The sequence below is a fragment of the Lethenteron reissneri genome, chromosome 42, assembly GCF_015708825.2.
Source record: "Lethenteron reissneri isolate LAM-NWPU_2019-01 chromosome 42, ASM1570882v1, whole genome shotgun sequence".
Lineage (NCBI taxonomy): Eukaryota > Metazoa > Chordata > Hyperoartia > Petromyzontiformes > Petromyzontidae > Lethenteron > Lethenteron reissneri.
This window is the reverse complement of record NC_083820.1, coordinates 638,003-782,181: the sequence shown is the minus strand read 5'-3', so window position 1 is coordinate 782,181 and position 144,179 is coordinate 638,003. Positions and strand designations below refer to the sequence as shown.

At 50.2% G+C, this 144,179-nt stretch overlaps 2 protein-coding genes across 4 annotated transcripts in view; both read left to right on the top strand.

Annotated features, from left to right (window-relative positions):
• Window positions 1-56,502, top strand: part of NPC1 (NPC intracellular cholesterol transporter 1) — a 64,315-nt gene extending 7,813 nt beyond the window's left edge. For both annotated transcript variants that reach the window (XM_061569086.1, XM_061569084.1), the window contains 24 exons: window positions 4,606-4,752; window positions 8,387-8,493; window positions 9,107-9,267; window positions 10,364-10,531; window positions 12,918-13,170; window positions 13,579-13,667; window positions 16,654-17,027; window positions 18,509-18,735; window positions 20,154-20,254; window positions 22,503-22,605; window positions 24,279-24,468; window positions 30,673-30,855; window positions 31,646-31,760; window positions 33,615-33,742; window positions 34,391-34,528; window positions 36,360-36,449; window positions 37,432-37,622; window positions 39,065-39,180; window positions 39,662-39,791; window positions 40,877-41,071; window positions 43,444-43,675; window positions 47,055-47,168; window positions 49,810-49,972; window positions 51,017-56,502. In XM_061569086.1, the coding sequence (XP_061425070.1) occupies window positions 4,606-4,752; window positions 8,387-8,493; window positions 9,107-9,267; window positions 10,364-10,531; window positions 12,918-13,170; window positions 13,579-13,667; window positions 16,654-17,027; window positions 18,509-18,735; window positions 20,154-20,254; window positions 22,503-22,605; window positions 24,279-24,468; window positions 30,673-30,855; window positions 31,646-31,760; window positions 33,615-33,742; window positions 34,391-34,528; window positions 36,360-36,449; window positions 37,432-37,622; window positions 39,065-39,180; window positions 39,662-39,791; window positions 40,877-41,071; window positions 43,444-43,675; window positions 47,055-47,168; window positions 49,810-49,972; window positions 51,017-51,135 (3,834 nt within the window). In that variant the 3' untranslated portion in view covers window positions 51,136-56,502. The remainder of the gene's footprint in view (window positions 1-4,605; window positions 4,753-8,386; window positions 8,494-9,106; window positions 9,268-10,363; window positions 10,532-12,917; window positions 13,171-13,578; window positions 13,668-16,653; window positions 17,028-18,508; window positions 18,736-20,153; window positions 20,255-22,502; window positions 22,606-24,278; window positions 24,469-30,672; window positions 30,856-31,645; window positions 31,761-33,614; window positions 33,743-34,390; window positions 34,529-36,359; window positions 36,450-37,431; window positions 37,623-39,064; window positions 39,181-39,661; window positions 39,792-40,876; window positions 41,072-43,443; window positions 43,676-47,054; window positions 47,169-49,809; window positions 49,973-51,016) is intronic.
• Window positions 56,503-73,907: 17,405 nt separating this feature from the next.
• Window positions 73,908-127,541, top strand: LOC133352949 (disks large-associated protein 1-like). Of its 2 annotated transcripts, XM_061568963.1 has the most exons (13): window positions 73,910-74,167; window positions 92,256-92,372; window positions 93,423-93,482; window positions 96,705-98,018; window positions 112,337-112,542; window positions 112,890-112,959; window positions 114,194-114,452; window positions 114,939-115,435; window positions 117,131-117,225; window positions 117,899-118,425; window positions 119,887-119,978; window positions 123,743-123,895; window positions 125,637-127,541. In XM_061568963.1, the coding sequence occupies exons 4-13, from the start codon at window positions 96,858-96,860 to the stop codon at window positions 125,853-125,855; spliced, it is 3,279 nt and encodes a 1,092-aa protein (XP_061424947.1). In that variant the 5' UTR covers window positions 73,910-74,167; window positions 92,256-92,372; window positions 93,423-93,482; window positions 96,705-96,857; the 3' UTR covers window positions 125,856-127,541. The 2 variants fall into 2 exon arrangements, with proteins under 2 accessions (XP_061424948.1, XP_061424947.1); XM_061568964.1 differs by lacking the exons at window positions 119,887-119,978; window positions 123,743-123,895; window positions 125,637-127,541 and adding an exon at window positions 118,582-118,727 and having other exon boundaries at window positions 73,908-74,167.
• The last annotated feature ends 16,638 nt before the right edge of the window (window positions 127,542-144,179 follow it).

Genomic DNA, 144,179 nt, shown 5'->3' with positions numbered 1-144,179 from the left:
CGAAAATAGCGGTGGAGTCGCCGTCCACGAGCGGCATTGCCGCTCCCTCTTTCACCTGGTGATCATGGGATTGATCTCCGCGAGGAGCGAAGCCGTAGCGTAGAGGAGCTTTGCGAGGCAACTGTGCGCCTCCCGGAGGGTTGCCTCCGCCAACAGAGAAGCGTCGAGCGGCCGGCTGGCGCCCTGCTCCGCTGGCAGCATCTGCCCCGCATCTTCCAGAGCTGTAGGCGGCACGAGGTCCTCATCCTCGCTGTCCGACGTCCTGGCACGTGGTCTGTGACGTGTAGACATAGTCTACTGCTAGCTGTATAGACTAGCGTGTTGGCCACTTCCGACACCAGTTGTAATTAGTCCAACTGAGTCGCAGACATTATTTAGAGGCAACACATTTATTTATCATCAACATGTTAACACAAAGAGGTAACTGCCCCTTTACCAGATACAGCCTAGGGTGGTGACCACCCAGCTAACTCCACTATACATCGCAGTTACAGCTACGAAGGATCGGGCCCTCATTTGGGTCCCCGACCGTGTGTTGATGCCTCGTAGGACGTATAGCTTCCAGGTTGTAGACGTAGAGCTTCCAGCTTGTCGAATGCAGTGCCTCCGGTCCCTCTCAGGGTCCCACCTTATATCCTCTCGGGTCGGGGCCGCTCCGCCCTCGGCCCCGCCCACCTTCTCGAGCGTTCTAGCTCCCTCTCAATCCCTCTCGAGAGCTCTCCCTGGACACATGATTACCCCCTAGCCCGCCCACCTGGGGCCTTCTCTGTAGACACTCCAGATCACTTGTCTATGGGGTCAACCAGAGTGCCATGGCCCGGGGCAACCCTGCCTCTGGGCTGACACTCTCCCGCTCCCCCTTGTGGGAGCCCTACTACAATGCTATGTGTGGTGTCCGTGCTATTCCAGCACTCACCAAGCCCCGCTAGGGCTGGTCCTACACTCGCCTACAGGGTGTACGCGATGACGGTGCATCGCACACCGTGCTATGCTAAAGCCGGCATCACACAGCAACTCACCGGGTGGTGTCCGCGATGTTAGGACATCGCACGCCACGGCCCTCCCGGTCTGGCACCATACAGTGACATACCCGATGTCACTACAGTACAACAAAACAGCAATAAATGTAAGAGCTCTTTGGGGCAGGCGACATCATCGCACGCCTTGGGGCGCCTCCCCTCTCCACAAAGTAATTACGCGTGACATCACCTCACGATGTCGTGCGCATGTAAAGTCATCTCGTGTGGCTTAGAAGGTAACTCATTGCATTTAGACAAATGCGTGTTTGCAAGTATTACAGAAGCCATGCATGTGCATGTTTTTTCTTCCGTATTTAAGGAACGATTGTTAGTGATAAGGCTATGAGTAATTCCTCAAAAGGGAACTCGTAAACGGTTCACTCGTTGCTTTAGAACCGCAACAAAGGGCAGACACGTAACCTTTTATGGTTATGGTTACAATAACCAGCTTTAATAGGCTTGTATGTAAATCCAAGTTGGGTATGGCATTATAAATAATTTTACATAGTGTTTTGTGACCAAACTTTTTTTTATAGCTGAAGCTCTACTGACCGATATAACATATACAAAACAATTATTAATCTCTTGCAGTTATTGCTGCTCGTTAATACTCTCCACACAAGGAGAGTCTAAAGTTTCCACGCTTCTTTGTTAAAGCTCAACAATCAAGAGAGCCACACTGGCAGGCTTAGAAGTCGTTTGTATACGTTTTATTAACCACCCCTCCGTGTTCACCAACTTATATCGGATGCCCATGAGATGGTAACAAATATCCAGATTTTGCGTGTATAAAACACACATGTGTTTGTGCATGTGTAGTGGCATACATTACTAATGTAGCAGCATGGCACTGGCTGCTGGTACGGAAGGGGATCTGTGGCTAACAACAGCCCTGACGTCAGCAGGCCACGTGACACACCAGAGGGGTATCTAGGTGAAAGGTCACAGAAGGGGCACACCAAGAACAGTTGGTAGGTTCTGGAAAGGGGTCGTGGCTGGGGGCGGAGCCAGGCCACGCTGACAGTATAAGACGGGCCCCTGTGGGGGACCTCGGGGCTGTCGTATGGAGTGGGATCCCTGTCGTGCTGCTGAAGTCTTCACCATTCTTCTCGTCGTCTTCATCCTTCTTGTCATCGTCTCCATCTTCACCATCTCGGGGCGTCACCAGTCAGGCGTTACTCAGTCAGGACCAACTGTCCTGACTGAGTAACGTCACTGATCATAGATGGACTTATTATAAAAGTGTTAACCTCGATGGTGCTTGTTAATAAACAAGTGCCTCCAACTCTTAGTGTCTCCGAGTTAGTCATACACATGCATATGTAACGCCTAATTATCATTCATGTACTCATTTAATTAAGGTCTGAGTATTGTAATCACAGTATGTATGGTCTCTCATTTACAAGTTTCCACTCATCGAGGTCGTTGGGGCACCATGTTTGGAAGCTTAGGTTGTGATCTGTGGTTAACTCCTTCCAGTCTGAAACGTTCTCAATCAAAGTCATCCTTGGGGACCTTCTGTTACGAGTCTTCTTGATGGTCGCTTGTAGGATCGTTTTGGATAGGTTTCTGGATTGATGTCTACACAACTTACGTTTTTTTTCTATTCACAGTGGTTATAAGTATTTAATTATATCCAGATTTAGTAGTAACTGTGCTCCATACACATTCACTAGTCTTGTGTGATTTATACAATTTTAAAATGTTTATTTTATTTTTATAGCCTGTATTATTTTATCATCAGAAATGTGTACATAAACTAAATTAAAACTTTTTATTTTACCATGTAAGGCCCACTGAGCGATATTGATCTTTTTCAGAAACGACCTGGCTACAAATGATAGCTCAATGAATTTGCTTATCATGTGGAAATTTATAGCAGCCAAGTATTCCCAACGCATGTTTATAATTGTGGAGGGAAAAACCTAAGAAAAATCCATGTGCCCACGGGGAGGACATGCAAACTCCAAGTATACAGGGATCCGGGTTGAGATCAAACCCACGACCTGTATAACAGGCGAGGTGGTTAACATCTTCCCACTTTTGTCTACGTAACAATAAGTGTGGCAGTGTTTGTAATGAATTGGGGGAGAGTGGGCAGTGTTTAAGGACTTACTCATTGGGTTTGCATATTTAACAACAGGGAGTGTTTTTAGGGTACATAGTCATTGTTGATGGTGGGAGCGATAGGCGTGTGCAATGTGTGTATTGGACTAGCAAGAGCATTGAGAGTCTGGCACGGTCTGGCACAGCTAGGACCTTTCGGGGACCAAAGGGCATTTAATCATATTTAGGGGCCGCTTTTCAAAGTGTCTCCCTGCCAGATGGAGTAATAATGGGTTGGCACATCTTTCTTAGAGCCAATGCCAGAACATCTACATTCCCATAGTGGAAACCAGGTTCCATAGACTGACTACTATTGACTACCCAAAAAGTAGTCCTAGTTCTATGACTCCAGTGGGATTATAGGGTAAGGCCCCTGACTGATTTAAACGTATGACCTTAAACCATAAAAGGCACTCCCAAGTCTGAGTTGTATCTCATTGTTCAGCTGAAGTGTCTTTTCCCTGCATTAGATTTTCTAACTGAAAAAGGTAAAAATGTTGAGTCATATTTGCTAACCACAGTGCCACGAGGCTATAGTTTTTTTTAAATATGAACAAATCTGTATTGAGTGTGGGGACGCGAATAGACAAACTGCTAGCTTCAATAACCTGTGCAGCTCGCGAGGCTCCATCCTGTGGTGCTCCACAAGGCTCCATCCTAGTCTCCTGCTCTTCTCAATATTGACATCATCTCCAGCTTTATTAATGTTGACCATCACGCCTGTGCTGATGACACTGGCTCATCATTGCCATTGACTTGACTGCGATACACTGCACTACTCCTTACGCGGTTGTCTGGCTTGATCACCTGAATGTGAAATTCTGGTTGTTAGTCTGCATCTACGTCAGCCATACAAAAGAGAGATTGCCATTGACTCCGTTAACTTAATCTCTTTATCAAATCTCGGATCCAGTAATGACGCAGTCATGTCCTCAATTCCAAACTCCGTGAATTTTTCCCTGACCACCTCAACCCTCTCATCTCACTGCTGCCCTGCCTGTCTTCTCCTCCCTCACCTCTCCCCTCCCCTCCCATCTTACTGCTGCCCTTCCTGTTCTGTCCTCCCTAACCTCTCCCCTCCCATCTCACTCTACTCCCCTCCACATACACTCTCTGCTCGAGCAACCAATGCTTACTGTGGAAGCTTCCAGTCAATATTTCAGTGGAAGATAGCTCATTCTCCACTGTTGGCCCCAGAGCCTAGAACTACGTTCCCCCTGCCATCCATGCTCTCGACTTCCTTGCCTCTTCAAATCCAGGTTTAAGGCCTTCCTTTTTTCCTCTGCTGATAAATGTGTCTGCAAAATAGAAATGCCCACTGTTTTTGTACAGAATCGTGAGATGCTGTTGCAAGTTGTGATACGAATCCAATCTATGTTGTCTTATTAACATTGTATTCTGACTGTATTTTTTTGTTGGCGCACGTGATGATGAAATCTGTTTTGTCCCAACGTTTTTACTCGTCTTCTTGTTTCGACAGGAACAAGATAGGAACCAGGTGCACTTGCCCAATTACTGTGTGTGGTACGGAGAGTGTGGATTGAATCCACAAACCCAGAAGGCTTACAACTGCTTCTACAATGGCACGGCTAAGCCTCTTCCTCACGAAGGCTACGAACTCCTCAAGGTAAATGGCTGCACCAACAAATCTGGCTGTCCTCACATAATGGGGGAAATTAAATTCGCCGTGAGAATCTGTAATAAGGCAGAGTAGCTTACTCTTTTGTTTTGGTAACATATTGAACACCGAAGGAGATGACTTTTTGTGTATTTTCTTAACACCAAAGCGAAATACGGTATGTTCTCCTATAAGGCGCCAGTTGGGTACCTGAAGAACACCTTCACCTGAAGACGGCTGCTTGCGTTGTAGCCGAAACGTCGTGAGAATTATTTTATAATGTTTTATTTTTATTTTATTACTTCCCTTCTACGTGACTTTACCGAAAAAACCAAGAAGATGAACACCTTGTTATGAAAAAAATTGCGTTATTATAAATACAGTAGACTCGATTATCTAATGATGGTGAGGACAGCCGCGGATTATTTCTACATCACAGGACCACGAGATATCAACAGATTTCAGAGGCCTTCCTCTAGAAGTGGATTGATCATGGCTGATGATTTGTTTATTAAGGTCTTAAAGAATATGACTTAACTTTCGTGACTGCAGGAATTCATATTCTTTGGGTCTTTCGGTAAAGCCACGTAGATAGAAAAATATGACGTTTTGACCGCAATGCAAGCAATCGTCATCAGGTGAAAAAATAAGGAGAGAGCTGCTGAGGCAGGATGTTATAAAGGTTTTAGATGGGTGTAGCCCAAGGGTCATAAGCGAAGTGGGCGGGGCTAGTGATAAAATTTGCATGTAAATGTAAGATCGGAGAGAGCTGGGCAACCTCCACGACTACGAAGCTGCGGAGGTGGCCCTTGTATTGTGAGAGATTAGTATGTCAATGTAAGATCGTAGAGCCACCGCCACATCAAGGAAAACGAGCAACGGTGGCTGTGTTAGTGAGACATTTAACCTGTTAATGTAACGGCATTTAACCTGTTAATGTAACACCAGAGAGTCGAAAATAACTACTAAACATCACAGCCAGTTATGACTTAGCCTGGTTAATAACGTCCTTCCAATGATTGCTCAGTTTCTACCCATCTTGGTTGAAATTGTGTCTGTGTTTATATATCTGGATGGCTTCATGAACGAATCTTTGCTGATAGCCAGTGGGTTTGCAGAGTACCTTCGTCTTGGAAAAATCTATTTAGTTTGTGCCCACAGCGTTAAAACAATGATCACCCACCGTGTTTCAGATCTGCCTTATGTTCACGAACACGGTCAGAGACATGTCGCTTAGTTTCCCCAATGTAACTACTGCCACAGACACAGCTTAGTTTGTAGATGCCGGGGTATTGCATGTCAGGGATCATATCCTTTACAGATGGGATCATATCACAAATTTTATGTACTGTGTTGAATCAAACCTGGATATTGTGTTTGCTCAAGATCTTAGAAATATTTTTGACCCCTGCTATGTATGGCAAGGTGATGGTTTTTATTGGTTCGTCAGATGGTTCTTTCCCAACGGTTGGGGTGATAGCTTTATGGATTGTGTAGTCTGAATATCCATTCATCTTGAGGGCTTGGTGTATGTGTTCCAGTTCACTGGCTAGGTGGTGATGGTCAGAAATACATCGAGCTCTATGGTGTAGAGTTTTGATGAGGGAATTCTTCTGGGATGGATGGTGGTGGGAGTGAGATTTTAGGTAGGCACATCCATATGAGTGGCTTTCCTGTAGACAGTGTCCCATTGAGCCATCTGGTCTCTTCGATTAAACATCCAAGAATGGTAACTTGCCGTCCTTTTTCCACCTCCATGGTAAATTTGATGGTTGGGTGTGTAGTAAGTATATGGGAGGCTTGACGACAGGATCGGAGGCACACTTGTTTATTACACCAACACAGTAATTACAGGTCACTTTGGCTACAGGGATTGCACGACAGCTAACCCCTCTAACCTATGCCAATTCCTCCACTACGGGGCTAGGGGAGGCTATCTGTCCCAGCCTGGTTAAGCTGGGATCCCGGCACCCTGAGTCACCAGACCAGCTTAGTCTGGGCTCTCGGGGCCACGCCACCGGCTTGCCCTGGTCGGCCCTTATAAGGACAGCGAGCCAGGGGAGCTCTGGGGCCTATTCTAGCAGGTCTTCCTTCTTCTCTGGTTAAAGCTGAGCCCCGACCTCGAGCCCTCGAGCTCATCACCTTTTATAGGACTCACCCCCGAGGGGGGGCCCGTGGGGGATGCACATGCGGACGTCGGTGCGAGCGCCACCCTTGTGTACGGCCGTAACCCCGCCCCTTGTGTTTGTTGGCCATCCGTGGCCATGCATAATCACACCTCAACATTCGTAGCCATGCGCAATTACACCTCTACAGGTGTATGGAATTGATGTGGTTGAGGAATTGGTTCAGAGCTGGTCGGCCATGTGGCCAGATGACGAACGTGTCATCTACGTACCTCTTCCAAAAGGAAGGACGTAGGGTGGATGCCTGGATGGCATCTGTCTCAAAATTTTCCATAAAAATATTGGCTACAACTGGAGATAAGGGAGAACCCATTGGGGTACCTTCAACTTGTTTGTAGAATGTTCCATTCCAGGTGAAGTATGTGTTGGTGAGGCAGTGTCTAACCAGGGTCGGTACATCAGCATTCAGTCCTTATTGGACCAAATCTTCAATGATTGCGATGGTATCAGGAACAGGAACTTTGGTAAACAAAGATACTACATCGTAACTGACAAGCAAACCACCCTGGAAATAGTGAGATGTCCTTAATTAACAATACCAAGTGATCTGAGTTGAGTACAGCTGAGGTGGTATTACCAGTGAATGGTTGTAAGGTCTCGGACAGAAATTGGGCCAGTTTGTAGGTGGGTGAGTCAATGGTGGAGATGATAGGCCGAAGTGGTGTATCTTTTTTATGGATTTTTGGTAAGCCATAAAATCTGGGTGGTCTAATAATAGCAGAGGGTTTCAAGGAAAGCCGCTCGGTTGGTTCGATTTAACGATGTCGAATCAGTGATTATATTGTTGGTTTTCATAACCAGGCGGTTGGTGGGATCTCTTGATTTTGGTATAGCTACCATCATTAAGTAGGTACTGAATTTTGTTGTTGTATGTCGTTTTGTCCATGATGAGTGGCATTGCCCTTGTCAGCTGTGAGGATGACTGTCATATCTCTTTTTTTAGTTGAGAAAGCTCAAAGCACTCATCTTTACTGAGGTTGCTAATAGGTGTCTTAGCGTTTTTGAGGATTGCAGCGATTTCCGATCTTGCCATGTCTGCAGGAATGTGTCGCAAACCCTTAAGGGCTACGTCAACCTGGGCAATGATATCATCAACTGGGATGTGTTTAGGGGTGACTGCGAAATTCAACCCTTTAGCTAGAACCGATTTTAGGCTGTCGGAATATTGGGTTGTTACTCTGATGGATAACAATCTTGTCACGTCTAACTTTTTAACCTTTATAACATCCTGCCTCAGCAGCTCTCTCGCTATTTTTTCACCTGTGACGATTGCTTTCGTTGTGATAGAATCATCGTGATATTTTTATAATTTTTTCTATCTACGTCGCTTTACCGAAAGACCCAAAGAATATCTTAAAGAATATGTATTTCAGGTGGTGAGTACCGACTGAGTGTGACAAACATTCGGGAAGCAGCGTCGTGGGGTAACACTGAGCGCGTGTGCGATCCCGCTGCAGGAGCTGTGTCCCAGCATGGTGCAGGAGAACGTGTCCACGTGCTGCGACGTCAAGCAGCTGAGAACCCTCAAGGAGAACATGGCGGTGCCCTTGCAGTTCCTGTCCAGGTAGTGGACCTGCCAAGTACATCCATCACTGCCCAACAGTAAACTGACTAGTAGTAGGTTTTTACCCTTTTAAACTGGTACAAAACTGACACCTTTATTCAAGGCATCATGTTTGCAATAACCACAACACAAGTAGTCAAAAAAGCAAACAAAAAAAAGCAACTCTGATAATGATAATAATACGCACTGTCCTTGAAGTCGATTGGTCCACACCCGAGGCGGTCTTCTTTAGAGCCTAGTCCCCATTGGTGTTGGACCAGATGACACCAGAAGGCGTACAACTCAAACACAGTGCAATATCAGAGTATTGAGAGCTCGGGGTAAGCATTTACTATATGAGATCTCTTTTACCAGTGGCAAAATATAGTTTTGTACCAGTTTAAAAGGGTAAAAACCTACTACTATATTTTGCCACTGGTAAAAGAGCTCTCATAGAGTAAACGGACTACTTCGCAGTTTAAGCCTGTAGCTGCATTTGCTCGAAAGATCGATTATTTGTCTTTAAAAATGTCGATTATTTGCCTTTAGAATGTATTATATATAGAGAGAGATTTCGTACATTTATAATGCTAACTGCCTTTAATGATGAGAATGTACGTATGGTGTGTTGCAGATGCCCCTCCTGCTTCTACAACTTAATGACCTTTTACTGTGAGCTGACGTGCAGCGTCAACCAGAGCACTTTCCTCAACGTCACACAGACCGAATACTCCAACACCACAGGGATGAGCATCACCAGACTTCAATACTACATCTCTAAAACCTTTTCAAATGGTGAGTTCATGGGAATTTTCTGTTCGTTAACTTCCAATTGGAGATCTTGTTGAGTGGACATTGAAATGGTCACGGTTGTAAGACCCTTTCTCAGCCCATTGCTGAATGAAGATCTCTTGTGGTGGAGCGGTGGTACAGTTGTTAGCGTGGCTGACAGTGGCGAGTGACATCCAAGCTGGTCCTGCGCAACCACTTCACCAACCCGCACTGATCAAATGGTTACATATGTTTGACTTCTTTCACACACTACATAGCCAACCGTGCTAATCATATGTGACAGGTTATTGTACAGTTAATTACAATCCAATATTTGTACGGGCAAAATAACATCCTCGTCCTTCAGATTGCATCACTCAACCTTCAGTTTAAATCATGGTCAGAGGTCGACTTGACTCTGAAAAAATAACTTCCACTTTGTAGGAAGTCAACAGTTTTCTTGGCCATAAATTCACTTGGAAGAAAAACATAAACCCCTTGTGCTGAAGTAGAGGTTATATGGGGGTCGGGATGCCGGTTGAGGGGTGAGGAGTTGACAGTGGGTGGGATAAGAGGTCAGGCAGTGCCTGAGGGTTTCGATAGACCAGTTTGTTATTGTGCATTTTTTGTTCATTTATTTTTCTAGAACTGAAACATAGAGCAGTAATGTGACTGTGGGGTATTTTGACTTTGTGGAGTTTAAGGCAAGACTTCTCAACCTTGTGATCTCTGTGGATCCCTAAAGGGTTTAATAACACAAATATACTTTTAGTGACGCAAGATTAACCCAAATGTTGGTCTGCAGATCTCTTACCTGGAGGAATATTTTGTCATGATATTTCTTCTGTAATTATTGTTTACATGCATCTGCTAATGTGAAGTTACGCATGTGTGTTGATTTCCGTACCGTGCGTAGCAGGCAATGTAAATAAAGTACACCACCTATCCTCATTTTCGGTGTTCCTATCGACTTATCTCGAGCTCCTTGTAGTTGGAGTCCTTTCCACCACCAGTGGTGTGCGCAAGTTAAATTTGCAGGGCTGCATCTTTACTCATGGCAAAATTCCTGTAATGCGATCGGTTTCGCCGCTCAATGCCGTGCGCTGGCCCGCTTTTGCAGGGATGTTCAACTCGTGCAAGGACGTGACATCGCCCTCCAGCAACGACAAGGCCCTGGGGCTGCTGTGTGGGCGCGACGCCAAAGACTGCAATGCCACTAACTGGATTGAGTACATGTGCAGCACGAGCAATGGGCAGACCCCCTTCCAGATCGACCCCGTCTTCACCGGTACCCTGCACACAGCAATCGCGCTGCATTTGCGCGTCATCTGTACGTTTGAAATGAGATGCAGGTCGCTCGGTTTGCGTGTAAAAGCACTCTTTGAGACGCCCCGGCCTATAAAGGACACTCTGTCAAAAACATATCTTTATCTTCGGATCGCTGTGGAAATCTCATAGAACACGGTGAGGCCTGGAAGCCGATTTTAGGGTCGAGCGGTGGCGCAGGTATTTTTATTCACGAACACAGTTGCTGAGTAGTACCCCAAAGGTCCAAAACGTCAAGCGGCCACCAGCAAACAGAACTATTAAAGTTATAATGGGTGACAGTCGACACATTTTTGTAAATTGAGCAAGGTTATGGGAACTTGGAAAAATATCCTGTGGGACAGAATTCCCAAGTTTGTGCAAACCTGGCAAGCGCAGTTTTTTGCTACCGTCAGTGGTGTATGATATTCAAACTGTTTCTGGGCTTTTGCCTTCACCAACTTTCACCAGTATGGTGAAGGTTGGTGAAACCTCCTCCATGACCGACAGTGTGGGGGAGGCCTTCATTCAACATTGGAGTGACAGAGAGCTGTACAGGCGTCCCTTGCATTATGTGCGCGACATGCGTTCCTGAAAAGCAGCACGCAAGTCGGGGGTGCATTACCGAAGAAAAATTTAGTTATTCATTTAATAATTTTAGCCCTGGATTTACAAAATATGTATAGATGTAATACTTAATGATATTAACATTACAAACAAATACTTAAGAAGTTTAACAAATACCCATAATTGATATAAAAAAGATTATTACATACAAAGATTACTTAATGAGGAGTATCTTCAGTGCTTCTTGAACGCTTCCATGGGCCACTTGCTGCCCAGACCATAACGCTGGGCGTTACCTTGATGCAGTGACGCCATCAGAAATGGATTTTTTTACTTTGACTTTTCATCATTGAACAATAATGTTAATTTAAAAAATTTAATAATTAATATTTTTGGGGTTTTTTTCTTGAGCATCTAACTGTGAAACCCACAGCATAAGTGTGAAGTATGTCCCTAAAATATGAATCGCGTAACTGCGAATTTGCGTTATTGGGGAGTTGTGTAACGCAAGGGAAACCTGTTCTCAACATTGTAGCTTCGTGGAACGCACTGCCAGTTTCGGTGTAGTACATTTAATAAACATGATTCTTTATGGAGATGAGCTTGTGAGCTAATACATTCATGGAGAGCCCCATTTATCAAACAAATTAGATTATCCAAATGGATAAAAGAATATTTTCACCTTTCCAAAATTAATCGATCTCTCTTTAGACTTGCTGTGCGCTGTGAGTAAATTGCAGTTTTATGATTTCCATGGAATGGGAACTAACAAACAGATTATAAATTAAATGTCATCTTCCCAATCGTGCAACGATGAACAGCAACTGGACTCTATGCATCATGTACAGTACTCAACAACACTTGTCTTTTCTGTTAAAGAGCCATGTTCAATTAGTTTCACAAGGAGCTACAGGGAAAAAATTGTGCTCAATTCCAGGTCAAACACTTTGAACTTATGTCCTTTGTAACCAGCTCGGCATGTCAGTCAATTGCACTTCATTGACGGCTTCGAGATGAGGAGACTGTGCCTTGCAATGGCACCATCGCTTGGCGTGACGGGCGCATCGTCGTAATGCACCGCTGCAGCCTCCTGACACGCAGCTGGCTCTCGCCACAAATTGACGCCAAGTAGATAACCAGCGATTATTGTCGGCATATTAATTGGATAGTTAAATTTTCTCTCCACAACACTGAAATATTGCTGCTGCTTGTGAATCAGATTTACCTTTTAAAATATGTATTTGGTAATGTGTGATATGGTTAGTTGTATCTAGTTTCAATGGGAAATCTGTTTTACTTTTAGGGAGTGCTTTCTTCAGTAAGATTCACTTGCTACCTTGACACGTTGACAATCACAGTAATAAAACACAACATTGGGATAATGAAATAAATTAACGTGCTACTCGTGTGCCGAGATTAGTAAATGTGCGTTGTCTCCACAATCACAAGACCATGCTACTTTAAACCACATGGTGTGAGTCACTTCAGTCGCACACCAACTCATTTCCCAATGATGGGTTTAACTATACGAGCCCACCACCGCTGGTGGGTGGTGGGAGGTGGGGGGGTCTGTTCTGGCTTAACGTCTGATATAAATAACGTCAAGAAAGCAACTTGTGGTATGCACGTATGTATGTAGCACTTCTTTCGCACCATACGTAACCAACCGTGCTAATCGGAGGTGTGGGAAATTGAATAATTTAAAAGTGCAATGCTCCAGTGGCTTCCTAAGCTCCAGTGGCACTAGGAATGCCGGCGTTGGCAGTGCGCGTGACCGCGAGTGCCTTGTTGCTATTGTGCAGATGTGCCTGAGGACCCCATGGTGCCCATGAACGTAGCAACACTCGGCTGTAACGAGTCTGCGGATGATGACACGGGGCCGTGCTCTTGCCAAGACTGCGCGTCGATGTGTGGGCCCAAGCCACAGCCACCCCCCACCCCTCCTCCTTGGACCATCTTTGGCTTGGATGCCATGGTCGTCATCATGGCCCTCAGCTACATGTCATTCCTCTGGATCTTCTTAAGCATCGTCGTCTGCATGTTCTGCTATTGGAGGTACGCACTGGAATTTCGTGCCCATAAATGGAACGTGTGGTTGCCAATTAAGTTTCTGCCGTTCGTAATTACAGATATGAGAATGGTGCAATATCAGCTTCTATGGTTAATGTTGATGTGGGTGATTATTTCTCTTACATTAAACGGATTGTGGTGACAATAATTAGTTTCGCATTTGGGCATCGTCTACAGGAGAGGGAAATTTGGGGTGTGCTTTTAACCAATTAAGTTATTTGCAGGTAATTTAAAGTTTGGAAAATTTTCACTGTGACACCAGGACACATGGTCAACTCCTTTTCGAATAATGTAAAAGGGACCTTGACCCTTTTTCTTCTGGCCAGTGACATTGAGTGATAATTTGAGGCCAATTTGTGCCTTTATTTGACGTGTGTGACTTTGCGTTCGCAGCAATCCCATGGGGGCCGAGTCGGACTACGTTCCCATCTCGCACACCACCAAAGCGAGCAACACCATCAACGGAGACACCAGCCCCAACGGTGGGGAACGACTCATGCACCCCCCCCACTCCCATCCCGCCCCCTACAGCAGTGCCAAGATGTTAACTCCCTCGCCTGGTATGCAGGAGTTCGTTGCTCCAATCCTGACCCTGACTCCTGCTGTATATTTGGAGTTTGTGTGTCTTTCTCTCTGTGGTCGTGTGGAATTTTTTCCGGGTCCTCTGGTTTTTCCCTCCACATTTATAATCAACGTGCGTTTTAGAGTATTTGGCTACTATACATTTCCGCACGATAAGCCATTTCATTGAGCTATCATTTGTGATAGCCAGGTGGTTTCTGAAAAAGCTATGTAGCTCAGTGGGCCTTACCTGGTAAAATAAAGAAAATTGTTCAGTTTATTGTCACATGCTATCCTTTGCTGAAATTACCGGGCGGCTACTCAAATCTTTTCCACTCAAGTAGACGAACACTGCACCACCTCTGATTTAGCACGGTTGGCTACGTACGGTGCAAAACATGTTTCAACATACACAAATGCTAAACTTAGATTTCCAAGCTACTTGGCTTGCCATATGGGTACATGCAAATTAAAGCTTAACCGACTCAATTCACATGTTGGCTGCTGTTCCAATTCTAAAATCACAATGCTCTTCTGGGAATCGAATACAATCCCATGTTTGTCTCGTTCATACAGATGTGTTCACTGTATCAACCTAAATATTACACCAGCATATCCTTTGCATAGAAATTCGGGTGGTGGAGGGTTACGACACATTTATAAATAACGCGATCTAAACCCAAAAACGTTGATTATGAAATTGTATGAATTGTAAGTTTTCTTTTTTTTCACGCAGATAATTAGTTGAGACTGGAAAGTGAACGGGCGACCGCCACACATTAAACGAGTGTTACGGGCGTTGTGGGCGGCATCTAGCACTCGATCACAACCCGTTGTTGTATTGTACTTCCATGTTCCCTGCCTTCACCAACCCGCACTGCCCAGTGCTGTGAAATGTGGTCCAATAACCCTCACGACTTGCACGGTGTGGGGAGGCTCTCATCCAGCAGTAGATTGACCAGGGGCTGCACGCACGTGTACATTAAACATTTTATTTTAAACCGTTTCACTCGGCCAGTCGTGCATTCCCATGTAAAACATACAGGTTTTCTTTTACAAACAATTTTATTCTTTTGTTCATCTTTCCCCTTAGAATGTTAATGTATGGTGCATTTGTAATGAGTTCCGGAGACACTTGTAGAGGTAACTTCTTTATTACAATACAACACTCCAACAGTCCTGATACTCTTGTTACAGCCTAGGTCAGGGGTCGGCAACCAAAATAACAAGAAGAGCCATTTCTTTCCAATTCGGTACAAAATTCAGTATTTCAAGAGCCGCAATGCATCTGAGTACATACGTACATATCGTCAAGAAGCAGCCCGTAAAGAGCCGCATGCGGCTCCGGAGCCGTAGGTTGCCGACCCCTGGCCTAGGTACACAGCCTAGGTACACAGCCTAGATACACTACTCTGGCTACGCTCTGGGGTCCTCCGGCTACAATTACTCTAGGGGAGGCTACCTGACCCGACCCAGCCAAGGTGCGGGTGTGGACTCTGGCTTCCTCGGAACTCGCCCTTACAAGGACGTAGAGCCGGGAGTTCCAGAGTCCCACCACTGGCCCTTGGTGTCCTGGCCCTTACAAGGACAAGCGGGACGAGGGGGTCCAGGGTCCTAAGCTGGCTAGCTGGCGGGTCTTGGGTCTTGAGCTGCGACTGGCCCCAATTAGCCAGGGAGCTGCCCTTTTATGCCTCGTCCCCAACAAGGGGTGGGGTTGTGTGCGCCCCCAGATATCCCACAGAGCACACACAGCCCCCCCCGTTGGTGGCGCCAAGGTGCTTAAGTGTCTGGGGTGCCTGGGATCCTAGCGCCTGGCGCCGAGGGCTTATCTGTCTAGGGTCCCAGAGCCCCCAGCAGCCCCTCCCCTCTTATAGCACTACACATTAAGACGATGTGTATACCATTTTTATTATTTATGTTCTAGCTATGTTTCTGACTGGGTGCGGAAGTGACTTTATAAATCCGTCCTGGGTAAGTTCTAGACTAAGATGTTTGTATTCGAGTCATTACATGGTTACTCTGTGTATCCATGATATGGAAGCTGTTTGCTTGTTGTGAAATGTTTTATTGTTGATTTTTTAATATAATAGAGGACTGTGCTAGTGTAGTGCAGGAATGTTGCCTTGTAAGCCCTGTGGCATCCATCCCCTGTGTGTGCTCAGCCCAGAGGGTGCCACGGTGGCAAGATGTTGACTTCCTCGCCTGGTATACGGGAGCGCGTGGGTTCGATCCCAACTCTGACGCCTGTATATTTGGAGTTTGCATAACTGTCAATCCCTTATCAGTGCCTACCTTATTACAGACCAATTTAGACCTTATTGGTCACCCCGTGCCCTTATAAATCTCAACGTTCATCCTACAAAGTCCCATCACAAGGGAGAAACACAAACAAATAGACACCTTATTTTGCCCGTATTGAAACGGCTGTATGCCATAAGGACCTGAACTCAATTTCCCTGTACAAGAATAGGGGTAAACTGTATGGGTTCATAGGTATGAGTTTGTATGTTCTCCTCATGGTCGCATGGATTTCTCTCCGGGTTCTCTGGTTTTCCCTCCACATTTAGAAACATGCCTTTAGAGTATTTGGCTGCTATACGTTTCCACGTGATAAGCCAGTTCCTTGCGCTATCATTTGTGACCTGGTCACTTCTGAAAAAGCTATAAAGCTCAGTGGGCCTCACCTGGTAAAATAAAAAATAGTTTAATAGTTTTAGGGTTGCTGCTGAAGCACCTGGGAGAGCGTTTTAATGATAAAAAATAGCAATGACATGGAAACTGTTTTCTTGTTGTGAGATGTTTTATTGTTGATTAATTAAGATAACAAGGGGTTGCTGTATGCGTAGAGTGCAGACTGTTGTCTTGTTGAGTGCCGCTATGGCATCCGTGCCTTGTTCGTGTGTGCAGACCAGAGCGTATCGCTGTTCGAGCGCCTGGGAGAGCGGTTTGAGAGCGGCCTGCGCGAGGGGTTTGCTCGCTGGGGCGCCACCTGCGTGCTGCACCCGTTGCCCGTGCTGCTCTGCTCCCTGGTGCTCGTGGCCACGTGCTCAGCGGGGCTCGCCCTGATGACCATCACCACCGACCCCGTGGAGCTGTGGTCAGCGCCCAGCAGCCAGGCTCGCCGCGAGAAGGCCTACTTTGACTCGAAGTTCGGGCCCTTCTTCCGCACGGAGCAGCTGATCATACAGGCCATTGATACCAACACGTCCACCTACTCTCCTTACCCGTCGGGAAATGATGTGCCGTTTGGTCCACCTCTCCGTCTGGACATTCTCTTCCAGGTGTGTGTGGCTACGCCGTGCGCTAGGGTACCCCTACGCATACGGCCCTTTTGTCAGTCCCCCGCTGGACGGGCACCTTCCCATCCATCACCTTGAGGGTCGAAGTCTTCCAAGCGCTTTCAGGTTGTGCTGCGTGTTGCTCAGGCGTGCTGCCCGACGCTTTGAATTCAGAATTCAATTCAGTTTGCTGACGTAGCTCCCTGTCACGTGGAGTGAAGCGTCGGACGACGTGCTGAACGAAGCGCAGCACAACCAGGAAATGCAGCGAACGTCTGGACAGCACGACCGCAAAAAGCCTGCACGTTGTATTGTTTTATAAACACTTCCTTTGCTGATTGTGAATGCAGCTCGGGGATTATTTTTGCATGTTTTTTTGGAAGACGTTGGTGCAGTATCATCTTGTTTTCGAAGTGCACACTGATATCTAGTTTTATCGCAGTGCAATTGAGACTAATAGCCAGTTAACCTACTGCTTACTATCTAAGACCAATTGGTCTTGTTGACTTCATCATGGGTTGAAAACACTGCTGGGCGAAAGCCTCCCCACACGTATCAGTCACGAGGGTTGTTTGATGATGCTTCACCTCCCTGGTCAGTGTCGCTTGGTGAAGGGGGGGGTGCTCAAACTTTTTGGATATCACTCGCTACTTGTGGCCGGGAGTCAAACTGAGGTCGTTGGGATCGTGAATATAGCGCGATAACCAATGCACCGCTGTTCCCACCCCCCCCCCCCCAAGTCATTATAACCACACGCACCGTTTCAGTTTATCCTCCTGTCATTTTTCCGCTTTGTCTCAGTGCTGACAATTTCGTGCCCTTTTAACCACAAAACTTTCGCATTCGAAATATTTGGGAAATTTAAACTTGCAAACTTGTGTGAAAAAATGTGCGCATTTTGTGAACATCAGTAATAATAAAATAGGAAAATTGTACTGTTAAGGTAAATAGTATTCTCCTCTGCCCAGAGCTATGCTGCATTATTTAGGATGAACTAAGACGGTGTTCTTGTGTTACTATGAGATCCTCATTAATGCTTCCAACTAAAGTTGAAAGTGTTAATGCTAAGCTCTTTCAGTCTGTGTTATCCTCTGTTTCAGATGGGGTTAGTATAACTTTTATGAAGAGGATCCAATATGAATAGTAGTTTTGTTTAAAGTTGTGTTGCTCTTAGGGGCTTACCCTATAGAATACTGGTCAAATTGAACAAAGATAAATCTAGCGCTTAAAGCATAAGCCTTGCCACCAAGGCGATGACGTAATTGTGTGTGAAGTCACGAGATGACATCTTAAAGCGAGTTATCGTCCTGCCACGTCACACAGGGAGCATTCACCTCCCCTCCTAATAATGTCACGCGTGACGTCATCTTGTTGTGCAGCTTGGAAGGTTCCATCACTCTCGCTAATGGATTAGTGTTTCTGAGAACGTACGTGTGACAAGTATCCATGAATATCCATGACCTCCCTTGTTAATGTTGCATTAGGTGCTGGACCTGCAGACAGCAGTGGAGATGATGGAAGTGCCCCACAATGGAACCAACGTCACACTTAAGGACATCTGCCTTGCCCCACTGGCGCCCACCAACAACAACTGCACCATCATCAGCGTGCTCAACTACTTCCAGAACAGCTACAAGCAACTGAATCGTACCGTGGGTGATGATTTCTACGTCTGGGCCGACTATCACTCTCACTTCCTCTACTGCGTACGGTAAGCCTGGCTTACGACTAATTTCTTACCAAAGGGAGAACGCAACTCAAAAGAAACATACGTCCGAAACGTTGAATTTTAACAAAAAACAAGTTTGAGAAATTAATGCGTGTGCGTTTGTTTTAGATGCATACATAGTCGGCATGTCCCAGAGGCTCCGACACAAGTTTGATGCTTTGTTCGTCAGAACTGAGACTTTAAAGTCCAGTTCACACTCCGGGGGCATCACTCTTGACATCATCTGCCTATGTTTTGAGATAGTATGCCCTGGTATTTTCATACTATATTATTTTTAAAAGTTTTGCTGGCTGGCTGGCTGCCTGGAACATGGGCAGGCAAACATGAATGCGCGATAGTGAGTGCATGCACGAAGGTGACGTCACTGCGTGCGTGTACTCGTGGTGAGGTTACCCGCATACCACAGCATTGAGCCAGGTTCGTGTGTCGCGCTGACGTCATCACGTCTGCTTCCCCACCATCCACCTGTGGATCCTGCGGAAATACTATTTTTAATACTATTTTTATACTTTAAAAAAACACATATTTTTTATTCTATTTTTAAATCCCTTTTTTCATAAAAATGTTTGATACTTGTAAGGCCAATCGAGATATACAACTCTTTTTCAGAAGTAACCTGGCCACAAATGATAGCCTGATGAAGTGGCTTATCACATGGAAATTTCTGGCAGTCAAATTCTCTAAATAAATGTTGATTCTAAATGTGGAGGGGAAAAACCAAAGGACCCGTAGAAAAATCTACGAGACTACAGGGAGAGAGACCCGCAAAGCCAAATATACAACAAGTGACAGGGTCAGAATCAAACCCCCACGACTTGCATACCAGGCGAGGTAGTTAAAATTTCCTAGCTATCCGCGGCACCCTGTGCGGCCCAGTGCTAGTTTCTCTTCAACAAAGTTTATAAACCGACTTGAGTCAGACAGCCTGGGACACATTCTTTGTGCGTGCTAGATAGGAGCTTGTTTTTGTGTATTATAAAGTGGTGTGTGCTACTGCGATTTTCCTACACATGCATCTGCCCAGCGGTTCGTCAAATGTGTGTCCTCTTTATGCATTGTGGCCGTGCAAGTATTAAAATCTGAGCACATCCTGGTAAGGCATGTTAAGTGCACAGTTGAATGTGTTATGCTTGTAGGGCGCATGCATGAATAGGGAAGTAGGTGGGTGGCAGGTGTACGCTTGCTTCTGTAGCTAGTACGTATTGTAATTAAGAATTGGCTTGAGATGCTGTGGTTGTGGACTAATGCTGAAAGCTGGGATAATGCTGCTCCAGCCACTGCTTCATTCTCTGGCTTAAAAAATAGGTCAGAGTGTTTTTCTCAGAAATAAGTGTGGGATGAATGGAGAGAGAGAGGAACTTTTTTGTTGTTTGTTGTGTGTGTGTGCACGTGCGCTTCAGTGCTCCGACTTCAGTGAATGACACGACCCCGCTGCACGACCCCTGTCTGGGCACGTTTGGGGGCCCTGTGTTCCCGTGGCTCGCTCTGGGAGGCTATGACGGTAGGGCACTGAACCTCGCCTCATTTTAAGTTGAAGCTCTAAAGCACTTACTTCCTGTGTCTTTTCAAGTTATAGCTGTGCTCTCTGTGCAGCAGTTAAAGTGAAGCGGTATTTGCTGGCATTAGATAGCAGCAAAACATATTAATGTAAATTAATTGCAGAAGCATATGTTGTAAATAAAAAAAAAATAGGTTTCACCCTTTATGGCAATGAAATAGTTACCTTTTTCAAGGCATCAAGCCTGTATTAACCACACGTACTTTCAGACTTGATGCCTTGCAAAATGTATCTATTTGGCGTTTGAACATCTTAACACCTGTTTTATTGCCAGAAAGGGTAACACCTTTTTTTTATTCATATTTTTTATACTGGCAAAAAGTCCAATAGATATACGTTATGTAGTTGTTATTTTATAATTTCCCCCATTTTCATCCCGGTTGTGCTATCGGCATAATGTCATGAAGTTATCTATTTGGATGCCTCGGTGCAGTGTTAGAGAACCGCCCGTGGAAGTTATCAGAGAGTACATTTTAAGTGACCTTTGGTCCACACAGTAGAGAGAAGCACACTGTCCCAACCACTGCATATGAGAGTCATGGGATGGGAGCCATGACGGCAACAACAACTGGCATCACAAGCACGTGGTGACGGAAAGAATCAGAAACTTTATTTATACTGGAAGAATCTGATGAGCTCTAAAGCTCTTTTTCACATGTCCTGAAGGAACAGGTAAGAACGTTACTACAACAAACAATACAAAACATGATAGTCGTGCAAAGTACATAAAAGGTAAACAAATCGCCCAAACATCTATATAAATAAAGACCTTAATCCTTGTGTCTCTAAAACCTCGAGGGTACTTCCTGACGAGGTAGAAAGCTGAAATTTGGTAGATGGGTAGCTTTTAGGACATACACAACAGGAAAAATCGGAAAATCCGAGATTTTTCATTTTAAGGCCCCCATATCTCGCTTTTAAGTGCCCCATAAACATGTTTGTGCGTGTCATTCATAAACTGTGCAAAATATGAGATTGCTTTTTTTTCTTTTAATAGAGCGTTAAACAGCAGATAAAATTAAAGCGAGAACTATTCTAACTTTTATTGTTTTGAGATTTCAGATTCGCCGTTTTGAATGAAAAATTTCAAATTTTATGATGTTCAAATCTGAATAATTCGAAAACGGTTAAAGATAGGAGCTTGCCCTCGCATAGTATTAAGACGATTGCTTGTGTTGCGATCAAAACGTCGTGATTTTTTTTTCTATCTACGTGACTTTACCGTAAGACCTAAAGAGTAGTAATTATTATATTTATTGAAACATTTTCCTTGGCAAAGACGGGCTTTATGAACTAGTATACTAATAAAACTAAACCATTCCCATCCTACCAGGCAAAGCCCACTGAGATATTGACTTCTTTTTCAGAAGTGACCTGGCCACAAATGGCACAGAGAGAGCGAAATAAACGAGATGAAAGACAGGGACGGAGAGACAAAGACAAGCATACAAGAGGGAGACATTGGGATACAGAGGCAGATGGAGAAAAGGGCAGAAAGACAGTGGGGAGCACAGAACAACAAGACAGAGAGACTGATTTGGAGGAACAAGCAGACAAGAGGGCGAGACACGTGGACAGAAATACAGAGACAAAGAGAGGAAGACGGACAGACATGGAGGAATATTAAAAGGGAGAGACACAGATAGAGGTAGACGTGGACACTGAGACAATGACAGAAGGTTAAATGGTGAAAACTGAGGGCAGCAGCGAGAAAGGCAGTTGGATACGGAGAGCAAAGGGGCAGGTAAACTGAGGAAGGCCCATACACAGACCACGGGAAGGGAGACCGAGGCAGAGATGAAGTGAGAGGGAGACCCATAGAGAGACGGGGAAAGGGGAGAATGAGAAACACAAATAAGGAGACAGACACAGAGAGAGGAAATATAGACAGGCCAGTTTATTGAAAATATACTTGAATATATTATACATTGGTTTCAGATTCACGTAATACCTAGGCAAGGTGTTCAATATTTGGCTGTTGATAGCATCCCTAGTTGCCGTCTACCTGGTGTGTGAATTCATTTATAGTGTTTGCTTTCGTTGGAGTATTAACAAATAATATTAGCATTTACATTTTCCGATTTGCTAACGTTCTTTGTGACCACCTGTGTTCAGCAACTTCTAATGGGAGTGCGTGTAGATGTGTGGTGAAAGAAGTGACCCCGTTGCCCTGTTGAATGATGCGCTCCAGGTGATAATTACAACAACGCCACGGCCCTGGTCATAACCTTCCCTGTTGTCAACTACCACAACAACTCGGAAAAGATGGCTGCTATTTTGGCATGGGAACAAGGGTGAGTTGTGGGTTGCAAATGCTTGACTTAATTTGAGAATCTGATTTGCATGTTATCCGAGAGCCCCCTTCTGACCAAATCACCCAGCATACACCCAATCTCGTCAGATCTGAAGAGGTATGCTCGGTTGAGCCAGGATAGCGCTTGAAGGGACAATCTCCGCACACAAAGCCGTGCTGCAGACAGTTACTACTGCTGCTGTGGGGCCAATTTGTCAGCACCCGAGCAATGCAGCAATATCGAATGTTGTACTGTACTATGGTTCAACATCTATGCTGCCCACCTTCACCTACCCACACTGACCAGCATGGCGACGTGGAGAGGCTGTCATCCAACAGTGGATTGACAGTGGCTCTGTTTTTATGTATATGCATGCATGCATATATGCATGCAAACTCGTACAAGAGCCAACTTCCAATGTTGGCAAGGCAACACAAAATAGATGATGATGTCGAAGGACAGTGTCACAAACGGGAGAGTTGGCGATCTCTAAGTCACACTGCACTCTCGTGCAATTCCAGCAACACAGCGTGGAATAAGACCAAAAAGGTTAAGTGCATTATGTCATTAACTATTCGGAATGATCGTAGCAATTATTGAGGGTGATGAAGGTAGTGATCGTCACGAAGGTGACGTGGGTGATAGGACTCTGGAGTGAGATGCGCTGGGCGCCGAATCGTGTGATTAAAAATAATGCTTGGGCCATGTGCGCTCCGAGGACACTCCGCGTGCCACGTGGTTTCTTCAACGTGGGGCGACCACAAATAGCCACCTAGCCTCCAGCCTAGAGCCCCTCTGGCCGTTTGTTCAAAGTGAGCCGTGCTCACGGATCCACCACGTTTACCGCTGTCGCTGGTATCTCACGTTTCTGTAGACGTCACTCGGAGCTTTCTCCGCCCGTTTGTTGCGGAAATGTGCAGTCCTACAGGTTTTCTTTTCTTTACAAAAGGTTATGTGCCCCCCTTTTCCTAATGGACAACCGCAACAAGAATGAGGCATATGGCACATCCTGCTGATTCTTACCACACACCCTACCACCCCTCACCACATACTTCCGATTATATATATTTTTTCCCTACCTGCCTCCGATTAGCACGGTTGGGCTACGTATGGTGTGAAAGAAGTTCATAATACTTATACACAAGACAAAGATACCCCGTATAGCCTCGGTAGACTTTTTGGGCAAGTGTTGTTAGCGAGCACCTATGCAGGCCGACACAGCACACGAGGGGGTGGGTGGCCAGCACCACGCCTGGCTGACTGTCTCCTCAGTGGTGATGTTTACACATACTACACACCCTTCACCATACACCCCTCACCACGCACCCATCACCACCCACTACTTACCCCACACCACATACCAACCCTCCAATTAAATTGTAATGCAGTCACATCTGAAGAGTAAGTCAAATGAGGTGGAAATAACAGCTGCTTTGGGATTCGAAGGAGGCAGTCAGTGCGCCACCGCTGCAAACACAGGAATTGGGCCCGGTACCTTTAATACATTGATGCACGAGAGGAACCAATACATTAGAGATGTTGCCTAACGATTAGTTATTCACAACGAATTTGTGATAAATTAATAACATGCATTACGTAACCTGTCGTTGAGGGCTGTGCCTGGATAGACTTACAGCTAAATAAGTGTGCACTGCCGTGCCTCTTGCACGCAGGTTCATTGATCTGGTGAAGAACTACAACAACCCCAATCTGAGCATCGTGTACTCGGCGGAGCGCAGCATTGAGGACGAGATCAACCGGGAGAGCACTGGCGACGTGCGCACCGTGCTCATCAGCTACGCCGTCATGTTCGTGTACATCTCTCTTGCACTGGGACACATCCGGAGCATCTTCACGCTGGCGGTACGTGTGCGTACGCACGGGTTGTTCATATATATTAGGTCTTTAATAATAATAATACAAATTAAAAAAAAGTGTCATTTAACGAAATTATGCTAATTTATGTAATAACTAGCGCGAAGAACACACGCACACATAGACTATTACAGACATTGACCCACACACACACAAGCACATCGACTTACACCCACACACACATATGGACTCACACAGACATGGACTTTAGATACACACACATGGAGTTACACACAGAAAATGACGTACACACATACAGCGACTCACACACACACATACATAGACTCACACACACATGGACCTACACACACATATCTACTAAGAAACACACACATGGACTTGCACACATACATGGAACCACACAGACACATCGACTTACACACACATACATAGACTCACACACACAACGCCCGACACACACACATATGGACTCGCACACACAGACATCGACTTTAGATACACACACGGAGTTACACACATGGACTCACACACACACATACACTTACACAGACACACAAACACACATCGACTCACACACGAACATAGAGCCACACACATCGACTGACACGCAGACACATCGACTTACACACACAGCGACTCGCACACATACATGGACTTATACATACACATCGACGTACACACACACATAAACACATGGACTCACACACAAACACATGCACTTACACACACACACATCGACCCACAACAACAACAACAACCGCCATTCGCCACTAAGTGGCGGTGACATCACCACGACGCTTGTGCCAGGCCAAGTGCACCTTGAGGCCACGTGAAGTGTCGAAAGCCCGCTGGCAGGAGGTCACGGGGCAGACCCAGCAGGTGCCACGGGTCGACTGACCGAGATGACCGAGATGACTGGCTGATGCACCACCTGTGCCCCCTACCGTACCAACTTGCTGTGCTTTAGCCACCCGGCGCTCCGCTCGTTGTTGTGAGCGTCGCTCCTCCGCCCTCCGTTGTTGTTGGAGGGCGACTGCCTCCAACTGCCCAGTAGCGTCCTTCACGAGCCTCCTCCACTGAGGCCGATCTTGACACCGCTGGTACCAGTCATCGGCAAGTCCACTCAGCTCCACGTCCTCCTGTACCACATCACTCCATCTCTTCTCTAGCCCGTGCCGCGCCCGTTTAGCCCCCTCGATCCGGCCGAACAAAAGCTGTTTAGGCATGCGGTAGCTGGGCATGCGAGCTACATGACCCAGCCAACGCAGCCTTGCCTGCCGGAGGAGCTCACCGATGGGACTTTGCCCCGATCTTTCAAGGATTTGTGAGCTCCTCACACAATCCAGCCTGGTTAAACCCAGGATGGATCGTAGGCAGGCCAGCCTAAATGTTTCCAACGGGCAAAGATGCTCCATTAGGGGGGTCCACGTTTCGCAAGCGTAGAGAAGGGAGGGAATGACCGTGGCCGAGAAGACCTGAAGCTTCGTGCGGAGCGACAGACCAGGTAGCTTCCACACAGCGTTATGCAACCGATGAAAAGATAATGCCGCTCGACTGATTCGGAGTGAGACCTCTGCTGATAAACTGGAGCCGGTCATAAGCACACTGCCCAGGTATGGGAAACTCTCCACTCTCTCCACAACAGCCCCATCACCGATTGGGAGTTGTGGGGGCGGAGTGTCCGATGGTACAAAATACCCAGGCAGGTGCTTAGTTTTGGTGGGGCTGATGGTAAGGCCCCACCTCTTAGTGGCACGCTCCAGTCTCAGCAGCAGCGTCTCCAACTCCTCTTCTGAATGAGCAGCTATTACCAAATCATCGGCATACATAACGTGGTTGACCAATAGGGAGCCATCCCTTGATCGCACCCGGGCGTCGATCAGCCTCCCATTATATCTGTACCAAATGGAAATTCCCCCGGTACAGCTATTGAAGGCTTCACGAACTACGCAGTCGAAATAGATGTTAAATAATGTGGGAGCCAGAGGACATCCCTGTCGCACCCCAAGGTGTACAGGGAAAGGCTCCGACTCCCGGCCATCGACCACACACACACATACATCGACCCACACACACATAGACTTGCACACACGCACACACATAGACTTGCACACACACACATATGGACTTACAAAAAACAAAGACAAAGATTCCCCGTATAGCCTTAACAGACTGTAGGGGTAAGTGCTGTTAGCGAGCACCTATGAAGGCCGGCACGGCACACGAGGGGTTGGGTGGCCAACACCACGCCCGGCCGCCTTTGTCTCCCTAGCGACGATGTTTACACATCGCACCAGGTACTCATTTGAGGCTGAGTCGACCTAGGGGAGGCCCGGGACCGGTTCAGATAATCGTCACTGGTGTTGGCCGTAAGCGAGAATCGAACTCTGGTCGCCGGGTTCGCAGCGCAGCGCGCTAACCCCTACACTACTATGGACTTACACACATCGACCCACACACACATCAACCCACACACACACACACATGGACTTACAAACACATCGCGACTCACACATACACATGGACTTTCACACACACACATACATTGACTCGCACGCATCGGTTTAGACACACACACAATTATTTTTTATTTTCAATTACACACACACATGGACTCACACACACATGGACTCGCACACACAAACACATGCACTTACACACATACATCGACCCACGCACACATAGACTTGCACACACACACATAGATTTGCACACACACACATATGGACTTGCACACATCGACTCGCACACACATCAACCCACACACACATGGACTTACAAACACGCATCGCGACTCACACATACACATGGACTTTCACACACACACATACATCGACTCACACACATCGGTTTAGATGCACACACAATTATTTTTATTTTCAATTGCACACACACATCGACTCGCACACACACACACACACACATGGACCTACACACACGCAAAGGAATGGACTTACACACTCACGTGCTGACTCTATAGCAGTATTTATCGACTCTATAGCACGAAGTACTCACCTGACAGAGTGGCATGGTGAGGCCTAGTCCTGTGCAGAGCCCCCGGCCTCGCCTAGATTGCCCAGCCGGACGAGGTTGCACCTTGGCAGGCTAGAGGCTGGGCCGCAACCCCCACCCCCACCATCCCCCCGCCCGCGCTACAATAATAGTATCTAAGCGCTATAATATTAGTATCTTCCGATCCTTTAGTAGTAAGTGCACACATTGGGGTGGGGGGGGGGAGAAGAGGACATGACACTGATGAATTTACCTCAGCGTTGTGTGTATTGTTTTTCCATTTTTAACGTGACTGAGACATCCCCCCCCCTCCACTGATGATGCGTGTGCGTTGCTAGGGGCAACCCCCGGGCAGCTTTAGCGGCACGAGGAAATAATTAACTAACGGAAAATATCACTAAATTGTTAATTTAACTACTTTAAAGTTGACTGATGGGAAAACGGAATGGCGCTGGCACACCACGGGGCTTACGGCGTTGTAACCAGCTACTTTTTTTAAGCGTTAACCCCACGGTTCGCGAGCCCAAATCCTTCGCAAGAGACAGACAGATAGACAAAGAATGACGTTTATAGGTTAGATTATTATGCATGAACTTAGGAAGGCACCACTCAGACTCTTCTGTGTTAAGCACCTTTCATATCTAAAAACACTCTAACATGCGAACACTTATGCTCGGATTTATCAACAGTACTCCTCGATGTCCTACTCATTGATCCGTACAAATAACCCTCAATCGTTACGTTTGTTAAACTGAGCACAAACAAATTGCCTAATCCTTCAGAGTAAAGCGAGCATACACGGCGATAGGAAAAGTCCTAAAAAATGTAATGTGACAATATTCATACGAACAGTGATAAATAAACATGTACCCGAGGTAAAAGTAGACCTCAATAAATTAATGGGTAAGATTATGCAATTAACGAAAACGAATGACTAAAATACTTCTAAACGACCGTATTCATGTAACTCAACAGGCAGCAATGCTTTTCACGGTCCGCTAATAGTTAACGCACCACCTTGGAATGGCAACCCTTTTCGAAACACAAATATAACTTTTTGGAACAATCTTATTAGTCCCGATATGCGCGTTATGTGTGTGTGTCTTCTTTGCCACTTGCTGAATTAGCGGCTTATGCAGTACAGCGTTCCTTGTACTGAAAATACCTCAGGTTCCCAGCAGGGCCGCTGGGATGGCGTGTGTGTGTGTATTGAACACACGGCACTCTTGTCTGCACCGACACTCTTTCTCTTGGCTGCACTAGTTCAGGCTCTTTCCACTGCTCCGTACTCTTTACCCTGGCGTGCAGCTGCCAGCTTCGCGAGGGCACCCGGTGGTGCCTCTCCCGCCCGCCCTTGCTTCAGGGCTGCGCTGGTCGTTGCTCGTCACTCTTTCCCTCTGCTCTCAAAACTCGTAAATTGTATTCGCACACCTCTTAGCTTCTTACAACTCTTATAGCTTAGTACAACACCACTAATCGCAATCCTTGACTTTGCAAGCGACTCAAAATATCAGGATAAATGTAGAATAAAACTTTCAGCGATACTCTGTCGGTCAGCGCCGAACTCAAAACCTAGCAACACATCGCCCCTCTTCTCTGCAAGACTCGACATCCATGGTTGATTTCAAGGACCATCCCCGGAGCTTGCCATTACAAAACTGAAGTGCGCTGTGTGTGTTCGTCGTTATATTCGAAAATTAACCCCCATCTGCGGGTCTCTCGTGAAAAAAAACAGAATCCCTCTGTCTCGTTCTCCTCTCGTGGCCACAGCCGCCTGGTTGCCCCCCCCCCCCTTTTGACCTTTGACTGGCTGATTTCCATCACCATGTTTATGTTTTTTGGTTTGCATTTCCCCTCCCTCCTCTGCCTTCGTGGTGTTTGCCATCTCAAGGGGAGGAATCCTCCCTTCATACGTATTTTATTGCTACCATGTGTTGTGCCAAATTGCGGTTTGGAGGCTCTGGTCCTATGCAATACATATTATCTTGGTCGTGTGTGATTGACCTATTTCGCCTTGTATCTATTTTAAATTACGCTAGGTCTAATACTTCATAATTATTATTTGGTTTATGTTTAACCAAGCTTCGTGATATACCATAGATGTTACCACAGGTATTCCGAGGGTTTTATTAACTTTGTTCTCCGTCTGTGTCGCCAGGGATCCGTGCTTCTTATTCTCGAGTTATATTTTGATATCCTGAGGTTGGAGATGTAACTAAGTTTTGACTTAAGCTTTCGTGACTGCCGGAATTCATATTGTTTGGTTCTTTTGGTAAGGTCACGTAGATAGAAAGATACAATATAAGAGGTGAATAAGAGTAAAATAAAATAAGTAATAATAAAAGCCACGAATGTAGACTGCAGTCTATAATGTCGATGTATTCTTGTCACTAAGTTTCAAACTTTTACCGTTGTTAAAAACCACCAGTTGTAATATTCCCCGTCCCTGCTGTTTGTCCATGTTTAATGGTGGCCTTTGGCCTTGCACCGGGGTTTTTATTAAATGTTACGGCTTATCTCCAGCTGCTTTCTTGTGTGGCTTGTGAGAGACAGTGGATTGAGGGGTGGGGGGTGACCCCCCTCTACGCCCCGCACCTACATCCAGATAAAACTTTTTTTAAAAATAGGCAGAATCATTCTTAATATAAATATTTGGAAAAAGTGTCCCTCTTCACCTGTGGGTCTGCCAGTTCTTCAATCTCTGTATGGTCTACACGAGTGTATTTGAGTTTATGGACAGGAGTTTTTTTTCGCAGCGTCCCAATGGCCACTTAAAAGTAGGCCGGCCAGTTTGTGACGCAGTAAATGGCACTACTAAAGCATGCATTTGTAATTGTCACTGAGTCTCACAATTTTTTTAAGAAAGTTCTAATTAGGCACATTTAGCCACTTCAATTAGTCTCTTGCTCGTGGGAGGAGATTGGACAACCCGGAGAAAACCCACCCTGCATAGGAGGTGACACTGCTCAAATGTTTGCTTTGACGAGTTGAAATAAGCTACTTGCTATATGACCATATTTTGGCCATCTCGCAGCACAACGAATTGGGAGTCTCACAAATCTACATCATCCAAACGCATGCCTCCTAAAGTGCTGGATTACAAACCGGTGCTTACACCTTTGGCTCGAGAGGTTTTTTTTATCAGTGACTTCTAAGGTATGTGTTTTTAATGTTACTAAATTTGTATGCTATTGTCATCCATGCACGATGCGTTTTCAGGTTGACTCAAAGATCTCGCTGGCCATGGCAGGGATCGCCATTGTCCTCTGCTCCGTGTCTTCCTCTCTGGGCATCTTCAGTTACGCGGGCATCCCACTTACGCTCATCGTCATTGAGGTCATCCCCTTCCTCGTGCTGGCAGTCGGCGTGGACAACATCTTCATCCTCGTGCAGGCTTACCAGGTGACTCCCGTCGCAGAGTGCTGACTTGCTGCGGCAGGCACGGTAACAAAGATAATTGTCTTCAACCGAGCCAGGCTGTATCTTGAAAACAAACACGTGAGGAATGTGCAAGAACCCAGCCAGGTTATAAAGTAGATCAACTACTTAAGATGTGCATTCTAGAACAAGAGGCAAGTTATAATATAGAACAGCAAGACCTGCGTATATGTCTGTGAACGGGGGCTATGTTAAACAAAACCCAGGTAGGGTACACTCACCTCTTCCTTTTTATTCACAGCGGGATCTAATATTTTGGACACAGGCTTTGTGATTTATAGCAGCTATGAAATACTAATTTTGATATGTATGATGTTTCTTTATACGATGAAGATGATGATCATAAGAATAATAATATCGCCTCTGCAGCATTCAGACGAACTGTGGCCATAGCCCAGATTAGACTAAGGGTTTTCGTCCTGTGCTTCGTGTCACAGCAGTGCTTAACGTGGCTGCAGTGTTTGCATTTGCAAATTGGCTGGAGTGACCACGCCCATCATCCGGCACTGTTGAGATGGGGGGGGGGGGGATTTAGTGCCGGCTCACCACTTGGCTGCTTTCCCATTTGTCTGATTCCTCGCACCTTGGAGCCATTTCCTCTCTTCGAGAGCGAGCGAATATTGAATCTCCACATTGTTTATGCTAATTTGTACGAATGGGCATGTCTTGTTCAGTGACATGAGTGGCGTGGAGACATGTGGGAAGTTATGTCTTATTGCCAGGCAATTTTACGTGATCTGTGCTTTGCTAACAGAGAGACGAACGCCGTGCGGAAGAGAAGGCGCATGAGCAGATTGGCCGGATCCTGGGAGATGTTGCTCCAAGCATGCTGCTGACCTCCACTTCAGAGACCTTGGCCTTCTTTCTGGGTAACGAGCACCTCACAAGTGGTTAGCACTGGACCCCGTGCAAAGTGAACTAAAGAGCGCCATAACTAATGAGGCGTTTTTTTTTTGTAACCAGGTGAAATCACATATTTGAATGTGCACAGTGAGAACACCATGACTAAAGTTTGAAAATAGGTAATAAAAACATACGTACAAATTTAATACAAAAGTTAATAGTTAACGTAACTCGGTACTCATAATAACAAATTACAGCACACCATCTTTATTTTTTAACAAGGAGGACGTTTTGACAAAGCAAGGAGATCGTTGTCATCTTGTGTTTGCTCTCAATGTCCAAGTCACTCAACCACTTGATCTCTACTCTATGGGAACCTCATTTGCCAGTAAAAATATGATAATTGGTTCTTTACCCTTCTATCTGGCAACAAAACTGACACCTTTTTACAAGGAGTCATGTTTGCATAGACCGCAATACCTGCAGTCATAATACAAACAAAAGAACATAACTCTGAGTTAAGAACATAACTCTGAGTTATGTTCTTTTGTTTGTATTATGACTGCAGGTATTGCGGTCTATGCAAACATGACTCCTTGTAAAAAGGTGTCAGTTTTGTTGCCAGATAGAAGGGTAAAGAACCAATTATCACTTGATCTCTACTTCATCCAGTTAAATTGGCCTTCTCGCTCGAACAAATGTCTTAAATAGTTTGGCGAACTTGTTCTCCACGAAATACATAGATATTGTAAGGGGAGGCTGTGACACTCACCATATTCATTCACTGATATTCGGAGACGTTTTCCGAAAATTGGGTTGTGTTTATGCGTACCTCCGATTACCATGCGTACCGCACCTCCAATTAGCACGGTTGGCTACGTACAGTCCGAAATAAGCCTGGAGACCTACTCATCTCCTTTCTTCCTGTCCAACTTTTTACACAGTTCAGCACATGCTGCTACTTTGCACGAATCCCTTACTGAAAGACATTTGCTGCATATAGTCGTCTTCAAGTCAATGGCTGATGCACCAAATAATTTTTTACTCAAGTGTTACGTGGAAAGACAAGGCCTTGGTCATAAATTTAAGACAATTATATTTACGTCAGAGTTACCAGCATATAGAGCTGTAGTGACTGTACTTGTCACTGTGTGGTGCCGGGACTTGCGAAGTCACGGCCGGTAATGTTGTCATTGCGGGCAGCCCGGGTTGCGTGCTGCAGTACCAACACTAGCGGTGATTGGGTGAGCGCTGGTTGGCGCGGAGGCACCGCGAGCAGTGTGCGGTGCTGGCTCCCGGTGAGGGAACGAGAGCGAGTATCAGCCAGCCAGGGTTACTCTGGGGCATGATACTCTGGCTGACCTGTTGTCACGTGACCGGACAATACTGGAGGGGGGCCACCGGTGGACGGGGGCCGAGGGGCGGTCACGTGGTTCCGAAGAGCTCTCGGGAACATTCGAGAGGGAGCTCGAGAAGCCTGGAAGGTGGGCGGGGCTAAGGGCGGAGCCAGCCCCAGCCCGGGGGCGTATAATGAGAGCTCCATGAGGAGCTCGGGGTTCTTCGTGTGCTGGTGTGAAGAAGATCCACGTCGGGGAGAAGAAGCCTCTTGCCACGTGGTCCGGGACCCCACTTGTGGTCCGGACCGGGATAGCGAACAGTGTCTAGTTCTGCCGTAGCGTGGCTGGATGGGCATTCGAGACCCGAGCGTAGGTTGTGTTATGTTACGTATGGTTATGTGAATAAATAGTGTTGCTCCAAAGATAACATCTGCGACTCAGTTGGACTCACTACACAGCCATTAGCTATTAAAATCTTGTTTAACAACACATGTACAGAAATGCCACCATTGCTGTTGTGCGTCCGATTGTCTGGTCCCACAGGCGCCTTGTCCGACATGCCGGCTGTGCGCACCTTCTCGCTGTTTGCCGGCATGGCTGTGCTCATCGACTTCCTGCTACAGGTCACCTGCTTCGTCAGCCTCATGGGCCTCGATGCGCGGAGGCAGGAGGTGTGACGCTGCTCACCATTGTACATCCCACTTAGGGCTTTCTGTATGGGGATAGTGTTGCCACATGTATGTATGTTTGTTGAACTTGTCGCTCACGGTCCAACGCTCACGGTCACATCGTACGTAGCCAACCCTGCTAATCTGAGGTGTGAATGTATCAACACTCCAGCTAAACTATAGAACTATTTTAATTTTACGAGGTAAGGCCCACTGAGGTTATATAACTCTTTTTCAGAAGTGACCTGGCCACATGATAGCTTAACAAAGTGGCTCATCATCACGTGGACATTTATTGCAGCATGTTTCTAAATGTGGAGGGAAAAACTGGAGGCCCAAGAGAAAAAGCCACGCAACCACGTGGAGCACACGCAAACTCCAACTATACAGGCGTCATGGTCGGGATCGAACCCATGACCTCCTGTATACCAGGCGAGGTAGTTAATATCTCGCCATCATGGTGCCACTCATTCATATAGTTGGCCAAACATCCCGAAATAGGTCCACATAGCTTAGGAAATTGTTGCCACCTATTCTGGTGGCTTTCCTTTCTGCTTGTCTTTGGCTTCCCGCACCTCTGAAACTTGAAAACTGTGCATTGAAAATGTGTGTTTATTTTATTTTTTAAGCAAATGCGCTGCCACTTTGTAGGAGGGTCATTTCGACATCGTGTGCTGCTTGAAGACCAGCGTTCCTCCGCCGGACGAGAGTCAGCACGGCCTGCTATTCCGCTTTTTCAAGAATCTTTTTGCCCCTGTGCTGCTGAGCGAGTGTGTGCGGCCTGTTGTGGTGAGTGACCTCTCCTCCACACGTCTGCAGTTGTAATGGGAATAGAACCCAGCGCATATTTCACCGCACCGGTTTTGCAGACCGCAGAATGCCGTGCTAGAATGCACATCTAAATGGTATAATACGGTGTCCATTCTACCCGATGTTAGTCCGCACCATTGGTCTGCACCTCCGATAAGCACGGTTGGCTACGCACTCTGCGAAAGAAGTTCAACATGCGTATATACGTGACAGATCCCTACACTGCGTGGAGTCGCGCAGTAGCACCACTACTATCATCCAACGATTTGGAGGCAGCGCTCACCACGCACGCCTCCACAGGGCCATCCAGGGGTAGATGACCATCATCCAGCGCTCATTTGAGTATGGAGACATTTAATATGCAAAGTTATGTTCAGTTAGACACAGGTCATATGTTATGCAAGCCTACAACCAATCACCATAAATGTGCCCAATTTCATCAGAAGTGGAAAGCCAAGCGTGGTGGAGCCTTGTTAGTACTTGGATGGGTGCCCAGCAGGGCTTGCCAGCTGTTGTAGATGTGAAGCTACGAGGTGGCCAGGAGGTACAAACAGGAGTCTTCTCCAAGTTTTCCCGGTTTCCTCCCCTATGCCAACACCCATGTACATTATATTGGCTGCACAATTCAATGCAGGACTGAAAAAGAGTCTTGGGACTCATTGAGGCTTTTTTGGGTAAACAATTGCTAATATATAACTGTCTTCTTGGTTCTTTCGGTAAAGTCACGTAGAAGGGAAGTAATAAAAAAATAAAAATAATAAAATACTTCTCACGACGTTTCGGCCACAACGCAAGCAGCCGTCCTCAGGTGAAGAACAGGTCTGTCGGAAAGACATTCAGACGCTGTCTTTCCGACAGACCTGTTTTTCACCTGAGGACGGCTGCTTGCGTTGTGGCCGAAACGTCGTGAGAATAATTTTATTATGTTTTATTTTATTATTTCCCTTCTACGTGACTTTACCAAAAGAACCAAGAAGATCAATCCCTGCAGTCACGAAAGCTTTCAATCGAAATATATAACTGGTTATGTACACGTGTTAAATATGGTTAAGTAAATATTTGTTTGAGTAACGTTATGTATGTGTATTTGTAAAAAAAGTTCATGAATGCAAGATTTCCCAGCCTCTAATTTGTTGTGAAATGTTAGTTGCAAACAGCTTTAATCTGTAAAGTAAACAGTTTACAAGAGTAAGCCATTGTGCATCAGTTCCCGGACCCGCAGCCACTTGGAAACGGCCCACTGCAAGCATCTTAGCTGCACTAATCGGGTACTAAAGGGGAATATTTTTTGACCGAGTAACATCGTGTTTTTAATATTACGCTCTTCTGTCACTGGAAAAGGGCCTCTTACATTGACAGAAGTGACTGAGGTGCATGCGTCCATGTGCGATTACCTACGAAAGCTGTAGCATTTGAAAGTTCATTCGGTCCTCAGGAAGGAAAATGTCCCCCACCTGACTTAGCCAGTTTTTATCAACACCGATGGATCCGAGCACATGATGCCCAATGTATTAGGCTGGTAATGGAATGGCAGCTTGAGGAGAGAACATAGCCAAGGGGATTTCCACTGTGGAGATGGAGCAATGAGATCAGTTCACTTGCAGCAATGAGGTAGATTGGTAGATTGGACCGTGAGCCACAATAACAGCGTGGGGAAAACCTTCCACCCAGCAGGAGACTGACCGTGGGCGGCGATGATAATGACGATAATAATCGCACCCACAATTATCATCGTTTGTTATGTATGGTGCGAAAGAAGTTCAACATACATAATGATGTTCTTCGGAGTAACACCTTCTGTGTTCGTCAGATGTCGGTGTTTGTGGCGGCGCTTGCCTTCAGTGTGGCTGTCGTCAACAAGATTGAAATCGGTCTGGACCAGAGGCTCTCCATGCCTGATGTGCGGCTTTGCATTTGCACCAGCTCTTTCATGCGCACACACACGCACAGAGGTCGCATTCACACGCTCAATCGCAGACATTCACGGTTCACGCATACATCGGACGCACATTATAACTTGCAAACACAATTTCAAACTTAAGCATATAAATTCAGTACACTCTAGGTCAGTGTTATTCACTCATTTGCAGAGGGGGGCTGCTTTCACCAGACATTTGAAACCATTGGGTTTGACAGCACGATGATGATGGGGGGTGTTTTCACTCTTTGTGTATTGTCGGAGGCCGCACGTCAGGGGCAACACTAAAGGTCACCAACGGCCGCCAGTCGCCTGCGGGTCTTGCAGTGAAGAACACTCTGCTCTAGCTGATATTGTCACACTCTATCCCAAAACCATGCATTCAGGAACACTAATGTTCATGAGAAATGCTAATTTTACACTTTTGATTTACAGCCCTTGGTCTATATCAGGGGTCTGCAACCTGTAGCTCTGGAGCCACATGCGTCTCTTTAAGAACTGCTTCGTGGTGTTATTTATTGAGGACGTCTCGTATTTACGTGCATTGCGGCTCTTTAAATGTTAGTTTTCCTGAATAAATAATATGGCTCCATTTTGGTTGCCGACCCCTGGGCTATACACTGCTGAATGAAGGCCTCTGCCATACCGTGCCAGTCACGGAGGTTGTTTGATCGTACTTCACCATGCCAGTCAGTTCAGGCTGATGAAGGAGGGGGTGCCCAGAACAGGTTCAGATGTTAACTATGGCCGACGATCACACTCGGGTCGCCGGGTTCATAGCGCAGTAGAACTACTTTTTGTGTTTAGTTTATTGTCTTTTGCCCGCACCTCTGATTAGCATGGGTTGGCTACGTACGGTTCGAAAGAAGTTCAAAATACATATGTACAGGAGTATGCTAATTAATTAAATAAGCCTTGCAAGCAAAGGTCAAAGGGTGAGCCTGTGTGGCTGTGTGTGTTGCAGGATTCTTACGTGTTGACGTACTTCACCGCGTTAAACCGTTTTCTGCACTCGGGCCCGCCGGTGTACTTTGTGGTGGAGGACGGTCACGACTACTTGACGCTGGAGGGACAAAACGTCATCTGCGGAGGGGTCGGCTGCAATAACAACTCGCTGGTGGAGCAGCTCTACCTCGCTGCGCAGCTGCCCAACTAGTACGCGAGCATGCTCTGTGCCGCACAACTTACTCTATAAGCTGGAGCTGGAATTGTCCTATTATATGTTTAGATACTCGCTCCACTGATTATCGGTTTCTTTTACTTGACTCCTCTGACCTCGCAAAAACGGTCGGAAACGAAAGTCTCGCTTCTGTTCCGGCATGTGCCTCTGGACGGGAGGTGATTATCGGGGCTCGGGGACGTCATCGGTATCATCCGGGTCGTGCTAGGCTTGTAGGGGGTCTAGTGTTGTATGAATGTTCTGTCAATGTTCTTGTAATTCTATGGGCACCATGGTGGAGAGTTGTTAACTACCTCGTCTGGTATGGAGGAGGTTGTGGGTTCGATCCCGACCCCCTGACACCTGTATATTTGGAATTTGCATGTCTCTCTCCCTGTGGTCATGTGGATTTTTCTCCGAGCCCTCTGGTTTTTACCTCCACATTTAGAATCAACATCATGCGTTTAGAGTATTTTGCTGCTATATATTTACACATAAGCCACTTCGTTGAGCTGTCATTTGTGGCCAGGTCACTTCTGAAAAAAAGCTACATAGCTCAGTGAGCCTTACCTAGTAAAATAAAAAATGTTCAGTTTTTAGTTTAGTTTCTATACTAAAAAAATTATGAAGTTTTCAACTTGGAAAAGGTAAATAGAAATGACTACGTGTTCTATTTGTCTTAATGCACAGTAAACGGGAGTGTGTACTCTGTCACTGGGTTGTTGGTATACAGGTGTACCTCCTAGAGCGCTCAGGATGCCGATCTTGGTAAACGAAGCGCTATATGAGACAGCGCTATAGGAGGTCACTATAACAAGGTTCCAATGGAGATGCGTACCGACAGCGCAATTTTTTTACTGATGAACGATATCTGAGGGTTTCATTGGGATATCACTAATAGTCTTAATAATAATACTGTACACATGATAAAGGTATTAAAGCATTTTACAAAAAAATAATTACGACGTTTAATGGTGGTAACATTCGGTCGGAGCTTGTGTAAAATGAACCACTGCCTGCCGTAAACATGTTCTGCGGAAAGCTGTACAGTACTAAACAATCCGATCCATCAATCACCACTGAATCGATGCAGTGATTAACCCCTAATCAATTGATACTCTAACGTGACCGTCGGATCGACTATGAGCAGAATAAATACAAAAGACACCTTGATTCAGGTTCCACAAGACCAGATATGGGCAAAGACGCTCCTAAAGGCAACACCACGTCTACCTTCATATATGGGCTGATCCGCACAGAAATTATGCCTCCAAGACAAAAAAGCGTGATAACGGAACAGCGTTATATGAGGCAGCTAGATGAGGCAGCGCTATAAGAGGTATGCCTGTATAAGAATGAAGGTCGTGTGGTCTTCGCATGTCTAAGGTTATGGAGTCAATAATTAACTTGCTTTTAAGCGCATTCCTTTGTGTTGCAGCACCAGGATTGGCTACGCTCCGTCCTCTTGGATCGATGATTACTTTGATTGGGTGAAGCCACAATCCAGCTGCTGCAGAGTGTTTAACTCCACTGGGGACTTCTGCAATGCGAGCCGTACGTTTACATGTTTAAACATGAGCATCCACGCAGACAATTACGCTTCGGCCTCAGAAAATTTGCAAAAAATTACACGACTGTTTTGGTAAACTGCAAATGATAAAATGTTAAAATGCACAATTATTATTGTTGCATATAAGTGATGAGCAGTCTCCCTCTTGTTATGTATGTGCGCTGTTGCGGGGAGCGGTAGTGCAATGGTTAGTGTGCCGCAATACCAACCCAGCGACCAGAGTTCGATTCCCGCTCAAGCTCAAAACACCAGTGGGCCTCCTCCAGGTCGACTCATCCTCAAATGAGTACCTGCTGCGATGTGTAAACATCGTCACTCGGAAGACAAAGGCGGCCAGGCGTGGTGTTGGCCACCCAACCCTCGTGTGCTGTGCCAGCTTTCATAGATTCTCACTAACAACACTTGCCCCAACAGTTTGTGAAGGCTATATGACAGATCTTTGTTTTTGTGTGCCGTTGTGTGCAGTGCCCGGCCCGGATTGCGTTCCCTGCCGTCCACTCACGCGAGAGGGAAAGCAGCGACCGCTTGGCGATAACTTTACTCACTTCCTGCCTATGTTCCTCTCCGACAACCCAAGCATGCATTGTGCAAAAGGGTCTGCATCTCACATTCCACGCACAATTCCACTCGCACGACTCTTGTCGAAGTCTCCCCAGGGGCGCATTTAGTCTTCTCGTCATCATGACACTCGGCAGGCTCTGTTCTTAAAATCTTGCAGGCAGAGATGTGTCCTGCTCAAACCTGCATTGTGGCTGCGCTCATTTCCTGTTTACAGTCCTGAGCCAGTGGTGGAAAGTCCACATTCCTCTTTTGGGGGCAAGTGTCATCACCTATCCCTGTCCCCACGTCTCTCCTCTCACTGGACTCCCCTGTTCGTTCCTTTTGCTCTGACTTACTCAGGCCTCTTGGTACAGCTCACGATCAACCTCCAGCCTGTGGTTGGTCGCAACCTCCTCCCCTGCGGCGCCTGGTGTTTGTCATTCTCTCTCCACAGTTGTCTTCACTGCTGATTTCCTCCACTGCTTCAAGGCCTGGTGGAAGATCTCTCCTCTGCCATTGACTAGTTTTTTCGCTCAAAACACTACCTATTTTTTCCACAGTCCTCCACTTCTATCCACATCATCACCCCTCCATTTACCCTCATTGCTTATTTTAACTATTAATACTCATTAGAGTAAAATCGCCGTAAGTCTGGGGGTTGCAATACCATTACAATCATGTGCTTACCGACGGACAGTCATCTCCTGATCACGCTTCGATCACTCCTCCCATGGTTTCTGTTCCCGTGAACGTCACTCGTTGATTCTTCCACCCATGCTGGAGACTTGGTTTACCCGACTGACTGGTTCGTCTCAGCCATACTGCATTTAACGATCGCCACACTGCAGGTCACAACACTTGCCTTTTCGTTTCTTCCCTCGCACTACTTCACTTTTGAATTCCTTCCCATCATCTCGATCTCTTATAAATAACATTGCTCCATCCAAGAGACATGTCAACTTCTATCTGTAACAACTTTGATAGTTTGTTGCTGGTTAGTGGAAGATTGTGGCCTTTAGGCCAATGCTCAGAAACAGTTTTCTTTTTAAAGAGCTCAACTAAAGTGTGCCCTGGGCCGTGCCTCTGTGCCCTCTTCTTGGTGCGGCGAGCTCACGACGTTGTGCGTTTGTGGCTGACCAGGGGACACGCAGCGTATGGCAGTGCGGTGTCGGTGAATGGCTCCCACGTTGGCGCCACCTACTTCATGAGCTACCACACCATCCTCACCGAGTCAGGGGACTTCATTGCTGCCTTGAGGAACGCTCGCACCATCGCCACCAACATCACAGCCGCCCTTGGCCCCACGCTCCCAAAATACAGGGTCTTCGCGTACAGGTACCGTCACGAATCATCTTGAGTTTTGCATACGCTGCCTGCATCACCTAACCCACAGTAATATGGAAATGGGATGGTCACCTCATGTAGGTATGATGTGCTAATGTAGCCCACTCACCCGTCTTCTTGTGAGCTCTCAATTCCAACCACGCGACACCATTGGTTATAAGTACAGTATGAACTCATAACCAGGAGGAAGGTGAATAACACCCGTGGGGCTTTACCGATTACGATTCCACGCCCTGTAGTGAATTAAATACATTGGGGTTGAGGAGTGGAAGGTGGGGGGGAGAAGGGAAGAACAGGAGCTGATGTGACCTAAGCTGACTATGTTGGGGCTACAGTGCGCATTTGTGTGCGTGGAAGGTGGAAGGGTGGCAAATTGGTTAGCGCATTGCACTACAAACTGATCCTGGATCTCCCCTAGGTTTGCTCAGCCTTAAATGAGTACCTTGTGCAGTGTGTAAACCTCAGCACTGGGGAGACAAAGGCTGTGGTGCTGGTCGTATCACCCATTGTTCGCTTTTGGTCTTAATAGGTGCTCGCTAACAGCACTTGCTTCAACAGTCTATCTGACTATATCGGGTATCTGTCTTGTGTGAGTAACAGTGTTTGTGTTTTTTTGTGCATGTGTTTTGTGTCTATGCATTTATGTGATTGCATTGTACTTAGTGCATTTTTACATATTTAATAAGTACATATTTTCTGCATGTGGATGTTATGTAATATATTGAACTCTTATTCTTTGGGTCTTTCGGTCAAACCACGTAGATATAAAAAAAATATCACGAAGTTTCGATCACAACACAAGCAATCGTCAGCAGGTGAAAAATTATTTCTATGGCTTTACCAAAGGACCCAAAGAATATGAATTCCTGCCATCACGAAAGCTTTCATTGGACTCTGTTTCTGTAGAAAAACATAAATGTGATTTTTTTCCATCTGGAATTGTTAATATTGGATATATCAAAGTTGGGTGTCCAGATGCCCCTATTGTCAATCAGAATAACCGGATTCTGAATTCCACACATCTATAATTAGGTCACCAATTTAGGTCGTTTCTTATGCATACTATACTGCCATTAAGTCATTAGGATAAAAATAACTTCATGTTAATTTAAACATTGTGTTAGATTGGGTCATGCAGCCAATAAACCTTTTTGTGTATTACAAGAGCAAAGACAAAGCAGTGGTTGGCGGACTGCACCATGTGAACCCAGCAGCCGGAGTGTGATTCTTGACTGGTTAACATCAGTTTTGAGTGACATCTGAACTGATTCCTGCTTTTAAAAACCTGCACTGACCAGCATAGTGAAGTATGGTCAAACAACTCGCATGACAAAGGGTGGTACACTATTATTTCATTCTCGTATAACAAGTTGAATCTTGAATTGAAATGTGACAATTTATAAAAAAAAAAATTGGGAGGAGTGAAACATTCCTAGGAAACAGTCTACTTAGAATCAGAGTTGTAGTCTTTATTTATCCTGGAGAAATTTGATGAGTTATGAAGCTTTTGTGACTGCAGAAAGCCATACTCTTTGGTTCTTTCGGTAAAGTCACGTAGGTAGAAAAATACACAGACTTGACATTAACTTGCTAATCCCCCTAATCTCCCTGCCTAATCTCTCCCATCAACATAGCGCTAATCTCCCATTAACACTGCTGTCGTGCGCATATACGGGGACGATACTCTTATGCGGCGACGGAAGCTTATTTCATGCTAATCTCTCCCTAATCTCCCCCATTAACACAACTGAGGTGCTTGCGTCCGGGGATGGAATTCCTTTCCAGCTCAGACCCCGCTTGCTTGCCCATCGCCACGTAAATAACCTCTTGTTGTAACAGCTCTCTCACTGGTTCAGCAGTTCCACTGCTGGATTATTTTTTCCGCTTTAGGACGACCGTTTGTGTTGCGATCGAAACGTCATGATATATTATTTTTTGTTTTATTTTATTTTTCTACCTACGTGACTTTACCAAAAGAACCAAAGAGTTTGTCCAGTAAACTGTTAGATCCTTCTCGAAAGGCGGTGTCTCATTTGTGGCTTTTATTTAACCAGAATTCACGCCTGATTTGTTTCACATTTCATGAGCTCGACTGAGTGTCTGCTGTTGGCTCGGAGTGTGTGGCTCTCAAGCCGCATCAGGCTGTGTGAGCAGATGGGCATTGCTCTGTGCAGTTGATGATGGCTGCAGGGCTGAAAGAGCCAGCAAGAATCAGTGTCGTTGGTTTAAGCAAGAACATTCTGACGTTGGCTTTTTTGTTCTCATGTTCACAGATGCATTACTCAGTCTAATTTGTACGTTTCATTTTTTGCTGCGTTATGTTTACAAGCCCACCGTGTGCGTGCACGTCTCTTCCCATGCAGCATTTTTTACGTCTTCTACGAGCAGTACCTGACCATTGTAAACGACACGGTGTTCAACCTGAGCTTGTCGCTGGGAGCCGTCTTCCTGGTCTCCATCCTGCTCCTGGGCTTGGAGGTGTGGTCAGCGCTCACCCTGACCCTCACCATTGCCATGATCCTCACCGACATGCTGGGCGTCATGTGGCTGTGGAGCATCAGCCTCAACGCCGTGTCTCTTGTCAACCTCGTCATGGTGAGGATTGACGGAATTTCCTTCATTACTGAAATTGTTTTGGGGGGGGGCGGGGAGGTCGACAATTTTAGGAAACCTTTTAGATCATCTATTTACCCGCCACTTTCTATTACTTTTAGAATCAGGACTTCTTCAAGCCTCTTATAATTTTGTTGCTGGACAAATGGACAGACAAGCGGAATGCCGGGCTTTCACAATAGCTTAGTACTTGTATATGTGTAGTGAGTCCAACTGAGTGGCAGACGTTATTCTTCAGAGGCAACACATTTATTTGTAACACGTATATACAAAGGGGTAACTGCTCCTTTACCAGATACAGCCTAGGGTGGTGACCACCCAGCTAACTCCACTATACATTGGAGTTACAGCTACGAAGGGTTGGACCCTCACTCGTGTCCCCGGCCACGTGTTGGTGCCTCTTCAGACGTAGGACGTAGAACGTGGAGCTTCCAGCTTGTAGAACGAAGCGACCCTGGCCCTTCTCAGAAACCCACCCTATATCCTCCCGGGTCGGGGCCGGCTCCACCCTCTGCCCCGCCCTCGGCCTCACCCACGGCCCTGTGCACGGCCCCGCCCACCTTTGCGAGCGTTCCAGCTCCCTCTCGAGAGCTCTCCCCGGACACGTGCTCACCCCCTAGCCTCCCCACCTGGGGCCCTCTCTGGACACTCCGGATCACGTGCCTACGGGGTCAACCAGAGTGCGATGGCCCGGGGCAACCCTGTCCCTGGGCTGACACTTTCCCTCTCCCTTTTGCGGGAGCCTGCACCACACGCCACGCGCGGTGCCCGCGCTATCCCAGCGCTCGCCAAGCCCCGCTAAGGCTGGTACTACACCCACCTACGGGGTGTACGCGATGATGGTGCATCGCACGCCGTGCTATGCTCGAGCCGGCCTCACACAGCAACACACACGGTGCTATCCGCGATGTAGGGACAACGCACGCCACGGCCCTCCCGGGCCGGCACCATACAGTGACATCCCTGATGTCACTACATCTCGTATGTGTTATGTTTTTAGGAGAAGTTTTGAAATATATTTTTACCCCTGGCCAGGTACTTGCCGCGAGTGAACAATAAAACAAAGCATTAAATATTCAACATTGCATTTAACACATTTACATGAATCCCAACAATTATGTTCTCGCTTTCAAGTAATGTGACAGTTAACCCCCTTAAACTCAAATTTGTGGTGAATTGTGGAGCTGTGTCTGTAGCCTGGTATTATCTGGGTGTGTGTGTTTAACCATGTAAATGTCGCTCTCCGAGTCTCAGCGAGGGTGACCGTCTCACCTTGTCATCTTGTGTTGACTGATTGGCCGAGTACTGTAGCTCAGTGTGCAAGACAACTGTGACTGAGGGACCACGGCAATGTGGCCTTCAGTGTAGTTGGCCAAGGGATTGTGGCCATTTAACACCTCCGCTATAAAGAGGAATGTTGTTCATTCATTCCGGAGCAACAAATGTGATTTTTGTTTGCTTTTTCATTCAAGAAGATTCATGTTTGAAACCAGTTCCCGCTTCGGTTTGGCTCTGGCAAGAAGAGCGGGCGGATCGGCAGGCACTTGGGGATAATGCGGGTTGGTCGCCTGGGTAGCGCGCCACGTGGCAGGCCAGCCAGCAGGCCAGCAAGTGGGTATCGGATGTGCATGTAGGCACCAGGCTAGCATTCCAAGCACCTCTCCAAGCAGCTGGTACATCTTCTGCACACTCGGTAAACATTGAAGCAGCATTTTAGCAGCTCGTCAAGGAAGCAGAATCCAGCGGGCAGCTCTAACATCATCAACAAGCTCAGCGGAGACCTTGAGTTGGTTCAGAAGTAGCAATTGTATACATGGATAAAAAATTTAAATACTGTGTAAATAAATATTAAATAATTTCACGTCAAGAAATGTTAATACTAAAGTGTATTATAATTTACATCAATAATAGTAACACATATTCACTTCTCTATTGAGTAGCCGAAATCCGGCAGGATTTTAATCGCTGCTGGGTGAAACCTTCTCAAGGCGTTGCCCTTTCTCAGTCTCGCAATGCAGCGGTCTGCCTAGCGCAGGGGTCAGCAACCAAAACAACTAGAAAAGCCATTCTTTTCAAATTCGGTAAAAAAAACTTTATTTCAAGAGCCGCAATGCACGTGGTGAATACAAGGCGGTGGTCCTTGGTAAATAATGTCATGAAAGAGTCCTTAAGAACCGCATGCGGCTACGGAGATGCAGGTTTACCGACCCCTGGCCCAGCGCCAGCACAGAGCCCCCCTCGTCGTTCCACCTCTGAGGTCGCCATCCTCCGCGGGCATGTTCCTGCTTCTTAAAGTTGACCACTCCGGTCCGTGTGTTCAAGCTTCGTCTTCTTCTGTACACATCTCTAAACAAATAAGTAACTTTAAACTTCCTCCTCAATTTGCAAGCATTTCGTTAAAAGAAAATAGGATTTTTATTATTGTTTAACACAACGCAAAATATGGATTACATTTTTTGTTCTCATGCCGAGAGAAAATCATAAAAAATCACAGTGGTGAACCCTTCATTTGAAATGGCATGGAATAGACTGGCGAGTGCTAAATTCACCCGAATGTAATTGACTTTAATATGTTAAACTGCCAAGAAATGTTTGTAATGTGGACGTGGGTGGAGTGGTGGCACAACGGTCCGCGCATTGCACTGCCAACCAAGTGACCCAATTTGATTCCCAGCCACGGCTGACACCGGTTCGTGAGTTAAATCTAAACCGGTCGTGTTCCTCCACCACCCCTGCATTTTACATACCTGCGGGTAAGGACAACAAACTAAACACAATGAGCAGTTCTTAAAGAAATGAGTATTCAATCTAGATTGAAAAGTGCATAGCTCCAGTTCTTTTCTAATATCGGAAGGAAGAGCGTTTCCAGACGGTCGCAGAAGCGCATTTGAAAGCGCGCGTTGCAGTGACCATCTTTACTCGATGGTTATCCAAAAGCCGCTGCTGCGAGGATGGCCAGAGTTTGCGTGTTGTTTTATGCTCCTTGATGAGATATTGTGGTTCATTGGTAAATTATGGTCAAACAATCCCAAAGATTGACTGCATAGGAAAGCCTTGATCCAGCAGTGGACTGACAAAAGGCTGTATATAATGTGGGTAAGGCATTGTTTGGTTAAGGCATTGTTGGGGAGAGATGGGAGAGTGGAAAGTAACTTGTTTAAAAACGTCAAAAACTTTTTAAAATATAAACATTAAAGGCTTTTAGATAGCATTGAGTTCACAAGATGGACAAACAGTAGTTGCTTGCTTTTAAAAACTCTGAATTTGAATGCATTTTATGAAATGTCTTTGTCGATGTCACAATGAAACAGGGTCAGAATCCTCTGAGCGAGACCTTTGTGTGTGTATGTGTTCACTGTAGTGTGTGGGGATATCGGTGGAGTTCTGCAGTCACATCGTGCGTGCGTTCTCAGTCAGCACTCAGCCCACCCGTGCACTGCGCGCCAAGGAGGCTCTGGCTCACATGGGTAGCTCGGTACGTATGTCCTCGCACTGTGTCGTTATACACAAGCGTGTGTGCACGCGTTCATGGCGCGTTTGTCTATCCACTGCCGTGCATGTTGCGTAGGTCATTTAACCACACTTTTCCACGTCGGTCACTGCTGGTCAGTGAAGGCGGGGAACAGATCTGGGAGCACACAAGTACAGTACAACAGCAAGTTTTGTTGCACTGCCTTCTGCCCACCATGTCCTACAGCAGCGGGACACACTTGTTATGCAAGGTGGTCTGCTTAGCTTGTGAGATGTGATGAGATGGGGCACATTCCCGGTAATTTGGTTATAGCCTGCTCTTCACTCCGCTCAGTAGAAATGGGGAAGGATTGTTTAGCTGCCTGTCCGTGCTCTGCTGAGTGACAGGTCGCCAGAGGGTTTACTTTGTAACCCACGAGGATGGGTTCGCAATGCCATGTACGCCATCGCATGTAACAAGAGTACAATAGAAGCACCAAAAGGGATTGTCTGTCTATAGAATCACTGCATCACTGCCTTTCTTCATTAAGAACTATTCATATGTACCTGTACTTATATTCCTGTCTCACGTTGGTATACGCGGCATACTGTCCATACCCACACTTGCCACGCAATACAAAATGTCGGTGTCTTTGGAAATTACAAACCGACTGCTTCGTGAACAACGATTAATTGAAACGAACATAGTGGCATTAAACAGTTTCACCACCATCCCATAATGCAAAATTGCTGACACTCCTGCTGCAGAGGCCTATGCTAGTTTAGAGGCATCGAACAGAACGATTGGAGGTAAAGATGGGATTTAAGAAGGGTGTTTGTCACCCACTTTTCATCAGTGTTGTGCCCTACTGTGAATAATATATATTTGATTAGTACATTAGGAATCTAATGAAAATATACATGATAAACTTTAGAATATATAGATGGTGCGGGTTTGTAGGCTATAGCATGGCAACTATGGGCAGTTTGTATGCACTGAAGCCAGGATAGTAGGGCCTCAAGTTGAGCAGCTTAAGAAGAGTGGTTCTCGCATAGTTATTGCAGGTGAAACTATGAGTCGTGAATGTGGAGCCGAGACTGGTTTCAAGACGGACACACAAAGGGTGACAATCAAGTGGGAGACCGAAAGCCAAGTTGTGGGATTGTATCAAAGAAGATCTTGGCTGTGTGGCCAAAGGAAGAAAGCCAGTGAATCAGGATATGTATTTATAGTGGAGGAATCTGATGAGCTATAAAGCTCTCTTAATTTTGGAGCTTTCGTGACTGCAGGAATTATTCCTTGGTTCTTTCGGTAAAGTCACGTATAAAGATAAAATAATAAATTAAATAATAGCATACTGCGACGTTTTGATTGCAACACAAGCAATCGTCATCAGGTATAAAAGAAATGGCAACAAAAATCTAACCAGAAAACTATAGACAGACATATAAGCAGACATATCACAAAGATACACAGAGAGAGAACACGTATCGGCACAAAGAGAGGGATCGTCTCTGTGACGAGGCCTTAAATATAGAGAGGGGGCGGGGGCGGAGAGAGGGAGGGGGCAGAGAAAAAAATTAGCATGTCAATGAGTGGACGACGACGTGGTACGGTACGCAAGCTTGACAATTAGGAGAAAGACACACTAAAATTAAATAACCTAGTAAAATATCGAAATGTAATGCAACACAGAGAGTCGGTCAACACACAATTAACGCATAGCCTGGTTGATTACGTATTTCAAAGATTGCTAAGTTAGAATTTAAGTGTGAAAATTCCAAAGAGAGGACACAGGCAGAGAGAGAAAACAAAAAACCAGAGAGAGAGAAAAAAGATAAGCTTAAAACTTCCCCGTAGAAGTGGTTCAATCTTAATTTTGGAGCTTTCGTGACTGCAGGAATTATTCTTTGGTTCTTTCGGTAAAGTCACGTATAAAGATAAAATAATAAATGTAATAATAGCATACTACGACGTTTCGATTGCAACACAAGCAATCATCATTTCGATATTTTACTAGGTTATTTAATTTTAGTGTGTCTTTCTCCTAATTTTCAAGCTGGCATACCGTACCACGTCGTCGTCCACTCATTGACATGCTAATTTTTTCTCTGCCCCTCCCTCTCTCCGCCCCCGCCCCCTCTCTATATTTAAGGCCTCGTCACAGAGACGATCCCTCTCTTTGTGCCGATACGTGTTCTCTCTCTGTGTATCTTTGTGATATCTGTCTGCTTATATGTCTGTTTATAGTTTTCTGGTTAGATTTTTGTTGCTATTTATTTTATACCTGATGGTGATTGCTTGTGTTGCAATCGAAACATCGTAGTATGCTATTATTTAATTTATTATTTTATCTTTATACGTGACTTTACCGAAAGAACCAAAGAACTATAAAGCTATGTTTCACAGATGTTCAATAGGGGCAAGTCAGAACCCTACAACAACAAACAATACAAAAGCACGAAAGGAGTGCAATGTGTAGGAAAGGTAAAGAAATAACTTGCTTACCTTTTGAGGTGTGGTGGAGTCAATGGTATTGGCCAGAGTGACCTATCGACTTAAATTCCTTTTAGATCTTGCAGTGTGGTAAATGTCTTATTTATCATTCAGTGTGCGTATAACAATGGGTGTGGTAATATTTGTTTGTTTCTTGTGCTCTTTGAAGGTGTTCAGCGGCATCACGTTGACAAAGTTTGGTGGGATTGTGGTGCTGGCCTTCTCCAAGTCGCAGATATTCAAGATCTTCTATTTCCGCATGTACCTCTCCATGGTGCTGCTGGGGGCAGCTCACGGACTTATATTCCTGCCCGTCTTGCTCAGCTATGTTGGTACGCCATGCTCCAATTACTTATTTTTAGATCATTAACACAAGAGTTAACACACAACTAATTGCCTTCTTGAAACATTTTGTGCAGTTTTTTTCCTATCCCAAATTTTTATTCTGATTGTGTCCTCGGGAGTCATGTGATGAGACGAAGCAGTGCTGCTACCACCCTCTGTGTTGGACAACGGCCCACAGAAGTGTATGTCACAGAGCTGCCTCTAGGATCCCTTCAAGTGCTCTTTGTTCGACGAAGCAGGGGGCAACACTTTCCCACCCACTCTGCAATGGTCGTCACATGCACTGTCAAACTGGTAGTCATGATTATCGGAACTGGAATTTAGTCAAAATAATCAAAATAAGTGCGGAACAAAACTCGGGAACTTGGTTTAACGACAGGTTAAACCGGTTCCCAATTATCTGAAAAGCATGAAAGCCCAAATATGTCAACCAAAGGTAATTTCTTGGACCATCCATCGAAGATCACCGGCCCAGCCCTCCGTATTTGTCAACTCCACGTTGAAGGCCTATCCAGAGCGAAATGTGAGGTCTTGTCAAAATAACTTACACCAACACAATAAATGCACTTGAACAGAACTACGTAGCTATATGAGGGTTTGCGGTCAGCAGTTGAGACTAACTTTGGGAGTGGCAGTCAAAGGAGGGAAAAGTATCCGTGGAGCAATGAAAGCAGCTCGATGAATGGTACCATAGCAGGACCTCAAAAGATAGTAGTGACTAGTTTGGAATTACCTTATCCAGCTGTGGATTGATCATGGCTGACAATGATGATGGACGTACATTATGCCCATGCAATGATGCAATGTGACTAGTGCGCATAGGAAGATCCTCGTCGTTTAGTTATGATGAGCTCTCAATATTCGAGGTATGAATACCCGTCTACAACAAGGACATGGCACAGCATAGAGCATTTGGCACGTCGTTGTGTTGTAAGGTGCAATGTAAACGTGATTTTAGCCGACGTGATTGAACGGTTTTCTTTTAAATCCCAATGCTGTGTGTGGCGGCCGCCATGTTGTCCCGTCGACAGGTGCGCCGGTGAACAAGGCCAAAGTGTTGGCTGCCCTGGAGAGGAGGAAGGGCACCGAGAGGGAGTCCCTGGCAGGCTCCTCCGTTCGGACTCGCTTCTCCGTAGGAGGGTGGTATTAATGCCTGGAGCCTTGCACACACACACAGACGGCTGGAAACATGCACAAACGTGTGGTGGCCCCACAAGCAGATGCTTCACACAGACAGGCACGCACACGACACACTGTGACACTCGGATGGGTGAAAACTGAAAATCAAGTTGTACGCGCATGGGGGGTGCGTATGACCGATAACATTAAGCAACAGATCGAAAGCACGCAAACTGACTTCTCACTCGCAAATTACACAGAATTGGATGTGCATTACAGTCTACGCCTGTCCACAATTCTCATGCCCTGCACGCAGGCACTGGGTAGACTTTGTTGTGCATGTGCACGCTGAGTCTCTGCATTATTCACACGTAAGTTATTACAACATTTTACCGTTTAAATAAAGTTTTGCAACACATTTTAAAGCTTACATTTATGCACTTAAATACAAATTATCCTGATAGCTAATACACGCTGGAGAAGTACAGTAAAAATATAGTTTCTAAATGAATGATAAAACTATTAAGTCACGTAGATAGAAAATTAATAGATCACAACGTTTCGATCGCAACACAAGCAACCGTCATCAGGTGAAACAAACACAGCAGGAGAACTGCTGACATAGGAGGCGATGATAGCATTGTGAAGACATTGGAACGTGAGGAAATGCAAAACCCACCCATGTACTGAAGTTGTCATTTTGAATGGCTACGCCTAACTCGTGTTTCTTTTCTGTGCACTGTGGATATCTTAAGACGATGAAGAACAATGCGGCAGTGCCATTGAGCTACTGTTAGTGTAGCGTTGTGGACAAGTTACGCGTCTGGCAATAAGACAAAGCAAGTTTATGTTAAATGCTGAATAGGCTCGAACTTGAAAGTTTCATTTATCCTGAAATCCAGTTTTAAATCTTTAAGAGGAAAGCCGCTTGTGGAAGGCCATCCCAGCCTCCCCCTTCCCCATACTTAATCATGCTGATTGTGATTGCTGCTAATTTAAAGCAGTTTGTTAAAATTGCATAATTGATACTCGGTTAATGTTAAGAGGGCACGAGGTGTTTTGATCCACTTCACGTTCGTATTCGTCTTAATATGCAATGACTGGAAACATGTTGAGCATTGCAGACTTTATTAAGTTACGTGCAAAGTTCATCTCAAAAGTGGTTGTTATTTATTAATATTGGCAAATGTCATCGATCTGAATCCAGAGATTATATTAGCTTTCAAACCTGGGCTCGGTCGCTCTTGCGTACGTTTTAGATTCCTGAATTCCGCAACGAGCGAGGAGGAGCGTCCAATAATTTAAGAAGCGCCGATTGTTTGTTTGCGAATCCTTGATATACATCTTGATTACCTCCTAAAATACTCTAAATTTTCCTCCCTAACGTTTGAGACTCATTTATATTTAACTGCATTCCTTTGCAATATTAGCATGTGGTGAAATAACTTCGGGTGCACATTTAAACACACGCTTGTATAATTGTTGAACAGCAAGTAAATTGTATTCCACGTGTTGTAGCTGTGCCTCCTCAATAACATAGCTATTCACTGGCGCTAATTCACACATAGTTGTTTATTGGAAGATTGCAAAGTGTATTTTTGTTGTTGAAAACTGCCCGAGATAGATTGAATGAAACATGGTCAAAGTTGCTATCAAGTATTGTGGAGCTTCTCGTTATGGGTTAAAATACTGTGGTGCACTAACTTGCTTTTAGAAAACTGCACGCGAACAGTGGATGCATACATCACAAAGTCAATTAATTGCAATTGCTTACTTACGGTAGATTCGACACAAAAGTGTGCTTGTGGTTCATTGTTCAAAAGAGAACAGGTGGGAAGGCATCTGCTTATGAGGGAGGGTGTAGAGGAGGGTCGAGGAAAAGAGGATAGATACGTCGGGATAGTGTGGGGTCAGGGTAGTGGATGGTTACAGAAATATGAACAACACCCTCGAAGATAAATCGGCACGTGCGTTTAACTCCCCGTGCAATTGAGTTACAGCGAAGCGGTAGTTTGGTGTATTGCACAGTTTAAGTGCAAGTGTTCCAGTACATTTTAACCACATTTTCCTTGCTTATCAGCATGGCTTGCGGGTGATGAACTGTTGTACCTTGCTTCCTTGTTCACAAACAACTCCACTGGTATTCAGGCAATATATGCAATATATACAACATGAAAACAACACTGGAATTTCCTATACCCAGGCTTGTAATGGAATGAAATTAATTGATGTTGCTCTGCAGATGCATTTAATCTACATGAATTATATTGGCTCTTAAAGAGACGTGCCATTGCGTGTGTTTAGGTAATGCTGCAAGTCAATGTAGCGGACATGCAAATGCATCAGTGTTCATTGCCCTGTCACTGGGGTTTGTGCGTTGTCTTTGTGGGTTCTACAGCCACAGCTTAACCAAGCCATTGAAGGGACTGCTGGTTGATAGTTAACTGGTAATTGCACAATAACCAACATAGCAAATTGAAACGAACATTTTACAATTAAACCTAGAATATACCGAATGATATTTATTTTTTCTGCGTTATGAAGGTAGTTGTGAATGGTTGGTTGTGAACGGTCGTCATCCGTTTGATATTCCAGAGAATCCGAGGGGTTCATTGAAGGGATTTGTAACCATTTTTTGTGTGGCCAAGGAAGCGGTGAAGGCGGTGTTGGATTTTCGTTTAATAATGCATTCCTGTGTTTCATGTTGGGGAGACATTACCATTAAAACTAGTTTAGATGTAAATACTGAAATGGTAAATTGCTAAAATCTTTTATTTTTGTTGTGATTGATCATTTCTGATCACACTCGGCTTGTGCCAGCACACACTGCATAGGCGCCAATACTTTTGTATTACAGCACTTGACAGCTTCATCTTATGTGAAGCGGTCTTAAGCGAATCGTAAAAATAAATTGTTCCCGTGGCTGAATTGACCCCCCCCCCCCATCCCTTAGCTACTCTTTATTTTAATCATAGGGGGGGGCGAGAAACACCTTTGCATTTACGCTGTACTCGCCACGTTTCGGTCATGGGACGACATTGCACGACTCGACGGTTTCTTCTTCGCTTCAAGCGGCATCCGACGACTTGTGGGGGGTGTTGCCTAGTTGTGCTGCTGGGGATCTGCATTCCGAATGGATATTTGCGCTATCGGCACGTCTGTAAACCACCGAGCATTGGGACTAAATGGTCAGCGCAATGGAGGCTTTTGTCATGGGACTAACCCACATACGATTGCAGGAGGGTGGAGGAGCCTACATGCCTGGCAAGGAGCCTTACACCCCTTGCCAAGGTATGTACGCATCATGTCAAATCGCTAGGCGAGACAGGTAGAATTGCTTCTATAATTTTCCGTGCGAGATTTAGCATTTGAACGACTAACAGATTCCCGTGCCAGCATCGCAATATGCGTCTCACCGCCCTGCGTGAAATGTTTAATTTCATTGAAGCGGAGCCGTTTTGGCCATGAGGATATTCTAATGACAACTGTGCATACACCCTCCGATTCTGATTTAGGATATTGTGGCAGTTTTGTTTAATAAAAAGTGCCTCGTGCATTGTAAATGATCGCTGTGTTTCCTGCAATGTTGTTGTGGCAGCAATCGGTGGACACAAGCATAATACTCTTGAAGCGCACATCTCGGCAGTTCACGTTGGAAATTAATGCTCTGGGTTGTCATTGCGTTGATCAGCTTCACAACACGCACCTCAAGCAACTTCGTACAGCTCAGGATGTCAGTTCGCTTGGGTTTCAGTTGGGACCTTAATATTACAGTACTTAGTTTTTACCAAGTTAAAGGGTGCTTGTCTGTATTAAATTTGTATTTACAGTTGTCATTTTACTGTAACATACACACATTGTTCTTGTTTACTGTGGTCCATGGGGCAGGATGCTGTTTGCTGCAGTGCTTAAGTTCAGCCTGAACAGTGCAGAACATCGATCAGGGAATTGGTTTTACACGGCAAATCCATTATCTCGCCTTGTTTTATACGCGCAATTTTCATATAACTGTTCATAGCATTATAGAAATATAAAATACGATAACAGACGTTATTACGGATAGTAGTGCCTTACGCCAGTAATCCCAACTTCCAAGCCAAGCTTAGCAGCGCTACAGAAAATACGTGGTCAGAAACTCGCTGCTGGTTAGTGGTCATGACTACAGACATTTTGCAAAAAATGGCGTAGTTTTTTGTAAAAATGTAGGTTTATTGTGAAGTAAACGCCATTACCGAGCACTTAAATAATAAAATAGAACACCTCGGGAATGTGTAAGAGCAATGCTGGTACCACCGTGGCCCGCTGGAAATCGCAGCTGCTGATCCCATTCGCCGTTGAGTCGTCCCCATTGTACAGTGCCTATGTAGTGGTGACACGGGCTGCTTACCCACAACCTCAACCTCGCGTCTTTCCCCAGCCATTGTTACAAAGTCCCATGTGGATATTGTTAAAGTAGAAGTTTATTTTTCCTTGATTTAATATTTGAATGTAGTTTACATCACTTTTACCTATTTCTGTACACACGTTGGTGATACTGCGTTGGCAGTACGCTACAAATAACAAAGGACTCGACGCATCTGTCAATGACACTTGCCTTAAAAATGATCGTGCATGTGTATACATAATAGGCGTTGGGCTTTTGGCAATTGCCCTTCATAGCTCATTAATAGATGGGAGAGGGTAAGAGTTGGGGCCTGCTCTTGACACCGTGGGGCTCTCTGAGAATTAACTTTTAAAATGTTTCCTGATTAACTCGCCTTAGACGGGTGTGAATAGTAGCTATTGAGAAACAGCCAAGCCCCTTAAATAACCCCTGGCCTTATGAATGTGCTGTGAAGAATAGACATTGCCTGCACATTTCCTTTGAAGGCAACGGTGTTATTTATGAATGCGATTTTTCCGTGCATCCTGTCCGCGTTCATAGTCTCGGGTTGTCGTATATTTGTAATGATCAGGGCTGCTAAGAAGCACAATTCTGAAATTGGTTATCATTTTTGTGTGTTAATGCCATTGGGTGGGTTTTTTTTCTCCGAGAGAATCCAATTAACGTGCATTATGGAGATTTCCTTTTGGCAACAAATCCATCCAAAGTGCTTCCTATAGTCGCTGGGAAACAACGGTGTGGAACTACAATGATTTGTAAAGGCAATATGTAGTTATACTTGTGTATATGTGCCAATGTAAGTCTTGTTACCACAATTTGTGTGTTTTGGCACTGAAAACGATGTTTATTTTTCAAGTGCTAAGACCAAAAGAGGATGAATTCCTGCAGTCACGAAAGCTTTAAATCGACATGAATACAGTTTGAGAGACATTTCCATCTGTGACTAAAATGGTATCCACTTATGATTTCATTCGCATGGTTTTGTAACATTTGAAAATAAACGTTAAACTCGAACGTGTGTTTATCTACCTCATTACGAATGAATTTAAAGAGATTAAATTTCAGATATTGCGTTTAAGTGAATGCTGCCGTTCGAAATTACGGAAAAAAGAAAATTTGCTGGTGGAGATTGAATAACTCCGGACATCGTAAAAGCAGTGCGAAGACCAGCTGTTGGAACAAAATGAGTGGAGCTGTTCACTTAACGTTTGCACAAAAAATGAAATGCCTCCATTGTGGAATAATGTCTGAATGTTTAAAAGGGCAACACACTGATTCGAAGGATTACACATACACACTTTTGTTTTCAGAACCTTTATTTAGGCTGGTAGGAATCTGATGAGCTGTACAGCTCTTTTGCACAGATGTCCAGTAGGTTTCACCGATGTCCAGTAGGCTTTACCCATAAATATCCACGGCACCGTTATGAGTTTGTGAAACGTTACAGCCTGATCGCACATATATAAATAATTCACAAATATCATTGTGAGCGGTCGTCTTAGGGTTAATCCTCAATATTAAGTCTTTCGATATAATCGGGCTGTAAGAGTTATTCGGGGGATAGTCCACGTGTTTAACTATTAGATATCTGTAATACTACTCAATCCATAACTGATATTCATTGATATCCAATAATTTCAAGAACAATGGGTGACAGCTTTTGCGTGGCCATCAGAGCTCCACCGGTTGTCCACAACTGCGAGACGCAAGTCCATGTCAAGGGGAAACATCACGGACCCCATTCTAAACGCAAATACAAGTGGGTGACATCACCCACTTGTATCCGTTTAGGGAGGCTCGGACTCGAGCCTGCTCCAATGACTACGTGAATATTGCACGACCATCTGTAACTGTGCCCTCTATATTGCTTTGGCCTTTGTGGTATTTGTAGCCACGGTAATTTCTAAACTACACGGTGTGATTACGTTATTGGCTCGTCTCAAAATTGGTTATTTGCAGGAAACCGACTTAGCGACTGTCGCCCTGGTGACGAGCCAGGCGCGGCAAGTGAGCAGCATCCATCAGCTTTCCTTTGGGAGCAACCTCGAGGACCGACAATGCCGCTGCTGCTGCTGCCGCTGCTGCTGCTGCTGCTCAGCGTGGCGCATGGGTGGGCGGAGAGAGGACGCACGCAGGGAACTTGTGGGAAAACCGCAAGAAGGGTTTTGGACGTGCAAGCGGTGTTGGTCTAAGAACTATGGTGGAAAATGGTAACCGGTGTAAGAAGCAATGTTGACAAGTATGTTCCAGGTGTGTTACGCCAGTGTGCGACCAGTGTTTGTGGGGGGGTTATCTAAGCCTGTGAAGGGCTATTTCGCCTCGTAATTTCTTAAAACACGGGAATATTAAGTTAACACAATTACTCAATGTATATACCATTAAAATTGCAACACAAAAACGTTTATACATTTCATATATTGAATACGTAGAAGGTATGTTTGTTAACCAATATTTTAATAACTTATGGATGTATATGCTGGTAAATCTGACCAAAATCGAATTCCCTCAAATTAATGAACAAGGCCTTGTCTTTCCACGTAACATTTGAGTGAATAAGGCATTTAGTCTATTAGCTATTGGCTTTAAGATGACGATCTGCAGGAGGAATGCCTTAGAGTAAGGGATTTGTGAAAATAAGGAGATGAGTTGGTGTTACAGGTTGGTCATGTCCGTATGTATGTTGAACTTATTTCGCACCATACGTGGAAAGTGTAGGGGGAAGGACAATAAACTAAGCACAAAAAGCAGTTCTAAGGAAATTAGTTCTCAATCTGGATAAATTAAAAGTGCATAGTTCCAGCGGATTCTGAATATCGGAAGAAGCGTTCTAGACCTCCGCAGAAGCGCATCTGAAAGCGAGTGATGGGTTGACCGTCTTTGTTCGATGGCCAGCTAAACGCTGCGGTGAGGATGACCGCAGTTCACGTGATGGTTTATGCTCATTGAGATCAGCAAGGTATTGTGGTTCATTCGTGGCAAGCACTTTGTGTGTAACGAGCGCGACCTTGCAATGTGTTCGTTCGGCGACCTGAAGCCAATCTAGCTCTGGGAGCAAGGTACGGACATTGTCGGATGCGGTGGCTCCTGGTCAGAGGCGCGCGAGAGCTCGGCGGAGTGAAAGCAATCCAAGAGCCGAGATGAAAACCTGAGTGACGGAGAAAGTTGGGCATCGGGGCGCGACGGGAGGAGCGGTTTACATGCCATTCCAACAACAACAACAAAAACTCCCCGAAGATAAATTCGAGAGAGAATCTGCCTGAGATGGTAATATCAAAGATCGGTAAATGCAGTCACGGTAGAAGAGGTGGAGGAAGAAGCGATGCGGGCAGCCAGCCCTCCGGAGACGAAGCATGAAAAGAGAGGAGTAAAATAATGTGGTGCCACAACGACAGGGCCGCTCTGCCGAGCCAGGGAGCCGCCCGGCTTCCACCACTGCACTGCCCCCCATCACCCCCCCCCCCACATAAGCACGCACCCGCACCCACGTAGGGCCTTGTGGTCGGGTCACCTACCCTGAGTTTTCACCCGAGGGCCCCCTCGGGGGGTTACCCCACGGTTTCTCAGGGCCAGGGAATTGGACAGGACCCTTCCCAGGCTAAGTAACACTGCGGCGCCGTGGGCGGATTTGAGATCGCACGACCACGGCGAGCTCAGAGAGCCCCGCAGTTAGAAACGCATACAAACACAAACACGGGTCAGCAAGGCAGATAGCTAGGATCAGGACCCGGGGCTGCTGCTTAGCAAAAAGGTCAAAAGGCCGGCGGGATCGCAAAAGGGCGGGAAATCCTAGGCTCAGGATTGGTCGAGAGACCAAGGCGGTCGGGACGGGGGCGCCTAGCTTTGATGTGGATAGTTTAAAAGAAAACGCAGGGGCAGTAGGGGACTCTCTTCTTCTGGAGTAGTGACACGGGCTCGACGACGAGGGAGTCATCGGGCGAGCCACAGGATCGTCTGCAGGACGACCTGGGCGCCGCAGGGTCACCTAGGACTACAGACGGTATCGTATTACGCGCCTTACAACACCTCAGAGCGGAGAGTAGGATCCGTAGGAGAGGGTTGGTTCGGGGTAAGGACGAGTAGGAGAGCGGTGTAGCAGAGAGCGCAGCGTAGAATGGGGCTGCACGCCACTAGAGAGTGGGTTGGAAGCGCCTTGCTGGCTCGTACACACACACGGGTGGCTCGGTGAGTTAACAAGGGTTAATAAAATCTCGAGCGTAGTAACAAAACCGTGTTGTTGAGTGTTTTTGAACGTGGTATTAGCGTGCACTGCATTCGCGGGTGTGTGGTCGTTGTGTGCGTAAAGGCCGTGGTCTCTGTACGATGGTGCGGGTACGGAGGTGTGTGTGTTAACGCCCGGGGAGAGCACTTTTGTGTGTTGGCGTGCCTACGCAGCCGTGTGAGAGGAGAGTCGTCCTTGCACGATACTTGTGTTGACGTGCACGCGCGAGTGCGGGAGGGAACGAGTCGTCGTGTCGGCGTGCACCCCGCTCGCGTGTGCGAAACCGCGGTGCGCAGTGAAGCTGTTGGCTTTGTGCGAGCTTGCGTGTGCTCGAGCGCGTAATCGGCTGCGCGTTGTTGTACGGTTTATCTCGCGCGCACGGCGGCGGCAACTTGGGTCGTTGTGTCGGCGTGTGCCCCGCTTGCGTGTGCTCGTTACGTGCGTAAAGTGCGGCGCGGTGGTGAGTTCCTGACCCCCAGCCCCGCGGCTCGAGCGCGTAATCGGCTGCGCATTGTTGTACGGTTTATCTCGCGCGCACGGCGGCGGCAACTTGAGTCGTTGTGTCGGCGCGTGCCCCGTTTTCGTGGCCTCGTGTGATCTCGTGTTATAAGTGTGAACGCGCGTGGTACGGTGTATGCGTAAGCTCTCGTCGTGCGAAATCGGCGTACCCCAGGTGCGCGATCGTAACGTGAGCGGCCAGCGCGGCGCAGAGCGGCGCAAGAGTGAGTGCCGTGCAGAGCTGTGTGTGTGGGAGTGCGCATACGTTCGTTACGTGCCGGATACGGATGCGCATTGGTGGCGTGCCGCACAGGGCTATACTGCGAGCACGGCGTTTGATTGATGATGATGTGCGCACGTATGCTCGCAGCGTGGGAGCGCGGCGCGAGGCTGTAATAGTAGGGGTATCGCGTTCGAATGCCGGCGAAACCGTAGCGGGTAATAGGGAGGTGGGGTAACGTAAACGAATAGGGGGATGCAGGCGGGAGGGACCCCGGGGGCCAACGGCCCCCACAAATTGGTGTCAGAAGTGGGATGGACCCCCGCGTTACCTCACGCTAAAATAAGACTAATATTTACCGGCCGGGGGGCCCCTTCGTGGAAGGCATTCGCCCGCAATCTCTTAGGGGCCAAGGAAATTAATGGATGGACGGACGCGCAGGCAGTACGTCAACTTAATATGAATCTTGATGGGCGGGCAGCCGATTTTGTAGAAGCGTTACCCGCGAGCGCACAGACACAGCTAGAGGAGCTGATGCGCCGACTCGATCAGCGCTTTGGCACGCGTGACGAGGAGGAAGCAAAATCGGCCTTAGAGGCGCGCCGTCGCCAACCTGGCGAAGATCTACGTGATTACGCCGAGGATGTGCGCGAGTTAACAAAGATCGCACGCCCGGGGTACGCAACTGATGTTATTGAGGAACTGGCCGCCGAGAAAATCCAGCGGTACCTGTCTCGCACGGCGTGGTGGCAGCCAGACATGAGCTGCCCACGTCTTCCCTTTAACACCCTTGTCGAGCGCGCACGTAAGTGTGAAAGAATTCACAGCGAACGCGCGCAGCTCCGGGGGCTGGGACGAGAGTGCGCCATTGCGAGCCTGCTCTCGGAAGACGAGGAGGAGGAACAGGAGCTCGCGAGGACGGTAAGGGGCCGGGAAAGAGAGCCTCCAGTGTCCCGCGAGACAACCCCGGGATGGGTTGCCGGTATACAAACGGGTATAAAGGATGTCTCCGGCCAGGTAGCCCAGATAGACAACAAGGTAAACCACGTAGGTGAGAGGGTAACCCAGGTACGCGAGGAAGCAAATAAAAATGTGAAGACCATCCAGTCTGAGATGGGTGAGCTACACTCCACAGTAGGGGGGCTGGCCGGGAAGGTATCCCAATTAGAGTCCGAGTTGGAACAACTGCGTACAGGGAGAGGGAGCGGGCAGGGGACCCACTACGGAGCCGCCACCCCTCCCCGGACGTGTTATGTTTGCGATCGGCGAGGGCACCTCAGGAGGGACTGTCCTCAGGTCGCCCGAGCTAGACAAGAGCTAAGGTCAAACACTAAGGCCCCCCTAGAGAGGGGACCACCGGGGGGTGAAATCGACGTAGCCCCGACACGAACAAGCTGTAGTGATAATGGCGAGCGAGTGATCTCCACACAGGTTCCAGCAACAACGCCCACGGAAACGGTGACTCCTGGCGACTGGCTGCGGGAGCTGGTGGCGGGGATCACGGGGGCCACGTCGCTGGTGGAAGGGGAGGTAAACGGAGTGCGTACCCGCATCCTACTGGACACGGGGGCGGTGGCCTCGCTCGTGAGCGCAGCGCACTGCAGCGCGATCGGGGTCGACGTGCGTCACCTGCAGGCCCCGGACCGCGCGCTGCACACTGCGAGCGGAGCCGGAATGGGGCTGCTGGGGAGAGCCACCCTAGAGGTCCGCATAGGCAGCCAGGTGTGCACGCAGGAGTTCTACGTGTCGAGTGCGTTGTGTCACGAGTGTATCGCAGGCACCGACCTCCTAGAACGGTTGGGACTCAACGTGCAACCCCGCCAGCGATGCGCCACCATGGAGAGCAACGGCGAGCGGATACCGTTCCTGGGACGAGAACCAACGCGCCGCCGCTTTGCACCTGTGGCCGCTATCCTGGCGACGGCAGTCACCATCGGCCCGCTCACCGAGATGCTGGTGCCGGTGGCAACATCCCCCACCGACCCCGCGCTCCGACCATCAGGGGAGGTAATGCTAACTCCTCACCCGGAGTTGGCAAAACGGTATGGGGTTGTGGGATCCGCCACGTTGGTAAACGCAGATGGGGACCGATTGTTTATGCGGATGTTTAACCCCCACAATACCCCAGCGATACTGCGACGGTGCACCCCGATAGCCACAGTACACCCCCTGCACGCACGCCACTCTAACGACTCGGTGTTCGCACTCTGGGCTGAGGACCCCGGGCGTCCTGAGGGTGACCAGGACCTGGCCTGGCGAGTCGGCCCGACTCCCCGAGCCGAGGTCGTTCCCCTGCTCGACGCGTTACATGTACCATGGGCGGATTTACCTAAGGGAGAGGCCGATCGGCTGCGCGAGTTACTGCGGGAGTATGCCGACGTATTCAGTGAACACGACTCGGACGTGGGTCGGACCGATCTTGTTAAGCACCAAATTGACACCGGTGCAGCCCGACCCATCAAACTCCCTGCGTACCGAGTGGGCGCACCCGAACGCGCCCAAATCAAAGAGGCAGTTGGGGACATGCTTCGCGATAACATAATTCAGCCCTCGGCGAGCCCCTGGTCAGCCCCGGTGGTACTAGTAACGAAAAAGGATGGGTCAACCCGGTTCTGCGTCGATTACCGTAAACTAAACGCAGTCACGCTCGGCGATGCCTTCCCCATACTCCGCATCGACGACACCTTCGACAGTCTCGCAGGAGCGCGGTATTTTTCCACCCTCGATCTGGCGTCCGGTTACTGGCAGGTGGAGATGACGGAGGAGGATCGGCCAAAAACAGCATTCACCACCCCGATGGGCCTGTTTGAGTTTCGAGTGTTGCCGTTCGGACTCACTAACGCGCCCGCGACGTTCCAGCGGTTGATGGAGTTGGTGATGCGGGGCTTGCAGTGGGAACAGTGCCTGATTTACTTGGACGATGTGATAGTGTTCAGTAGATCTTTGTCTGAGCATTGGTCCAGGCTTCGAGAGGTGTTCCAGCGACTGCGAGCGGCTCATCTCAAGCTCAAGCCACGTAAGTGTTACATCGCACAACGCGAGGTGGGGTACCTCGGGCATCGCGTCAGCGAGGCAGGCGTGCACACCGATCCGGAGAAGGTACGCGCCGTAGTGGAGTGGCCACGGCCAAGGAATCTGACGGAGATCAGATCATTTTTGGGGCTCGCCACCTATTATCGTCGATTTGTAAAGGGATTCAGCGAGATTGCACGCCCCCTCACCCAACTCACCTCCCCTAAGCACCCCTATCAGTGGACGGGGGCCTGCCAGACGGCCTTCACCACTCTCAAAGACCACCTCACCCACGCCCCCACCCTCGCTTTCCCCGATTTTACCACCGATTTTATTTTGGACACCGACGCCTGCAGCAGCGGGCTGGGCGCGGTGTTGTCACAGGTACAGGATGGGACGGAACGAGTCATCGCGTACGCCAGCCGGACCTTGAGTGGGGCCGAGCTGAACTATTGCGTGACCCGCCAAGAGTTGTACGCCGTGATTTTCGCATGCAAACAGTTCCGGCCGTATTTGTACGGCAGGAGATGTCGCGTACGCACTGACCATTATGCTCTGCAGTTTCTTCTTACATTCAAGGAGCCTCGGGGGTAGATGGCCCGGTGGTTGGCGCAGTTGCAGGAGTACAACCTGCAAATCGAGTATCGGGCTGGCCGGACGCATGCAAACGCGGACGCCTTGTCGAGGCGACCCACGGTGTACGCCGAGACGAGGGCGGAGGAGGCCTGCCCGTGTTTCACGGGGGGACGCTGCTGGCAGGCAACGGACCCCCGAGAGGCCGCGGCCACTGACCCCCCCCCCAGCGAGAGAGAGTGCAGTGTGCGCCACAGAGACCCTCACAGGTGGCACTGAGGATCCCGTCGACCGCCCGGCAAGCGCGGGACCCGCGGCTCGGGACCCGATCGGACGGATCCAGGAGGACGTCGGCTGTGCCTTCCCGGGCCTAAACGACGAGCAGCTGAGACAGACCCAGCAGCGAGATCCGGATCTGGCGGCAGTGGAGGCGGCACTGCGGGAGGAAAAGAGCGCCCTACCAGGACCCTGGAGCGGTTTGTATGCCCGGTTGTGTGTAGAAAACGGGGTGGTGAGGGAACTGGCCGACGCTGGGCAGCCGGGGTGCATCTGCGTTCCCGCCCATGTGCGACCCCAACTACTACGACTGGTACACGACCACCCGCTCGGGGGCCATGATGGGGAACGGCGCACCCGGGAGACTCTGCGCCGCCAGTATCTCTGGCCTAAGTTGGCGCAAGATGTGGCCGCCTGGGTGCAGGGCTGCCGGGCCTGTCAGCAGTGTGGGCAAAAGCCGGCGAGGTACCAGGTACCCCTGAGGCCGTTCCGAGTCAGTCGGACGAATCAGTTGGTCGGAATCGACCTGCAGGGGCCCTTTCCACGATCCCACCGGGGCAACCGATATATTCTCGTAGCGGTGGAGTACTTCACCCGCTACCCCGTGGCGGTGGCTATCCCGGATAAAACAGCCCTCGTAGTGGCCCGGGCCTTCGTGGAAAACTACGTACTTAAGTGCGGGATCCCCGAACGAGTCATTACCGACCAGGGTAGTGAATTCGAGGCCGAACCATTTCAGGCGCTGTGCCGAGAGTTCGGGATCCAGAAGGACCGAACCACGGCGTATCACCCCCAGGCGAACGGGATGGTAGAGAGGATGAACCAGACTCTGGCCGGGAAGCTTAAACGCATGGCGGCCGCGAATCAACAGGACTGGGACGAACACCTTCCCTATGCCCTGTTCGCCTACACCACCGCCGTTCACACCTCTACAGGACAGACCCCGTTCCTAATGATGTTTGGTCGCGAGTCTCGCCTGCCCGGAGATCTGCTGTTCGGTGTCCCTCCGCCGCAACGGGAGGAAGGGAGCCACCCCGTGGAGCACTTGCTGGAGACCCTGCGAGGGGCCAGGGGCCGAGCCTACCCGCACGGAGAGGCCGCGCACCAGCGGCAAGAGCAGGGCGCCCGACCCCGTATGGAGTCCCCCTTCTACACTGCGGGCTCCGAGGTGTGGCTGTACACTCCCCGCGTCGGTGCCGGACAGGTGGGGAAGCTGACCACCTACTGGCGAGGACCCTGGATTGTGAGACGGCAGATCTCACCATGGACGGTGCTGATTCAGGGAGGAGAGAGGGGCCGGGAGATGGTGGTCAACATCCGCCGACTGAAGCCGTGGCGAGCAGCCCCTGAGGGGGGGAGCCCCGCCGTCCAAGTACCCCGAAACCCCGGGGTCCCCCCACCCCCCGTGCCCGGGGGCCTCGCGCAGTATATGGGCCCCACGGAGCCCCGGGCTCCGAGGGGCCCCGGGCGGGGCCGGGGGCGATGAGGACGGCGACCCTTAAACCCCACCGCCTCTGAGTTTGTTCCCCAGCCCGCAGGTGCCAGAGGCCGAGGGGAGCCGTTGGAATGGAGGAGGAGACCACCGCCGGAGCCCCAGGAGACGGAGCCGCCACCCCCGAGGCCAGCCACAAGGGCCGGGCGAATCCCGCGGATCCCGCGGCGATACCTCGTGGGGGCAACCCAGGCGAGGTGCTCCAGTCAACCCGGGACGGGGACTGGCACCCCGGGGGGCTATGTGGTGCCACAACGACGGGGCCGCTCTGCCGAGCCAGGGAGCCGCCCGGCTTCCACCACTGCACTGCCCCCCATCACCCCCCCCACATAAGCACGCACCCGCACCCACGTAGGGCCTTGTGGTCGGGTCACCTACCCTGAGTTTTCACCCGAGGGCCCCCTCGGGGGGTTACCCCACGGTTTCTCAGGGCCAGGGAATTGGACAGGACCCTTCCCAGGCTAAGTAACACTGCGGCGCCGTGGGCGGATTTGAGATCGCACGACCACGGCGAGCTCAGAGAGCCCCGCAGTTAGAAACGCATACAAACACAAACACGGGTCAGCAAGGCAGATAGCTAGGATCAGGACCCGGGGCTGCTGCTTAGCAAAAAGGTCAAAAGGCCGGCGGGATCGCAAAAGGGCGGGAAATCCTAGGCTCAGGATTGGTCGAGAGACCAAGGCGGTCGGGACGGGGGCGCCTAGCTTTGATGTGGATAGTTTAAAAGAAAACGCAGGGGCAGTAGGGGACTCTCTTCTTCTGGAGTAGTGACACGGGCTCGACGACGAGCGAGTCATCGGGCGAGCCGCAGGATCGTCTGCAGGACGACCTGGGCGCCGCAGGGTCACCTAGGACTACAGACGGTATCGTATTACGCGCCTTACAACACCTCAGAGCGGAGAGTAGGATCCGTAGGAGAGGGTTGGTTCGGGGTAAGGACGAGTAGGAGAGCGGTGTAGCAGAGAGCGCAGCGTAGAATGGGGCTGCACGCCACTAGAGAGTGGGTTGGAAGCGCCTTGCTGGCTCGTACACACACACGGGTGGCTCGGTGAGTTAACAAGGGTTAATAAAATCTCGAGCGTAGTAACAAAACCGTGTTGTTGAGTGTTTTTGAACGTGGTATTAGCGTGCACTGCATTCGCGGGTGTGTGGTCGTTGTGTGCGTAAAGGCCGTGGTCTCTGTACGATGGTGCGGGTACGGAGGTGTGTGTGTTAACGCCCGGGGAGAGCACTTTTGTGTGTTGGCGTGCCCACGCAGCCGTGTGAGAGGAGAGTCGTCCTTGCACGATACTTGTGTTGACGTGCACGCGCGAGTGCGGGAGGGAACGAGTCGTCGTGTCGGCGTGCACCCCGCTCGCGTGTGCGAAACCGCGGTGCGCAGTGAAGCTGTTGGCTTTGTGCGAGCTTGCGTGTGCTCGAGCGCGTAATCGGCTGCGCGTTGTTGTACGGTTTATCTCGCGCGCACGGCGGCGGCAACTTGGGTCGTTGTGTCGGCGTGTGCCCCGCTTGCGTGTGCTCGTTACGTGCGTAAAGTGCGGCGCGGTGGTGAGTTCCTGACCCCCAGCCCCGCGGCTCGAGCGCGTAATCGGCTGCGCATTGTTGTACGGTTTATCTCGCGCGCACGGCGGCGGCAACTTGAGTCGTTGTGTCGGCGTGTGCCCCGTTTTCGTGGCCTCGTGTGATCTCGTGTTATAAGTGTGAACGCGCGTGGTACGGTGTATGCGTAAGCTCTCGTCGTGCGAAATCGGCGTACCCCAGGTGCGCGATCGTAACGTGAGCGGCCAGCGCGGCGCAGAGCGGCGCAAGAGTGAGTGCCGTGCAGAGCTGTGTGTGTGGGAGTGCGCATACGTTCGTTACGTGCCGGATACGGATGCGCATTGGTGGCGTGCCGCACAGGGCTATACTGCGAGCACGGCGTTTGATTGATGATGATGTGCGCACGTATGCTCGCAGCGTGGGAGCGCGGCGCGAGGCTGTAATAGTAGGGGTATCGCGTTCGAATGCCGGCGAAACCGTAGCGGGTAATAGGGAGGTGGGGTAACGTAAACGAATAGGGGGATGCAGGCGGGAGGGACCCCGGGGGCCAACGGCCCCCACAATAATAAGTCCGTGAAGTCGAAAAGTGCAGCAGGTGTCTGGAGAGTAGGAAACCTGGTGCCCCATTCTCTGTTCGAGGGAAAAAAACACCCAGGAATGGTGCCACATGCCGACGGGTGTGCAAGCTGACGAGCCGCAGTCGTTAAACTCGGGGGGGCGGGGGGAAGGTGCTTGAAAGAAGAAAATGGAGAAAGCGAGAAGTGGCGATCTATGAAACCCGCTTCTTATGCCAGGATGGTAGAATAGTGAAGACGCCATACTTACACTTAAAAATGGCAACAACAACCACCGCCATTCGTCACTAAGTGGCGGTGATGTCACCACGGTGCTTGTGCCAGGCTATGTGCATGTTGAGGCCAGGTGAAGTGTCAAAGAGACAGGTGTCATGGGTCGACTGACCCGTGGCAATAAACACAAACACGCACACACGTGTCGAAAGGAGTTTAACACGTAGGCTTTCTCGACCAATATCATAGTACAGGTTTTTTGGGTTAGATCGCGTAAATATATAAAGGTGTCGTTTATTATGTCTGTCACCTGATGAAGCTAGGTGTAATTACTGACGAAACGTCGTACTCAGATTGTAAATGTTGTGCCTTGGCTCTCCAACACACCGGCGTGCTGTACTAATGACGAATTGGCACGTTCTGTTCACGTGATAGCCCTTACTAGTTGGCTGTGTCGGGTGGTGGCGGGTTTAACGACACATTTATATATTTACGCGATCCAACCCAAAAAACTAGTTATAGTCCGTCGACATTTGTTCAACGTCAACGCACAGCGAAGAGCTACGTTCTTGAAAACGCTCGCGGATTCACAAACCTTGTTTACAATGGGGTTAGGTTCCTGGTACGAGTGAACGAATGTAGTGTTGACAAAGTAGGCGGCAACATCGTTTATTCGCTCTAACGACTAAGAGCGTCCCTAACACGGAGAGGTAACGGCCTCTCCTACCCGATAGCCTAGAGGATACGTCCTCACACTTAGTGTGCCCTCACACTATACTCTGCTATCGGGAATTCCTCCGCTAAGGGACCTAGGGGAGGCTATGCTCACCCGACCTTGCCAGGGTAACGGGTGCTGCCACTTGGCAATTCGGACCTAGCCCTGACAAGGGCGGGGGGTCGGAAGTCCCAGGGCGCTATCTAGACGTCTTTGGGTCTTGAGGTGAGTGCGGACTGACTCACGCTGGGAGAGCTGCTGCCCTTTATATACGCCTCTCTCCCACCCGCCTTCTCTCGAGAGGGTCTGGGTCTGACCGTTGCCCCCCCCCAGCCCCCTCCCTCAGTGGGCTCTGGCCCCCTCACCCCTGGTCAACGGTTATTGTAGTCGTGGGTCTTACACCTGTCACTCAACAGCCCCCTTGGCTGTCCTGCGCCCCCTACACACTGAGGGCGCCACTAGAGGTGAGTGTACGTGACCCATACAATACTGCTACGCAGGTAGTACACATGTTGCGCGTAACAATGCCGCTACACAAACATATGGGGGGAAATGGTAAATGTTTAATAACAATGACTTCAATAAACCAATGTGTTTTTTCATTACAACTGCTTTGTTTCATCAAACCCTTTGTATTTATTCACATTATGAAAACAAATCACGATTGAGAACCAAGGCTGCAGTTATAGTTAAGAACCACACTGCCTGTGATGATGATTTGACAACAGTGGAGGTTGGTGGTGGTGGTGGCGATGATGAGAAATTGTGGTGCCACGACCGTGGAGCAACTCCGCAAGCGCCGCGACTCCCACCCCGCACAAAACACACCGACGCACGCAGTGCACCCACGTAGTATATTGGCGGGGGGTTGCCTCAATCCTAAGGGCCCCGAGGGGAAGAGTCCCACGGTTTCCCAGTGCCAGGAGATTGGCCGACCCCCACAGGACAGGTTACATAGCGATGCCCCTAAAGTGGCTTAAAATTGTACGGGCGCAAAAAGAAAAGGATCCCTGGCCAACCGCAATGAGTTACACGCAACATTGGGGGGAGGACGGAGGGTGGAATATTAGGCATAAAGAGCAGACCCTAAGACGCGAACTACTGGGCACGGGAGAACAATGAGTGGGCGGAGCGGCAGCGAGAGTATAAAGATGGGTCAGTTGTCTACAACCTCCGGGCCGTCACGACCCACTCCCTGCCTGCCGCCCTGCCTCTTCAAGCCGCTCGCAGCATCCGTGTGATGCCAGCGAGTGCTGCGGCGAGACAGTGATTGGGCAAGTCTTCTCTCGTCCTCCTCCCTCCGACTATCTCAGTGTCCGTGGGACGCCACGAGTCCAGTTTCAAGGTACGTGTTAGGACGTTTGAGTAGCTGCGTTCATGGGCAGAATTACGCTAGGCTCTCAACGCGATATATTCATCCTCCGGGTAATGCGTATTGGAGCCATTAATAGACTCTGGTACAGAATATCGGTGTGGTGTGATGTCTGTGTGTGTGGGCAGAACCTCGGCGTGCGTCTGTGATCTGTGTGTGGCGAGACGGTGTGCCCCCCACTCTCCCCCCAACCAGCCCCTCACTCTCCCCCCAACCAGCCCCCCACTCTCCCCCCAACCAGCCCCCCACTCTCCCCCCAACCAGCCCTTCACTCTCCCCCCAACCAGCCCCTCACTCTCCCCCCAACCAGCCCCCCACTCTCCCCCCAACCAGCCCCCCACTCTCCCCCCAACCAGCCCCTCACTCTCCCCCCAACCAGCCCCCCACTCTCCCCCCACTCTCCCCCCAACCAGCCCCCCACTCTCCCCCCAACCAGCCCCCCACTCTCCCCCCAACCAGCCCCTCACTCTCCCCCCAACCAGCCCCTCACTCTCCCCCCAACCAGCCCCCCACTCTCCCCCCAACCAGCCCCCCACTCTCCCCCCAACCAGCCCCTCACTCTCCCCCCAACCAGCCCCCCACTCTCCCCCCAACCAGCCCCCCACTCTCCCCCCCAACCAGCCCCCCCCCCCACTCTCCCCCCAACCAGCCCCTCACTCTCCCCCCAACCAGCCCCTCACTCTCCCCCCAACCAGCCCCCCACTCTCCCCCCAACCAGCCCCCCACTCTCCCCCCAACCAGCCCCCCCACTCTCCCCCCAACCAGCCCCCCACTCTCCCCCCAACCAGCCTCCCACTCTCCCCCCAATCAACCCCCCACTCTCCCCCCAATCAGCCCCTCACTCTCCCCCCAACCAGCCCCCCACTCTCCCCCCAACCAGCCCCCCCACTCTCCCCCCAACCAGCCCCCCACTCTCCCCCCAATCAACCCCCCACTCTCCCCCCAATCAGCCCCTCACTCTCCCCCCAACCAGCCCCTCACTCTCCCCCCAACCAGCCCCCCCACTCTCCCCCCAACCAGCCCCTCACTCTCCCCCCAATCAACCCCCCACTCTCCCCCCAACCAGCCCCCCACTCTCCCCCCAACCAGCCCCCCCACTCTCCCCCCAACCAGCCCCCCACTCTCCCCCCAACCAGCCCCTCACTCTCCCCCAGTCCCTCACTCTCCCCCAGCCCCTCACTCCCCCCCCAACCAGCCCCCCACTCTCCCCCCAACCAGCCCCCCCCACTCTCCCCCCAACTAGCCCCCCACTCTCCCCCCAACCAGCCCCCCACTCTCCCCCCAACCAGCCCCTCACTCTCCCCCCAACCAGCCCCCCACTCTCCCCCCAACCAGCCCCCCCACTCTCCCCCCAACCAGCCCCCCACTCTCCCCCCAACCAGCCCCTCACTCTCCCCCAGCCCCTCACTCTCCCCCCAACCAGCCCCCCACTCTCCCCCCAACCAGCCCCTCACTCTCCCCCCAACCAGCCCCCCACTCTCCCCCCAACCAGCCCCCCACTCTCTCCCCGACCAGCCCCCCACTCTCCCCCTAACCAGCCCCTCACTCTCCCCCCAACCAGCCCCCCACTCTCCCCCCAACCAGCCCCCCACTCTCTCCCCGACCAGCCCCTCACTCTCCCCCCAACCAGCCCCCCACTCTCCCCCCAACCAGCCCCCCACTCTCTCCCCGACCAGCCCCCTACTCTCCCCCCAACCAGCCCCCTACTCTCCCCCCAACCAGCCCCTCACTCTCCCCTCAACCAGCCCCTCACTCTTCCCTCAATCAGCCCCCCAGAGATTCCTAATGAACCTCTCTCTGCTCAACAAGTGACTGCACATTGTTACAGTGATGGCTGCATATATCACAGAGGAACGTGTTTATCGGTGTTAACGCTTCGCACTGCACTTGGTTGGAGTCGCGTATAGAGGCTTTGAAATACGATGTCGTTCTCTCTCTCTGAAAATTATTTTAGTGCGGCACCTTCTAAGTGGATTGCCAAAAGGGCTGCAGCACGTGTCCCGCTGTCCACCGCAATCAGGCGGGAGGAGCGAGCCAGGGTCTCGGCGGGAGGAGCGAGCCAGGGTCTCGGCGGGAGGAGCGAGCCAGGGTCTCGGCGGGAGGAGCGAGCCAGGGTCTCGGCGGGAGGAGCGAGCCAGGGTCTCGGCGGGAGGAGCGAGCCAGGGTCTCGGCGGCAGGAGCGAGCCAGGGTCTCGGCGTGCCCAGCGCTGTCGTCTCTCGCTGCAGACTGGGGGTGGCTTCGTGGCCACGACGTTGGTGGGGCCGGGACTCTCTGAGTGTCACCGAGCAAAGTCGCTCAATGTCCCATCCTTAGAGTGACACATTTCTGCAGGTTTTCGCAACATTGCCTTTACGCATTGTATACAAATACCTCTTTACTAAACTAACTGAATAAAAAATTTACTACATTAAAATGTTTCACCAGGAGAGGCCCACTGAGCTCTATTTGTCATAAGCGACCTGGCCATCGCAGATGACGGCTCCACGAAGCAGCTTCTCACCACGTGGACATTCACAGCAGCCAAACACTCTGAGCGCGGCGTGGTGGCGGCCTTGATTCTAAATGTGGAGGGAAACCCCCGAGGACCACGGTGAGAGAGACACCGCAAACTCCAAATAGATAGCAGCAGCAGCAGGCGTCGAACCCACGAACCTCCTGCATAGCAGGCGAGGTCGTTAACATCTCGCCACCAATTTAACCTGGAACTTACAAAAACTGGAGTTTGATGTATCCAATTTAATCCATTTGTTTATCGTGTTTTTTTCAAGTACTACTATTCATATATGCTAACCATAATCTTACTGTATAATCTGCACATAGTGAGTACATAGTTCATATGCGCTGCTCTACTGAACGCGGTGCCTGAGTGAGCTCCACTCCTGGCTCGGACTCACGTCGGAGGCGTGCGAGTCGTGAACCTGTTCTGCTTCCCCCCTCTTCACGAACCCGCGTTGACCAGCGTGGTGAAGTATGGTCAGACAACACGGCGTGCGGAGGCCTTCATCCAGCAGTGGATTGACAATGGGCCACACGTCACAACCGTTTTCTTGAACATTCGCCCATTTGCTTTCGCGGTCAAGCGCCGAGTGGCGTTTGGTCCTGAACACCCCCAACTCCTCCTCCACCTCCTCCCTGGGTGCCCGTGCCGCTGCTGCGGGGTCCTGGGAGTGATTTGACCATACTTCACCACGCTGGTCGATGCGGGTCGGTGCGGGCTGTGTGAGCCACACACACAGAGACGTGCCACCCATCTGGCGCCCCGCGTGAGCCCCCGGCGCGTGAGAGGTGAACGCTGCAGTGCCTCCCGGTCTGGGTTCGCAGTGGCGGGGGCCTGGGGGGGGGGCGCGCTCCGTGCGAGTGCTTGGAGCCAGTGGGGGTCCCGGTCGGAGTCTCCGAGCCGAGTCGTAAGCACGACTCCCTTCGTTCGCTCTCTGCTCTTGCTACGTGATTGTGTTTTACTCTGCGTCTCCCTCTCACGCAGCCGCCATTCCCGCACGCGTTCTCCACCTCGCCCCGTCGAGTCGCACGCACGCGGTGGTCTTCCCTCCTGCGGGGTTCGCTGACAATTGGGCTCCCAGCGTGTCCGCTCACTGCGATGTCACCCCCAGTCGGGGTAGGGGTGGTACCCCCACCCCCCTGCGCGCCGAGGAGTGGCCCCTCCCCTGGCCCTGCTGCTGGGATCAGTGCGCGCTCGCTCCTCGCGTTCATCAGCTGAGTGATTCATGCGCTCCCTCCCTCCCTCCTCCTCCATCCCTCCCGGCCGACGTCAGCGGTGCTGCAGCAACAGAGTCCCCGCCTGCTCTCCACATCCCCTCCACCGTTCATTGACCATTTCTGGATCAGAATTCTCACAGCGCTCACCACCATCGCTCACCTGGCGTCCATTCCCCCTGCAGCAGCCGCCGCCGCCTCATCCGATGTCGCCCAGTGCCCTGTGCTCGTAAGGAAGGAGGAAGGCTGCTCTGAATTCATTCAAGGTTGGTGGCACGGGGATTGCTGTGGCGTGTGGTGGTGGTGGCGGTGGAGCGTTTGCAATGTGGAGTCGCGGTTTTTGTGAGAGAGCGCGCTGACGATGGGAAGGGTGCAACACCCGGCAGAATTCGTCCATCACAGCGTGGCCGCACACCGACACCGCTCTGGGTGGTATTGGAGGCGGCGTGGGGCGAGCATCTGAGCGCCGTGCCTCATTGTTATTCTAATGACGCCGCCGTGGTCTGGATGCCAGCACACGTGAGAGAGAGACTCGGGGGGGGGGGGGGGGCGTTTTGTGGCGTCCACGACGGTAAATAGCAAACACTACCAAAAGAAACCAAGTGTGCGAGAATCCCAAGACGTCGGATCCGGCAGCAGAAGCAGCGATGGTCGAGTGAGCGACACGTCGAGAGAGGGGAGAGATGCGAGGAGTCGGTCTGGATGCGGCGGCGCGTCACGGCGTGCAGACCGCGTGGGAATGGCCTCGGGCGATCTGACTGTGCCATAGACACACACACAGACACACATACAGACACACACATGCACACACACAGACACACACATACAGACACACACACACATGCACACACACAGACACACACATACAGACACACATACACACATACAGACACACACACATACAGACACACACACGTACACACACACGTACACAGATAAAGACAAAGATCCCCCGTATAGCCTTAACAGACTGTAGGGGCAAGTGCTGTAAGCGAGGCCGGCACGGCACACGAGGTGGGTGGCCAACACCACGCCCGGCCGCCTTTGTGTCCCCAGTGGCGATGTTTAAACATCGCACCGGATACTCATTTGAGCCTGAGTCGACCTAGGGGAGGCCCAGGACCGGTTCAGATATTCGTCGCCGGTGTTGGCCGTGAGCGGGAATCGAACCCGGGTCGTAGCGCAGCGCGCTAACCACTGCACCACCGCTCCCCACTGCTGAATGGATGAAGCCCCCCCCCCCAGCTCCGAGGCGTGCCGAAGGCACGGGCTTGTTTGAGGGTGTCCTCCCCTCTTGTTTGAGGGGGTCTTCTCCTCTTGTTTGAGGGTGTCCTCTACTCTCCTCTTGTTTGAGGGTGTCCTCTACTCTCCTCTTGTTTGAGGGTGTGCTCTACTCTCCTCTTGTTTGAGGGTGTGCTCTCTTCTTGTTTGAGGGTGTCCTCTACTCTCTTCTTGTTTGAGGGTGTCCTCTACTCTCCTCTTGTTAGAGGGTGAACTCTCCTCTTGTTTGAGGGTGAACTCTCCTCTTGTTTGAGGGTGTCCTCTACTCTCCTCTTGTTAGAGGGTGAACTCTCCTCTTGTTAGAGGGTGAACTCTCCTCTTGTTGGAGGGTGTCCTCTACTCTCCTCTTGTTTGAGGGTGTCCTCTACTCTCCTCTTGTTAGAGGGTGAACTCTCCTCTTGTTAGAGGGTGAACTCTCCTCTTGTTTGAGGGTGAACTCTCCTCTTGTTGGAGGGTGTCCTCTACTCTCCTCTTGTTTGAGGGTGTCCTCTACTCTCCTCTTGTTTGAGGGTGAACTCTCCTCTTGTTTGAGGGCGTGCTCTACTCTTGATTTGAAGCTTTCGTGACTGCAGGAATCCATACTCTTTGGTTATTTCGGTAAAGTCACGTAGGTAGAAAAAATAATAGATCTCAACGTTTCGTTCGCAACACAAGCGACCATCTTCAGGTGAGAGAGAAAGCTACTAAAACAAGGTCTGATGTAAGCTTGAGATGAGTGCAGCCTCAGGGTAAGAGGGCGAGGATAGAGATGGCAATGGGGAGACAACCTTCTGAGGATCCAACCAAAACCATCACTTTACCATACATAGCAGGGGTTACCAAAAGATTTCCAAAATCTTAAACAAACACAAGATCCAGGTTCGTTTTAACAAAGTACACAAAATCCGTGATTTGATCCCACCTGTAAAGGATGTGATTCTTGACATGCAATACCCTGGTGTCTACAAACTTAGTTGTGGTTGCGGCAGCAGTTACATTGGGGAAACGAAACGACATGTCTCGGACCGCATTCGTGTGCACAAGGCAGATCTGAAAACGGTAGGACCAATACCTCAGCCGTTGCTGATCATTGTTTTAACGCTGTGGGCTCACAAGAAATCGATTTTTCCAAGACGGAGGTACTCTGCAAACCTACCGGCTTCCTTCAGAGATATGTTCATGAAGCCATCCAGATATATAAACAGAGACACAACTTCAACCGTGAAGATGGGTACAAACTGAGCAATCATTGGAGGGACGTAATAACCAGGTAAAGTCTTAAATGACTGTGATGTTTCCATCCTACCTGCCTGTATAAGCTGTTATTTCCGACTGATTGTGTGTGTCTCTCTCGGTGCCTCTTGGATTGCACTCTCATGCTCACATGTCCTTTGGATTGCACTCTCATACTAGGCAAGTCACCGATGCGGTGGCATACTAAGCTCGTGCATTTACATGCTAATCTCTCACAATACAATAGCCACTTCTAGCCCTCGGCAAGGTAAGGTAAAAGTTAAACGGTAAAAAAAACCAGACTACCTTTACCCTACCTTTTACCTTACCACAATACAATCGCTCTACCCTACATTTTACCCTTTAGCAGGTAAGGTAAAAGGTAACAAGTATAACCTGTAAAAACAAAGTTTTTCACTATAAATCCTTTATATGCGTGGCGGCTAGAGTCCTCTTGTCCTCTGGCTTGAGATGGCTGCCACCTATGGGTCAGATGATTGCATGGCAGCATTAAGCAATTGGTAATTAAATATAATATTTTTGTCCTAAAAAGTGTAAAATTTTGGCTTTTTTTTCACGAACATTAATTGTCACGCACAACGAGTCTGTGTGGAAAATGTCAGCTCGATTGGATCACGGGAAGTGGATTAAAAAACGACTGAAAGATTTGCACGGTCCTAAGCAAGCAAGCAAGTGAACTTAATATAAAGGATTTAAAAAGTAAATAGCAACGAGCCTACCTTTACCCTACCTTTTACCCTTACCCCATACACAATTACCCGAATACAGGGTAATTACTATGGAACTACACATGAAAAAGGTTTATAACGGTAAATGCTAGGTAGAGCGCTTTATTCATATAGAATACTCTCTAATCGGGCATTGAGGCTGTTGACGACACCGCCCTCCATAACCGCCCTCCATAACCGCCTCGTCCCAGTCGTCTTGGTCGATGGCGATCTCATCAACAACCTGATCAAGTTCGTCATCGTCCTCGGACGAACGACAGGCAATAAGATCCTTCGCCGCTCCAGTCCAGTTAGACGGAACCTTCAGGCAGCTGACGCCGACGTCCCGACCTCGCTGCCTGGGGCGAGCACGTTGTGCTTCTTGAGGTGCGCTTTCCACCCCGACGCGTTCGTGTGGGTGGAAAACCACTTGCGGCAGTGCACGCACTGCCGCTTCCCTTGCTGTACATGGGGATCACCCTCCATCCAATGGTGCGTGTGCTCCCACGGGAACGCATGTCGCTGCCTCTTTCGATTGCTGTTCACAGCAACCCCAAAAATGTCGTTGCTGGCATCCTCGACCTCGTCCTCTATTACCTCTACCTCAAGAACGTGGTCCGTCTCCATCTGGTCCGACATCAATGATCGCAATTTAAAATGGAGGCCATGGACTGCACCACGGAGCTTTTAGCGGTAAACAAGGTACTGTATTTACCGGGTAATTATTCGCGCTAACTTTACCCTACCGGGTAATTCTTCTAAGCTTCCTTTACCCTACCCTTTACCTTACCCCTTGGCATGTCGAAACCTTTACCCTTTTATCCGGTAAAAAAGGTAATTTACCTTACCTTGCCGAGGCCTAGCGCCCACTCCCACAGCCTCAGGCAGACCGTCTCTAGCCCTGCCCTCTTGCCGTGAGGCTGCACTAGGCCTCGGCCAGGTAACGTAATTTACCCTTTTTGCCGGGTAAAAGGGTAAAGGTGAAGGGTAAAGGTGTCGACATGCCAAGGGGTAAGGTAAAGGGTAGGGTAAAGGTAGCTCGGAATAATTACCCGGTAGGGTAAAGGAAGCGTGAAGTATTACCCGGTAAATACGGTACCTAGTTTACCACTAAAAGCTCCGTGGCGCAGTCCGTGGCCTCCATTTAATAAGTAATATAAAAAAAAAAGTTAAAACATGCTTTTATTAAATGTACTATTAATGGCAGAACTCCACGACTCCAGGAAGTGGCCCCGAAGCTTGCCATATCGTAAGGGACCGTGGTGATTTACAGACGTCAGTTGAGCGTGGACAATTAGACTCAAGCCGAAACATAACATATAAACAATAATGTTTTTTTTATGATAGAATAAAGTATTGTCATCAATTTGACATAAGTATACCAAATTTGCAGTCGATACCACATTAGAAAGTGGGTAAAAATTGAGTTACAAGATTTGAGGATACAACAACGACGACAACAATGACAACAACAACAACATCGACAACAACAAGCGTGTAAAATTGGAATCATCGAGAGTATTCTATATGAATAAAGCGCTTTACCTAGCATTTACCGTTATAAACCTTGTTCATGTGTAGGTAGGGTAGAGCGATTGTATTGTGGTAAGGTAAAAGGTAGGGTAAAGGTAGGCTCGTTGTTTTTACCTTTTAACTTTTACCTTACCTTGCCGAGGCCTAGGCTGCACCCATCGCAAGCCGACATCAGACCTTGTTTCAGTCGCTTTCTCTCTCTCACCTGAAGACGGTCGCTTGTGTTGCGATCGAAACGTCGTGATCTGTTATTGTTTCTACATACGTGACTTTACCGAAAGAACCAAAGAGTATACTCTACTCTTGTTTGAGGGTGTACTCTACTCTTCGGTACGGGTCTGTGGCGCCCGCTCCACAACCGGCTCAGATCTCTCTCACTCACTCTTTCCCTCCAACTGATGTTAGCCGTGGCCTAGAATCGAACTCGGCTCAGCCCAGGTTCGCGTAGAGCGGTGCGCTGACCACTTTGCGACACCGCTCCATACGCGAGCGTTTGGAGCGATGACACCACACGTCACCCTCTGGATGCCCAACTCTGTCGTGAAAGTCACATTCGGATTTGCACAAAGAATCGTTCCTTCACAAAACAGAGAAAGTGGAATTAATTTCGCAGTCACAACCTCCTTCCTTCCTCCCTCATTCCCCTACTCCATCTCCCGTGGCTCTGCTCATTTTGCAAAAAAAAACAACGGCCCTTACTCTGAGTGTGAGTGCCGTTCTGGAAGCGCGTCTTTATACTGGAGGAATCCGATGAGCTACAAAGCGTTTTATTCACACAGTTGACTCTGCTGTAAATTCATCATCGGGGGGGTTGGAGGAGTAGGCTGCGTGTGATACACATTCCCCCGCATCGGCGCGGCTCCATTTATCACTGCACATCTTCCCAGGGTCGCTCGCAGACGACACAGAGAGAGCAAGAGAGAGAGAGGGGTGAGCAGGCGGAACATGGCTTCGAGCCACTGCCATTGCGAGATGCGTGGGTGGGAGGCTTGGGGGTATACTGGACGTGGGGTGCCGGGTCCCGAGTTACGGTGTCTGCAGCGTCACCAACGGGCTGGGTTGAAGTTAAGCCCTGGGCGTAACGTGGAGCAAGGAGATTGGTATAGCAGCATCGTCGTCGTTGTCCCGAACAGATGCAGGATTCGTGTTCCGATGGTACGTTTTGTGCATTGCCCCTGATATTTAATAGGTGGGTTACCCAATGTAAATTGGTTAATCGATCAACTCTAAAGATTATAGGTTCCGTTACTCGAATAATGAGAGAGTCTCACCTGTTTCCATGTGTGCCGCTGGACGGGAGGTGGCGGGCGGGGCTTGGTGATGCCATCGTCGTCATCAGGCGCGTCACACTGGGCGTGGCCTGTAAGGGAGGGGGTCACGCCTTCGGGAGGCAGCATATCGTTGTGCCCGCTGTTGTTAAAGAGGCCGCGAGTAACCCACCATGAACAATTCGCCGATGATAACGTCCGGTCGATTCGTTAATGAAGTGGTGGTGCTGCGGGCTCGCTGAACTTGCATCTGCAAAAGTTATTCTCTCCGCAGTAGAACCGGGTCACTGTACACCACAGTTGATTGACAGGTTGCATGTGGCGGGGAGGGGGGGTACTCACGCCTCTTTCCAATACGTCTGGTCAGCTTGGAAGAGTAGGTCAAGTACCCTCCAGGAAGGGGGCTCTCTCCAAAGGCCTGCGCTCCAGTGGGAGGCCCTTCCCCCAGCAGTGGCGTTGAGCACGCAAATTGCAGGACTGCGCCTCTATCTTTGTAACCCATTGACGTTCGCCGTCCTAGCCCCCCGGGGTTCCGGACGGAGGAATCCGCACCCTCGACAACCCCATCACCACCATCATCACCACCACCACCCCCATCATCACCACCACCACCCCCATCATCACCACCACCACCCCCATCATCACCACCACCACCCCTATCATCACCACCACCATCATCACCACCACCATCATCATCACCATCACCACCACCATCACCATCACCACCACCATCATCACCATCACCACCACCATCATCACCATCACCACCACCATCATCATCACCATCACCACCATCATCACCACCATCATCATCACCACCACCACCACCATCATCATCACCACCACCATCATCATCATCACCATCATCATCACCACCATCATCATCACCACCACCATCATCACCACCATCATCATCACCACCATCATCATCATCACCATCACCACCACCACCATCATCACCTCCATCATCATCATCACCACCCCCATCATCACCACCACCACCACCCCCATCATCACCACCACCATCACCATCGCCACCACCATCATCACCACCACCACCCCCATCATCACCACCACCCCCATCATCACCACCACCACCCCCATCATCACCACCCCCATCATCACCATCACCACCACCATCACCACCACCATCACCATCATCACCACCACCATCACCACCATCATCATCATCATCACCACCACCACCATCATCATCATCATCACCACCACCATCATCATCACCAACACCACCCCCATTATCACCACCATCATCATCACCAACACCACCCCCATTATCACCACCATCATCATCACCACCACCACCCCCATCATCACCACCACCATCATCATCACCACCACCATCACCACCACCACCACCATCATCATCATCACCATCATCACCATCATCACCACCACCATCACCATCATCACCATCACCACCACCACCACCATCACCACCACCATCATCACCACCACCATCATCACCACCACCATCATCACCACCACCATCATCACCAACAACAACCGCCATTCGCCACTAAGTGGCGGTGACGTCACCACGACGCTTGTGCCATGCCATGTGCACCTTGAGGCCACGTGAAGTGTCGAACGCCTGCTGGCAGGAGGTCACGGGGCAGACCCAGGTGCCACGGGTCGACTGACTGAGATGACCGAGATGACTGGCTGATGCACCACCTGTGCCCCCTACTGTGCCAACTTGCTGTGCTTTAGCCACCCGGCGCTCCGCTCGTTGTTGTGAGCGTCGCTCCTCCGCCCTCCGTTGTTGCTGGAGGGCGACTGCCTCCAACTGCCCAGTAGCGTCCTTCACGAGCCTCCTCCACAGAGGCCGATCTTGACACCGCTGGTACCAGTCATCGGCAAGTCCACTCACCTCCACGTCCTCCTGTACCACATCACTCCATCTCTTCTCTAGCCCGTGCCACGCCCGTTTAGCCCCCTCGATCCGGCCGAACAAAAGCTGTTTAAGCATGCAGTGGCTGGGCATGTGGGCTACATGACCCAGCCAACGCAGCCTTGCCTGCCGGAGGAGCTCACCGATGGGACTTTGCCCAGATCTTTCAAGGATTTGTGAGCTCCTCACTCAATCCAGCCTGGTTAAACCCAGGATGGATCGTAGGCAGGCCAGCCTAAATGTTTCCAAACGGCGAAGATGCTCCATTAGGGGGGTCCACGTTTCGCAAGCGTAGAGAAGGGAGGGAATGACTGTGGCCAAGAATACCTGAAGCTTCGTGCGGAGCGACAGACCAGGTAGCTTCCACACAGCGTTATGCAACCGATGAAAAGATATTGTCGCTCGACTGATTCGGAGTGAGACCTCTGCTGTTAAACTGGAGCCGGTCATAAGCACACTGCCCAGGTATGGAAAACTTTCCACTCTCTCCACTACTGCCCCATCACCGATTGAGAGTTGTGGGGGTGGAGTGTCCGATGGTACAAAATACCCAGGCAGGTGCTTAGTTTTGGTGGGGCTGATGGTAAGGCCCCACCTCTTAGTGGCACGCTCCAGTCTCAGCAGCAGCGTCTCCAACTCTTCCTCTGAATGCGCAGCTATTACCAAATCATCGGCATACATAACGTGGTTGACCAATAGGGAGCCATCCCTTGATCGCACCCGGGCATCGATCATCACCACCACCACCATCACCACCATCATCACCACCATCATCACCACCACCACCATCATCACCATCACCACCACCACCATCATCACCATCACCACCACCACCATCATCACCACCATCACCACCACCATCATCACCACCACCACCCCGTGCTGTGTTGGCTGCTGCGGGGGGGGGGGGGGGAGTCCTCTCTGGCTTGAGCAGCCACGGGCAGCCACGACTATTCCAACCCTCCAGCCCGGTCTGCGTCTCAAGGATGGATGTTGATGGGTCGTTGTCTTCACGTGCCGTGTATCATTATGACAGCAACAACGATGATACAGAAATGTGTTCCGCCTCTGACATTGTTCACCTCAAATGCATCCGGTCTCATCGGATCTCGTGGAAGCTAAGCGGGGCTGAAGCCTGGCTAGTGCTTGAATGGGCGACCACCACCATGGTGCGGCCGTCGGCAGAGGGCGGCGGTGCAATCCGACCCGTGGTTGTGCTGTACTCCTGTGTGCTCCCAACGTTTCTGCTTCCCCCTCTCCGTCCTTACCCACTCACGCTGACCAAAGTGGTGAAGTATGGTCACATAACCCACGTGACGGCTAGTGAAGGGGGGGTGGTGAGACTCACCGCAGTGGATTGACAAAGACGGTGCACAAGTACACAAGCGTACAACATCAACGGTACAATATACAGAGTGCTTCAAATTTGTTTTAACACTTACATGGAAAAAGAACGGAAAATACGCCGTAACGTGATAACAAATGTATGTTAACAGCTTCAAAAAGTCAAAGAGTCTCCACTTGTTCGCCATCGTTGTCAACGCGTGCCTGGAATCTTCTCCAGGTGGTCTCCAGAGCCCGGAGGCAGCACATCTCTTGTGGTATTGTTGCGAATTCTCACAAGTGTTTAAAAAACAATTCAAGCACCCTGTATTACAATGAATCCGAGTCGAAGTACAATTGACGAGGGCGCTGTCTATTGCGCAACACCCGGGACTCGCCATGGGACGCGATCGGCTCGAGGGCTGATGGAACACAGCCGACAATTACCAGTGCGGCCCGCACGGATCCCCACGATATTATCCTGATGAAGATGAATGCATTGACGACGACGATGATGATGATGACAATGAAGTTCCTTGTCACGTTAACACTGTCCGCTGTTTTTGTTGTTTAACAAGGCCGTCGGTGTGACATTTGTAAATCCATTACAGCATGGCAAGGTTCCACGTACATTTCGTCTGCACGCGTTGTGTTTGTGCGACGGTGCACATCCGAGCACCGCTTCACAAAACAACATCACGGCAGGGGCGGTTCTGTGGTTAGGGCGGCCGCGGTGGTGAGATGTTAACTACCTCGCCTGGTATGCAGGAGGGTCGTGGGTTCAATCCCAACCCTGACGCCTGCTGTATTTAGAGTTGTATCTCTCCCTGTGGTCGCGTGGATTTTTCTTTGGATCCTCCGGGTTTTCCTTCCACATTTAGAATCAACATCACGCGTTTAGAGTTATTTGACTGCTATAAATTCCCGCGTGATGATAAGCCACTTCATTGAGATATCATTTGTGGGCCAGCCAGATTGCTTCTGAAAAAGAGCTGCTTATATATATATATAGCTCAGTGGGCCCTTATCTATTAAAATAAAAAAAATTTGATGGGAAATTTTAATTCCACCTTGAGACGCATGTGAATGGAGGCGGTAACAACGACGCCGACGGCACAAGCTCCACGCGAATTTGGGCGGTGAAAGCGACAGCGCCCATCGTGAGCGTAGCACCCGAGGGTCGGCCAACGACATCGATCTCAGAGACAATTTTGTGTGGAATTCCGAACACTCGAACTGCCGCGTAAGCACGTGGCGTGCTCAGTATGGACGCACTGTATACGTGGGTGGGCATGGATAGGGAACACGCCGCTCTCAATAGCTGTTCTGTGTGATGCGTTGACACAAGTGCATTTGTAACTGATTCAATGCCTGTATGACATTTAGACAGACATCTTTAACCCCTTCATATTTATATAGCCTTAATTACCACATGTGATGGTAGGTGTATAGTATCATATTTTTGTGCGTTTCCACTCCGCCTACAGCAATGTGGTAGAGAGTTCGGAATGTTCCACATATCGCCCGAGTCATTGACCTCGGGTAACAATGATAATTGTTTGGCGTTTGATACGGTACCATATTCGCTGGGCATATCAAACATTTCAAAAGGGCACCCCCAGCGGCAGCTGACCCTGCGGGCACAGGGCGACTCGTCTCCTGCTCAGCAAGCGGGACAAAAGCGCCAGTAAAGGGGGACGATGATTGCTTCTCCTTCTCTCTCGCTGTGTAATCCCACTGAAGACGTTTTTATACAACACTTAACAAAGGCAACACTTTTTTGTTCTCACTAAGAGAACGCCTGAAAGCTTGACGCATGCAAAAGAGAAAAAAAACTGAAACGTGTCAACATGAATTGATTGAATGCCAGATTTTTAAAAAACCCGACTGTGTGTCGTCTAGGAAAGGGAGCACCCCTCCTACTAACACGTTACCCTTGGGAACGCATGCACGGAGCGCGTGCTGACACGGCTTGTTGTCGAGGGTTGCGGTTCGGTCCCGCCAGGCAGCCCCGGTAAACGCTGCGGGGTGAGTTCGTCTCTAACGCACTCCCGCGACACCTGCTTCACAGTGTCCGTTAAATATTTGTATTATTCTTTGTTTACCTCCAGATAAGGCCCCACTGAGCTATGTAGCTAGTTTTTTTCAGAAGCGACCTGGCCATCACAAATGACAGCCCAACAAAAGTGTGTTGTTATCATGTGCACATTTACAGCAGCAGCCAAATACTCTGAACGCGTGATGTTGATTCTAAATGTGGAGGGAAAATCCAGAGTACCCGGAGAAAAATCCACGCGACCACGTTGAAAGAGCCAATGCAATGACCTCTTGACGCATTCAAAATGAGTCGTCAGCCATTATACGTGTCAGCGTCACCGTCAACATTTGCCAAATTACAACAAAAAAACCGACTCCCTTAGGATCGTGGACGACTATTTTAGGATTATGCACAAGCATCTGTTTTTTCCCTAATTTATCAAATTTTGACCGTGGCGTATGGAGGACATGCAAATCGCTCAACTGGGATTACTACACTGAGAGGGACAATCATTGCCTTCGTACAGAGCAGACCAGACCAGGTGCTGAGTCACCTCGTGCAGCACAGGGACAGCTGCCACTAGTGGGGGGGGGGGGTGCCCTTCAGATTTTTGAGAAGCGATGTTTAGGGATTGATGCAACACCTTGCCATAAAAAAGCGGCAATAAAAAAGAGATCAAGTGAAAGCCGGATGTTTCCCCCGAGGGATCCCCCTCCTAGACTAGGTCAGTGTCTGGAGCATGCTTACACCACTTCTTGCATATGGCGTTGTATATAGATAGCGTCGTGGCCGAGTAGCAACCCTTATTTACGCTTAAGTAAGAGTTTTGGGAATGGTTCCTAGGGGACCGTTATTTAACCCAGCACAAAGGGGTATTGGAGGGGCCATGGCTGTTGGGCTGAGGCTGTGGGGATGTGGGTAGGGGAGGGTAGCACAAATTATCAGCTCGCTCCTCCATCTGGCCGGATATGAATAGCAAAGTTACACGTCTACGCGCGGATTAGTTTGCCAGGAAAATTACTTCGGTTTGGTGTGCGGCGATTGCTTCAATGCCTGCATTGAACTTTTGGAGTTCACAGTGCTTGCTGGCCGAGTGACTTAAAGACTCGCATAGAGACTCGTACTCACATAGACTCACGGAGAGACTCGTAGACTGGTACTGAGTCTGCAGTGGCCGATGGTCCGGGTCGGTGTTTCGCACGCCAGGCTTGTCGAGGTGCCAGTGGGCTACTCTGCCACGAGGCGTGCGGAATTTGATTTCACGAGGACCGTTATTTTCAAGGTTGAGATTCAATCCCAGAGGTTATTTCGTGGGATCCGGCGATCAGGTTTTGTTTCGGCCAAATCTGTCGCTATTTTCCCCGAGGCTCCGAAGCCCGAATTCACAAAGAGGCTCTCTCTGGCCTGGCTGGGCTGACCTGGCTGGGCTGGCCTGGCTGGCCTCACCTGGCTGTGCCCGATGCTGATCACATCAACGCCGTCTCTCGTGGATGCCGGGAAATAAAGCAGGACTGGCCGGCAGGTGGCACCAGTGCGGGAGAGGGAGGAGGAGGGAGGGGAGTGGGTATATTGAAGAGATGTCTTCTGGTATTGACTGTGGTGGTGGAAGGAGGCTGCAGATCAGCCACAGGGCAGGGGAAGAGCCGTGTGGTCGGAGAGAGAGAGCGAGCATTGATTATCACGCACGTGAAATGCGTGATAATCAGTGGTGCCACGCCGAGCAATGCATTCTCCGTCCGCGTTCATTCTAAACAAAAAAACAACCAGCGAGGTGCAAACATATACGCCGCAGTTCTTTTTGTGGGATACACGCTTTTCTCATTCTATTATATATTTATAGAGCGCCTTGGCTCACGGCACTTTACATATTTTTAAAAGCGTTGCAACAAAAAAAATTTGAGCGATTTTAAATGGGAAGGGACATTTGTTCGGGCAAGATGGGGGTCCATGGAGGGATGTCTGAGATCAGGGTCTCGACTGCCTCTCCTCTGCCCGGAGAGGATCCCAGCCACTTATTCTTCACTGCCGCGTGGCTGCGGTTCGTCAATGACATGGTGTGATCACGGGTCGTTGTGCCTGGGCAGCAGTCCGTGTGAAGAGCTCGCGACGCGAATGATGGCAGTGGACGTTTGCAGGGCTCTCATTTGGCGGCACCACTGATGATTCCCAAGTAGAGTGAGGCTAGCATTAACCACCAGCAGTGGTTGTTCACTACGTCTGTATCAACTATAGTACTCCCAGTGATGAAAAATAAAAATAGGTTTTACCCTTTGTGGCAATTAAACAGGTAATAAAATAATAAAAATGAAACATAATAAAATAATAAAATTCCGCACGCCTCGTGGCAAAATAATAATAAAAAAACATTATAAAATAATTCTCACGACGTTTCGGCCACAACGCAAGCAGCCGTCCTCAGGTGAAAACCAGGTCTGTCGCCTCGACAGACCTGGTCTGTCGCCTCGACAGACCTGGTTTTCACCTGAGGACGGCTGCTTGCGTTGTGGCCGAAACGTCGTGAGAATTATTTTATTATGTTTTATTATTATTATTTTATTACTTCCCTTCTACGTGACTTTACCGAAAGAACCAAGAAGTTGAATCCCTGCAGTCACGAAAGCTTTAAATCGAAAAATAAAACAGGTGTTAGGATGTTCAAACACCAAATGTATACCTTTTGTGTGGCATCAAGTCTACATTAACCACACGCAGTACTGGTGATAAAGCATGCAAACAAACACGCTCTGATAATAAATGGCATTGTCTTTTAAACTGATTGGCCTACACCAGAGACAGCCTTCTTTATGACCTTGTCTCACAACCAGTGTGAGTAACCAATGAGGGGGCGAGCAGAAGGGGTGCGAGCGGGTTGACAGTCAAGGATGACGTAACGTCACGGGTTACGCAAGGGGATTTGGAGAGCAACTTCGGGAACATGGGCGGAGCCGAGCTGGGGGGAGGAGCCGCCCAAAGGGTTCTTAAGGGGGGCCCGTGACGGAGGCGTGGTCGTCGTAGGGAGCCAGGGTAAGGATCAGCTGGAAGAGGGTTTCTCTCTTTGTCGCGGAGCGGTGTTGGCTGAACCCCCGCTCCGGGCAGACGAGTGGGAGAGCCCACCGGGTAGCCGAGGGTAGGACCCAAATAGTATTCAGTGCACTGGTGTGAGCGTAAGATGTCGAGTGTAACAGTGTTTTATTAAACGGCAACAGTCCTTGTAGAATTCCTCGTCTCTGCGTGGTTATACTGCACTCCACAAGTATCAGAGCACTTATAGCTAGGGTCGAGCAGTTATATCTTTGGGACCTCTTTGCCAGTATCATGACACTGTACTGGCAAAAAAGGTCCAATAGATAACGACTCCCAGTGTTTATGGGTTCCAGTAGATCCGCACGCATTTCCCTTATTCAGAGAATGTCAACAGTTCATCGACACAATTGGAGAAAAGAAACAAATACGTTAGGGAGAATCATCCATACGCATGGGTGGTGTTCGTATAACGCCCTCCGAGGCGCGACTGGTGGTATCGGGTGTCGGCATGAATGGGCCCTGGTGCTAGGGATACAAATGAAGCCTCCCGTCCAATCTCGAGCCTCTTCGAAGCCCGACGGCCATGGGCCCCGGTTGCGATTGCACCGCCTGCACACTTGATGGCCGCGCCACCTCGGTGCAAGAAGAGGACGATGATGGCACTCGGGCTTGCGCGATGTTGCTGAGACACGGTGGCTTCGTTGCCCTCATTTCCTCCGCGTATGTCTGCAGTAGAGAGAGATTCATCGCTGAGAGACTGCGCACCATGCAGTGGGATTAGAGAACACACGTACGTGTGGTGAACTTCATTCGTTGAACTTTCTGGCGAGCCGCAGACAAACATAATGAGTTCCACAGACTATGGAAATGACAACATCTTTAGCCAAGCAAGAGACCAAACAGTACGATGTAAGCATGACTCTTCTTGGTTCTTTCGGTAAAGTCACATAGAAGGGAAATAATAAAATAATAAAAATAAAACATAATAAAATTAAATTCTCACGACGTTTCGGCCACAACGCAAGCAGCCGTCCTCAAGTTTGTCGGAAAGACAGCGTCCGAATGGACGCTGTCCGAAACGTCGTGAGAATTTTATTTTATTACGTTTTATTTTATTATTTTATTATTTCCCTTCTACGTAACTTTACCGAAAGAACCAAGAAGATGAATCCCTGCAGTCACGAAAGCTTTAAATCGAAATGTAAGCATGACTGTTCAACTTCTTTCGTGCCGCACGGGGGCGGGGGGGGAGACAACAAACTAAACACAACAACAAGAAGCAGTTATATAAAGAAACTAGTGATGTTAGCGTGCCGAGGAGGAGGTGCTGCTGAAACATGACGCGCACGGACGGACAAACACACCACCGGGGTGGTGACCGCGTGCGTGCTCTCTTGTGACGTCGACTGAATATAGAGGAGGAGCAGGTGGTGGGGGCTCACCTCGGTGGTGGCGTGGATATCGGGGGGAGGTGGAGGGATGTAATAACATTCGGGGCAGGCTGTTGCCGCTTGCAATCGCTCGCGTTACAGGGCAGTGACAAATGCTCGATTTGTGGAGTACAGATTTGGCGCAGCCGATTTCTAAATTATAATTTATATGACCGCAAATCTCACTTCCAGCGAACGCGGTGTACGGTGTCCAGTGGGGCTAGTGACGACGTTATTATCAGCTTGAGGGGTGCGGCATTGGTCGGGTGGGGCCCCAATATTTGATTTGTGGAAGCCAAACCTTCCCGCTCTGGTTAAATTAAAATTAAACGTGGAACGTTAAATGAAAGCATTTTCATAAAACAAAATTTAAACCACGTTTTAAATAAGTTTTTTTGTTTTGTTTTTACACTGTTGTTGAAAACATCACCATGGTGGTTGTCAAGGGGGGCCCCGCTCATTACTCTGCTACTGACGGTGCCCCTCTGTGTCTTGCTCTTCGCCCTCCGCGTGTATTTGCCACTGAACAACAACGTGCGCCTCATGCCAAATATTCCACGTGGAAGTGTGCGCTCACCGCGCTCACTGCGCGCACCATGCTCACCACAACCATCGACCCGCCGCTTTCTCTGCCCTGGGGTTGACGACGACGTGCAACGGCACGCGGCAGCCGCGGTGTCACTGGCAAGACACCGCTGGGCAGGCCAGCGAGCGGCAAGACACCGCTGGGCAGGCCAGCGAGTGGCAGGCCAGCGAGTGGCAGGCCAGCGAGCGGCAAGACACCGCTGGGCAGGCCAGCGAGTGGCAGGCCAGCGAGTGGCAGGCCAGCGAGTGGCAAGACACCGCTGGGCAGGCCAGCGAGTGGCAGGCCAGCGAGCGGCAAGCCAGCTAGGGGGAAGCCAGCCCGTTCATTCCTTGCCACGGCTCGGTAGTCCTCGTGCGGTGCTGTGAGTCGAAGTTTAAATCCACTGCTAATTTCTTCAGATTCATCACGATACAGTTACTACTGTGCCTTCGATCAGCAGGATTGGCTACATACGGTGCGAAAGAAGTTAAACATACTACTAGGTACATTTTATTACTGTAAATAAATACTGTTGGTGTGAAAAAATTATATTTGACCCTTTTTGCCAATAAAACAGGTGTTAAGATGCTCTTTGGTTCTTTCAGTAAAGTCACGTAGATAGAAAACGAATAGATCACGACATTTCGATCGCAACACAAGCAACCGTCATCAGGTGAGACAAACACAGCAGGATAACTGCTGAACAAGTCATTGAAAATGTATAAAATTCCGTTCCCAATGTTTTGTTGGTATTTGTTTAAAACATTTCTGCATTCTGCAAGTTGCTTTCGGAAAATTCTAATTGTTCGGGAATTTTAAATCGTTCCACATTGCCATACGTGTCCCCATCCCTGGATTGAACACAGGCATGGCGTGCATAGGAGCGCCATCTCATCAGCCGCCTCAACACCCACGACAGTAACCCCGTGGACGGGCGTTAAAGCTACCTGCATTACACAATTCCAAAACAGCTACACTCCCAGTAGAACCTTTGAAAAGGAAAAGCAGTGCTGCCGCGATGTAATTCCGATGTGCATGCATACAGACGGATGGGGGGAAGAGAGGAATTTTAAGCCGTATCGCCACCGTTATCAGCACTGCAGTTCACTACTGCAATGAAGTTCAACTCAGCACGGCACATACCAATTCCTGCCACGTGAACACAGACGCCTGTTTTCCGCACCATCTAGGTCAAACCCTGGCAGGTGGTAACTCTAATTGCATGGCATGTGTCCGATTATGGGTGTTTCTTGTGGAGGCTCGTGAAGGATGCTACTGGTCAGTTGGAGGCAGTCGCCCTCCAACAACAACAGAGGGCAGAGGAGCGCTAGGCGGCTGAAATTCAGCAAGTTGGCACAGTAGGAGGCACAGCTGGTTCATCTGCCAGTCATCTCAGTCAACCCATGGCACCTGGGTCTGTCCGATGACCTCCTGTCAGCGAGACACTTCACATAGCCTCAAATGTGCACCTGGCCCGGTACAGGCGCCGTGGTGACATCACCGTCGCTTAGCAGCGCATGTCGAATATTGGTATTAGGTGTTTCTTGTGGCCCGATAAGAAATACTTTTCTTTCGATGAGTATCGAGAGTATGAATGACTTGAGTGTGGCACGTTGAATAATTATCAATGGAAAATGTTCCTCAATGGAGGGGATTTTGTTCACCAAAGGGTAAACTTGTTTGTTTCCTTTCACAGCACAAGCTCTGTGTTTGTGGGGAGTGGCGGTGAAGCAATTAGCGCACTGCGCTATGACACCAGCGACCCGAGTTTGATTCCGACTCGTAGCCAACATCGGTGACAAATATCTGAACCGGTCGTGGGTCTCCCTGAGCTTGATTCAGCCTCGAATGAGTACCTGACGTGGTGTGTAAACATCGCCACTGGGGAGAAAAAGGCGGCCGGGCGTGGTGTTGGCCACCCACCCCCTTGTGCGCCGTGCCGACCTTCATAGGTTCTCGCTAACGGCACTTGCTCCTACAGTCTGTTAAGGCCATACCGGGGATCTCTGTCTTCTCTTTGTGTGTTTGTGCATCGCATAGGCTGCTGGGCATGGAAACAACCCTCCGTCCTGAAATAGAAGTGATTTCGTCTTGACATGCATCAGCTGTGGGCATTATACAGCTGTCACAAGAGGACCTGCCATACTGTCTGATTAGGTATGCACCGTCATGTGTTTTGAAACCATATGAATGTGGAAAACTATGCTTGTGAATGTGACGCAGCGGAGTATAGGAATTTTCCTTACGGAAGGTGGAATAGGATTTGCGAATGCCTTTGGTGGGCAGCATAGAGGCACACCTCGGAGTTACACAATCAAAAGCCAAAAACACCGAGCTTTCACTTTTGCGATATTGCTAGGCTGAAAGTTTCCCATCCGTGTACCCGATTAGTGTGGCTGAGGTGCAATAACAACAATAATCTATATTTTATAAAATGCCTTTCATATTAAAACTATTTAAAACTAAACTATAAACTATTTTTATTTTACCAGGTAAGGCCCACTGAGCTATACAGCGACCTGGCCACAAATGATAGCTCAACAAAGTGGCTTATCACGTGGAAATATAGAGCAGCCATATACTATAAACGCATGTTGTTTATTCTAAATGTGGAGAGAAACACCGGAGAACCCAGAGAAAAATCCACACGACCACGGCAGGCGTTAGGGTCGAGATCGAACCCACGACCTCCTGTATACCAGACGAGGTAGTTAATATCTCACCACTGTCAATGCTTCGAGAAATTGAAGTCTCAGCACTGACAGATAAATGCCACTGATAGATACATGTTGTTTATGCCGTTTGGAAGTGGTAGGCCTCGTGTGGCACGAGGTGAACCAATCAGATACAGAATATTTATGCTGGAGATATCCGATGAGCTATAAAGCTATTTTTTACAGATGTCCAGTAGGTGTGGGTCAGAACGTTATGAGAACAAACAATACAAACATACGATAGGAGTGCAAAGTATAGGGAAGGTAACCAAATCTCAATAATTGTATTTTACCAGGTAAAGCCCAGTGAGCTATGAGCCTCTTTTTGAGAAGCGACCTGGCCACACGCCACGGCAATGGCAGACCGCACGAGTCTAGACTGGGCACGCAGATCAGCCTTCCATATTTGTCGAGCTAGGCTGTGACGGGTAAACAACCATGACGATGTTCAGCAAAAACATGCCCACGTTTTTATTTTTCTATGAATCTACAGGAACAAGACAGAGAAGAGGCACTTCCTTCCTTAAGTAACAATGAAATCCAAAGTGAACAGGTAAGAACAATTCACACTTCCCAATCGTCAAACATTGCCCTGCGACAATAGAACTCTGAATTTAGCAACCTTGAGATCACAATCTATCCGCTCTGCGGCATTTTGCTGCGAGGGAGGCGCACGGAGCGGGCAGCCCGTGCCGCTGTTGCTGCCGCTGCTACCGACACCGCTCGCCACGACGGAGGCGGTCGGTGCCCTCGGCGCCCGGGGGTGTCTCGCTCGTCCTGCACGGATTCTCAAGCGGCTCTGTGCCCTACCCTTGCACAGTCTCGTTCCCCTGTTTCTCCCGTGACATGGACAGTAGTTGTCCTGAAGAACGCTGCATTAGGGAAAAATCGTGTTGTAATAAATAATGCTGATAATATAGGGTAAAGCACAGTTCGCGATAACATGCGAGATGCATACGCAGGCTGAACAAGGACTGAGGCGCATCTAGAAGCATCCAGCAGCATCCCACTGCCTTGTGTGATGCTACGCCGAGGCAGCTGTACGACCGCTTAATCCCACTCGTGCAACATCGTTCCATTCGCTCGATCGCATTATATCCAATTCGCTTTCGCGTTATACAAATAAAATGTGTTCCCCAATACATTAATCGCGTTATATAGGAGAACAGGCAGTGCTTGGTTCAGGGTTGCCGGCCAGCTAATTGACGCAGTGGCGTCCTGCTCCAGCTGTAGCCGTGCTGTGTCCTCTCACGGTTGCTCCGCCTGCCATGAGGGTTCCCAGTAGGAGCGCTTCCCCCTGAGGTCGGCCGCCTCATAATCAGAGCCCGAACCGCTGATTGGTTACGCTTTGGGAAGCCGCTTTAAGCTGCTATGCTACTATTACTATGTTTATTTTACTAGCTAAGACACACTGAGCTATGAAGCTCTTTTTCAGAAGTGACCTGGCCACAAATGATAGCTCAACGAAGTGGCTTGTCACCGTGTGGAAATGTATAGCAGCAGACAAATGCTCCCTAAGGCATGTTTAATAAATGTGGGGGGGGGGGGAAACCGGAGAACCCAGAGAAAAATCCACACGACCACGTGGAGAACATGCAAACTCAAAATATACAGCGGACGCCAGGGTCAGGATCAAACCGTCGACCTCCTGTATACCAGGCGAGGTAGTTAACATCTGCTGGTCACAACACTCTTTTTGCATCTTCCCTGGCAACTGCCTCCAATCGTCTCCTTTTCCCAAAGCTCTTCTAACCTTGTTCCATTCAAGAAGCGCGTTGCACTCTCTATCCACCACAACTATGGGAGTGCTCTTTGTTGTAGGATTTTTGTCGTTTTTGGGCTTTTGGGGATCTGGGCTCAGCAATTGTTTCGTGCTATAAAGCTCCCTACATGAGGTGCACCCTTGCAGTTTTCGGTTAATCTAGCAGTAGATCTACCCCGCAATCACTGAGCCCCTCGGTCGGTGCCCACGCTGGTTGACCTCCAATCTGCATGCATGCCCCACCCGTCCGCAAGCCTCCTCATTTCGACTTCATCCGCAAATCGAGAAGCCCATCCTACGGATGAGCCGATGACACGTCGCCAGCCACGGATCACTCCACCGCTGGTTGAAGGCTTCGTTGGCCCCCGCAATGCGACTGTCCGCCCGGCACGCGAGACGTCGAGTCGATCGGGTAGCTCCATCTCCGCGGGGGGCATCCCTTTGAGCACGCTCCCTCCCGGGGCTGCCACTCGGTTCTCTGTCTCATCCCCCACCGTCCATCGTCTCTTCTCGCGAGGATTCCTACGCAAAGGGACTCCAATTGATGCAATTTTTTTCTCATTATTTATGTACTTGCCCTTTGCCCTTTCTAGGATGGAAGCTGTAATATTTACGAACAAATTGAGCAGAGTATAATTGTATCTTTTGTAAATTTAATGGAAGTGAATCTTGCACAAATGTATGTCATCAAACACTTCACTGTGTTTCACTGTAGCACTGTATTAATGGCAGTGAATCTCACTTCATGTCACTAGCACTGTATATAACTGACCTTCAATTTGTTCAAATTAACTGCTCTGATACTTTATTCTCTTCTGCTTTCGGTCTCTGAGGTTTAAATTAATTGGAAATCGATAGAATATCTGGAAAATCACCGAGAAATGTCTATTTAACCATAGTGTAGAAGCATAAATTAGACTTACCTTTTATCTCAAGTGCTGAGGAAATAAATAAAGACACCAAATCCACTTTGTTGCTGCGTAAAATTATTTATTAGATTCACTTTCAATATAGAAACGTGAAACTTAAAGCGAATTAGCGAAAATTTGTTTTGTCTTTCCGCGGCATGTGGAGTGACGTCACACGCGTTACACACAAACAGACATTCTTGGCTCATTATAGTAGTAATTCATCTTTTAGTTCTTTTAGTTTTTGATTTGCTAAGTGAGGGTTTTGTTTTTGTATCATCTGCCTAAAGAACCGGCTAATTGATGTGCAGCACTATAGGATGCAATTGCTGTATAAAATTGTATTATTATTTAAACTGCGTGCATTTCACCCTCATGTGAACTCCGGTCATTCTCGCAGCGGCGGCTTTTGGCTAACCATCGAACAGCCACCCCATTGCGTGCTTTCGAATGCACTTTTGCAGCCATCTGGAGCGCTCTTCCTTCTGCTATGAGGAAGCCACTGGAGCTATGCTCCAGCTATGCTGCAGTGGCTTCTTTCCCCCGCACCTCAGATTAGCATGGTTGGCTAGGTATAGTGTGTGTCACATGCTTACTGTTTGGTCTCCTGAGTTTTTGCCTGGCTAAAGATGTTATCATTTCCGTGGTCTGTGGGGCTCATTGTGTGTTTGTCCACGGCTCGCCAGAAAGTTCAATGAATTAAATTCACCACATATACGCGTGTTCTCTGATCTGTGTGCTCCTGTTTTTGTCTGTCAATGCAGTTCCAAGTGTGCACCTCTCTATGCTCCTCTCACTTTTATTTAATTTCTCTGTCTGTGTCCGTGTCACTGATGTCGCACAGCAGGCGAGGCACACCAATTACACCCCACCCCTGGCTCGCCCCCCGCCTCACCCAATGCTCCCCGTGTGGCCCCCCCCCCCCCCCCCCCCACAATCCCACACCGTCTGGGTGCCGTTGAACCATTTCTTTGTGACGCGTACAAAAAGATACGAAAAAAATGTTGACGGAGTCGACGGGACGGCCATGCATGCACGTCCCCGAGGCGCAGCGCGCCCCATTGCTCGCCGCGTGACCGCTCGTCCCCGTGTGGCCACGTCGCAGGTAGTACGTCATGAGCCTGCACCAGCGGGGGGAGCACCGCGCACGCCCTGGGATGTGACGCGGCGGCAGCGGCCGCCCCCCTGACGGTGCCCGGCGCTCGTCCGCTGCGGCGTCGCCCCCGGGAGCGGGCGACCGCGCAGCCTCTCGGTCGGCATGAAGAGCCTGGCCAACACGCGCGGCATCATGCAGCTGGGCCCGGCTGCGGCCACCAACACCTTCCTGCACCATGACTGCCGCGTGCACCACGACCATGTGCACCAGCAGCCTTCGCACTGCTGCCAGGAGGGCATGCACGGGCCCTGCCTCGTGGGCCCCGTGGACCTGTGCCAAGGAGGAGACCCGCACCGCTCCGGCTACGCCCCCAGGAACTCCATCCACTCAGAATGCCAGCTCGTGCCGACGACATCCCTCCCCGAGCCCCTTTCCAGCAGCACGTTCCCTCGCATGCACTGCCCGCCCTCCTACTACGAGGGCCCCGAGGAGTGCGTGCCCTTCGGGCCCCCGCCCGGGCGCGTGAACCGCATCCCTCCGGGGCTCATCGATCAGTTTGAGCGGCAGCTTCCGCTGCACCGCGACGGCTTCCTCACGCTGCAGTACCAGCGCACCATGACGGAGCATCGAAGCGACAGCCCCGGCAAAATCCGTCACCTGGTCCATTCCGTCCAGAAGCTCTTCACCAAGTCGCACTCCTTGGAGGGAGCCGCCGCCAAGAGCAAGCTGCACGGCACCGGCTCCATAGTGAAGCACCACCACCACCAGAACGACCAGGCACACCACGGCAGGCACCATGGCAAACGGAGCAAGAGCCGCGACCGCGGTAAGCCGCGCGCCCCACAGGCCGGCTGGTGGAGCTCCGACGACAACCTGGACAGCGAGAGCCTGTGCCATGGCCCCGTCGTGCCCGCGCGCTACGCTGAGTTCCCACCACCGCCGCCACGCTACCAGCTCGAGTCGTCGCACTCGCTGCCCGAGCAGGCCCTCAAGGCCTCCAAGAGCAACGAGGACATCGTAAAGTGCCCGACCTGTGTGAGCCTGCAAGCCGTTCCCGAGGGCCACTTCGTGAAGCACAGCTCCTGGTCCTCGCTCACCGTGAGCCAAGCGCGAGAAGTCTACAGCAAGGCGGCGATCAACGTGGATAAAATGAGGGAACGGCCCCCCACGTTTAAGCCCGAGGTGCCCCGCAAACCTCCAGAACTGGCGTGGCGAGTGTCGGAGCCCCCTCCTCGGCGGCTGCCCCCTCCGGAGCTCCCCTGGAAGCCGCATCCTGAGATGAGCAGGAAGGTCACCATCGACAAGTCACCCCACTACCTCCAGGTGAGCAACGCCAGTCAGCCAGCCGGTTGCCCGGGACGCCACCGCTAAGCGGGTCACGGGAGAGGTCGAGTGGGGTAAAATAAAGCGGTGTGCATGGCGTTCGCCCTATCCAGCGCCACTTTGGTTAGAACAAACACGGACGCGTCCCTCAGTGAGCCGAGGTCTGTTATCAAAACTGTGTCGTGTCCTTTAATAAAGCTAAACATAACAGCACCAGATATTGCTACGAATTAATCCCTGCCACCAGAACATCCCAACACGAACATCACGTGGGGTGAGGAGGCTGAGGTTAAATATAAGCTCAATTAAGCCTGCCGAGAACGTAGACCGGCAGGACGGGATGGAACCAAAGCAGAGACGGAGGTCAAGGTGAGGCCATGGCAGGGCGTGTCAGTGGTGGGCTGAGTGGAGCCCCAGGCGGAGGGAGCAACAAAGCCATGCGGGGTGGGGGGAGCGGAAGCAACCTCATGCGAGCGATCGTTTGTGTGCTCACGTGAGTAGAGCCCCGTGCAGAGAGATCACAGGGAGAGCACCAGGCCATGACGAGAGATCACAGGGAGAGCACCAGGCCATGACGAGAGATCACAGGGAGAGCAACAGGCCGTGAGGAGAGATCTGAGGCTGCTACACGGGGCACCGGCTGCGGGGTCGCAGCAGGCGAGCGGCCGTGCACGACGCAGGCGCTGTTCACTCCAGCGCCTGATCCCAGCTGCCTGCTCGCTCACTCGCTCGCTTGGCTCACTCCAATTGGCTGAGTGGACCGCGGTCTGACGAGCCGTGTGGGATGTGACCCGATCTCGATCGGCTTGGTGTTCCAATCTATGCACAGATCTGTCTCGGTATCTATTCCAGTAACAATCTGACCTATGCACCTCTAATGTCGGCATATTTACTTAGGTTTTATCGCTTAATGAGTTTTAATATTTTGGTGGTGTTAACGGCTTTAGCCATGGTGACATATAGATCTTGATCTTTAATATGTATTATTCCAGCTCTTGGCACGGGATGCCAGCTGATTTCTTTTCTCTCAGTTGATTGGTATTTACCCTTTGGAGAATTTACATTTTCCTCCTCCCGAGATAATCATCCACTTGTATTTTCACATCATCCTGAACCTTTAATGATTTATACAAGAACACTTAATGGATATACAAGCAATGTCATGCCCTGTTTGGCTCGTGTCTCCCTCGTCTGTGTCTCCTCCCGTTTTTCCATATTTCTTGTTCGGGTATCGCTTGGGTCATCTTGCTGTGCCTGCCGATGTCTCAGATGTCCGTGTCTCAGATGCCCATCTTTTAGATGTCCGTGTCTCAGATGTCCGTGTCTCAGATGCCCGTGTCTCAGATGCCCGTGTCTCAGATGCCCGTGTCTCAGATGCCCGTGTCTCAGATGCCCGTGTCTCAGATGCCCGTGTCTCAGATGTCCGTGTCTCAGATGCCCGTGTCTCAGATGCCCGTGTCTCAGATGTCCGTGTCTCAGATGCCCGTGTCTCAGACACCCGCGTCTCAGATGCCCATCTCTCAGATGCCGATGTCTCAGATGCCCGTGTCTCAGATGCCCGTGTCTCAGATGTCCGTGTCTCAGATGCCCGTGTCTCAGATGCCCGTGTCTCAGACACCCGCGTCTCAGATGCCCATCTCTCAGATGCCGATGTCTCAGATGCCCGTGTCTCAGATGCCCGTGTCTCAGATGCCCGTGTCTCAGATGCCCGTGTCTCAGATGCCCGTGTCTCAGATGTCCGTCTCTCAGATGTCCGTCTCTCAGATGCCCGTGTCTCAGATGTCCGTGTCTCAGATGTCCGTCTCTCAGATGTCCGTCTCTCAGATGTCCGTCTCTCAGATGTCCGTCTCTCAGATGCCCATGTCTCAGATGTCCGTGTCTCAGATGTCCGTGTCTCAGATGCCCATGTCTCAGATGTCCGTCTCTCAGATACCCGTGTCTCAGATACCCGTGTCTCAGATGTCCGTGTCTCAGATGTCCGTGTCTCAGATGCCCGTGTCTCAGATGTCCGTCTCTCAGATGTCCGTCTCTCAGATGCCCATCTCTCCGATGCCTGTGTCTCAGATGCCCGTGTCTCAGATGCCCGTCTCTCAGATACCCGTGTCTCAGATGCCCGTGTCTCAGATGCCCGTGTCTCAGATGTCCGTCTCTCAGATACCCGTGTCTCAGATGTCCGTGTCTCAGATGTCTGTGTCTCAGATGTCCGTCTCTCAGATGCCCGTGTCTCAGATGTCCGTGTCTCAGATGTCCGTGTCTCAGATGCCCATGTCTCAGATGTCCGTCTCTCAGATACCCGTGTCTCAGATACCCGTGTCTCAGATGTCCGTGTCTCAGATGCCCGTGTCTCAGATGTCCGTGTCTCAGATGCCTGTGTCTCAGATGCCCATCTCTCCGATGCCCGTGTCTCAGATGCCCGTGTCTCAGATGCCCGTGTCTCAGATGCCCGTCTCTCAGATACCCGTGTCTCAGATGTCCGTGTCTCAGATGCCCGTGTCTCAGATGTCCGTGTCTCAGATGTCCGTGTCTCAGATGCCCGTGTCTCAGATGCCCATCTCTCAGATGCCCGTGTCTCAGATGTCCGTGTCTCAGATACCCGTGTCTCAGATGTCCGTCTCTCAGATGTCCGTGTCTCCGATGTCCGTGTCTCCGATGTCCGTGTCTCCGATGTCCGTGTCTCCGATGCCCGTGTTTCCGATGCCCGTGTCTCAGATGTCCGTGTCTCAGATGTCCGTGTCTCCGATGCCCGTGTCTCAGATGTCCGTGTCTCAAATATCCGTCTCTCAGATGCCCATCTCTCCGATGCCCGTGTCTCAGATGCCCGTGTCTCAGATACCCGTGTCTCAGATGTCCGTCTCTCAGATACCCGTGTCTCAGATGTCCGTGTCTCCGATGCCCGTGTCTCAGATGTCCGTGTCTCAAATATCCGTCTCTCAGATGCCCATCTCTCCGATGCCCGTGTCTCAGATGCCCGTGTCTCAGATACCCGTGTCTCAGATGTCCGTCTCTCAGATACCCGTGTCTCAGATGTCCGTGTCTCAGATGCCCGTGTCTCAGATGTCCGTGTCTCAGATGCCCGTGTCTCAGATGCCCATCTCTCAGATGTCCGTCTCTCAGATGCCCGTGTCTCAGATGTCCGTGTCTCAGATGTCCGTGTCTCAGATGTCCGTGTCTCAGATGTCCGTCTCTCAGATGCCCGTGTCTCAGATGTCCGTGTCTCAGATGTCCGTGTCTCAGATGCCCATGTCTCAGATGTCCGTCTCTCAGATGTCCGTCTCTCAGATACCCGTGTCTCAGATACCCGTGTCTCAGATGTCCGTGTCTCAGATGTCCGTGTCTCAGATGCCTGTGTCTCAGATGCCCATCTCTCCGATGCCCGTGTCTCAGATGCCCGTGTCTCAGATGCCCGTGTCTCAGATGCCCGTGTCTCAGATGTCCGTCTCTCAGATACCCGTGTCTCAGATGTCCGTGTCTCAGATGCCCGTGTCTCAGATGTCCGTGTCTCAGATGCCTGTGTCTCAGATGCCCATCTCTCCGATGCCCGTGTCTCAGATGCCCGTGTCTCAGATGCCCGTGTCTCAGATGTCCGTCTCTCAGATACCCGTGTCTCAGATGTCCGTGTCTCAGATGCCCGTGTCTCAGATGTCCGTGTCTCAGATGCCCGTGTCTCAGTTGCCCATCTCTCAGATGCCCGTGTCTCAGATGTCCGTGTCTCAGATGCCCGTCTCTCAGATACCCGTGTCTCAGATGCCCGTGTCTCAGATGTCCGTCTCTCAGATACCCGTGTCTCAGATGTCTGTGTCTCAGATGTCCGTGTCTCAGATGTCCGTCTCTCAGATGCCCGTGTCTCAGATGTCTGTGTCTCAGATGTCCGTGTCTCAGATGCCCATGTCTCAGATGTCCGTCTCTCAGATACCCGTGTCTCAGATGTCCGTGTCTCAGATGCCCGTGTCTCAGATGTCCGTGTCTCAGATGCCTGTGTCTCAGATGCCCATCTCTCCGATGCCCGTGTCTCAGATGCCCGTGTCTCAGATGCCCGTGTCTCAGATGCCCGTGTCTCAGATGTCCGTGTCTCAGATGCCCGTGTCTCAGATGCCCGTGTCTCAGATGCCCGTGTCTCAGATGTCCGTCTCTCAGATACCCGTGTCTCAGATGTCCGTGTCTCAGATGCCCGTGTCTCAGATGTCCGTGTCTCAGATGCCTGTGTCTCAGATGCCCATCTCTCCGATGCCCGTGTCTCAGATGCCCGTGTCTCAGATGCCCGTGTCTCAGATGTCCGTCTCTCAGATACCCGTGTCTCAGATGTCCGTGTCTCAGATGCCCGTGTCTCAGATGTCCGTGTCTCAGATGCCCGTGTCTCAGTTGCCCATCTCTCAGATGCCCGTGTCTCAGATGTCCGTGTCTCAGATGCCCGTCTCTCAGATACCCGTGTCTCAGATGCCCGTGTCTCAGATGTCCGTCTCTCAGATACCCGTGTCTCAGATGTCTGTGTCTCAGATGTCCGTGTCTCAGATGTCCGTCTCTCAGATGCCCGTGTCTCAGATGTCTGTGTCTCAGATGTCCGTGTCTCAGATGCCCATGTCTCAGATGTCCGTCTCTCAGATACCCGTGTCTCAGATGTCCGTGTCTCAGATGCCCGTGTCTCAGATGTCCGTGTCTCAGATGCCTGTGTCTCAGATGCCCATCTCTCCGATGCCCGTGTCTCAGATGCCCGTGTCTCAGATGCCCGTGTCTCAGATGCCCGTGTCTCAGATGTCCGTCTCTCAGATGTCCGTGTCTCAGATGCCCGTGTCTCAGATGCCCATCTCTCAGATGCCCGTGTCTCAGATGTCCGTGTCTCAGATACCCGTGTCTCAGATGTCCGTGTCTCAGATGTCCATGTCTCAGATGTCCGTGTCTCCGATGTCCGTGTCTCCGTGTCTCCGATGTCCGTGTCTCAGATGCCCGTGTCTCAGATGTCCGTGTCTCAGATGTCCGTGTCTCAGATGCCCGTGTCTCCGATGCCCGTGTCTCAGATGTCCGTGTCTCAAATATCCGTCTCTCAGATGCCCATCTCTCCGATGCCCGTGTCTCAGATGCCCGTGTCTCAGATGTCCGTCTCTCAGATACCCGTGTCTCAGATGTCCGTGTCTCAGATGCCCGTGTCTCAGATGTCCGTGTCTCAGATGCCCATCTTTCAGATGCCCGTGTCTCAGATGCCCGTGTCTCAGATGTCCGTGTCTCAGATACCCGTGTCTCAGATGTCCGTGTCTCAGATGTCCGTGTCTCCGATGTCCGTGTCTCCGATGTCCGTGTCTCCGATGCCCGTGTTTCAGATGCCCGTGTCTCAGATGTCCGTGTCTCAGATGTCCGTGTCTCAGATGCCCGTGTCTCAGATGCCCGTGTCTCAGATGCCCGTGTCTCAGATGTCCGTGTCTCAGATGCCCGTGTCTCCGATGCCCGTGTCTCAGATGTCCGTGTCTCAAAAATCCGTCTCTCAGATGCCCATCTCTCCGATGCCCGTGTCTGAGATGTCCGTGTCTCAGATGTCCGTCTCTCAGATACCCGTGTCTCCGATGTCCGTGTCTCCGATGTCCGTGTCTCCGATGTCCGTGTCTCCGATGCCCGTGTTTCCGATGCCCGTGTCTCAGATGTCCGTGTCTCAGATGTCCGTGTCTCCGATGCCCGTGTCTCAGATGTCCGTGTCTCAAATATCCGTCTCTCAGATGCCCATCTCTCCGATGCCCGTGTCTCAGATGCCCGTGTCTCAGATACCCGTGTCTCAGATGTCCGTCTCTCAGATACCCGTGTCTCAGATGTCCGTGTCTCCGATGCCCGTGTCTCAGATGTCCGTGTCTCAAATATCCGTCTCTCAGATGCCCATCTCTCCGATGCCCGTGTCTCAGATGCCCGTGTCTCAGATACCCGTGTCTCAGATGTCCGTCTCTCAGATACCCGTGTCTCAGATGTCCGTGTCTCAGATGCCCGTGTCTCAGATGTCCGTGTCTCAGATGCCCGTGTCTCAGATGCCCATCTCTCAGATGTCCGTCTCTCAGATGCCCGTGTCTCAGATGTCCGTGTCTCAGATGTCCGTGTCTCAGATGTCCGTGTCTCAGATGTCCGTCTCTCAGATGCCCGTGTCTCAGATGTCCGTGTCTCAGATGTCCGTGTCTCAGATGCCCATGTCTCAGATGTCCGTCTCTCAGATGTCCGTCTCTCAGATACCCGTGTCTCAGATACCCGTGTCTCAGATGTCCGTGTCTCAGATGTCCGTGTCTCAGATGCCTGTGTCTCAGATGCCCATCTCTCCGATGCCCGTGTCTCAGATGCCCGTGTCTCAGATGCCCGTGTCTCAGATGCCCGTGTCTCAGATGTCCGTCTCTCAGATACCCGTGTCTCAGATGTCCGTGTCTCAGATGCCCGTGTCTCAGATGTCCGTGTCTCAGATGCCTGTGTCTCAGATGCCCATCTCTCCGATGCCCGTGTCTCAGATGCCCGTGTCTCAGATGCCCGTGTCTCAGATGTCCGTCTCTCAGATACCCGTGTCTCAGATGTCCGTGTCTCAGATGCCCGTGTCTCAGATGTCCGTGTCTCAGATGCCCGTGTCTCAGTTGCCCATCTCTCAGATGCCCGTGTCTCAGATGTCCGTGTCTCAGATGCCCGTCTCTCAGATACCCGTGTCTCAGATGCCCGTGTCTCAGATGTCCGTCTCTCAGATACCCGTGTCTCAGATGTCTGTGTCTCAGATGTCCGTGTCTCAGATGTCCGTCTCTCAGATGCCCGTGTCTCAGATGTCTGTGTCTCAGATGTCCGTGTCTCAGATGCCCATGTCTCAGATGTCCGTCTCTCAGATACCCGTGTCTCAGATGTCCGTGTCTCAGATGCCCGTGTCTCAGATGTCCGTGTCTCAGATGCCTGTGTCTCAGATGCCCATCTCTCCGATGCCCGTGTCTCAGATGCCCGTGTCTCAGATGCCCGTGTCTCAGATGCCCGTGTCTCAGATGTCCGTGTCTCAGATGCCCGTGTCTCAGATGCCCGTGTCTCAGATGCCCGTGTCTCAGATGTCCGTCTCTCAGATACCCGTGTCTCAGATGTCCGTGTCTCAGATGCCCGTGTCTCAGATGTCCGTGTCTCAGATGCCTGTGTCTCAGATGCCCATCTCTCCGATGCCCGTGTCTCAGATGCCCGTGTCTCAGATGCCCGTGTCTCAGATGTCCGTCTCTCAGATACCCGTGTCTCAGATGTCCGTGTCTCAGATGCCCGTGTCTCAGATGTCCGTGTCTCAGATGCCCGTGTCTCAGTTGCCCATCTCTCAGATGCCCGTGTCTCAGATGTCCGTGTCTCAGATGCCCGTCTCTCAGATACCCGTGTCTCAGATGCCCGTGTCTCAGATGTCCGTCTCTCAGATACCCGTGTCTCAGATGTCTGTGTCTCAGATGTCCGTGTCTCAGATGTCCGTCTCTCAGATGCCCGTGTCTCAGATGTCTGTGTCTCAGATGTCCGTGTCTCAGATGCCCATGTCTCAGATGTCCGTCTCTCAGATACCCGTGTCTCAGATGTCCGTGTCTCAGATGCCCGTGTCTCAGATGTCCGTGTCTCAGATGCCTGTGTCTCAGATGCCCATCTCTCCGATGCCCGTGTCTCAGATGCCCGTGTCTCAGATGCCCGTGTCTCAGATGCCCGTGTCTCAGATGTCCGTCTCTCAGATGTCCGTGTCTCAGATGCCCGTGTCTCAGATGCCCATCTCTCAGATGCCCGTGTCTCAGATGTCCGTGTCTCAGATACCCGTGTCTCAGATGTCCGTGTCTCAGATGTCCATGTCTCAGATGTCCGTGTCTCCGATGTCCGTGTCTCCGATGTCCGTGTCTCCGATGTCCGTGTCTCAGATGCCCGTGTCTCAGATGTCCGTGTCTCAGATGTCCGTGTCTCAGATGCCCGTGTCTCCGATGCCCGTGTCTCAGATGTCCGTGTCTCAAATATCCGTCTCTCAGATGCCCATCTCTCCGATGCCCGTGTCTCAGATGCCCGTGTCTCAGATGTCCGTCTCTCAGATACCCGTGTCTCAGATGTCCGTGTCTCAGATGCCCGTGTCTCAGATGTCCGTGTCTCAGATGCCCATCTTTCAGATGCCCGTGTCTCAGATGCCCGTGTCTCAGATGTCCGTGTCTCAGATACCCGTGTCTCAGATGTCCGTGTCTCAGATGTCCGTGTCTCCGATGTCCGTGTCTCCGATGTCCGTGTCTCCGATGCCCGTGTTTCAGATGCCCGTGTCTCAGATGTCCGTGTCTCAGATGTCCGTGTCTCAGATGCCCGTGTCTCAGATGCCCGTGTCTCAGATGCCCGTGTCTCAGATGTCCGTGTCTCAGATGCCCGTGTCTCCGATGCCCGTGTCTCAGATGTCCGTGTCTCAAAAATCCGTCTCTCAGATGCCCATCTCTCCGATGCCCGTGTCTGAGATGTCCGTGTCTCAGATGTCCGTCTCTCAGATACCCGTGTCTCAGATGTCCGTGTCTCAGATGCCCGTGTCTCAGATGTCCATGTCTCAGATGTCCGTGTCTCCGATGCCCGTGTCTCAGATGCCCGTGTCTCAGATGTCCGTGTCTCAGATGTCCATGTCTCAGATGTCCGTGTCTCGGATGCCCAGGTCTCAGATGCTTGTCAGTCTGGATCATCCCACCCATCCCACGTCTCACTCCCCTACCTCATTCATCCGGCTGATCGCACTCGCCCTACTTTTCCCTCGCCCTTTGTCTCGCTCATCTCACTCACCCCATATCTTGCACCTGCCATATTGGAAAAGGGCCTCATGTCACGCATGATAAACATGCTTGGCCGAGTGGGTCTCGTATGATTAGCTGGGGTTGCCCCCACACAATTTATAACAGTATGACACTTTTGCTAAAGACCACAATCTGCATGCGTCTGCAGTTGTTATCATGTCATGTGTTTGGGAGATTGAGGCTCCAGAATTCGACAGGGCTCTGCACAGTGCATACTTCATGTTTTCTGTCGGACCTGCAGCAGCTGTAATGACTTTGTACGAGGAGCCATTTAATGCCGTCTACTGAAGGGAAATATGAGGCGATCAATATTGCAGGTTAATACTGCATATTTGTAATTCACGGGTAAATACTTTGTAAAGGTTTTGATGTGTTTATTTTGAATGTTGTTTTGGTTAATACATAAATATCCTGTGACGAGGGAAGGATTTCAGAGAATATTTTTAAAATACAAACGATAGAAGCCGCAAATATATGAGCTGAAATCAAGTGCATTTTTTTTTAAAAGAAAGCAAAACGTGGTCTATGGTTTTGCTGTAGAGTTTCATTTCTGATTGACTGTTCAACAGCCTGCTGGTAACTGCAGTAGGTGGCACACAACTCGCAGGCTATGGCCATCGCAGGAGGTATTCTGGACGTTTTGATGGTTGGTGGTGGTTGTGCTGGATGGGGAAATATTCTCCCGGGCCCTTGACTGAGATGGAGGTGGTCAAAACCCCGTGGTGTGTGCAGCGTCGCTCGGCTCACCATGGAGTCGGCTTCAGGCGGTGGGGGGTAGGGAGTTGGGGGGGGGCTCTCGGGGGAGAGAGGGGCCCTCTGCCGCGCAGGTCCATGTGAGCTCTCCGTGTGGCACTGCCGCGTGCCCAACCTGTGCCCACATTGCTCGCCACCACGTCTGTATGTACAGGCAGGCATCGACTTACAGACACCCATACTTACGAACACCCACACTTATGAACACCTATACTTATGGATACCCGTACTTATGAACATCCTCACTTACGGATACCCATACTTACAGACACCCTCACTTATGAACACCGATACTTATAAACACCCATACTTACGAACACCCATACTTACGAAAACCCACACTTACGAATACCCATACTTACGAACACCCATACTTACGAACACCCATACTTATGAACACCCATACTTATGAACACCCAAACTTACGAACACCCAAACTTACGAACACCCATACTTACGAAAACCTCCACTTATGAATACCCATACTTACGAACACCCATATTTATGAACACCCACACTTACGAACACCCATACTAACGAACCAGCTTCCACGGAATATAACAAAAATGAACATGGACTTAAACCGCGAACTCTCACTTGCAAATTGAATCGTGGATGGAACTATTTTGTTCAGAGAAGCGATCCTCTGCAATATGTAGTGAGTCGGCCTCACGCTGGTGGTGAGTGTTTGTGTGTGCATGCACACGTGTGTGTGAAAGTGAGTGTGTGAAAGTGAGTATGCGTGTGTGTGAAAGTGAGTGTGTATGCCCGAGGGGAGCGGTAGTGTAGCGGTTAGTGCGCTGCGCTACGAACCTGGCGACCCGAGTTCGATTCCCGCTCACGGCCAACACCCAGTGACGATTATCTGAACCGGTCCTGGGCCTCCCCCAGGTCGACTCAGCCTTAAATGAGTACCTGGTGGAGTGTGTAAACATCGCCACTGGGGAGACAAAGGCGGTCGGGCGTGGTGCTGGCCACCCACCCCCTCGTGTACCGTACCGGCCTTCATAGGTGCTCCCTAACAGCACTTGCCTCTACAGTCTGTTAAGGCTATACTGGGGATCTTTGTGTATGCCTGTGTAGTGGGCACCGTGACGACCGAGACGTTGAAGTAGAGGCAACACTTATACTGGTAGGAACGAAGTGAACCAGCCTACAATAGATTATATCGTCCGTCCGTCCGTCCGTGTAGCAACATCGCCCCCTACTGCAAACACTTGGCAGGACCCTACAAAAACCTTTAGACTCAGTGACGCTTTCCTGGCTAAACAAGTGTAACATTCCCTTATAATTCCCTGAGATAGCTTTTAATTAAAACATTTATCCTGGCTAAACAAGTGTAACATTCCCTTATAATTCCCTGAGATAGCTTTTAATTAAAACATTTACATTAAAAATTAACTCACAGCGGCCTAAAGCCTACAGCTAGGCCTAAAGCCTAGAACTAGGCCTCAAACTCTCCCTTCGTATCGTACCCCCGCGTGTGTGAAAGGGAGTTAATGTTTAACAATGTAACATTCCATGATGTTTTTTTTAAATAGAAACATTTATATTTAAAGCTGTTACATTAATAAATAAATAAAATTAATTAAAAATGAACTCACAGCGGCCTAAAGCCTACAGCTAGACCTAAAGCTTCCAACTAGGCCTCAAACTCTCCCTTCGTATCGTACCCCCGCGTGTGTGAAAGGGAGTTAATGTTTAACAATGTTACATTCCCTGATGTTTTTAAATAGAAACATTTAAATTACAAACTTTTACATTAATAATTGAAACATTTAAATTAAAAATTAACTAACAGCGGCCTAAAGCCTACAGCTAGGCCTAAAGCCTAGAACTAGGCCTCAAACTCTCCCTTCGTATCATCCGATTAGGTGTAGCAACATCGCCCCCTACTGCTTGTGCTACGAAAGTGGCGACCCGAGTTTGGATCTCGCTCATAGGCCAACACCAGTGATGATTATCTGAACCGGTCCTGGGCCTCCCCTAGGTCGACTCAGCCTCAAAAGAGCACCTGGTGCTGTGTAAACATTATCATTAGGGAGACAAAAGCGGTCGGGCGTGGTGCTGGCCACCCACCCCCTCGTGTACCGTTCTGGCCTTCATAGGTGCTCGCTAACAGCACTTGCCCCAACAGTGTGCTCAGTCCATACGGGGGATCTTTGTTGCATGTGTAATTGTGGTGACTCATTTCCCCGCTTCCGACAAGCAAGCCAGCATTAGGACTCAAGGTAAGTGAAAATGCAACAATTTTTTTCCTTATATTTGTAGTGACTTGTAGCCTCACTACACAATAACACACGCGTGTGACGTCACTACGCGAGGGAGCGTTACTACCACGCGGGTACACACGCATACACATGACGTCATCACGGCTGGACGCGGGAATGACATCACGGCCGGTTCGGGAGATCTGGAGGCCGTGCGTCAGGGCCGCAGGGGGTATTGTGAGGCCGTGGCACTCTTGAGTGAACCCGGCTGAACACGTGACCGGATCAAGGTGGGGGCCGGGGGCCCCTGGGGCACCCTGTGAGTCACGTGGACAGGAGAGGAGCCTTCTCGAGAGTTCTCGAAGGTGGGCGTGGCCGGGATGTGGCCCGGACACGCCGAGGCGCATATAAGCGGCCTCCGCACCGGGTTCGAGGCTGCTCGTGTCAAGAAAGAAGATGCGTCAGGAAGACACCTCGTGAAGAAGAGTCAAGCCTCAAGTCAGCGTGACCAGCCAGTAGCCCTCCTAGCTTGGACACGCGAGTTGTATCCGAGAGTCGGTGCTAGTGAGTGATGTGTGTTAACGAGAATAGGTCGGTGGTCACCAACCTATGTTAAGTGTTGCGTTGTATTAACAATAAATAGTGTTGCCTTCCAAGAAGTTGTGAGTGCGCCTAATTCGAGCCCATTACATATTTATGTTAATTTAATGCTTTGTTTACTATATAGTATTTCTTTATAGTGCTACATGCAAATGTACAATATGTATTCTTAATTATGAGTGTAACAATGCTTCCCTTGTTGAACCATAACACATTTAAAAATAAGAATTCAAATTTATAATGCGCATTCCACCCTAGGATCCCAATGCGTATATAAATACCCAACACTGACCGTATGGGCATTTAAATACAGTACATTATTGTGTTCCGACTTACGAACGGCTCTCAGGAACGAATTGTGTTGGTGAGCCGAGGACTGCCTGTCTGCTGAATTTCTTTCGAACTCAACTATAACAAGCAGCAGTGTCCCCGTGTTTCGTGTTAGGAGCTGGGAACACCGATGACCGTGCGGCAGAACTAAACTTTTTTTACTTTACCAGGTAGGACCCACTGAGCTTTCTCAGAAGCGACCTGGCCACAAATGATAACGAAGTGGCTTATCATCACGTGGAAATGTATCGCAGACAAATACTCTATAGTGCATGTTTTAAATGTAGAGGGAAAAACCGGAGGACCCGGAGAAAAATCCACGTGACCACGGGGAAAGAGAGACGCAAACCCCAAATATACAGCAGCCGGCGTCAAGGTCGGGATCGAACCCATGACCTCCTGCATACCAGGCGAGGGAATTAATATCTCGAGATCGTGGTGCCCTCGCATAACCGAGTCAAAGTTCCTGACTTCAGCCAGCAGGCCTCAAGGGTCACTCAATCTCCTGCCTGGAATCACCCATGCCCAGAGCTGAAAGTGGCGCTTTTATGCATATGCATTGTAAACTTTTAATACACACACGGTGTAATGATATTCTACTGCATTTTATACACACACACTATCGTGATTTAGTTTTTGACGAAGCGCGCTATGCACCGAGCATCTGAGAGAACTTTATACCCCGTCTCATCATAAACACAAGAGATGCCACCCCCAGTGGCAGCGGCCCCTGTGGATACGTGACTCAGCACAGTACCTGGTTTGCAAATTGCCAGTGGTCTTCTGGCAGGGGGCTACGATTGCCGTGTGTGTGTACGATCCCCATTGAGCGCATTTGCGCGTACATTTTCGAACGTTTTAAAGCGGAAAACTACAACAGACTTGCAACCGGCTTCTAAGCAACTGTGCAGAATCATGGGGCGCCGTGCCCTGCCCGACCATGCCAGCTTGCCGCACAAAAACAAAGATGGTGCCACTGGCCCTTGATTCCTATATCCCCCCCCCTATCGACAGCCCTCGGCGCCACGTAAAGCTAGTTGCGACTTACAGCCCACATGGCACAGCCGTGCTGTAATGCTGTGGCACCAGGATAACGCCTGGAATGGGAGATGACACTACCACTACTCGACACAAATAGAGATCAACACAGCGAGACCGCTGCCAGGGGCTCGGTGCAAATCCAATTACCAATTTTTACCTATTTTATCTAATCAGGTAAGGCCCACTGAGCTGTGTAGTTCTTTTTCAGAAGCGACCTGACCACAAATGATAGCTCAACGAAGTGGCTTTTGTGGAAATTGATGGCAGCCAGATACTCTTAAACGCACATTGAATCTAAATGTGAAGGGAAAATCCGGAGCACACCGATAAAAATCCACTCGACCATGGTAGGAGAGTAAGCACACTCCAGATATTCAAGCGTCAGGGTCAGGATCGAACCCACTACCTTCATGCATACCAGGCGAGGGAGATAACATCTCGCCACCGCAGCACCCCAATCAATTTCTATCAGACGAACACATGCCGATTGCTGGACTGTCTGGGTCAAACCTAGACAGGTGGCACCCCAGTCCCCCCCCACCACCTTGCCCCCCCCCCCCCCCCCTCTGTGTCCACACGGCCGGAAAAAAAAACAATCTTAATGCAGAAGTGTCCGCTTGTGTCACAGGTGCCCAAGGAGGAATGGAACGTCGGGAAGGAGGACGAGATCCCTTGCAGACGCATGCGGAGCGGCAGCTACATCAAGGCGATGGGCGACGAGGACAGCGGCGGGGAGTCGGACAGCCCCAAGGTGTCCCCCAAAGGGGCCTCGCGGCGGGAGAGCTACCTCAAGGCCACCGGGCAGCGCACCATGAGCGAGCACGCCGCCGACAGGTAAACCGGGTTCTCCGCACTCCCAGTCGGCAAGTGGCTCATGCTGTCGCTCGCTGTGACTCATCGTGTCTCATGTCTTGCGTTGCGACTCGCTGTGTCTCGCGGGTGTCTGACGCGTCTCGTGTTGTGACCGAGCGTTGTGACCCATGCTGTGACCGAGCACTCTGGCCCACGCTGTGACCCACGCTGTGACCCACGCTGTGACCCACGCTGTGACCCATGCTGTGACCGAGCACTGTGACCATGCGCTGTGACCCACGCTGTGACCAAGCACGTGACCATGCGCTGTGACCCACGCTGTGACCCACGCTGTGACCATGCACTGTGCGTGCGTGTGCTGATCGCAGGTACCGGTCGCGTAACGAGAGCTACCTGCGAGCAGTGAGCACCGTGAGTCAGGCCAGCTGCGTCAGCCAGGTCGGCAAACCCGCACGATCGATCGCTCTACGCTCGCCCGCTGCCAAAACCACATCGCCCAGAGTCGGCCTTTTACACCTCAACCGAACCCACTCACGGAGCTTCCCTTTGACATGAACACAGGCGCAGGAGCACGCGACACCCCGTATGCACGTGGCGAACATGACGAATATGCCGAGAGACCCTGCGATGAGCAGAGGTGCTTCCAGGCCCAACCGGCATTCGCTGGAGAGGACTGATTGGCACCCGGTCCACGGTGGCTCCGCAAGGAAGCGTGGCGGCGAGCATGGCAGAGCCCCAGTCAACTGCGAGGACGAGCAGGGCCCGAGAGAGCCTGCCAAGGGAGGGGCTCCGAGCTAGTGATGAGGGCTGCCACCTCGCTCGGGGCTTTGCACCACGGCAGGTCGTGGGAAGGAGACTCTGCCGCAGCATCAGGAGAGTGGGAGAACTGCAAGCAAACGCATTGTCCAGAGTTATTATATATTATTAGCAATTGCAGAAAAACTGGGACTTTTAATATCCCAAAGAAATGTGCAGAATTTGTAGGACAGCAGGTGCCTAAAAAAAAGGATACTGGGAAAACCCGAACAGATGGCAACCCAACATCCGAATCTAGGGCTATGGGATCTCTTTATAACATGATTACCACTTCCTATTTTGGGTCTGGGGTGGAGCGGTGGTGCAGTGGCTAGTGCATTGTGCGATGAACCTGGCCACGTGAGTTCGAATCCTGTTTAGGTCACGGCTCTTATTATATGCAGCACGGTGGCGAGATGTTAACTACCTCGCTTGGTATACAGGAGGTCGTGGGTACGATCCCCACCCTGACGCCTGTATATTTGGATTTTGCGTGTCTCTGATCCAGTGGTTGTGTGGATTTATCTCTGGGCCCTCAGGTTTTCCCTCCACATTTATAAACATGCGTTTAGACTATTTGGCTGCTATACATTTCCACGTGATAGGCCACTTCGTTGAGCTATCATTTGTAGTGAGGTCGCTTCTGAAAAAAAGCTGTATAGCTCAGTGAGCCTTACCTGGTAAAATAAAAAAAGATATAAGTCAAACAGCCCCCATGGAAAGGCTTACTTCCAGCAGTATATTGAGAAAGGGCTGTGGATTATTAGTAATTATGATGTTCGTTTTACTTTGGATCCCCACAACTCGTTTTGATTAACCGGTAACTTCCATCTGTGGCTGTTATGTGTGTCTGCCTGTGTGCGCGTGCGTGTTTCAGTTTGAGACGGTGTGTGAATCCGTGTTCAGTGAAATGGAGTCTCAGGCAATGGAGGCCCTGGACCTGCCTGGCTGCTTCCGCTCGCGCTCACACAGCTACCTGCGAGCCATCCAAGAGGGATACGCCGACGGCAGCGACGGCGTCTCCATTCGCTCCGGGTCACCGCCGCCGCCAATGACCGCCATCTCGACCATCAGAGCCAGCGCCGGCGCGTGCTATCAGCCGGCGCGGACCTCTCAACAGATCTGTCACACCGCCGGTAACAAGCCGCTCGTTTGCCTGCCATGCAACGCGGCCCACAACGGCATTGGCAAAAGTAGTGCTCAAGAACCGCAATTATATACCCTCCCACCTCTCAATTATACTCTATCACGTTTCTGGCCTCTGTGTGTGTTTTGAGGAAGGGCCTTTGCCCAAAACATTGTCTATGACACACTCTGCCTTTTTAGCGCAGCGTTTTTTGCCGAGTCTATTCGCCTGCGAGGGCGTTCACAGTTGTGCTGATGCTGTCGCTCTACATTGTCGTCCTTCGCGCCCCCACCTCCTATTAGCACGGTTGACTATGTACGGTACGAAAGAAGTTCAACGTACACACGCGTACATACGCAAAGTAACATCAACCCCCACCCCTGATTAAAGAACTTGGCAAAACTTTCCTAAAAATACATAACTGAGACTCAGTGAGGCTTTCCTGGGTAAGCAAGCGTAGTCGGAATAATAATGACCAATGTGTTTTACCTTTCAGTGACGACTATAACAACATTTAAGAAGCCACCACCAATCCCCCCACGTTCGGCCAAGCCGATGATCTCCGTCACGACGCAAAGCAGCACCGAGTCGGTCCAGGACGCTTACTTGGAGCCTGCCGGCGCCGGCAAGCGGCGCAACGGCGCAGCTGCCACGGCCTTGCAGCCGGTGCCCCGCCAGAGGGCCGGCACCCGCACCGACAGGGCGGGTCCCGGCGCCGGGCGGCCCTCGCCGCTGCAACGCACCGTGCTGCCGCGGGCTAACCAGGCCTCGCCGGGCGGGCCCGCCGGGGCGACGCCGTGCTCCGAGTGGGGCCAGCAGAACTACAGCAACTCCTCAGACAGCCTGGACAGCGCCAAGGCCCTGAGCGTCGCCATGGAGGCGGCGGCCGCTCAAAAGCACGGCCCCGGCGAGCACTGGGAGAAGGAGCAGCCGGAAGTTACCCTGGTGGTGGCCGAGCCGCTGCCCGCTCGCTGTCTCTCCATCGGAATACAGGTACGCACGCACCACCAATATAGGTATGCGCGCGCGCACGCACAATAATAATATAGGTACGCACGCATGCAAACACCGCCAATACGGGTACACGCCTCATGCACACCGCCGACTGTACGTTGCAGTGTTTGTGGTTGTGCTTCAGTTTTTGCAAAGGCATTTTCTTGCTATGCTAGAGGAGCATGTTAACCCTTTCCCATTCCGAGAAGTCTGCAAGTTGCAGGGTGGTGTCTTGTTCACCGCCGAATCTCGGAACGCGCAAGCGGTGAGCGTTCATTTTATTTAGAGGGGCATAGCGCCGTTTTCAAAGACGTCGTTACTAACCGCAGTGAACCGTAGCGACACCACCCCCGCACTCTACGATAGCTGGCACCAATCTGTGCCACGCGCCCACACGCATGGCCTTGTGGGAGCCTCGGTACGTCTTCCGACCTGAAGACGTTCCAATAATGTTATTTTATTTCATAATGACGTACATGTACATCAACAGAACGGGAAAGGGTTAAGTTTCCTTCGTGGGCATGGTTGTTGGCGTGGTGAGCAGCGCAGCGTATGGATTGGGATGCAGGCATGAGCATGGAAGTTCCATCTCTCCCACTGACCAAACCCAGACATATTTGCTAATTGGCCTCGGTCTATTAATAAAACTGCGCATTATGCAATTAAATTAAACACAACACAGGTAGCAGATCCGGTAATAATCAATGCCTGCCACCCGATCGCCGACGAACACGTTGGCCACTTTGCCGGACGATCTGAGTGAAACTCAGAGGTTGCGGCCCTCAGTAAGTACGTGGAAGATTTTTACCGAGCACAAATGACCCGCGCCCCCTGTCAGCACCCATGGCTCAGTCGCTGGACAGCGGCGGTCTACGGTTTGGTGTAGAGAAGCTCCCTCGCCACCGGCTTTGCATAACATACAGTCAAACAATTCTCCTTTTTCTTCTTCCAATGACGCTTCTGCCACTGCCGCCCTCCTCCTGTGTGAAGCCGGGTTGCCAAGTGTAAATAAGTAAAACGATTGCACCTGGGGCACAGTCGTGTGCAAGCTCCCAGCCGATCGTCTGTTTTAACTTGTGCCACCTTGTGTTCTTATTGGAACACATCGGTCATCTTACTCGTGCGGTGTAACTCCTCTCAGCCACGGGCGATGTGGGGGGGCGGGGGGCGCAAACATCATGGGGAACTTAGTGCTGTCCGCAAATTTACTCCACTTAGCCATGAAACATTTGCTTTGGTTCAACGGAGACGCAAGGAGGCAGAGACACGGGGAGACACAGGGAGGCACGCTCCTTCGGGAGAGGGTGTTTAAACTCTCGAGAGCGTGAAGTTCCGCACGAGTGCATTGCTTGTCAGGTTAGAAACTTCCGTTATTTAGATTATTCTAAATAGCTCAATGGGCCTTACCTGGTAAAATAAAAAGAGTTTAGTTCTGCCGCACGTTGTTTGTGCACGGTTATTGTATTTTTTAAAAGTTATTTGTTTATCATTTCCTATACTTTGCACTCCTATCGTGATTTTTGTAGTTTCTTGTTGTAACGTTCTGACCAGCCCCGGCTGGATATCTGTGAAAAAACAGCTTCATAGCTCGAAGGATTCCTCCAATATAACTACATATTCTCATTCTGACATTTATAATGAATGCTGCTGCTGCACGTACAGTGTCCAGTGAGGGATGTGTGTTCCTCTGTGCAGGTGGACGGCCCGGAACAAGTACCAGAAGCAGAGAAGGAGACTAAGATCTTGAGTCGCTTTCAATCAATTGGCATTCAGGTGGAGGAGGAGCGACGGTAAGTGTCAGGTGATGGGGGGAACCAGTCTGGGGACGACTAGGGGCGCTATCTCGCTGGACGAGGCGTTGCGCTCCGCGGTGTTTAAAAATGTCCATCGGCGGTTGCTCTTGTTCATGAGCAGCTTTCACAAGTCTTACCCCTTCTACGTAGGGCCCCTGCTACTAAATTGCCAAGTTAACCCCTGTTCCCTAAGGTCAACCCCTGCCTCCTGGGCCATCCCCTGCCCCTGATGGTCAACTTCTGCCCCCTGGGGTCGACCCCTGCCCCCTAGGGTAAACTTCTGCCCCCTTGGGTCAACCCCTGCCCCCTGGGGTCAACCCCTACCCCCTGGGGTCAACCCCTGCCCTCTGGGGCCAACCCCAGCCTTCTATGGTCAACCGCTGCCCCCTGGGGTCCACCCCTGCGCTCTGGAGTCAACCCCTGTCCCCTGCGGTCAATCCCTACCCCTTGGGGTCAACCCCTACCTCCTGTGGTTAACCCCTACCCCCTTGAGCCAAACCCCTGCCTCTCTGTGACCTCAAACTCACCGGCCACGGTTGGAAAAGACATCGAATAAATTACTAAAACAATTACAAATAAACGGCAACCGCGTCTCAAAGAATCACAAATGAACAACTTTGCAGAACCATCGCCAGAAGCTGAACACGACTTGTCTGTGCGCATGGGGCAGCTTGGGCCGCCTGGGCCGCTCCAACAGCGTGTCGGCGAGTGTGCAGGCCGACCTGGAGCCGGAGGGCTACTACGCGGTGGACGAGGGCGGCGGCGGCGGCGGCATCGCGCGCGACAAGGACGGCTCCTGCCGCGGGGGGCCGCTGCGGCGGCGCTCCTCGGAGACGGACGCGTTCATGCGCTACGCTCGGCGTGCCGAGATGCGCCGCCAGGAGAACGTGCAGAGCGACGACTCCCCACCCGAGTTCGACCCCTGGCGCCTGCCGGGGTGCCCCGGCGGCCGGCCGGGGGGAGCGCCGCCCCCGCCGCCCCCCGAGGTGCGCATGTCGAGCGTGGGGGACTCGCGCAGTGCCGCCGCCGCCGCCAGCCGGGAGCCGCTTATGCTGCTGCTGGCGGCGCCACGGGCCAGCGCAGGGCGCCGCGACGGCACCTGGTTCCTCAAGCTGCTGCAGGCCGAGCGTGAGCGCATGGAGAGCTGGTGCCAGCAGATGGAGAACGACGCCGAGGAGAACGACCTGCCCGAGGACAGTGAGTTACTCCGTTCCCTGGTCCTCCCGGAGCCGCAGGTTGCTTTTGCGCAGATTTCTATTTGGTTGCCATTTTTTTTTCTTATTTTTTGTTCTCGCTTTCATTGTCGTGCTTACCATTCTTGTTTTTGTTTTTGTCATTGTTGTTGTGACCCAGGTCACGCCTGCAAGTGAGACTGCATCCCCCCGTCTCTAGAGTCATTGCCTCGTTACACAGAATCAAGTTAAACTTGTAACATCCCGACACAGTTCCAGGACGACTAAACACCCTTGTCTCCACGCTCGCGAATGGATACCCTGCAGGTTTATTGTGTGTGTGTGTGGCTGTGTGAATGACCTCCCTTGTGGCTTGATCGAATCCCAGCATGTGCCATAGTTTTTACTGTCTCCTCGCAGTTTACAAGTCTGAGACAGAAGCTTGTGTCAGGCTGCCACACGATGAACCCCGACTCTTCTGACGACTCGTAGCAGCAAGGGTGGGCCCTTGAGGCTTTATCGCCTGGGCTATGTGAGGCTGGCTCATTTAATTACCGTTTTCATCTGGCAGCCTTCAACGAGTCCACGATGGGATGATGGTTATATTTATTGTCACGATACTCTTATCTAGTGTCCTATGAATCACAAATTCCACGCAATCCGCGCATCTTCCTCTTTTCCGTGTAGTCGGGTAGGTGGATGGGGAAGCCTCTCGTTACTGATGGATAGTGAATTCCGTGGGTCACACTGAATGACGGTGATGACAAGGCTCGATTATTGCGGCAAGGCTCGATATTTGCCAACTCACTCCTCTACAGGACGTCTGGCAAAAGAAAACGTTAGCAAGCTGCAGGGTGTCCAAAATTATTTGGCACGTGTCGTGACGGGTACTGCAAGACCCGACTGTGTCCGTCCAGTTGCTCCCAGAGCTACATTAGCTTCCGGGTTGCCGAACGAACACGTTGCAAGGTCGCACTCACTACACACAACAAAGTGCTTGCCACAAATGAGCCACAATTCCTTGCTGATCTCGTCAAGGAGCATAAACTATCACGTGAACTCCGGTCATCCTCATAGTAGCTATTAGTTGGTCATCAAACAAAGACGGTCACCGCATCGCACGCTTTCAGATGCGCATCTGCGGCCGTCTGGAATGCTCTTCCTTCCGATATTAGGAAGTTGCTTGAGCTATGAACTTTTAAATAATCTCGATTGAAAACTTATTTCTTCCGTACTGCTTTTTGTGTTTAGTTTGTCGTCCTTCCCCTACACCTCCAATGAGCACGGTTGGCTACGTTTAACATACATTGTAGTATCCATCTAGTGCATACCAACCTTTCTACGGTTAACACGAGTGATCATCCCAGTTTCTGCATCGACCTGCGTCGACCTAGAGGGCTGTACCGTGCACATGACAAGGGTGTTGGTTGGGTGTGCTGTGTGTGCTGTGTGTGCTGTGTGTGCTGTGGTGCGTGCTCTCCTGCAGTCTTGGGGAAGATCCGCAGTGCAGTGGGAAGTGCGCGACTGCTCATGTGCCAAAAATTCCAGCAATTCCAGGGACTGTGCCATGAGAACCTGGTGAGTGCCAGGTCTCGACTGGAGGCGTGGAAACGCCACGGCTAACGTGCCACGTGCCGCAGCGCATGTGTCATGTTAAAAACACACTGTACAGTGTACGAGGCATGCGATTTTTATTTTACCAGGTAAGGCCCAATGAGTTCTCTAGCTATATTACAGAAGCGACCTGGCCACAAATGATAGCTCAACAAAGTGGCTTATCGCGTGGAAATTTAAGCAGTCGAATGCTCTAAACGCGTGATGTTGATTTTAAATGTGGAGGGAAAACCCGGAGAACCCTGAGAAAAATCCACGTGATCACGGGGAGAGAGACACGCAAACTCCAAATATACAGTAGCAGGCGTCAGGGTCTGGATCGAACTCACGACCTCCTGTATACCAGGCGAGGTAGTTAACGTCTCGCCACAGTGGCTCTACAGGGCTGGATTGAGCTCCCCCACTCCAGCCTACCCCCCTCCAAAAAAATATCCCCCCTCTAGCCTTACACACAAACTGTTGGGGCATGTGCTGTTAGCGAGTGGCACCTACGAAGGCAAGAATGGCACACGAGGGGGTGGGTAGCCAGCACCACGCCCGGCCGCCTTTGTCTCCCCAGTGGTCATGTTTATACACCACACCAAGTACTCATTCGAGGCTGAGTCAATCTAGGAGAGGCCTATACTGGTTCAGATAATCGTCACTGGTGTTGGCCGTGAGCGCGAATCAAACTCGGGTCACCGGGTTCGTAGCGCAGCATGTTACGCAGCGCGTTAACCGCTACACTACCGCTCTCCACACACACATACACACCAGGATGCATACTCGGTTCCAAACGATAAACAGTATTTTCTTAATGTGTGTTTATATGTATTATTTTCTTGTGGGGTCCTTCAAGTTTTGGGCCTTGGACAAATGTCCCGTTTGCCCCTTAAAAGGATTGGGCGAGGGTGCGCAGGATTAACATGTGTCTCTACATCAATTGAACTTTTAAACATCTCACCGAACACCTGCCCACGTAACGGACACTTCTGAACATCACAGGAAACTGCTCTATATTGAACGCGTTCTCCAGATGACATCCAATGGATTCCTACCCATTTTCCCCATAATTGATAAAACTTCTGAATCTGCTCTCGTTTACCATTGCTACATAGGAATGACAAAATAAACAGCTTGTTGTACGCCTATTCCCAAGGGTGAGTCGGAGGATTTTGAAGTGGGAATTAATTCCTGTAGGTGTCCAAGCAGGGAATGAGTAACATCACACTTTGACATTTTTTGCGACTTTCGGATTGAGCGCGAGCATTTTTGCCGAATCCAAGCTAACGCTGCAGTAAACATTGTATTTAATGTGCAATGCACTCTGCAGTAAGCAGCGTACACATTCTATGGGACCTTTTTTCCAGTGTCGAAATGATGAAAAATATTTAAGAATAGGCTTTACCCCTTCTGGCATTAAAACCACCAGACAGCCTGGTGTAGGCCAATCAGTTTCAAAGTGAATGATCTATTATCAGAGCATGTATTATCAGGGCATGTATTATCAGAGCATGTATTATCAGGGCATGTATTATCAGGGCATGCATTATCGGGGCATGCATTATCAGGGCATGTATTATCAGAGGATGTATTATCAGAGCATGTATTATCAGAGCATGTATTATCAGAGAATGTATTATCAGAGCATGTATTATCAGAGCATGTATTATCAGGGCATGTATTATCAGGGCATGTATGATCAGAGCATGTATGATCAGAGCATGTATTATCAGGGCATGTATTATCAGGGCATGTATTATCAGAGCATGTATTATCAGGGCATGTATTATCAGAGCATGTATTATCAGAGCATGTATTATCAGGGCATGTATGATCAGAGCATGTATGATCAGAGCATGTATTATCAGAGCATGTATGATCAGAGCATGTATTATCAGGGCATGTATTATCAGAGCATGTATTATCAGGGCATGTATTATCAGAGCATGTATTATCAGGGCATGTATTATCAGAGCATGTATTATCAGGGCATGTATTATCAGGGCATGTATTATCAGGGCATGTATTATCAGAGCATGTATGATCAGAGCATGTATTATCAGGGCATGTATGATCAGAGCATGTATGATCAGAGCATGTATGATCAGAGCATGTATGATCAGAGCATGTATGATCAGAGCATGTATGATCAGAGCATGTATTATCAGGGCATGTATTATCAGGGCATGTATTATCAGAGCATGTTTTGTCAGAGCATGTATTATCAGAGCATGTATTATCAGAGCATGTATGATCAGAGCATATATGATCAGAGCATGTATTATCAGGGCATGTATTATCAGATAATGTTTTATCAGGGCATGTATTATCAGAGCATGTATTATCAGAGCATGTATTATCAGATAATGTTTTATCAGGGCATGTATTATCAGGGCATGTATAATCAGAGCATCTATTATCAGAGCATGTATTATTAGGGCATGTATTATCAGGGCATGTATTATCAGAGCATGTATTATCAGGGCATGTATTATCAGGGCATGTATAATCAGAGCATCTATTATCAGATGATCTATTATCAGGGCATGTATTATCAGAGCATGTATTATCAGAGCATGTATTATCAGGGCATGTATAATCAGAGCATCTATTATCAGAGGATCTATTATCAGGGCATGTATTATCAGGGCATGTATTATCAGAGGATCTATTATCAGGGCATGTATTATCAGGGCATGTATTATCAGAGGATCTATTATCAGAGCATGTATTATCAGGGCATGTATTATCAGGGCATGTATAATCAGAGCATCTATTATCAGGGCATGTATTATCAGAGCATGCTTTTCCACAAGTACATATGGTTAATGCAGACTTGATGCCTTGCAAAAGGGATATATTTGGTGTTTGAACATCTTGACACAAATTTAGTTTTATGAAAAATAAGAATAGGTTTTACCCTTTCTGGCAATAAAACAGGAGGTTTTAAGTTGTTCAAACACCAACTTAGACACCTTTGGCAAGAAATCAAGGCTGCATGAACCTTGTATACTTGCGTTGAACATGCTTTGATAATTATACATGGCATTGTCTTTGCAACTGATTGGCCTACACCAGAAAGGGTAAAGCATGTTCTTATATTTTTCATTAGCGTACACAGTTATAGTGCAATCTCACGCAACAGAGTATTATTACTCTCGACTCGTGGCCCTGTCGCACGGAGGACCGTGATAGACCGCTGCTGCTGCACTCGCCTTCTGCAGTCAGCGGCTGCTGCCTAACTCAATGCGATTGTCCTGCGGCGTCGCTTTGTCCGCTTTTCCGGTGTTTGGTGCGTGGGCTGCAACCGGTGCACCCGACGGCACCAGCATCGGATGCAGCGACAGCGACCGTTTGATTACGATCACAACGTGGAGTTTGGAACCACTCCATCTCAAGCCGCTCTACAAAAAGCGTGGGAGCATCGCGGCTAGACCAGCGGGAATGTTCATTTATTTCACATTTTGAGGTAAAGAAAACTGAGTAGACAGAGAGGAGGTCCTTGAGATTGCACTAGAACAGGGCAGGGAGCCAGCAGCATGGATGGCAGGGGGATGAAGTTCCTTTGTGGTAGTGCCGGAAGAGATTGATCAGAGATAGGAGATGCATTCAGAAGAAACATACAGTAGATGTGATGAGAAGATATACGCGTGAGAGTTAGGAAACAGTGAGTGAGGGGCAGCTTAGCAACATCACCGCGGAAAAGTATCCGTCGCAATAATGTAACTGATTTTTTTTTTTTACAGAACCCTACAGCAGACCCACACCCCACGTCGCAAGACCTGGCCGGCTTCTGGGACATGCTGCAGCTGGCCATTGAGGACGTTGGCATGAAGTTCGGGGAGCTACAGCAGCTGAAGGTCAACCAGTGGAAGGAAGCCGACGCGGAGGAAGTCCAGGTAGCCTCGCAGAACCACGTCTCTACGTCATGGCTCACCTGCTCAGACGCTGTCATTCCCTGCCAGCGTTTCACGTGTTGTCTTTTAAGTGGATGATGATCAATGAAACTCGCTTCTTCTTATGCCAGGAAGATAGAATAGTGAAGATGCCATCCTTAAAAATGGCAATAAGCACACACACACGTGTAGAAAGGTGAACACATCTTTACAAAGTCTGTAGACATTTGTTTCAACGTTAACGCACATGACAGTGAACGCTTCTTTTCTATCCGCGAGGGCTACGTTCTCGAAAACGCTCACGGATGCAGAATTCGCGAGTGCAGGAACCCTCGTTTGCAATAGGGAAAAAATGTGGTTACATCCCTGGTACGAGTGAACACAGGTGGGGAAATGGTAAATGCTTAATAACAATGACTACAATACATAAATAGTAATAAAAACAGATATATATATTTTTTTGTAACGGATGAGGATGATTTGACGGCGATGGAGAGGTGGTGGTGAGGAATTCAGGAGGATAACTCCACGGCAGACGCAGGCGATTGGTAAACAACTCCGCAGTTATCACTTCAGCACTGTGGGGGAGTGCGCAACCCGCAAACACTTTCCCTGAATGCATTCGCGTTCTTTGTAACGCAGTCGACTCATCAATACCAACGTGGATAGACGAGTCGACTGCGAGTCCCCTCGTCCAAAAGTTTAAATGCACAATGGCGAATTCGGAGAGGGATGACTGCGAGACTGAGGGCTTCGCGGACAGCCGAAGCGGCGTTCAGTAGTAACATGTACAGTAGGAACATGGACAGTAGCAACATGTACAGTAGTCACATGTACAGTAAGGGGCATTCTGCGTGAACCTCCCCGGTGTGGGTGGTCTGCAGGCACTAAGTGCAACTCGCGGATGCTGGAGTCCGGCGGGGTCGCGAATCGGGAACTTGTCGACATTTTGTAACTCGCGAATATGAAAAACTTTGCGAATCCAGAATGTGGCACGTGGCGAGGGCGTTTTTTTCTGCATCTATTTATTTATCTAGCTCAACGACGTCGAGATGCAAGGTTCGCCTGAAGTTGCACTTTGTCAACGCATCACAAGGACTGTCGAAAATAAATGTACGCGAGAGCGCAGGGTCACCTGTCAGCCTGTAACGTGGGGAGGGGAGGCGCTCTCCTCGCACTTTGTTGATGAACTATTCAATGGGAGAGCGGCCCCGAGCTTCGTGACCGAGTTTGTGTTGAAGTCGGGGAATCGTCCCGCTTCGAGAACCGGCAAAAACGTTCATCAAAAGGGGCATTTCGTGTGTGACTTCAAGGTTGTGGCATTGCCACAACCTTGAAGTCACAACACGGCTCTTGGCGCTGACCATCAAACAAAGGCGGTGGTCACCGCATCGCGTGGCGCTTTCAGATGCGCTTCTGCAGCCGTCTGGAATGCTTTTCCCTCCGATGTTAGGGGTCCACTGGGAGCTATGCACTTGTAAATCATCTACACTGAAACCGCCTCTCTTCAGAACTGCTTTTTGTGTTTAGTTTGTTGACCCCCCCCCCGCACCTCCCGATTAGTGTGGTTAGCTATGTACGGTGTGAAAGAAGTTCAACACACACACGCGCACACACGGATGTACATCATACTATTTTCTCACCCCAATTTCATGCCTGGACTAACGATGTTGCTGTTGCCTGTGTTCTGCGGTGGCGGTGGCGGCAGTGTCATCGTCGTGTTTTTTTTGCTGCTGTCCTACAGGAGGAGCAGCAGCTGCCGCCCCCCATGTCGCGCAAGCCGAGCCGCGGGCGCTCCACCCTCTACCGCCAGAAGTCGGCCGAGGCGGCGGACCGGCAGCGCGTGGAGGCGCGCAAGCGGCTCCTGGCGGCCAAGAGGGCCGCATCGATGCGACAGAACTCGGCCACGGAGAGCGCCGACAGTATCGAGATCTACATCCCTGAAGCACAGACTCGCCTCTGACTCGCGCGACGGAGCTCTCCCACTCCTCCTCTCCTTCCTCGAGTTGGGGTGGTGCTGCCGTTTTTGTAATTGTATAGAGGGGTGCGCCGTCGCGTCGTGTGTACACAGCCTCCTCCTTTAACACCGCCGCCGCGCGCGCACGCAGCGTGTACGGTACGTGGAACAACAACAAAAAACACTCCCCGTTACGTGACTGTGATATCTGGTGGTGGGGGGTGCGTATGTCAGCCTAAAGCTATAAGGGCTACTGCTGTGTGCACACGCAGTACAGCCTCGGCCATTGAGTGTGCATTTTAAAAAGAGGGGCTGTCGATGAACGATGCTGCCCAGCGGCCGCCCGTAGTATCAAGCGTTGGTCCAGGAAAGTGACCCCCAGAGATATCTGGCGAGCGACATTGGGGCTGGCGGCTGCTCGCTCGCATCACCGGGCAATTCCCGAGTCGTGCATTCTCGTTACTTTTGGCGATTGACGCTCATGCCACGGCCACCACGGGAGAAGGTGGGGGGGGGGGTGGTCCCATCTCGTGTCACCTCCACGCGGCTTACCAGCGGCGTGACTCTCGCGTCCCGCTCAACGTGGGCGACGCGTCTTCGAGGTCTCATTTCACGTTTTGCTTCTTTTTTGTGTTGTTGTGCATCGTTGTTGTCACTTAAAAAAAATGCCACAATTCGTGCTTAACCCCGTTCTGGTGAAGGACGAGCAAAGGGTTATAAATTGGAATCCTCACTTAACCCCTTCCCTATTATCAGGTATATACAGATGCCATCACCGCGAGGCCCAATCGGGGCTGTGGTTATAGCTTTGTTAACGTCCCCCTCACATTGCATCCACGCGTTTATATCGCAAACCCCCGATAAACCACGCGAGACACACTTCTTTCAATCACATTAAAATTGCATTTACAAATATATTTCTGTAACCGTCTATGTTCCTTATATATAGAACGCCTATACACAAAGTCTACCAATCACTTGCTTGCTTAATTTGTTGGGTAACAATGGTGTATAGTAATATATATATAAAAAGTGTTTGAATAGTATTCCGATGGATAACTAATTATAATACGACGGTAAAGTAGTTTTTACTTTAATATCAGTTTGATAGATCAAATATGGGCACTTAAATAAAAACATTTTCAGAGAAAGTACTGAATATGGTATTCGTGGACTGTCTGGTGTCGTCACGATGTGCCTGCATTGTGTGTAGGTTGCCAGCCATTGGCACGTCTCAAATTGATTCCCAAATCGCTGTCAAGGTCGTTTCACCGACAGCCGCCACTGCTGGCCGATTGCGTGCTCGGTGGCCTGGTGCATGGATTGTAATCGGCGAGTGTTTGAACGGTATTCCAATATTTATCCCTTAAAATAATGAAGGTAAACACATTCTATTTTATTATAACCGAACTTTCATCGTCAAATATGTATCCCTGCACATGTATTCAGTGGCAACTAAAGACCGTATTCCTTACCTGTCTACTCTAAGTCAATGGCATCTCATTAATGCGGGTTTCTGAAACGACAACAAAAAAATCACCGTCGCAGAGGAAAATCGCGAACATCCACGCGGGCGCGAGCTTCCAGGCTCGATCCGTCCTGCGCATCAAGCAGCCCCTACGCACGGATGTCGCTAGTGCAGTCAGACCAGCAGATTTACTATTTTACTGAACGGTGAATAAAACAACGAAACCCGTGGCTGGAAGAGCGCCGCGTGTGCTCGCATGTGTGGGTGGGGTGGGGTGGGTGCGGTGGGTGGGCGAGGTGGGGTGCATGGTTTGGGTGAGGTGGGGTGGATGCGGTGCGGTGGGGTGGGGTGGGTGAGGTCGGGTGAGGTGGGGTGGGGTGGATGAGGTGAGGTTGGGTGGGGTGAGGTGGGTGAGGTGAGGTGGGGTGGGTGAGGTGGGGTGGGGTGGGTGAGGTGTGGTAGTTGAAGTGGGGTAGGTGAAATGGGGTGGGGTGGTTGAAGTGGGGTGAAGGTGGGTGAGGTGGGGTGGGGTAGGTGAGGTGGGTGAGGTGGGGTGGGTAAGGTGGTTGAGGTGAGGTGGGGTGGGTGAGGTGGGTGAGGTGGGTGAGGTGAGGTGGGGTGAAGTGAGGTGGGTGAGGTGAGGTGGGGTGAGGTGAGTTGGGGTTGGTGAGGTGGGGTGAGGTGAGGGGTGGGTGATGTGGGGTGGGTGAGGTGGGTGGGTGAGGTGGGTGAGGTGGGTGAGGTGAGGTGGGGTGAAGTGAGGTGGGTGAGGTGAGGTGGGGTGAGGTGAGTTGGGGTTGGTGAGGTGGGGTGAGGTGAGGGGTGGGTGATGTGGGGTGGGTGAGGTGAGGTGGGGTGGGTGAGGTGAGGTGGGGTGGGTGAGGTGAGGTGGGGTGGGTGAGGGTCCCGCAAAACAACTCCCTACCTCCTTGTGGTGCTGGACGGCAACGTTGTGGTGGGCAGTGCCGTGGGAGGAGGGACAATTCTGATTGGCCTGTCCCTTCATGGCGTTTGTGACCACCACAGCGGCCAAATGGGGGCTCTGGACGGGTGCGAGCGGTTGGTAACCCCTCCACCTTCAATTAACTACCACTAAACTATGAGGTAAAACCTTTATTAAGCTTGTGCCGGTGGCCCCGGGGAGACGGGCGTCGATGACGTCTCCTCGCCAAACCCTATTTGGCGGAGCCAGGAGAACCCTCAGGGCTCCTCCAGAAACAACAAAAAGCCACGATGGATGGCCATGTGGAATGTTCGAACGCTCACTGCGGAGAAGAGGCTGCCACTCTTCTGTCGGCAGCTGGACCAATACTGCCTGGATCTCTGTGGTATTCAGGAGGTCCGGTGGACCGGCTCTGGCTCCTGCCACCATGAGGGGTGGACAGTCCTCTACTCGGGGCAGGAGACTGCCAAACAACAGGGAGTGGCTCTTCTTCTGAACAAAATAATTAAGGGAGCGTGGAAGCATGGCAGTGAGGTGTGGAAAGCTGTAAACCCCAGGCTACTTTGGGCTCACCTTCCCATCAACCAGAGGCGAGGAGTGGTGGTCGTGGTTTCATATTCCCTCACCAAAGACGAACATCCGTGGAGGGATCAGTCATATGCCTTCTATGACCTCCTGTCACAGGTGCTGGCGAAAGTGGCCCCTCGGGATAGAGTCATCTTGTTGGGTGACTTCAATGCCCAAGTTGGTCATGATGCTAGTGCCTGGTCTGGAGTGATTGGAAGGCATGGGCCAGGTACTTTGCAAGCCCACTGGCTACCAACAAAGATTCGTTCATGAAGCCATCCATATATATATGGACACAGACACAATTACAACCGAGAAGATGGATACAAACTGAGCAATCACCAGTTTAAGTCATAACTCGCTGTGATGATTCCATCCTACCTTCCGATGTTAGTAGTTGTTTTCGACTCTCTGCCTCAGCAGCTTTCCTGCTCTTTTTTCTCCTGATGACGATTGCTTGTGTTGCGATCCAAACGTCGTAGTTTTTTGTTATTTTATTTGAACCTATCTACGTGACTTTACCGAAAGAACCAAGAACATGTTATGTATGCCAATGATCTGGTAATTGCTGCTAACTCAGAGTGAGCAGCAGTTGGAGGCGCTGCTGCTGAACCTGGAGGTGGGGACTTACCATCAGCCCCACCAAAACTAAGCACCTGCCTGGGTATTTTGTACCATCAGACACTCCACCCCCACAACTCCCAATTGGTGATAGGGCAGTTGTGGAGAGAGTGGCGAGTTTCCCATACCTGGGCAGTGTGCACATGACTGGATCAGGTTTGACAGCAGAGGTCACCGAATCAGTCGAGCGACATTATATTTTCATCTGTTGCGTAACGCTGTGTGGAAGCTGCCTGGTCTGTTGCTCCACACGAAGCTTCATGTCTTCTCGGCCACAGTCATTACCTCCCTTCTCTATGCTTGCGAAACGTTGACCCCCCTAATGGAACATCTTCGCCGGTTAGAAACATTTAGGCTGGCCTGCCTACGATCCATTCTGGGTTTAACCAGGTTGGATTAAATCCCATCGGTGAGCTCCTCCGGCAGGCAAGGCTGCATTGGCTGGGTCATGTAGCCTGCATGCCCAGCCACCGCATGCCTAAACAGCTTTTGTTCGGCCGGATAGAGGAGGCTAAACTGGCGCGGCACGGGCTAGAGAAGAGATGGAGTGATATGGTACAGGAGGGAGGATGTGGAGCTGAGTGGACTTGCCGATGACTGGTACCAGCGGTGTCAAGATTGGCCACTGTGGATGAGGCTCGTGAAGGATGCTACTGGGCAGTTGGAGGCAGTCGCCCTCCAACAACAACGGAGTGGGGAGGAGCGACGCTCACAACAACGAGCGGCGCGCCGGGTGGATAAAGCACAGTAAGGGGCACAGGTGGTGCATCAGCCAGTCATCTCAGTCAGTCGACCCGTGGCACCTGCTGGGTCTGCCCCGTAATCTCCTGCCAGCGGGCGTTCAACACTTCACGTGGCCGCAACGTGCACATAGCCTGGCACAAGCGTCGTGGTGACGTCACCGCCACTGAGTGGCGAATGACGGTTGTTGTGGGGTGGGTGAGGTGGGTGAGGTGGGCGCGTTCTGCCAGCGCGGTCGGTGAGCATCCGGCGTCGGTAATGGAGGGAGCCACGCGGTCCCGCCGAGCCCTGCGCCATCCCCTCGCTCCTCTGGAGAGTGGCCAACGTGGAGACGACTCCTCTGCCCTACCGTCATTATGCCACACTGACCAGACGTTCAACCACAACCACGACGAGCTACGGTTGTACCCATTTACACTGCATGTACAATGTACGTATTGTTGAGATTCTCTCGCACCGCACATAGCCAACCGTGCTCATCGGAGGTGCGGGGGACAACCAAACGAAACAGGAAAAAAATAAGTTCTGAAGAAACGAGTTTTAAATCTATAGATTTAACAAGCGCACGGACCAGAGGCGGGATGATATAAGACAGTTGACTGACGCGACGGGAGGTCGAACCGGTGACCTCTGGTTCACAACTCCCCGTTGCGTTAAGAAGTGCGGTCCCAAAGTAAGGGCCGCGAGCATGAGCACTGCGATTCGCCCCGCGTCGCGTTCCTGCGAGGTCCGTGACCACGCGGGGTTTGGGACGCTTCACTGCTGCGCCTCACTGCTCCTTGGCCGCTCCTCGACTGCTCTTTGCCTGCACTTTGTCTGCTCGTTGGCTGCTCATTGGCTGCTCGTCGCTCCACGGAGCGCGTGGGGTGGTGCAGACCTTGACTGGGGGCTTTGATTGCCACACGGCAGCAGCAGCAGGAGGAAGAGGCCACGTCCCATTCTCTAAATTCCCAAGGTAATTTGCGCCGTGCACACCACCCACCACACAGTGAGCGCGTTGTCTCGGTGGAGTGCATTTGGCGTATTTTGAGGAAGTCGCCCTGTGGCTCAATGGGTGTCCCGTAAGTTCACGCTTGGTTTGGGCCGAGTTGATGATCCGGCCTAATCTGTGTCAAGACCCTCAACCACCCCGAGGTAACCAAAACAAATACATTGCCGCACCAATTGTGAATGTTTCAGCTCCCCGGCAAAGTCAAAGGGCCAATTCCCACGACTAAATGTTACGGGGCTGGGTTACGACGTTTCGTTTGGGACTGCATCAGAACTCGTCAGGACGAGAGTTGTCACGAAGTCAGAATAACAACGCAGGAAGTGAGAGAGGCGTGCTGCTTAGTTTGCTCGCTCGGGTCCTCACTGCGCCAAGATCTCGGGTGGTCAGTGGCCAGCCTTGTGGAGATTGGCACCGCCGCTGGAATACGGAGGCGGTGCGGCCCACGGTCACGATCGTGCCCAGCACGCGCCGCGTGATTGGACGTGGTGATTTGCGTTTTACTGCCGTTCACACCTCTGGGGGGGGTTGGGGGGGGGGCAGCTTAATGGGGCACCCCCCACCCACTCGCGCCGATTAGAATCGTCGCTTTGTGCCTGCGTGGCCGAGCGCGGCATCTGCGCACGCCCAGGGTGGGACGTGCCCCCACCCCCCTTGCCCGCACATCCGAGGAGCGCGCGCCGGTAACGACTGTCCCATTCCCTGGCACGCGTCGCAAGACCCGACACGTCTGCCCGGTGCTCGCCGAGCTTCATTGTGCTTCCGGTTGCCGAACGATTTGCATTATAGGGTCGGGCTCATTATACATAACAGAGCGCTTGCCACAAATGAACTACAATCCCTTGCTGATCTCGTCAAGGAGCTTAAACCATCACGCGAACTACGGTGAACCTCGCAGCAACAGATGTTGGCTGACCATCGAACAAAGACGCCGGTCACCACGTCGCACGCTTTCAGATGCGCTTCTGCAGCCGTCTGGAACGCTCTTCCGATATTCGGAAGCCACTGGAGCTATGCACTTTTAAATCACTTCGATTGAAAACACATTTCTTGAGAACTGCTTTTTGTGTTTTAGTTTGTTGTCCTTTCCTCGCACCTCCGATTAGCACGGTTGGCTACGTACAGTGCGAAAGAGGTTCAACATGCACACAGTACATGCATACTGGCAGCAGTCACTGGACGGCACTTCTGGCATTTACCACCAGCACCAGGGAGCGTGCCGCCTCCTTCGCCGTGCACACTGCGCCCAGCACACTGCCACCGCAGGACCGTGACAGACGGCAACGCATTGACGAGGTCTTCATCCGGCAGTGGATTGAGCATGGCTGATGCTGCTGATGATGACGTTCAACAATATTATGCCAAGTCAGAAACAGAGGAAGTGGATTTGATTCTTTTTTGTTTGTTTGTTCCCGAGTGATTCTAGAAGGGGGGCTGCATTATGGCTAATTGAGACCAGATGGCTCAATGAGCCACTCTGTCTCCAGGAAAGTAACCCATACTGACGCCTACCTAAAACCTGATTCCAACCACCATCCATCCCAGAATAATTCCTTCATCAAAACGCTACACCATAGAGCTCAATGTATCTCCGACCATGAACACCTGACCAGTGAACTCAAACACGTACACCAGGCTCTCAAGGCGAATGGATATTCTGACTACACAAGCCACAAAGCCATCACCCCAACCGCGAGAAAGGAGCCATCTGAAGATCCAATAAAAACCATCATCTTACCTTACATAGCAGGGATAACCAACAATATTTCCTAAATCTTGAACAAACACAAGATCTTAGGTCCGATTCAACACAGTGCATACAATTCTTAACTTGATCCCATCTGTGAAGGACAAGATTCCTGACATGCAATATCCCGGCGTCTACAAACTAAGCTGTATCTGCGGCAGCAGTTACGTTGGGGAAACCAAACGACATGGTTTGGACCGTGTTCGTGAACATAAGGCAGATCTAAAACACGGCAGGACCAATCCTTCTGCCGTGGCTGATCATTATTTTAATGTGGCTGGCTCACATGAAATTGATTTCTCTAAGACGATGGTACTTTGTTAGCCGACAGGCTATTAACAAAGATTCGTTCACGAAGCCATCCATATATACGGACACAGACACAATTTAAATTGAGACGACGGTTTTAAACTCAGCAATCATTGGAAAGATATCATCAACCACTTTGGGTCATGACTTGATTTATGTTTTATTGTCCACCTCCACCGTCAGCAGTGTGTGTGGAGTGAGGTGCAATCTTTTGATTGGTGTAGACCTACTGACGGGGTCGGAGCCTTCTACATTAACATTAGCTGCCCTGCCCATCTCTAAACCTTTATCAACAGCTTGTCCTCAGAGGCTAACCTCCCTGTTCCTGATGACGCCCGACTGTGTTGCGATCGAAACATCGTGATGTTTTTTTAACATTTAATTCACTTTAGTTTCATATTTATTTTTATTATTTTACTGTTATTCTTTTGTCTATCTACGTGACTTTAACGAATGAACCATTTAATATGAATTCCTGCAGTCACTAAAGTTTTAAGTCAAAATTTAAGTTAAACCAATGTTTTATAATCCCACCTTCTTGTCAGAGTGACCGAATGAGGAATGCGCGGTTCCCATAGTGCAGCGGGGAGCGTGTCGCTGCCGGGAAGTGCTGTTGACAAAAGTCTCCCATTGCAATCTCTCTGCTGGAGAAAGATTCCAAAGGATTTTTTTTATCTCGGACGTAAATATCCACATGCCACGATCTTAAACACTTTGTTTGGATGGACCCGTGGTATTTTTGAACTTACCTGCGTCTGGAATATTTGGCTGCTGCTATAAATATCTACGTGATAAGCCACTTCGCTGAGCTATCATTTGTGATAGCCAGGTCACTTCGGAAAAATATCTACATAGCTCAGTGAGCCTTACCTGGTAAAATAACAAAACATAGTTTATGAAAAAATAAGAATGTTGAAAACATCGGTCCCATGTTCAGAACATAGTTTCGTTTATAGTTTAGTTATAAAGCACGGTCCTTGCCCCGCTCAATTCGCAATACATCTATGTACGTTGGACTTCTTTCGCACCGTACGTAGCCAACCGTGCTAATTGGAGGTCCTAAATAGTACGGTTCCCACATCTGGCCACATTGTTAGATTTGGGAAGATGATGTAGAACGACTGCTACAACAGAGGCGGGTGGCCTTGTGTAAAGGGAACGTTCCCACTGACCAGAGGGCTCCGTCCTGTGAGCATACAGCAACGTGTTAACAGGATACAGAGGAACTGAGTGCCACTTACAGTCATCATGCTGATGTTCATTACTGACCATCTGTACCTTAAACACTGGCCAAGGTCGGCTAAATCACTGGGCCATTTGGGTGGTTATGAAAGCCGATACAACAGAGCTTGATTGGCATTTGATGCACTCTAGCAATGGGGGGAACAACCGTTGGGACGACCATTCCCAGCCATGGGATTGTGAGCTGCCAACAGAGAGATGGGCAACTCCAAACATTAATTTGAGCTAGAAAGACGTCACTTGGAAGCATTGATTATTTATCTATTTATTTGGTTCGTTCTCAGGAACCGCGTAAATGACTTTAGAAGAGGAAGGTTAGTGTCAGGAGGCAGGGGTAACATCTGTGTCATGTAAGGAAGCGGGGAATCATAGAGGGCAGCTTGAGAAGGCACGTCGTGGCTTTCAATGGAGGTACATGAGTGTGGATTACGGCTAAGGATTGTGTGGCAGCAACTAGAAAGTGGGAAGAGGTGTAATAAAGGACTCTTTCTCAGTGTCGATCTCCGTTGTCCTTTATTTGGGTTCGTAGAATCTCGTTCACACGGCGTCCTCGCTCAGGCCCGCGTCTCCCCCGACGATCACTCCACAGCCACTCTGCTGCTCCGTTCTGCAGCCTCACTGCTGCTCCGCCCTGCAGCCACACCGCTGCTCCGCTCTGCAGCTTCACTGCTGCTCCACTCTGCAGCCACTCTGCTGCTCCGTTCTGCAGCCACACTGCTGCTCCGTTCTGCAGCCACACTGCTGCTCCGCTCTGCAGCTTCACTGCTGCTCTGCTCTGCAGCTAGCCCTCCACAGCCCGCTAGCCCTCTGCGTCCTGATACCGATGGCTGACGGTGCCGACGTCTCCCACCGCGTGGCGACCTCGCCACTCTCCCCATACTGCCCAGCGTGGCCTTCTCCCGTTTCACTCCGTCTCAACTCCCCGTTCCCCTTCCGGTTCTCTCCCTAAATCCTCTCCCCCACGTGACCCTAACTCCTCCCTCTCCTCACGTGACCCAGACTCCGCCCCCCCTCAATCCTTGCTCGCATTACACGACCCCCCCCCCCCCTGATGAAAACCCAGCCGTCCCCGGCTGCAATAAATATAATAAAATAATGCGAGCAACATTTTAACCATCTGGCATCACCGGACAATGGAGAATATAACAACGATAACAAGAACAACAAGAACAAGAACACAATCAACGAAAGGAAAGGGATTTGGAACACGTGCGGGTCGCCGGCCCTTCCCGAACGGGCGGCGGCCCCCCCACAGACCGAGAACGCGACGGGGTTTTAAGAGCGATGGGATTAGAACCGCCCGCCGCTGTTGGAGGCCCGTCAACGCCAAGGTCTCGTTCCCCAGAGAGACCCAAGTCCGGGATCTCTCGCAACCGTGTCTGTGGTGGGGTTCGAGGGGCAGCGGGGTCAAGTGGCCCCGTCGCCGTGGTAGGCCCACCCAGAGCAGGATTCGCCGCATCCGCCTGCGTCACGGCTGGTTCGTCTGTCCTGGATGGTCCTTTCGCGTGACGTCCGTGGTCGAGGCCTCCTGCTGGGGCGGCCCCGGGATGCGAGCCCAACAATCCCTGGCGAAGTGGCCCTTACGGCTGCAGCGGAAACACTCCACGTCGTTTCGGCGCGCGGCACCCCCTCTGTCCCGACGCTCCCGCGCCGGCGGCCCGGACCTCGGCCCCGTTCCCCCCCAAGCAGGCCACTGGGCGGAGGCGGCCGTCAACTCCTGCGGACCCTTGTCGTCAGGAACGTAGACCGCCTTCTTAGGATCCCACCCCGTAGCACCGCCTTCGACGATGGGGCCCCCCGTCCAAGCTGACATCTGTTTCCAGCGTCGGAGATTAAATTGAGCATCCAAGCACTTAGCCGCAGCACGGGACGTCAACTTATCATTGCTGCACACCGGCATGGGGATCCCCAAGTCTCTAGACAATTCCAGCATCTTGCCCAACACAAGGGGTTCCAACAAATCCGGCTCCGTCTCGGGGTATGCGGCCATCGCCAGTTCCAGAACGGCGCCTCTGAAAGCCACCGGCGATTCTTCGGGCGCCCGTTGCCGCTGTACGAATCTACAATGGGCATCGTCCGGAGGCTCGTACGCATCCGCCATTTCCTCGAAGGCACCCTGCAGCATCCTCTTCTTGTCGGCCTTGATGGAGCAGAAGAACCTGACGGACTCGTCGTCGAGAAGTGTTGGTAGGACTTCCAGGGCCCCCGCGTCCGTCCATTTGGCGGATCGTACAGTCGCTTGAAAACGGCAGGCGAATGCGCTCCAATCGCCGCCGATGGAGAACTCTTTGACCGTTGTTAAATTACGGCTGCGGGTCCTTGCTCCGCCGTCCTCTGCCGATGGTGGCTCACGCGGCAGCGACAAGATGGCGTCACTCCGCAACGTGTGCAAGATGGCGGCTTCCCGCGGTGGAGGGCGCAAGATGGCGGCTTCCCGCCGTTCCTCCTCGGCCACGCCCAAGATGGCGTCTTCGTGCCGCGTGGTCGAGAGGGCTGATGGCGACGGCAAGGCCCCGGCCCGCTGTTCCCCGCCGGGCCTCCCCGAAGTCGTCGCCGGCGTCACGAGGTCGCACAACTGCGCCAACACCGTCTTCAGTGCCTCCAGTTGGGCCGCCACCTGTCGCCATCCTTCATCAGCGTCCACTCGCGCGGATGGACCCACCGAAGCGGCCACGTCCTGCACGCCCGGACCGTCGCTCGTCCCAGCGTTGCTTCCCCCCTCCATCGTCGGTAGCGCCACCGCTGGAGGGAGGTCGTCGTCAGAAGATGCTGCAGAAGATGGTGCAGGGACGTTCTTTCTTCTGAGCTGTTTTGACATGCTGTTTCACTTCTGACACCAATGTAATAAAGGACTCTTTCTCAATGTCGATCTCCGTTGTCCTTTATTTGGGTTCGTAGAATCTCGTTCACACGGCGTCCTCGCTCAGGCCCGCGTCTCCCCCGACGATCACTCCACAGCCACTCTGCTGCTCCGTTCTGCAGCCTCACTGCTGCTCCGCCCTGCAGCCACACCGCTGCTCCGCTCTGCAGCTTCACTGCTGCTCCGCTCTGCAGCTAGCCTTCCACAGCCCGCTAGCCCTCTGCGTCCTGACACCGATGGCTGACGGTGCCGACGTCTCCCACCGCGTGGCGACCGCGCCACTCTCGCTGTACTGCCCAGCGTGGCCTCCTCCCGTTTCACTCCGTCTCAACTCCCCGTTCCCCTTCCGGTTCTCTCCCTAAATCCTCTCCCCCACGTGACCCTAACTCCTCCCTCTCCTCACGTGACCCAGACTCCACCCCCCCCTCAATCCTTGCTCGCATTGCAGAGGTTTGAAGGCATTACGGAATAGATGTAATCAGGAAGGGGAGGTTGGAACGTGTTCGGCACGTGTGCAGTATGGAGGAGGAACGTGAGTTTTATCAAGACAGGCACTGGAATGAAACATCAGGGAGTAAGGTAGGGTAAGATGTAAGGACAATCTTTCGGGCTAAGTTATTGGCTGTGTGAAACTTGCAAGATGTAATGAGGTCAAATAGGTGACCTCCAGATTGCAAGTCTTGTATGGCAGCATCCCTATGTACTTTGTACACGTACAAATATTTATTTTAATTTACCAGATAAGGCTCACTGAGCTGCATAGCTTATTTTCAGAAGCGACCTGGCCATAAATAATAGCTCAAAAACGTGGCTTATCACGTGGACATTTATAGCAGTAGCCAAATGCTCCAAACGCGTGTTGATTCTAAATGTGGAGGGGGGAAACCGGAGGACAACTAGACCATGGGGAGAGAAACGCAAACTCCAAATAAACAGCAGACTTCAGGGTCGGGATCTAATCCACGACCTCCTGTACACCAGGCGAGGTAGTTAACATCTCCTAGCCACCGTGGCGCCCCTGTATGTATGTAATGTGCACGCTGTATATTTCAGTCACCGTCATTAATGTATCGTGGTGCAGGCCAGATCCGGTTACGTCACCAATTGCAAATAGGTGAACGATTTATTATAAGAATTAGAAAGGGTTTTAGGGTTTTATTCGCCATGAAAGTTCGCACAGACAAGAAATTTACTTTGGCCGGAAGGTGCATACATTCCACATATAGGAATATTAAATCTTAAATAAGTGGTTTACAAGTCTAACTATACTAAAGGTACAAGTCTAACTAATACTAAGGAGCTAAAGTATGTAAAAATTGAATAAAATAAAATCTAAAATATACAATAGCTATAATATACAATATAAAATTACAAAAATGCAAATAGGGTAACATAGTGCAAATATGGCAGGGTGTCATTATGCAGATATTGTGTTAAAGTCAGTTTGAGTGTTAAAGTCAGTTTGAGCGTTAAAGTCAGTTTGAGCCCCTGGCCTTGTTGAAGAGGCCAGCAGCGGATGGGAAGAAATTGTTTTTGTGGCGTGAGGTTTTGGTCCTGATGGACCGCAGCCTTCTGCCGGAGGGCAGTAGCTGGAACAGAGAGTGTCCAGGGTGGGAGGAGTCGGCCACAATCTTCCTCGCTCGCCTCAGGGTCCTCGAGGTGTACAGGTCCTCGAGGGTAGGCAGATTGCAGCCAATCACCTTATCAGCAGTGAGGATGATACGCTGCAGTCTGCTCTTGTCCTTCGCAGTGGTAGCAGCGTACCAGATGGTGATGGAGGAGGTGAGGATGGACTCAATGATGGTTGTGTAGAAGTGCACCATCATTGTCTTCGGCAGGTCAAATTTCTTCAGCTGCCGTAGGAAGTACATCCTCTGTTGTGCTCTCTTTATGAGGGAGCTGATGTTCAGTTCCCACTTAAGGTCCTGGGAGAGGATAGTGCCCAGGAAGCGGAAGGACTCCACAGTGTTGACTGGGGAGTCGTACAGGGTGATTGGGGTGAGTGGGGCTGTATTCTTCCTGAAGTCCACAACCATCTCCACTGTCTTAAGAGCATTAAGCTTTAAGTTGTTCTGGCTACACCAGGTCACCAGGTTGTCAGCTTCCCACCTATAGTCAGACTCATCCCCACCAGAGATGAGCCCAATGATGGTGATGCCGTCCGCAAACTTCAAGAGTTTGACTGAGGGATGACTGGAGGTGCAGCTGTTGGTGTACAGGGAGAAGAGCAGAGGGGAAAGGACGCAGCCCTGAGGAGATCCGGTGCTGATGGACCAGGAGTCAGAGACTTGTGTTACCAGCCTAACGCACTGCTTCCTGTCAGACAGGAAGTCTGTGATCTACCTGCAGGTGGAGTCGGGCACGTTCAGCTGGGAGAGCTTGTCCTGAAGCAGGGCAGGGCTTGATGGTGTTGAAAGCAGAGCTGAAGTCCACAAACAGGATCCTAGCGTAGGTTGCTGGGGAGTCCAGGTGCTGTAGGGTGAAGTGGAGGGCCATGTTAACTGCGTCGTCCACAGACCTGTTGGCTCTGTAGGCAAACTGCAGGGGGTCCAGGAGAGGGTCTGTGATAGCTTTGAGATGTGCCAGCACCAGGCGCTCAAAATACTTCATTACCACAGAGGTTAGGGCGACGGGTTTGTAATCATTAAGTCCTGCCTTAGCTTTTTGGGCACAGGGATGATGGTGGAGGACTTGAGACAGGCTGGTACATGGCATGTCTCCAGTGAGGAGACAGCTGGTCAGCTCAGTGCTTGAGGGTCGCTGGAGAGACAGAGTCTGGCCCAGCTGCTTTGCGGGGGCTCTGCCTCTTGAAAAGTCTGTTAACCTCTCCCTCCTGAATTGAGAGAGTCATCTCTGTAGTGGGGGGGAGGGGCAAGGCCTCTTGGGTGGGATGGGGTAGTTCAGGACAGTCCAATTGTCTTTCAAGCAGTAGAACTCGTTCAGGTCGTTGGCCAGGCGGGAGTCGTTAGTGGTGTGAGGGGCTCTGGGCTTGTAGTTGGTGATCTGCCTGAGCCCTCTCCAGACAGAAGCAGAGTCGTTAGCAGAGAACTGATGTTTTAGTCTCTCTGAGTACAGTCGTTTAGCCTCTCTCACCGCCTTGCTAAACCTGTTCTTCGACTCCTTGAATCTGTCTCTATCCCCACTCCTAAACGCTTCCTCCTTCTCCAACCTCAACCTTCTGAGCTTTGCTGAGAACCAGGGCTTGTTGTTGTTGAAGTTCACCCTGGTGCGTGTTGGAATACAGCAGTCCTCACATAAGCTGATGTACGACATCACAGCCTCTGTGAGTTCATCCAGGCTATTGGTAGCAGTCGTGAACATATCCCAGTCAGTACAGTCCAAGCACGCCCGCAGATTCTCCATAGCCTCACTGGTCCACTGTTTAGATGTCCTCACAGCAGGTTTACGGAGCTTTAGTTTCTGCCTGTATGCAGGAATCAGGTGGACCATGGCATGGTCAAAGTGTCCCAGTGCTGCTCGGGGGACGGCGTGGTAGGCTCTACTGACTGTAGTGTAGCAGTGATCCAGAGTGTTCCCTTCTCTGGTAGGGCATTTGATGAATTGTCTGTATTTGGGGAGTTCGTGGCTGAGATTACCTTTGCTAAAATCGCCGAGTACGATAACCAGGGAATCCGGATTTTCTCGCTCCACACTCAGAATCTGGTCGGCGAGCATTCGTTGGGCCTCTTTAACCTGAAGACCCGGCGGCAAATAAACTCCGACCAAAATGAGCGACGCAAACTCGCGAGGCGAGTAAAAAGGTTTACAGTTTATAAAAAAAAAAGATTCTAGGTCCGGAGAACAATGTTGCAGAATCACTGTTACATCTACACACCAGCCACTGTTAGTGTAAAAACAAATACCACCGCCCCTCGTCTTGCCGGAGAATGCTATGTCCCGATCCGATCTTACGAGTTGGAAGCCTGCCAGTTGTAATGCAGTATCCGGGATCAAATCACACAGCCATGTCTCCGTGAAGCACAAGACAGAAGATGAAAAAAGTCTCTGTTTTTCACCATCAGTAGCTGAAGTTCGTCCATTTTGTTGCACAGTGAACGTACGTTGGAGAGGAAAAAGCTTGGAAGCACTGTTCGGATCCCGCGTCTGTGTAGCCGCACTAGAGCCCCCGCCCGTTTACCCCTTCGGCAGCGTTTCGCTGCTTGAGCAAAGCCGAGCGCGGCTTTGACTAGAATGCCCACTAATTCTGCCGCTGGAAGCAGAAAAGTGGAAAATAGATCCACAGGGGTTGTTTCCCTAATGTTTAAAAGTTCATCTCTTGTTAGAGAACTCCGAAAAACTTGGCAGAACACTGAATTAACAGACAAAACAAGACAAAACAGGGTGCACCAACCGGCCGAGGCTGCCATCATCGGCGCCATGGAGAGCATTATCTATCCAAATGATCTCCTCCTAAAACACCTCAGGGAACTCAATTGGAATTAGCTAAACCTACCACATTAAACTTTACCAACCAGTACAATCTAAATCAACTGATTACTTCAACCGCTAGACCTAATATAACAAACTCAGATTGCTCGTCTATCTGAGTTCTATTATTACAGAAATCTATTATATGATTTGTTTACCATTACAATCCATTACATGTTGGTGTCACCGTGGCAGGAATGGATTGATAATGGCTGGGATTGGGAAAAAGTGGCAATACCAAACGTCCTAAACATATCTTGTTACACTTGGAATGCAACGTATCGAGTGGCAAGTCGTCCACCGTTCTGGTTCGCATCACTGATTTGCCAACTATGGCAAACTCGCCAGATAATTCTGGTGGATGTAATCACCGGCGAAACATCACGATACTCCAATTGTAAATGTTTTGGTGGGTTTACGCTCCCAACACACAAGCGGCGTGCTGAACAAGTAACTCATTGGTACGTTTTGTGTCCGTGACAAACCTTACTAGTTGGCTGTGTCGGGTGGTGGTGGGTTAACGACACATTTATATTTACGCGATCTAACCCCAAAACCTTTTGTTACGAATAATAAAAAAACGTTATGAAAGTTTGTAAAAGCCCCTTGGCTGCAGTCACTTGATGCGCTCGATTCGCCGCAACAAACAGGATCCTTGCAGCGAATCCCAAAGGCACTCCTCCAGACAATCGCCAGCGGAGCTGTCAATGGAACTTTGGTTATCTACAGACTTTGGGACATTTCTCGTAATTGTGACAACATTTAATAATTAACCTGTCAGGGTTTGTGTTTTGTTGCGTTTGTTGTAGATCGTAGAGACAAGGCTATATCCGCAGGGGGGTGGCAGGGGTTCGCTTTGTTCCTCACATCAGGAATCGCGGGTACATGTAGTTAATAACTTTTTTTAATCTTAATTGTAAACTACTGAAAATAAATCAATGAAGGTTTCCCCCAAACGTAACCCCCCCCCCCGCCCATGGCTGTATCCCGACACTGTTGTGACGTGGATAGAGCCATGGATGCGTGCACGAGGAGGCTGCCCAGTCCGTACGAACATTGGGCGAGGTGAAAAATGATGACAAACAATGTTTCTGTTGCCCAATCAATATTTGTGCTTTTATTTGTATGGCTACATTTTAATTATGCGACCTTATTGTTAACCTTTGCCTGCTTAAAAATAGTAGATATATATTTATATATATATTTTGTATCTATCCAATAAGAAATGTTTGCATGCATTGCTTGAGACCAGGAAAATTGATGACTTTGACCTTCACGTGAAATTGCTGCAAGGCGATGATCTTATGCAAGCTGTCTTGTATGCCATCATTACAAATGGATGTTTCAGGGAAAGGTTTCCGCGAGATTTAAACGATGCCTTCAGCATTAAGCCTTCACGTTGCCGGACGCCAGCGGCGAAGCTGCACACCTGTAACTCAGCACTGCCTGTGACACAGCACTGCCTGTGACACAGCACTGCCTGTACCACAGCACTGCCTGTGCCACAGCACTGCCTGTGACACAGCACTGCCTGTGACACAGCACTGCCTGTACCACAGCACTGCCTGTGACACAGCACTGCCTGTGACACAGCACTGCCTGTAACACAGCACTGCCTGTGACTCAGCACTGCCTGTGACACAGCACTGCCTGTGACACAGCACTGCCTGTAACACAGCACTGCCTGTGACTCAGCACTGCCTGTACCACAGCACTGCCTGTACCACAGCACTGCCTGTGACAAAGCACTGCCTGTGACACAGCACTGCCTGTACCCCAGCACTGCCTGTGACACAGCACTGCCTGTGACACAGCACTGCCTGTACCCCAGCACTGCCTGTACCATAGCACTGCCTGTGACACAGCACTGCCTGTGACACAGCACTGCCTGTACCACAGCACTGCCTGTACCATAGCACTGCCTGTGACACAGCACTGCCTGTACCACAGCACTGCCTGTGACACAGCACTGTCTGTGAGACAGCACTGTCTGTGACACAGCACTGCCTGTCACCCAGCACTGCCTGTGACACAGCACTGCCTGTGACACAGCACTGCCTGTCACCCAGCACCGCCTGTGATACAGCACTGCCTGTGATACAGCACCGCCTGTGATACAGCACTGCCTGTGACACAGCACTGCCTGTACCACAGCACTGCCTGTACCACAGCACTGCCTGTCACTCAGCACTGCCTGTGACACAACACTGCCTGTGACACAGCACTGCCTGTCACCCAGCACTGCCTGTGACACAGCACTGCCTGTCACCCAGCACTGCCTGTGACACAGCACTGCCTGTCACTCAGCACTGCCTGTGACACAGCACTGCCTGTGACACAGCACTGCCTGTCACCCAGCACTGCCTGTGACACAGCACTGCCTGTCACCCAGCACTGCCTGTCACTCAGCACTGCC

Coding starts and splice junctions, on each gene's coding strand:
- LOC133352949 (XM_061568963.1), top strand. CDS start 96,858: ATGAAGAGCCTGGCCAACACGCGCGGCATCATGCAGCTGGGCCCGGCT. Junction 115,436..117,130: donor GTCTCTCCATCGGAATACAG/GTACGCACGCAC, acceptor TCCTCTGTGCAG/GTGGACGGCCCGGAACAAGT. Junction 117,226..117,898: donor CAGGTGGAGGAGGAGCGACG/GTAAGTGTCAGG, acceptor CGCATGGGGCAG/CTTGGGCCGCCTGGGCCGCT.